General features: G+C 41.0%; 1 protein-coding gene across 1 annotated transcript; it reads right to left on the bottom strand.

The window, feature by feature from the left end:
• Nucleotides 1-24,601: 24,601 nt before the first annotated feature.
• Nucleotides 24,602-128,251, bottom strand: KCNK3 (potassium two pore domain channel subfamily K member 3). The gene is made up of 2 exons (XM_063441966.1): nucleotides 127,576-128,251; nucleotides 24,602-27,116 (listed from the first exon to the last, which is right to left on the bottom strand). Exons 1-2 carry the CDS (start codon nucleotides 127,856-127,858, stop codon nucleotides 26,263-26,265), a joined length of 1,137 nt encoding a protein of 378 aa, XP_063298036.1. The 5' UTR covers nucleotides 127,859-128,251; the 3' UTR covers nucleotides 24,602-26,262.
• Between the last annotated feature and the right edge of the window lie 15,928 nt (nucleotides 128,252-144,179).

Genomic DNA, 144,179 nt, shown 5'->3' with positions numbered 1-144,179 from the left:
ATAGTTGAGGTGTTAGGGGTAAAGGGAAGAGAGTAAGATACAAATATATAAAAAAAAAAACTAGCGTTATCTTCGCTCAAAATAAACTTTATTAGTTTTGTTAAATAAAATAAAAAAGTAACTTCCATTTTGGGAAAGTAATATTAATTTTATCTGCTATTATTTCTATTAAGGTGTTGAGCTGTATCCTATAAAAAAGACTGTTTTGTTTGTTGTAAATAAGTGATTGAGTTTCTGTGTGATGTCAATTGGATAAAAAACAATTGATGTATCCAACTTATCATATCTGTTGATAAGTTGATATCAGTACTTAATATTGACTATTAGTGATGTCGCGAACACGAAATTTTCGGTTCTCGAACGGCGAACGGGAACTTCCGCAAACGTTCGCGAACCGGCGAACCGGGCGAACCGCCATAGACTTCAATGGGCAGGCAAATTTTAAAACCCACAGGGACTGTTTCTGGCCACAAAAGTGATGGGAAAGTTGTTTCAAGGGGACTAACACCTGGACTGTGGCATGCCGGAGGGGGATCTATGGCAAAACTCCCATGGAAAATTACACAGTTGATGCAGACTGCTATTAGCTTACAGTGAAACACTTTTTTTGCTTTTAAAAGCACGCTTTAGTCACACCAGATATGAGTGGTGGCACTGGGCAAGTGGGCACATTATCCACTGTGAGCCTGACACAGAAGCTGGCAGACAACTAACTGCTATTAGCTTACAGTGAAAAACGTTTTTTTGTTTTTAAAGGCACGCTATAGTCACACCAGATATGAGTGGTGGCATTGGGCAAGTGGGCACAGTATCCACTGTGATCCTGACACAGAAGCTGGCAGACAACTAACTGCTCTTCAATCTATTACAGTGAAAAAAAAATAGTTTTTAAATGCAAGCTTATATTGCTGGTTCGTCTGTTTGCCTTGATTTCATGGATTTCCTGTCCATATGCCCTTGTTCGTCTGTTTTCCCTAGTACCGATTGAAACTACCGAACAAACGGCCACCCAGGAGAGGAGTGTGCTGCTTGTTAACACCTTGACCACAATTAGAACGTTGCGGTTAACCGCAGACACCTCTCCATTCCATTCGTACGGGTGGTCGTCGTTCGTATGCCGACCACGAGGCGGCGGCCATTTTGGACACGAGGAGAATCAGCGGTGTTCGGTGCAAAACCTATGGAACTAAAAACGGATACTTTATCTGCCGAACACCGCTGGAGGCTGCCGCCCACCTTCTATTTCGTTGAGGCATACGAACACCGGTCAGTTCGGGAGTTTCTATCATTCGTATGGACTTTACCCAGGTAGCCGTCCCATGGAGTCATTCGTATATCGAAGGACTTGTGAGAGACTTTGACTCCATGGCGATTGAACTATGTACATCGGACCTGAGCGCTATTCGGTAGGAATATGCCCTCAGATCCAGGCTATCTGGGGATACGTTACACAAACCATATGCAATCGGTATTTCTGACTTTATGTATTTTATTGTATTTTTCTTATTATGTTTTAAAATGGCGATGGTCTCTATCCTTGGAGATAATTAGGTTTCTTCCTAATTATCTCCGGGATAGAGAAGAAGGATTTATGGGTAAAATGGGAAGGGCTTGTATTGAAGCCACTGCAATTGGCTACTGTCCAATATGTTTTACAGTCTTCCACAAGGTCCCCTAGGGGAGTGTCCACCTTGTGGAGACCCGCATAAATACCGGGCAGGTAGCCCCCATTAAACACATTCCTGTTTGACCTTCAAGACAGAGCTTTGTCTCGTTTGTGGAGGGATTTACTATTGGGACAGCGTTTTCCTTTATTTCTAGCTGTGGAAGGATTTCGGATGGATTGCTGATAGGGAGTTGCCGCATTCGTATGCTCCGTTCGGGAGTTTTGCGATCGGTTGGACTAAAACTGCATTTCTGGAGAAAGGGGATTATCTACTAAACGGCGGCTCCGTTCCCCTGGCGGTGAGTGTCGTAACAATTGGTGGCAAGCGACGGGATGAATCCCACCGCCCTGAAGGCCAGCTACACACCCCAGATTGGAAATGCAGTATGAAGACTTAAGGCGTGCTACCCTTAAAGATATTTTGGAGCGCAGAGGACGATCAGCAAGTAATCTCAAGAAAAGGGAGATTATTTCTATATTGTTGGAGATGGATGCAGCACAGGGAATGGAGAGAGCTAATGTGCCTGGCCTGCTGGATTTAACATCCGAGGAGATATCGTTTAACCGGGCAGTCCAGATAAGGCTAGCACACTTTGGCCCCAACCCTGCAGCGGATATTGTGGTGCAAGTACAAGCCGCAGTGGCAGCACAACAGGCGCTCCAGAGGAGAGGAGCTGCAGCAGCAGAGGTACCTTATAATAATAATGGAAGGAAAAAGGTACCATTTGCTGCTTTTAGAAATTTTGTTGAGACTGAAGGAGAGATAGACGGGTTCCTGGCTGACTTTGAAAGACAGTGTGCCTTACACCAGGTGCCCGCAGAAGAATGGGTTACCATCCTCTCTGGGAAATTATCCGGCCGGGCCAGTGAGGCTTTTCGGGCCATCCCAGAGGAGGAAATCACCAGTTACCGGGCAGTAAAAGATGCCCTTTTGGCCCGATACGCTGTTACCCCTGAGGCGTACCGGAGGCGATTCCGGGACACTAACAAGCAGGTTGGTAATTCCTATGTGGAGTGGGCATGCAGGGTACACCGCAGGGCAGCCCAATGGATGGCAGGGTGCCAAGCGGTAACTGGGGAAGAGGTGCTGCAAGTATTTCTACTAGAACACTGCTTTGACCGGTTACCTGCAAACCCGCTACCTTGCCTGAAGCTGCTCTTCTGGCCGATGAATACACGGATGCATGCAAGCTAGACCAGACAGCAGCCAAGGTCCCTACTCAAGTAGAATACAAACCGGCAGCACCTCCAACCACTAACGTATATCACCCCCCAGCGCAACGTACCCCCACTATGCCACCAGCGACCAACTATGGGCAGCCAGCCCGGTTCAATGCCCGGGATTACTCGCAGCAGATCCGGTGCTATGGATGCAAGCAACTGGGGCACAAGAGACCAGAGTGCCTATTGAACAATGCCAACCAAGCACAGTCCTGGAGAAGACCAGCCGTCGGAGCCCAGCAGCCACCTCAGCCTTCTGCTCACTGCTTTGAGCAGGAGGAGTTTTGGGGTATCCTACATGAGGCAGACCCAGTGCAAGCAGCTCAGCAGGAAAACCGCCAACAGCACAGACAGACCATTAAGCTAAATGGTAAAGTGGTCACTGGTCTGAGAGACACCGGAGCTACTATGACTCTGCTCCAAAAGAACCTTGTTTCCGAACACCAACATACTGGAAATACTGTGGCAGTGAGGGTAGCAGGAGGCGCCGTGTTCCGTCTGCCTGTTGCCCGGGTTCATTTGGACTGGGGAGTGGGCTCTGGACATTTGAATGTGGGGGTTATGAAGGATTTGCTTGCTGATGTTTTGCTGGGAAATTTTTTGGCCCCTTTGGTTTCTGCATATGCTCCCATGGGACCTGCCGAGGCCAACACAGTGACTACCCGTGCTCAGACCCATGCTGCTGGAACCAGCCCACCTGCTGCTGAGACCCAGGTAAGAACCGATTCCCCGACTGATACCCCAGGGCAGACTTTGGTTAGCTGGGATTCCCCAGAGGAGTTTGGGAGGGAAACCCAGACAGATCCATCCCTCCAGAAATATAGGGACAGAGCAGATACTGGAGAGGAAGGAGTAGATGGAGAGCGGTATGAGTGGGTGGGGGACAGGTTATATAGGATCCCTAAGCCATCCCAGAAGAATGTTGGCCCTCCGCCGAATCGACAGCTGGTGGTGCCCGCAAAGTACCGGCAAGAGATTCTGCGGATAGGGCATGATGTTCCGCTAGCCGGACATGTAGGGTCCCGCCGCACAGCCTGTAGGATTATGCAGAACCTTTTTTTGCCCAGGGTTTAATCAGGCTGTGCGGATATATTGTAGCACGTGTGACACTTGTCAACAGGTAGGAAAGCGGGGGGACCACCCAAGAGCTAGGCTTATGTCGATGCCTATTATTGGGGAGCCCTTTGCCCGCATAGCTGATGATATTGTGGGTCCACTGGCCAGGGCTAGTCCATCCGGTAAGAAATACATTCTCACCGTGGTGGACTATGCCACTCGCTACCCAGAGGCAGTAGCGCTGTCTAACATAGAGGCAGAGACAGTTGCTGATGCCCTGGTTAGGATTTTTACCAGGGTCGGGTTCCCTAAAGAGATTCTCTCTGACCAGGGAACCCAATTTACCGCTGTGCTCACCCAGCAGCTGTGGAGGGTGTGCGGCATTAAACCGATACTTAGTTCCCCATACCATCCACAGACTAACGGTCTCTACGAGCGATTTAATGGCACCCTCAAACAGATGCTGAGGACCTTTTCTGACACTTGCAGAGACTCTGCCTCATCTGTTGTTTTCCTACAGAGAGGTGCCCCAGGAATCTACTGGGTTCTCCCCCTTTGAGTTGCTTTATGGGAGAAGGGTCCGCGGACCCCTAGATCTCATTAGAGGCCACTGGGAGGGGGAGACAGAGCAGGAAGGAACCCCCATGGTACCGTATGTCCTGGAACTCCGGGACCGCATGGAGAAACTGTCTCTGATGGTAAGAGAGAACCTCCAGGTGGCCCAGGGGAGACAGAGGGAATGGTACGATCGGGGTGCCCTGCAGTGAGTCTTCCAGGTTGGGCAGAAGGTGCTAGTGCTCAAACCTGTGAAGGCGAACAAGATGCAGGCATCTTGGCAGGGCCCGTATAAGGTGTTAGCTCAGGTGTGTGATACTACCTACCTTATAGCCAGCTGTTCAGATGACAGGATCCAGCGATTCTTTCATGTGAACATGCTAAAGGAGTATCAGGAACGACCCGAGAATGTAGCTGCAGTATGTGCCCCGGCTGCAGACGATACAGAAAGTTTACCCTTACCCGACTTGTTAGCAAGAGATTCCCAGACTGACCTGACTAGCCTCGTACAGCTAGGGGACAGGTTAAGCCCCACAGAGAAGGGACAGGCAAGACAGCTTCTGTGGGAGAAGCAGGCGACGTTCTCCCAAGAGCCCGGCTACACTATCCTAGCTGTACATAAGGTAGAGACCCCTGGACAGAACCCTCTGCGACAGCCCCCTTACCGTATCCCTGAAGCAGTCTGAGAAGGAATGCGGAAGGAGATACAGGAGATGACCCAGCTTGGGGTCATCGAACACTCCGATAGCCCTTGGGCCTCCCCTGTAGTCCTGGCGCCTAAGAAAGATGGGACCCGGTTCTGTGTGGACTACAGGAGGCTCAACGAGCGGACCACCACTGACACCTACCCGATGCCCCGGGTAGACGAATTACTAGATCGCATTGCCAGGGGACGCTATCTGACCACCATAGACCTGTGTAAGGGCTACTGGCAGATCCCCCTGGCCGAGGACGCTATACCCAAGTCGGCCTCCGTCACCCCATTTGGCTTATACCAATTTAAGGTCATGCCATTTGGGATGAAGAATGCCCCAGCTACCTTCCAGCGTATGGTGGATAGGCTCCATGATGGATTCCAGGAATTTGCTTGTGCATACCTGGATGATATTGCGATCTACAGTGGGTCCTGGGAGGAACACCTGGTGCATGTAGGGGTAGTACTGGACAAAATTCGGGCCGCTGGCCTGACATTGAAGCCAGAGAAGTGTCATCTAGGCATGGCTGAAGTGCAATACCTGGGTCACAGAGTGGGGTGTGGGAGCCAGAGACCAGAGCCAGCTAAGATAGAGGCAGTAGCTAACTGGCCCACACCTATCACTAAGACCCAAGTATTAGCCTTCCTAGGGACAGCAGGGTATTACAGACGCTTTGTCCCCGACTACAGCTCTATCGCTAAGCCCCTGACGGACCTGACGAAGAAAAACCTTCCTAAACAGGTCCTGTGGTCTCCAGCTTGTGAAGCTGCGTTTCAAGCACTTAAGCAGGCTCTCGTGAATGCCCCTGTCCGGCTGCCCCAGTTCCTAACAAACGTTTACTCGTCCATACAGATGCTTCCATGTATGGACTGGGGGCTGTGCTGAGCCAGGTCGGGGAAGATGGAGGAGAGCACCCTGTCGCATATCTCAGTAGAAAGCTGTTACCCCGAGAAGTGAGGTATGCGGCAGTGGAGAAAGAATGCTTAGCCCTGGTCTGGGCATTGAAAAAGTTAAGCCCTTATTTGTATGGACAGGAATTTTCCCTTGTGACGGACCACAATCCCCTTGTCTGGCTTAACCGGGTCTCAGGAGACAATGGTAGACTGCTGCGGTGGAGTTTAGCACTACAACCTTATAACTTCACCATCAGCTACCGACCCGGTAAGCAGAATGGGAATGCAGATGGGTTGCTGCGGCAAACCGATGTTCTTGCTACCTCCTAGTCCGGTCATCCCCAAGTTGACCCGCTAAAGGGCCAAGCCGGGTCTGCCGGAGTGTCCCACAAGGGGGGAGCCGTGTGACGAACCCATCTGTATAGACTTATATTGCTGGTTCGTATGTTTGCCTTGATTTCATGGATTTCCTGTCCGTAGGCCCTTGTTCGTCTGTTTTCCCTAGTACCGATTGAAACTACCGAACAAACGGCCACCCAGGAGAGGAGTGTGCTGCTTGCTAACACCTTGACCACAATTAGAACGTTGCGGTTAACCGCAGACACCTCTCCATTCCATTCGTACGGGTGGTCGTCGTTCGTATGCCGACCACGAGGCGGCGGCCATTTTGGACACGAGGAGAATCAGCGGCGTTCAGTGCAAAACCTATGGAACTAAAAACGGATACTTTATCTGCCGAACACCGCTGGAGGCTGCCGCCCACCTTCTATTTCGTTGAGGTGTACGAACACCGGTCAGTTCGGGAGTTTCTATCATTCGTATGGACTTTACCCAGGTAGCCGTCCCATGGAGTCATTCGTATACCGAAGGACTTGTGAGAGACTTTGACTCCATGGCGATTGAACTATGTACATCGGACCTGAGCGCTATTCGGTAGGAATATGCCCTCAGATCCAGGCTATCTGGGGATACGTTACACGAACCATATGCAATCGGTATTTCTGACTTTATGTATTTTATTGTATTTTTCTTATTATGTTTTAAAATGGTGATGGTCTCTATCCTTGGAGATAAATAGGTTTCTTCCTAATTATCTCCGGGATAGAGAAGAAGGATTTATGGGTAAAATGGGAAGGGCTTGTATTGAAGCCACTGCGATTGGCTACTGTCCAATATGTTTTACAGTCTTCCACAAGGTCCCCTAGGGGAGTGTCCACCTTGTGGAGACCCGCATAAATACCGGGCAGGTAGCCCCCATTAAACACATTCCTGTTTGACCTTCAATACGGAGCTTTGTCTCGTTTGTGGAGGGATTTACTATTGGGACAGCGTTTTCGTTTATTTCTAGCTGTGGAAGGATTTCGGATGGATTGCTGATCGGGAGTTGCCACATTCGTATGCTCCGTTCAGGAGTTTTACGATCGGTTGGACTAAAACTGCATTTCTGGAGAAAGGGGATTATCTACTAAACGGCGGCTCCGTTCCCCTGGCGGTGAGTGTCGTAACAACCATTCCTAGATTTCTTTTACTATTTTGGAGTCTTTTGTTATGGCAAATAATTTTATAACATGACAGGAGGCTTCCTATTTTGCATTAACTCTCTTTACTAAACTCCATAGCAGTAAAGAAAATGTAAAGAGCAACAGTAAATCAATGGCAGCATAGTGTATATAGGGGTCATGCTGCCTGGACACTTTGTCTTCCTTTATTGCTCCATTGCAGACAGGACAGACTTTTGGCCCCCTCCAGAGCCTTATATACCTTTATTGTGTATTTTCATTTATTGTATAAGTTTGTGTGCTTATTAATTGTAAGTTTATTTTCTACTTACTTGCCAGATTCTATCACTGCTTTTAGAAGCAGTGTGCTTAGTTGGCCGGCAGTCATAGGGGTTTCCCTCCCCTCCCCTACCCCTTATTCACCCCTGGGACCCTGGCTCTCATCCCCACGGCCTCTGGGATAAAAGGATTACCTCCTCTGGATCCCTGTTATCGTCCGCCTTCATTCGCGGCTCCGGTCGTGTCGGTCCCTTCCTCCCGCGACCGGGTTATACTTTAGTCCCCGGCTTTGCGGCCTACACGCGGCGGCCATCTTGGATTGCGCATCTTGCGAGATCCGGGCGGCCATCTTAATTTCGCTGCGTGTGGGCCGCGAATGGGTTCTCCACCCTCTCTAGATGTCCCTTCTCCCTGTGAAGAAGCCTATTCTTACAGCCCTACCTTGGTGCCCCTGTGCTTACTACATTCACTGAAGCTTACTACATTCGTTGGCTGGGTCAGTCAGGTCAGTGCTGCTGCCTGTATACAATTGTGACCTGCACTTAAGGGTTCCAATCCCTGTGCAACCGGGGTGAGCCCCCATTATATGTACATAAGTACAGTGTTGCTTATTGGGAGACTAGCTTTTGCAGTTCTCTCCAACTGGGTGAGCCCCAGTTTTTAATAAGGTCGCCAACTATACCCTGCTGGAGTTTTATTGGACGGATGTATTACCTACCATAACCACTACATTAGCAGATCCCATGCCACACTACCTATACCTAAGACCTAGGTGCCATTGCTATAGTGCCTATCTGTGACGTGTATCACAAGCCTACTCTATACCATGGAAGACTCCCAGAATACCCCTGTGGACTTCTGAGCCATGATTAATGCAGCTGTTGCCACCACATTCACAAGCTTGTCGACACGGAGCTGCAAGAACTGAGGGGCACAGGAGCCATCCAGCCGGCCGACGGCTCTGGAGGCTTTTTCAGCAATATTTTTCTGGTCCACAAAAAGACAGGAGAATTCCGCCCTGTCATCAACCTGCGAGACCTCAACGCATACGTGGTATACCGCCACTTCAAGATGGAAGGCATCCATCTCTTGCGAGACCTCCTGCGGGACAACGACTGGTTCACCAGGCTAGACCTAAAAGATGCATACCTTTCTGTCCCAGTGCCCCAGATTGTCGACCTCTCCTTCGATTCCTCTGGCACGACCGTCCTTGGCAATTCACCTGCCTCCCTTTCGGGCTCCATGGTGTTTCACCAAGCTCCTGAAGCCAGTGATAGCCCACCTGCGCTCGAGGGGCATACGGTGCATCATCTACCTGGACGACATCCTCCTCTTCTGCTCCAAGGAGTTCAGGCTACGTCAACACACTCGCCTCGCAGTGGCGCTACTGGAATCCCTGGGTTTTGTGGTGAACTGCCAGAAATCGGACGATACACTTCCTGGGGTTCGAGATCGACTCCACATCATGCACTCTGAGACTACCATCATCGAAGATCTCGTCCATTCGTAAGAAAATCCGCAGAGTCCTTGGTTGCGACACCATCCCGTTGCGCAACTTAGCCAGAATCGTGGGACTCCTCTCCGCCTCCATTCAGGCCATGTTTCCAGGCCCCCTTCACTACAGGGCCATGCAACGACTCAAGGCAAGATTCCTGCGCCGCAGACCAACGTACGATCAACCCGTGCCCGTGGCAGAGGTTCGCGAAAACTGTCATGGTGGTTGGACAGCATGCAGGCCTGGAACGGCAGGGCCATATTCGGAGACACCCTGGATTTCATACTGGAGTCCGACGCCAGCTTGTGGGGCTGGGGCGCCACCAGCGGTACCACGTCCATGGGGGGAACATGGACAACACAGGAGCTCTCCATGCACATAAATTGCCTGGAGCTTCTGGCGGGTTCATTCGCGATCCACAACCTGGCTCAGAGAAAATCCAACTGTTGCATCCTCCTTCGCAGTCCGATATATCAATCGCCTGGGGGGTGCACGCTCCCGCCTTCTGTCGGACATCACGAAGGACATCTTCGACTTCTGTCTTCCCCGCAACATCGCACTCCAGGCCGAATACCTCCCAGGAGAGATGAACCTCACAGCGGACTGGTTCTCTCACCACTGGAGGGACGCCAGTGACTGGAAGCTGGACACGAGAGTATTCCAGGCCATCGCAGCCCGGAGGGGTCCTTTTCACCTGGATCTGTTTGCCTCCAGCAACAACCACCAGACTCCAGAATTCTTCAGCTTGCTCCCAGATCCGGAAAGCAAGGCAACGGACGCATTTCTCCAACGTTGGCCGACCAGGGGAGCCTATGCTTTTCCCCATTCGCTATGATTGCGAGAACCCTACATCAAAACTCCAGATGCAACGAGTGACACTGACGCTTATCACACCATTGTGGCAGAGCCAACCATAGTTCCCGGACTTTCTGGCCTCCTCATGCAAGGACCCTCTACTCCTACTGTCCTTCCCGGACCTCCTCACGGATCCCAAAGGGAATCTTCACCCTTTAATACTAGAAGATCATCTACCCCTTTTGGCTTGGATGCTTTCCGGGGTTCCTGGCAGGTCAGCGGACTATCGCAGGCTGCTAGAGACCTCTTATGGGATTCATGGGCCCCCGGAACTAGATGCTGCTACCTTTCAGCTTGTGCCTCCTGGTCTACTTGGTGCGTGGAACGGGACTCCGATCCATTTACTGCCCCTATACCTTTGATTCTTAATTTTCTATCATCCTTGTTTTCAACGGGCCGATCTTACCGTTCCATTAACGTTGTTCGTTCAGCGATTTCTGCGGCTCACACTCCCATCGGGGACCTCCCGGTTAGCAGGGATTCTCTAGTCTGACGACTTCTCCGCGGTATGCGGCTACGACGCCCTCCAGGCCCTAAGTACAACCGTCTCTAGGACGTCGGGCTGGTCCTCCGCTTTATCCGAGATTGGCACCCTAACGAATATTTGTCCCTCCGACAATTGTCAACTAAGTTCGCTTTCCTGCTTTGCCTTTCCGGCAGGTGTCCGATGTACGTGCTTTTGATGTCGACGCTTTTGATGTCACTCACGAGGGGGTCACATTCAGTATCTCCCGACGTACCAAGTCAGATTCAACGTTGGTTTTTTATCCTTTTTTCCCGGACAACCCGCAACTCTGCGTGGTTTCTGCTCTTCGCAGGTACATCATGGTTATCTCCCCTCTTCAGAACTCGACATCGGGCCAACTCCTGGTCTCCTACATTAGACCCCACGCCCCAGTCTCTGTCACCACTCTAGCTCGATGGATCCGCTGGATCCTTTCTCTCGTCGGTATAGACCCCTCACTCAGCGCCCATTCCGTACGCGGGGCGGCGGCCTCCTCAGCCTTTCTGGTGGGAGCATCCTTGTCAGATATTCTGCGGGCGGTGGATTGGTCTAGGGAATCTCCCTTTCGTCCCTTCTATTTCCGCACTCCTCCTTCTGCGGGGTTATCTCTGCTTCAGCGTTAAAAATGCAAAATAGGAAGCCTCCTGTCATGTTATAAAATTGAAGATTATGCTAGCTTTAGTGTACTAATAATCTTAATTTTAATAAGGACAGGAGGCGAGTATTTTCCCTCCCTGGTGTTCCCTCCCCTGATGCACCTCGGGGGGGTGGGGGGGGGGGTGGATCTCGAGGTGATGAATGTTTTATATTACAGGTTAGCTTAGTTGATTTACTCTTTATCAGTTAGTGGTCTACTCCGTTTCAGTGCAGATTGTAGAGACCCCAGTTTCAGCGTTTTCAGTAGCATGATTTAATGTATACTACCGTTATTATGGTTTGCTCTGTACTGTACCCACATACTACGCATGCTTATAAAGGTTCACCTGCTTGACCAGTTACGGTTCAGTACCTAACCTGTTTTATACTCTCATTTTCAGTGTAACCTTCTCCAGGACTGCCAATGGATGTCATTTCGGGATAACCCATGACTCCGCCTGTTTGGTTGATGACCTCGTTGTCTCTCACCCTCTTCGTTTTGATAATTGGGAGTCTCCACAAGTTCAGCGATCCCTGGAGGATGAACCTACTGCTTTTGTTTGGTTTGGTTATCTCAGTGTTCAGTGTTCAGTCAAGACTTGGATGTCGCTTAAAGAAGGAAGTGTCCAGGCAGCATGACCCTTATATACACTATGCTGCCCATTGATTTACTGTTGTTCTTTACGTTTTCTTTACTGCTATGGAGTTTAGTAAAGAGAGTTAATGCAAAATACTCGCCTCCTGTCCTTATTACAATTAAGATTATTAGTACACTAACGCTAGCATAATCTTCAGTTTTATAGTGTAAATCTCTACATAGAATCCTAAGTACTCAGGTGAAATATAAGGTTTGGCATGGTGTATAATAAAGTTGTATGTGAATTCATTTGTATATTTCCTAATCATAAAATTGATAATATTAAGTAAACCCTTAAGGATTGGAGGTGCCATAAATAAAACACAATATTATTTAGTGCGAAAGACAAGACAGCTCCTCACTCTTTGGAGGAAGACTATTATCTGCAATGATGGCCAAAGCCTCCCTCACCATCAGTGTATCCGAGAGAATCGATGTGCTGGTTCTGATTCATGTAGAGACGCAGGAGCACACTCATCATCCACACAATAAAGTTACAGTGTGTTAATAAGACTCCTTTATTTAGGTAAAATGATAATATTTATGTGTAACAGAAATGGTTTACAGATTTCGCATGAATAAATCTTGAAGCATTACTTTATTACAAGACATTATTTACTGAGCAGCATTAATTTAATCTTGGTTGTAAAAAAAGAATGAAAAAAAACCTGTACTTTAAACAGTATTTAAGAATAATTAATTATTTTCACAAAATGCGGGTTCTTTTCACAAAATAGTGAGCTAAAAATCAACTACAATTTTGGCCCAATAAGTTCCCTAATTTTCCCATCCTAGATTTTTTTTTTATCTAGATTTTGCAAGTTGTCAACTAAGCCCAACATTTTAATGAAATACAAACATGTGGAGTTGGTGGCTATAGTCTGTGCATGTCTAGTGACTGTGCTGTGTTACCAGTCGAAATGAATAATGAATCATAGTATATTAGGAGATCATTCTAAGTTTTTGTGACGCCCAGAGACCCATTGTATTGTATTTACTGCCATCTGTTCCCTTTAATCCAGACACTCATATCCTGTAATCGTCTCCTCTGGTTGTGTACATATGATACGCAATGCTAATATTTGCTGACTCAGGGACCTGATGCAGTATTTAATAACCATGGAATGGTATATTCAATCCGGTGTAATTTACTGATTACTGCAGTATTTTAGCTTCATTCGAACACCGGAACTGAAAAAGAATGTCTTGTTTAATTACATTGTAGTTATTGTACGAGTTTCTTTCTCTTTTTTTGTGGTTGACTACACATTTAACTTCTCTTATAATACTAAATATTGTTCAAGTCTGCTTTTTGTCACGTTTTACTGTATATATAATGTTATCTCTATGTAGTACTAATTGTCAAAATGTATTTATTATTATTATATACTGTTAAATTGTTATCCTAAGAACAGTTCTGTTATCTGGCCACAAGGGGGCCACGAGAAAGTTTTTCGTGAACTTTGAGATAGGTAACGATTAAAACAGCTTTGCCCCATTATTACTGAGTAGAACTAGGATACAGTAAACATATAACATTTTTAAACATGATCAGTTTCTACATTATAAAAGGTATTATTATGGGTTCATCGTTACGCTCAGAGACAATTAAAACACAAAGAACTGGATCCTTCGAAGAACAGCTTTTCATATATTTGCGTATTGTGTGTTGCTGAAATATCGGGGGAATAAGCAGTGAGACAATGTACAGTATCAGTTGTAATAGTAAGGATCGGTTACTTTGTTTGAGTAAATATATTCCCAGCTGCTGATATAATCTGTGAAACGTGTCTGATCGAGGCATGAAACCCCATACAGTGAATAATAGACATCATTTGGTTTCAAGCGATTTTGAAGCGATTGGAGATTCATCCGAACTTAAGTCGCCATATGGACAAATCATAAACAAAAATAATGGACCGTTAACGAGCCATTTATTGGTTTCATGATTTGTAGTTCCGGTCCTGGCTTAGAAAATAAGATGATTGGTGGTTAGGGGACAGTCACTAAATGTGGATTTTATTCATAGTTAAGGGAGAAATAGAGAGAAATACGAAGGAGCAATAAAAATAAATGAATCTATATTTACATGTTAATATATTACGTATGCAATCACAACTTCAATTGTTTATATAGTGTCAACATATTTTGCAATGCTATACAATAGGTGAGACAAGACAAACAATTCATTCTAACAAAACACATTTGACCTGTGGGAACACTAGGTGCACTGCCCAAATGACCTGTAAGAGGATGAGGGACAGATATGCAGAGGGAGGTGTATTGGGAATGTTCTGGATATAGCTGAAATGGTGGGAGGGTAGGTATGGAGGTGGAAGCACAGTAGATAAGACATGGCAGGCGGGGGTTTTAAGGGATGAGATGCTAAAAGGCGAGCTGATAGGTGTCTCTAAATACATTTGTTTTTAAAGATTTTTTTAAGAACTGCAGAGCCAGGGAGAGTCAAATGTGATGTAGGAGGGCATTCAATAAGGAGGGGGCAGCCCTGGAGAAGGCCTGCAGGATAGAGCAGGATAGTAACAGGTTGCTGGGGGAGTGAAGAAGCTAGGTTTGAACAAATCTGCTAATGAAAGAGGAGGTATATGTGGGGGCACAGTTATGGAAAGCATTGCAGGTAAGCATGAGAACCAAATCCAAATTAAACAGGAAGTCAGAGTAGAGGCTGACAGAGAGGTGAGGTTTGAGAGTAAGGTGCATAAGTCCCTGTCTTACACAAGATGCTACCAAGGAGCTTGTCCATGCTCAAGTAATTTCCTGTGTGAAGCCCTGCAAGGGCGAGTTGGCCGTACGGGTGCAAACAGTACCCAATGTAAGGACTGACAGAGGGGTGAGGTGTGAGAGGACCGACTAGAAAGGAAAACCAGTCTGGCGGCAGCATTCATTGCAGACTTTAGAGGGCAATACGGCTTTTGGGAAGACCAATCAGGAGAGGGTTACAATAATTCCTTCTCTGTCTCTTTCTTTTGCAGTACGTCTCGCGGGTTGCTCCCTTTCTATCGAATAGCCTGCCTACCGCCATCAGACTCTCCCTTAGTCTTCAATCATTTAAGAAGTGCCTTAAAACCCATCTCTTTAGGAAAGTTAATGGCCTCCCAGAGTAACCTCTACCTTACATACCTGTCACTTGCTCTCTCCTAAAGGGCAGCACTCTACTATCTCCTCCAGCTCTGCTTCACTCCCACCTTATTTGATTGCTATTTCCTGTCCTAATGTGTTTTATACCCCACCTCCGATAGACTGTAAGCTCGTTTGAGCAGGGTCCTTTTCAACTTATCGTTCCTGTAAGTTTTCTTGTAATTGTCCTATTAATAATATTGTAAAGTGCTGCGGAATCTGTTGGCGCTATATAAATGGCAATAATAATAATAATAATAATAAGTCTGGCAGAATCATTCAATATGGACTCTAATCGGGCAATCTGGGCAATTTTCATTGCAATTGTTAATATTAATATTAATATAATTATTATTATTATTATTGGCATTTATGTAAATGCAAATACAAATGTGACAAACTGTTACAACGGATCAGGACTCTGATCGAACAAGTTTACAATCTAGAGGAGGTAAGTTTTAAAAACACAATAGGAAGTACAGATTGGGGATAGCAGCCAAGTGACAGCGTGGGGATATCAGCCAGCGTGGGGATAGTAGCCAAGGGCAAGGTAATGACAACATTGGTAGAGGAGAGTGAAGAGCAGTCTGGACCCACAAATTCATTTGAAAAAGTAAGAGATATTTTGAGAAGTGACAATTACCATAGGACACCATAGGCTGTTCTGAAGAGATGAGTATTAAGGGACTTCTTAAATTACCAGGGTAGAGTCTGATGGGGGAGGCAGGCTGTTCCAAAGGAATGGAACTGAACAAGAGAAGTCCTGCAAATATGAGTTACAAGCAGGGGACTGGAGAAAGTAATTGGCAGAGAGGGATATATGGCTCAATTCATGAAGAAATGTAGTTGAGGCAGAGTTGTTTAGAACTTTGTAGGGGGTGGTTAGTATTTTGAATTGAATCCTGCAGGGCACGGAAAGCCAGTGCAAAGACTGACAGAGAGGTGATATGTCAGAGGAGTGATGGGAGAGAACATTGTCAAACTATATATAGTGCTAACATGTATTCACCGGCTTCTGATAATGCACGACTCAGGAATAGTGTAGAATAGTGAATTCAGTTGGGATAGAATGCTGGAGATAATAGAAGGTCAGGTCACCAAGACAGTGTTACTTTCTGTCTCTATAGTCCTCTGCACATTACAATGTCAAAACATCACCAATATGGCATATGGAGCAATTCTGATGCCTTCCTAGATATATAGCAAGGGATGAGTTTAAATTAACTTTCTACATCACAGCCGTAGTGGTGGATGGTGCTAATATCAATGGTGGTCTATCACAGGAAGTAGTCAATCTACACACCCCACCGCAAATATCTCTCTTACATTCTCCATGTCATGCTTTGCCATGTTACTGACAGATGGTCCCAGATTTAATGCAGTTTCCTTCAATTCTCAGTCTGTAGTGTGGAAAGTATGGTTGGTGCCACTGATTATACAAAATTCATGCTTCCCCTGCAAGCCCACCAGTTATTTAAATACTCATGAATGCCTCGGGACGTTTGTAAAAGAAGAAAAACTACCACAACAAGAGGACATAGTCTTAAATTAGAGGGGCAAAGGTTTAAAAATAATATCAGGAAGTATTACTTTACTGAGAGGGTAGTGGATGCATGGAATAGCCTTCCATCTGAAGTGGTAGATGTTAACACAGTAAAGGAGATTAAGCATGCGTGGGATAGGCATAAGGCTATCCTAACTATAAGATAAGGACAGGGACTAATGAAAGTATTTAGAAAACTGGGCAGACTAGATGGGCCGAATGGTTCTTATCTGCCGTCACATTCTATGTTTCTATGTTTCTATGTGATATATAGTTTCAGGATGAATCTGTCATATTCTGTAATTTGATAAAAAAAATTATAGGCACCAGTCAGGAAGTTAAAATATTAATTTCTATAAAATAACATGGAAATTAGAAAATTAATAATGAACTATTAAATGTTAAAATACATATTTCGGGCTGATTATTCTAAACTGGGGATAATTTGTATCTTTCATCAGTCAGTCCAAGAAAAAGCACAAGGGACTACAGCACATGGACTACAGACACTCACGGAACATAGCAATTCAAACATATTTCTTATCCCAAGGGGTGTGATGGAACAAGACTGCAGAGCTGAGTTTATTAATAGTTTGGGTCATGAGTAGACATTTGTTTTATTTATCGCACTTTGACATATGATCGCAGGCAGTTTCAAGCAATTCCCAGCACATTAACATTATTTTGAGTTAGACAAAATAGAGGATGAAGATCCGTGAGTGTTTCAGCGTGGAGACAGCCATCTTGTGATTGCATCACATTGTCCAAACCCTCAGTGACAGTAGCTCGTAAGAAAGCAAGGCTGTGATGTCAGCAGTCAGTCAGAGCCTGTGATTGGCTGGGGATCTAACGGCATTCCATTGTGCAGGACAGACGAATAGCTTATTTGAACGTGCTCTGGATACTGTGTTGCCCATGCTACATAACTTAGACCTTGATTGGAAATATTTTTTGATAAACTTTTCAAATGATTAATTATTAGGAAAGACATTTCTACTAAGCTATTTTAAAAGAAATATTAATATATGTTTTATATATGATATATTTTCTGATATTTTAATGTTTTGAAAAAAATCATTGTAAAATGTATCCAAAAATATTACATCGAGGCTTCAGCTAGAATAATTTTATTTGCTAAAAAAAAATCCAACATCTGATCAGCAGGTTTGTAAATGGTGAACACGTGCTATATATGCTTACAAACAAAGTGTTTAAATCCAGTCTAATTCCCCATGAATATATCTGTGTCTACAGCTCTAATTCTGTCTGTTCTTTGTCTGTGTTACGTTCTCATCAAAGTATCAGAATATGATGATAACTGAGGGGCTTATTTACTAACAGAGAATTGCAGAACGTTAACTGCTGAGTACCAAAATGTAGGTTAAAATTGACAGAAATTAGATAAAAAAAAAAACTTTTCTAAATTAGAGATTCTTTACAACTCATTATATCATGATGCCTCTCACATTCACAAAACCTTTGAAATATACAGTTTAATAGGCAGGTAGCAGACTCCAAGCAAAGGAGAGAAGGATCTGAATGTCTCTTTTATTTATCCATTTCTATAGACTATTGGGTTTAGATTTAGTAGATGTCATGACAAAGCATGCATCGTATTAAATTAGAGTTTATTCACTGGATTGTGGTGATATAATAATCAAATCATAACATTTTAAAGCAAAACAGCTGACGGAAAGACAAATTCAACTCAGTTAGTAATAGCTTGATTATTTTCCCTAAATGAAATTCCCTACAATGTTGTATTTAGTGCATGAATCCAATTGTTTGTAGAATTTTGTAGAATGTTCTGTATCTGGAAAAGTTAAAGAAACACAAACATGTATTCCTGGCACTATAGTGGTATAATGACAATTTAGGTCTCCGGTCAGCGCTGTGGCCGTGGTATAGCGCGACCGGGCCACTTTAAAAAAAAAAAAAAAAAAGCAGCCGCAAGTGCTGCTTGGAGGAAGTGGTTATTTCCTCCCAGCTCACTCTTCGCGCGAGCAGCGCGCGCGCAAGTGAAGAAGGAGCTGCGCCGACTCCCATCATCCCCAGCCACCCTCCTGCAAAGGTAAGAGACAGGAGGGTGGCTAGAAAATGAGCACTGTGTGTGTGTGTCTTTCTGTGTATGTCTGTATGTATGTCTGTGTATGTATGTATGTCTGTCTGTGTATGTCTATGTATGTATGTATGTCTGTCTGTATGTCTATGTATGTGTCTGTCTGTCTGTCTGTCTATGTATGCATGTATGTGTATGTATGTATGTCTATCTGTGTATGTCTATGTATGTATGTATGTCTGTATGTATGTGTCTGTCTGTAAGTCTGTGTATGTATGTATGCATGTCTGTCTGTATGTCTGTATACATGTATGTGTATGTATGTGTCTGTCTGTGTATGTCTGTATGTATGTCTGTGTATGTACGTATGTCTGTATGTATGTCTGTCTGTGTATGTCTATGTATTTATGTATGTCTATATGTATGTCTGTATGTCTGCATGAATGTATGTCTGCATATCATTATGAACGTATGTCTGTATGTATGGATGTCTGTATGCATGTATGTCTGTCTGTAGGTCTGTATATATGCACGTATGTCAGTCTGTATGTATGAATGTATGTCTGTATGCCATTATGAATGTATGTGTGTATGGATGTCAGTGTCTGTATGTCTGTATGTATGAATGTATGTGTATGTATGTATGTATGTATGTATGTCGGTGTCTGTATGTATGTATGTATGTGTCTTTATGTCTTCATGCATGTGTGTCTGTATGTATGTTAGTATGTGTCTGTCTTTTACTATGTATGCCTGTGTGTGTGTGTCAGTATGTATGCCTGTATGCGTGTATGTCTGTTTCAGTATGTGTGTCTGTTAGTATGTATCTGTGTCCTTTTGTATCAGTGTGTGTGTTTGTGTCTGTGTATGTATTCCTGTGGGTGGTATTTGGAGGCGAACCCAGTGGGCGGTATTTGGAGGGCCCCAAAATTTCTGGTGGCGGCCATGGGTGTTACTAGGCAGTAATGTAAACACTGTTTTTTTCTGAAAAGGCAGTGTTTACATTAAAATGCATGCATGTCCAGGCAGTAGACACCAAAACAACTACATTAAGCTGGTGATTATAGGGTACATTTAACATTTTAAATTATCAGTTTGTTTTTGTAGTATGATTTAAATATATATATATATGAAACATGGGGGATGGGCATATATATATTCAGAAATCATGTCTAATCCCATCAATAACCTCTTTTTTTTGGCACCACTGGCTAGAAGCAGAATCACGACCCAACCGAACATGTTCGGCATTGCATGTTTTGGGTGGTCCGTGATTTGGCCAAATTGCAGGTCAGCCTGTAAAGAATCTCCAAGACTAGCAGTGTAGGAGCAGAATGGCTCAGTGCACAGGGCCCTCTTATAGTAGGCATTCAGGCACAGAAATATGCACAGCTTTGTTGACCCAAGAAGTTCAATCTTAGAGACCTAAAAGAATATGGACTACATGTAATGTACTTCAGGAAATGAAGTAGAACTTAAGATTTCTTGTAATCTCTTCAAACTCTGATTATGTTGATATTCATGGATGGGTGGATTGCTCCCTTCTAGGAAAATCATATAAAGAACTGGATTTATGATGAGAGATATAAAATGAAAACCAGTTCAATGGCATAAAATGTTCAGAGCAAAACTGAAGTATTGGGGGAAATCTACCATAACATCACAGAATAATGTACTAAAACCTCTCATCCCTAACATAATGTCCACCAATAGGAGAGTGAGGTCCACTGTTAGCAGTGACTGGTGTGTCGAGTGAATGAGCACCGACTGTCGCTGAAGCCTCTTTCTGCAGCTTGGCTCCAGGAGAAACTTTCCATACATGATGTGACATCTCAGTACCCTGACTCTATGAATCTGTAGTAAGGGCAGTTTTAAAGAGAGCTATGTCCCACATAAATATATGAACAAGTGGTTATGAGCAGATAAACTTTCTAGCACTTGGTGCACAGTCTGATCTTTTCTGTATGTACACAATTGTTTTACATTGTTCTGAACTGGCCATTTGAAGGACACTATTGTGAATTCATGTCAGTTCATAACAATCAGCACAGTATCCATTCCAAGTAAATTGTTGAAAAATTACCACTTTTATAACTGCAATGCTGACAATAGAAGACACTCACTGTTTAATTTTCTATGTTCTTATTTCAGTTATTGTTTCTTTAGATTCCAGCAGAATCCATCATAGACCATCAGAACATGGACTATCAATACCTAGAAACTCAACTAAGTCATGTCAACCCAGATCATTTATCCTTTAACCATTAGGTTGGAGGCAGGATAAGGATTTTCAAATGTGATATTACTTTAATACCCGTTGCTTAATGTGTTATGCAAGAGACAAAAAAAACTTTTTTGATAAAAAAGATAGTTACATAGTTACATAGTTACATAGCTGAAAAGAGACTTGCGTCCATCAAGTTCAGCCTTCCTCACATATGCTTTTGCTGTTGATCCAAAAGAATGCAAAAAACCCAGTCAGAAGCGCTTCCAATTTTGCAACAAACTAGGAAAAAATTCCTTCTTGACCCCAAAATAGCAGTCAGATGTCTCCTTGGATCAAGCAGCTATTACCCCACTAATTAGAAATTATATCCCTGTATGTTATGTTTTTGTAAGTATTTATCCAATTGCAGTTTAAACATCTGTATAGACTCTGACAAAACCACCTCTTCAGGCAATGAAATCCATATCCTTATTGCTCTTACTGTAAAAAAAACTTTTCTTTGCCTTAGATGAAATCTCCTTTCTTCAAGCCTAAATGTGTGACCTCGTGTCCTATGTATAGCCCTGTTTATGAATAGATTTCCAGATAATGGTTTGTACTGGCCCCAAATATATTTGTATAATGTTATCATATCCCCTCTCAGGTGCCGTTTTTCCAAACTGAAGAGATTTAAATTTTTTAACCTTTCTTCATAACTAAAATGCTCCATTCCTTTTATCAATTTTGTAGCTCGTCTCTGCACTTTTTCTAGTGCCATGATATCTTTCTTTAGAACAGGTGCCCACAATTGCACAGCATATTCAAGGTGTGGTCTTACTAGCGATTTATAAAGAGGCAAAATTATATTTTCATCTCGAGAATTTATGCCCCTATTTATACATGACAAAACCTTACTGGCCTTAGCAACTGCAGATTGACATTGCATATTTCTGCCTAATTTGTTGTCTATAACAATTCCCAAATCCTTCTCGTGTGTGGTTATCCCTAGTTCACTACCATTTAGGGTGTCAATTGCTTGTGCATTCTTAACCCCGAAGTGCATAACTTTGCATTTTTCTACGTTAAATTTCATCTGCCATTTTAGTGCCCAGTCCCCCAATCTATCCAAATCTCTCTGCAGCAAGGCAATATCCTGCTCACATTTTATTACTTTACAACGTTTTGTGTCATCTGCAAACACTGATACATGGCTTTCAATGCCCATTTCAAGATCATTTATAAATATGTTAATAGAAGCGGTCCCAAAACAGAACCCTGAGGGACACCAATTACCACTTTTGTCCAGCTTGAAAATTTACCATTTATGACAACTCGCTGTACTCTATCCTTAAGCCAATGTTCTACCCAAGAACAAGAGTATTCATCTAGACCAATTTCTTTTAGTTTGAAGACTAACCTATTGTGAGGAACCGTATCAAATGCCTTGGCAAAATCCAAGTAGATCACATCCACTGCAACACCCTGATCTATATTTCTACTTACTTCTTCGTAGAATGCAATTAGGTTAGTTTGACATGACCTATGTTTCATAAAACCATGCTGATTGCATTATAAGTCATAACTTTCGTAGGTCCTTGCACGACATCACATTAGACATAATATACTTGTTTCTATGTCTCTCTACTGGAATGTTACCTCTGGATATCTGCTTTATGTTCTGCGCTAGGTTTCTTCTGGCCTCATCTATCTATCTATCTATCTATCTATCTACCTATTCTCTATCTATCTATCTATCTATCTATCTATCTATCTATCTATCTATCTATCTATCTATCTCTCTGTCTATCTATCTATCTATCTATCTATCTATCTATATCTCTGTCTATCTATCTATTTTATATACAAGCTCCCATCCACTGTTTAGACTTTTCAAGATCTGAAGCTTTTGATATGTTATGTTATATGTCAAATTGCCTCTATGTCTTCTCAACATACCCCAGCGCTATATTATCATATCACTAATTCACCCCTCATTTGGATAATATCCCCATTTCTACCTGTCATTTCCTCATCTCTCTTTTTAGTATCAATATAGATGTAATTAATAAATTTAAAACATTTTACAGGAAGACTTATTTTGTTCATTCTCATGTCTACCATGACCAATACAGAAGATACAGGGTTATATACATTCTATGAATACAAATACAATGCATTTACAATATGTAATTATACATTGAGTCAAGCTACGTCTTAATTGAAGATGAATGTTTCTAGGAGATACGGAGATGTGGATTATTGAATCTTGCACTTTGTTTGCCAACATCAGCAGGAGGTAGCTGCTTGGCTCGCCTTATTTATGCAGCGAGGGAAGGAAAGTCAGGTGCTAGCAGAAGAACAGAGGACACCGGTGGTGGAAGTCGCTGGTGAGGACATGCTGCTTGGGTAGTGTAGGCGTTGATGTGGTTATGAACCAGAAAAGAATGTATCTTGATTCATGTGTTAGCCAGTTTAGTTCTTTTAAATATCATAATTATAGGTACTGTAATTCCACTGATGAACACAGTGACTTGGTATATTAAACAGAGTGTTTAATATACCAAGTTTAGTGAAATAGATATTTTCCTTACCCATTACTTTTTTTATATTTGAAATACTCTGAGTTTTAACATGTTTTTATAGGGGAAAGTGGGGTAAAATGAGGAAGAACAATCCATAAATATAGGGATGCTTCAGAGAAAATCTATGAGGTATGTGGGGGTGGGGGGATCACTAAACAGGTGGACAGGACACAGGACAGAGCTGAAGCCATAACAGAACAACCTCAGAGAAGAAACAATAGTTCAATAATGTTGGATTCAGGGTTCCACCACTGACCTGAAGAGAGACTGAAAAAATAGCCGAGGTTTGATGGAAGAATCGACCTTTCTCCATTAGGTCCTCTCCTTACCGCAATCTCACAACCTGTCTCCAATGTTTGCTACATTACTGTCTACCTTCCTTTCTAACAAATAGCATATCATATAATTTATATAAATACTACGGGCTGGAATCTCTTGAAAAATGGTTTACTTTGCTTGCTGTATAGCATTTCCTCCATTGAAGTCTAGGGGAAAATTGCTATTCAATAAGCAGAGTAAACCCTTACTTAGAGAAACCAGCCCTAGGTATCTGTATCTCATTATATATGCATGTCACCTTTATGTAATTACCCAATACCCTTTGTAATGTTAGCTTATTTGGGCGGGGTCCGTGTCACCTGTAGGCCGTACATGTTCTGTTAGAATTGAATCATATGTTTTGTTTACCGGCCAACCTCGTCTTGATATATTGATAATAACAAAGGTAATCACAGGTAATAGGTCATACAGGTAATAAATTCAATTGTGAGACTTCAAAAAAAGGTATAAATTAAACAAAACAAAAAAAGATTTGCATGGCTTACAATGGCCATTCTTTTGATGCTTTAATTTAGGGCAAAATTCTCTTAGTAGAACATTGATTTACACTGCGTACTGAATAGCAATTCTTCCATTGAGGTATTTGGGAAAATTAGCATTCAGTAAGCTCAGTAAACCCTCTCTCTGCAAAATAATCCACCCTTTAATGTCCACCTTGTAGGAAATGTCTAGTAATGAGATCATCTGACATTAATGACACAATGTATGAGTTTAAAGTATCATGGTCACAACCTGAACAAAATGCTAGCTATGAATTGTTTATTTTAATTAGAAAATACCAAACAATTTATTTTATAATTTACAGTCAGAACGTCCCATGTAAATTAAATTAACCTGTGCCATGTATATAGGTTCCATCAAACTGCATGCATGCTCACGGCACTAGATGGTACGCCCAGGTGTGCACACAGTGAAATGGCCTTTCTCAGGAGATACCCAAGCGTGAACGAGCTCACCTGGGGAATCATGCGGTGATAACGTTTCCCGGAAGTATGTTTCATAATTACCCACACTGCACTACTCACTCCAGTAAGAACAATGTAGCGTTTACTGGGAATGTGGAGTCCCGGGGACAAGACAATTCCTCTTTTAAAAAAAGATTAAAACAATCTTCTGGTTTTGATTAAATGTTTCAATTCAAATCAGCTTAAGGTGCAAAATAGAAATATAAATTTACGAAATCTATTTCAATTCATCTAGGTTAAAGTGCAAAGCATAGTTTCAACTGTAAATGGTTAGCAAATCGAAGACGTTTTGATGATATCATACAAAAGTCAAAACTTCAATTCTTCTCCTGATTAACATAAGTACGATCATTTTTCATTCAGCTCAAATTCAGCAGACATGTTTAAAGTGTTTTGTTTATCAGTGTCAACCATCTGAATAAATTACAGGATCGTGTTAAATAGACAGTGTTTTTACAGCTTATGAGGATGCAACAAAACAAATGGACAATATTTTAGGTGAGGATGTAAATAAGGAATCAAACTAGAACATAGAGGTCCGATTGGTAAGTCTACACTTGTTGGTTGAACAAGTCTATATTTGCATGACTCATCTACAATCTATAGTAGCCTAGCCTAGTAGGCTAGAAATGAATAATGGGACATGAAGTTTCGCAAAAGATGCAGAACATGGAATTGTGGGGGCAGCATGTTAGGAATTCTACCTGTAGTTAACACCCCAACAGGACAGCAAAGCATCGTGAAAGCTACCTTGCCCATTGTAGTTGAAACAACATAATATCAGAGGTAAGGAGTTCTCGGAACTCCATATGTTTTGGACTACATTTCCCTTGATGCATTGCCAGCATTATAGCTGTAACAGCATTATAGGATATGTAGTCCACAACATATGAAGTGACAAAGGTTGTTTACCCCTGTACTATACGAACATATAGCATGTAACAGGCAAACACTATACTAGAGGATGGTTAGAACAGATGATAACGATTTAGAAACAAATTAGTTAGGAAAATGATTTATAATACAAAAATAAATTAGCACTGGAATTAAGTCAGTGAGTAATTGCATATAATCTAACAACAAACAGGTTCTAAAAGGTTATTAGCATTTACGCTAGCTTTGGTAGCAGGCAACAGCAGCTCGTGTCATAAACCCCCAATCCCCTGAATATACTGGCTTATCGAAGACCTCTTTCCAGCTCACAGATGCTTTATTTTACTTGTCAACATATGGGAAATATCTGCTTTCTCTTTTACAAACAGTTGGTTAACATATCTGTAGAAAAAATGACATACAGATCATGATGAATTATGAAATAGACAGTGAAATTGGCTTTTTTTTGTGGAAAAATTTGATGCTAATTCTAGGTATATGTACAGTAAATCTGCTATATATAACAATTAGGTTTCAGTAGTTTATTGTAAAACTTTTTTTTTTTTAATCACACAGAGCTTCTCCTCTTCATGAGTCCTCGATATGCAGAAAGACTATGGAGTCCTGTAGATACAGAGCTGATGGCTGAATGTTGTGTGTTACAAATGCATCCATTGGATGCTGTGCCCATATATCTTCCAGGGGAGGGATGGCTTTGCTCAACACATGTGTCTGAGGTGGATAAGTCCCGAGGTATTATCATCGGGATAGAGTATTGTAATTTTTCCCTGCTTTTATACCACAAACAAGAGCACATGGACTGGAAATGAAGAACCTCGGCGTATACATTTCGAAATCCACCAGCGGAGGAGCTTGTGTCTGTTGTGTGAATACTAGAATGACCGTTTCGAGTAAGCAGAGCACGATGTTCAGCATCTCTTTTCTCATCTTCTGCATTCATAGTCATAAACCGTAAAACAACCAAGTTAAGGAAAGCTCCAATGACCGTGAGCCCTGCTAGTATGTAGACAAAGCTAAAGGTAACATACTGAGGGTTTTTTTGGAGAGCTGCATCCTTCTGCAGTGCAACATAGTCTCCAAATCCGATAGTGGTGAGTGTGATGAAGCAATAGTAATAGGCCTGGAAAAAGGTCCACTGTTCATAATACGAAAAAGCAGCAGCTCCAATGCACAAGGTGCTAATGCACGAGAAGAATCCAATAGTGACCATATTGGCCATAGATACCTCAGCTCTCCTCATGCCAAGGCACTTCTTTATACGATGAAGAAGATACTTAACGAGGGTATTTATCCTCTCGCCCAGGCTTTGAAACATGACCAGGGTCAATGGGATTCCCAGGAGAGCATAAAACATACAGAAGACCTTCCCTCCGTCAGTGCTTGGAGCAGCATGTCCATAGCCTAGAATAACAAACAAACAAAAAAAGCAATTACACACCGAGTAATGAAATTCAATATATAACAAAATCAGGTTTGTTCAACTGACATTGTGAAGATATTAAAAACAATGGTATCCAGCCCAATATTACAAGAGAAGGAGTCACAGAAATTCTTATTTTTTAATTGTAATAGAACAATTAAACTATTATCTCATGTATTTTTTTTAAAATTAAAAGATGGACTGTAGATTTTAATTGACATACATTGTTCTATGATACACTGTTGAATACCTTGATTTTGCTTTCATATTTGAAAGCATTGTGATTGGCTGAGACCAACACTTCTGATAATGTCAGCCAAATAGGCAGATCAGGATCGGAGTCTGCAGTAGCAGACTGGAATAAAGGTAAGATTTTACTATATTTAGGAGGTGATGGGGACCAGAGGGGCTAGATGGTGTTTTTAACACCATAGGATCAGGAATACATGTTTGTGTTGTGACACTAAAGTGTTCCTTTAATATAAGTTCCACATGCCTGTCAGCCTCACCATTCACGTACCACCCCAGAGCAAGTGAAATATATAGATGTTCTAATTACTGTGGCTGGGTGGCCGCTCTTTGATTATCATGAACGTTTATTCATTAAACAATCTGTTGGGGAAAGTTTATAACCAATTAGCAGCACTTGGGTTACAATACGAAAGTTATTAAAAAAAAATGTATCCAATCTGGCAGAGTTGGACATTTGTTTCCAAATTTTCAATTAAAGGCTTTAATTATAAATGTCAGTTCTCAATTCACCACAACTCACTGCATATTGAATAGAAACATTGACGTGATATGGTTTTATCTTTTGAACACAGTATTTAATGATACGCTAGGTTTGACTGATTGAAATTACACTGAAACAAAGAAGGTCTAGCTAAAACAAAACATTTTTGGAATAATGTAGTACCGTAGAAAGCCAACATTATCCTGACAGGTATACGAAAAATCCCCCGTGACACAACGCACTTTCACTTGACTCAGAACAAAATGTCACCTATGATCACCGCAGTCATGCATTCATTGTCCTACTTTAGTTATTAAAGATTTCCAGGCCAATACTGTGGTGACAGGGAATAGATATTTTGACGTTAATACCCAAAGGATGTGTTCTTTAATTACTTTTAATTCATGCGTGACCTTTCCTGACAACATTTCTGTTGGAGACACCTTTGAAATTTAATATATGTTAACAATAATTTTTGTCTTCTAGTAGAATTTTGAAGAGATAATGGTTGTGCTAATTGTTCTTATAAAGGGATGTACACACAGGGAAGATTGATGGTGTGTTAGCTCTGTCGATACCTGGTGGGATTGCACAACTGGTGGTTTTAGTATAGTCATGACTAATGGAGCTGCACATGTGTTTGTGTGATGCGACTTCGTGTCTGAAAGCTTTATGTCTAAATTATTTACGCTATTTATAAAGATGTAATCTAAATGCTACATATTTACAACATTGTATATCTCATTTGCAATATTTATGCAATATAGCCAACTGAAATGTGTTCATAACTTATATCAGATTAATAATATACATAGATACATACAGAACCATCATGTTTATATCATACACCAAATGGTCTCACCGTCTCAATAACTAGACAGTTAAATTCTCAATGAGTCACATAATGCTTTTTGGGGGACATCCATGGGACAAATCGTAGACCAGCCAGCTGATTCTTGTCCCTCTAAATCCATCCAGTTTTCTACTGTGAGTAATGAAGTTTTAGTGTGGTGTAAAACAATGAGCAATAAATATTATTGGTTGTAGCGGCTCATACCCTCTCCTTGCAGAGTTTATATTATATATATAATTTGTAAACTTGACATGCAATACTATTACTGCTGTTTAATATAATTCACAATCATACTTTTAATAACTATTAAAACCAATATCAATAAAAATACAATGTATAAATCTAGTTATTAAACCGGAGGTAACAAATTCATAGTAATTAAATGGCATGATCACATTTTTTGACTTGTACATTTTATTTAGTTTTTAAATCATATTCAAAGCAAAACGTATAGTAACAGAGATCCCAAATTACAGCTATACGTGAAATAATGGTTATATTGCTGAGCAGAGTGGTCACATAAAGAAAGGAGTGCTAACTGCATGAAATCAGGCTTTTCTCAAAACTATACTTTACCCAGTCTAAGGAACAATGTATTATATGGAACTCAAGAGGAATCAAAAGAACAGCAGTGGGTTTGTTACGTTGGGGGAAAAGAAAAATTACGAATGTGGGGACATCTTTATTCAATTCGCTACCAATATCAGTCCGTGTCACCCTCGATAACTAACCTTATTGGGGTTTGTAGTATATCTTATAAGTTTAGTATGATTTTTTAACATTTGCTATTGCATCATATTTGGGAATTGGAGTTATCATTTTCTCCTGCACACCACTTGTTATTGTTTTCCAATATAATCCTTCCACAACTCATTTGCTTCTCACGTCGCCCTCCCAGTCTGTGGCTGCTCCAAGGCCATTATCTCTTAAGTGAAATTCAGTGAGATTTGAGAAATTAATTCTGTTAATGTTGGCATGTTGATATTTTTCCATTTTCTAGCAATTAATAAGATAGCTGCAATTAGAATTTGGAATGTTGTTTTCCGAATTAGTATGGATAAGTCTTCAGAAAAGCCCTGTGACTGCAGAGATCAGCTACCTTCTTCCTATAAGACCTTATTGGGTGGCAGTTCCACCAGATATGGAGTATAGTACCCACCTCCATGTGGCATCTCAAACATAGATTCCGTGAGATAGGAAACTGTTTGAATTGTTATAATATTGTTTTGAAATTGTTTTGTGTTTTTTTAATGAAAAGTTTGAATAGGAAATATGCGTTGTTAGTTTTGCTGGTAATAAATACCATCAGACCTTTCAAGTTGTTTCTAAGTGTGTAACACACGGTGTGAGTCCCTTATGGGTGTTGCATGCATGTAACCATTTGGTGGGTTCAAGTGTGTAACCCAGGTCTTTATGCCAAGCCTGGACAAACCCCCATTTGGGAGATGGCGACTGTTTACCATAATGTAGAATAGTGGGAACAGTTTTGTCGGTGGGATGCTTTATAGATGCATCTTTTCCCCAAATGTCTTCCGTATTAATTCCTAGGTGTATGTATATATACCCTAAAATAGTTTTATGTTGGAGATGTGTGGTGGATTACAGCTCTATTACTGCCAGAGAGTCCCTTTTCCTCAGTGTTATACCTACCCCGAGTAGTAGTGTGTATAGCTGTTATAGCTTTCCCCCCATACATTAGTCGAGACTTAATGTTGGGACTAGATCTGATTTTATTAGTACTTGCATGGTCATTTATACACTGACACCGAGCATGGCGACCCTATTCAACAACAGGAAGTGATTGTTCCATTTAGTTCATCCCCCCCCCCCCCCCCCCCTCCAAAAAAGTTCTCTTCTTGCTGGCCGAGAAGTGGGGGGAAATGGGGGTGGAATTTGGCCGGTAGGTGGGATTAGCCGAGATTGGGCAGGAGCACCAGAGGTGTTGTAGGTAAGTTGCGGCTCTCTGGACTCCCGGTTGATTGTCTTGGAGGGGCAGGTGATAAGAGCCAGAGCAGTGAACACAGTCACTTGGGGAAAACATAGGGGATAACAACAGGAATACATATGGTGACTAGGGTTATTTGTCACAGTATTAAATGCCCTTTGTAGATCAGGAAATGTCATCATGGTCCCTGTATGGATCAGATGATGAATGTGTATCATTCCACACTCGGCCAAAAAAATAAATTTAATTATGGATTATTTCTGTGAATCGCATGTGGTGTTGCTAATGACCAAGGGCAGTATCCACATAACTTTTGGCAGAATTAGTCCCACATGGATAGTAGTAATTGGGTTGTGGGGCATGTGGGGGGGGGGGGGGGATATCTAGCTAGCTTAGGTAACCAGAACAGATATTTAATATTTGGGCATTGCACCAAGATAAATTCATGATGGTCTCATTGAGGAGTATAATCTATGGAAAGAGGGCTTACTATATTGGAGAGCTGGACAGCATGAAAGTACTCTCCAATCTCTGGAAAGTCTAGGTAGCCCTCTGCAACTAGTCGTGTTAAAACTTGTGCTGCTATTCTGTTTTTTTATTCTCCTAAATAAATCTAGAGAAAAGGGGATTATTATTTTGATGTTTACTCTTGTGGTATCAGAGTTATGGGTCTGAACTAGGTGTAGTCATAGAGAGGATATTGGTACCATTGTATGTTCCTGGATACAAGAAGTTTCACAGGAAAGCCCCAGAGATATGGGACTTGATTTTTTTTCCGAGAGTCTCCATGGTCTCCAAGGCCTTGCATTGGAACAAGGTCTCTGCTGACAGATTGCAAAGATTCTGAGGTTATTTATTTCGATTCCATTTTGGATTCCACATGGCCACATTGCCCAAAACTTGCAATTCCTTATGGATTTCCCCCATCGCTTTTTGTAGTGTAGATTGTAGTGTGTATGGCAAAGTCCAGTGTAGATTGTAATACGGCTTGTGTGACCAACTGTCCATCAGCAGTTAGCGGGCTAGATGCTAGCTCTCCTTCTCTGTCTTCCTACACTACGTCTTGGGTCTGCAGCGTGTTCTATTGCCCTTGAGATTGCAGGACTGCAAAAAAGGCATACTTCTCCCGATTTCTGCCAACTACTTTTCCTGGTGCTGTGCCATTTGTTAGAAGGTAAGTATGGGCTATTATTAGTTGATATGCTGCAAAATTCAGTCGATTTTGCGCCTTCTCTGGTAGAGTGTCTGCTTAACACCACCATCCAGCTCGAGTCCCGGCTATGCCACCAACACAATCATATTTGATAAATGTTATTTATTACATTAAATAAGATCTAAAAACTTCCCAACGATAAGGGGTTCTGAAATCTCATTCGGTTTTTAGGTGTGAATGCTGCCAGCAGGATACCGATCTATTTGGCGTGCGTATTGTCTGTTTCGCTATCGTATTTTACAGCTAAAAGGCGCTTGACATTTTATCAATATTCTCCTGGGTCTGCGAGGCTCAGAGCAATAATGCTGACTCAGACACACGGAGTGACTAAGGTGATCATTGCACACAGCGTTACATAGGAAACATTCTTACAAAACAACCTGACAGCATAAAATACAGACACACTGTATGGACGTACAACTCCTATAATGCACTCTCTCACTTGCTGCTGGCAGAGTCTAACATCATCTAGGAGACATGTATCCGCACTTTCTTTTTACTGAATGACAAAAGGTCATGTATTTTGTTTACAGAAAACTTTCCAAATTTGAGTCATTTTTACTTTTATTAGCACAAAATTAGCTTTTCTCAGCATTCTCACATAATATGTCTCATTATTTCTCATTGACATTTGCCCATTACATTGGCATCAGTCGAAGTGCTGGCTTCTTCTTTGCTGTCACTGTTAATAAATTAACTCATAGTATTGAGAGATTATTCCCCAACATGGGAATTCAAGGTTAATTCAAAGTGAACTTCAAATATAAAGCCAAAGTAGCCAATCTGGAATAATTCTCTAAGTCAGCTTCCAGTTCAGCTACTCCGGCCTTATATATGAATATCACTTTGAATTCTCTTTGAATCCTCACTTTAGTGAATAACTTTCTTGAGTTCCCCCAGGTGTCGGTAAAATTGTATCCCAAGGACCTGTGGTGTTCTGAAGCCTAAACTATGAAAACTCAACTGGTACTAAACAAGTGGTGCTGAAACGAGTACCTTCAGCCTGGGGTATGGAATCACAATGCGGGTTGGTGGTAACCACTACGCACCATAACCACTACAAATTAATATATATATATATGTTTGGACATATTGTATGTGTGAGGGGTGCAGTGTGTTGGGTGTGCTGTGTGTATGTGTGAAGGGTGCAGCATGTGTATGAGGGGTGCAGTGTGTGTGTGTAAGAGGGGTGCTGTGTGTGTGAGGGTGTTCTTATCTGCTGTCACTTTCTATGTTTCTAATTTTCTTTGTCTGTTAACTCACTGAGGGTTATTTTATATATTATATTCTTGCATCTCCCCACTCCTTCCTCGCACGCCCTTTGTGATGCTGGGAGCTGGAATATGACATAATTCTGGCCCTGGCATACTAAACAGCGCGCTGGAGGACTGAGGAGCTGCACCACACTGGACCCCAGGGAGGTAAGCCGGCTGGATGTATGAGTCTGTGTGTCAGTGAGTGTGTGAGTGTTTGACTGTCACTGAGTGTGTTTGTGTGTGTGTGTGTGTGTGTCAGTGAGTAAGTGTATGTATGTCATTGAGTGTCTGCCTGTGTGTGTGTGTGTCTGTCAGTGAGTGTGTGAGTGTTTGACTGTCAGTGTGTGTGTATGTCAGTGAGTATCTGCCTGTGTGTGTTTGTCAGTGAGTGTCTGTCTGTGTGTCTGTCAGTGAGTGAGTATATGCCTGTCAGTGAGTGTCTGTCAGTGAGTGTATGTCTGTCAGATAGTTTATGTGTGTGTATGTGTATCAGTGAGTGAGTGTATGTATGTCAGTGAGTGTATGTTTGTCAGTGAGTGTATGTCTGTCAGAGAGTTTATGTGTGTGTGTGTGTGTCAGTGAGTGAGTGTATGTCTGTCAGTGAATGTATGTCTGTCAGAGAGTTTCTGTGTGTGTGTGTGTGTGTGTGTGTGTGTGTCAGTGAGTGAGTGTATGTCTGTCAGTGAATGTATGTCTGTCAGAGAGTTTCTGTGTGTGTGTGTGTCAGTGAGTGAGTGTATGTCTGTCAGTGACTGTATGTCTGTCAGTGAGTGTGTGTGTGTTTGCCAGTGTGTGCCTGTCAGTGAGTGAGTGATATTAGGGGGCGGCAAAATGGATCTTTGCCTAGGGAGGCAGAAATCCTTGCCGTGTTTACATTTGTCCCTAAGGACATTTGTCCCACTTGAGGCTGATTCTGCTGCAAGACCGACATTCAGTGTCTCTGCATGAAGACACCGGACGTTCCCCATAGAGATGGTGGTGAGACTGTGGCTGTGTTTACTTGTTAGGACAGAAAATGATAATCTAAAAAGATAGGAGAAATCTCTAACATTTGGATATATGTTTGTATTTCTAACATTAGAATGTGTCCATTAAAGCTGGAAACACTTGATATAAATACCATTTCCAGAAGAAAAATAGCCCGGTTTAGTAACCCTGCGAATATAGAACCAGTTATTCCATGAACTATCGCTGTGCAATAATAAAAGGCTTGTTAGTTTTACCAAGCAAAACGTAGACACAGTTTAATAAACAGCAGCAAGACATGAAGTGGGATTTCAGCTTTCCCCAGAATAATATGTAACGCTGTTTCACGCAGTTTATAAAGTGCAGACGCAGTGGGCTTTCGTGTTTAACCTGTCAAACTGACATCAACATCGATCTTTCCTTCAACTGTATTTTAACAACAAACAAAAGCCAGCAGAGCATTTTATTTAACTTTAGAGCAATTTAGCAGAGGGACTTCATATGGGGTACGTTCTTTTTTAATGTCAATGTAACCAGAATTCTTTGTGTTAATTGATCTCTGATTTCACCAAAAGGTTACCATTTATACATACCGTACTTTTGGTTTTAGTAATTCAATGACATTTTACAAAAACTAACAGCCGGAATTATCCAGAAAGCTAACCATCAAAGTTGGGTATTAGCTATTTTTTGTATAGAATTTAAAATAAAGAACACTGAGGGTGAGGCAACAATAGAGTAAAGAAAATAAATCATAAACCAAAAAAATATTCTATAAAAAATGTCTGCAAAAAATAATTTGCCAACTGCCTATGTCCTGGGCTCAACGTGTCAAACTGATGTAATCACTTATAGATGTATGTGATATATGGTGAATGTGCAAATATATTATTAGCCATTCATGCAGCAATAACTAAATGCGTTAAAACACACAGACACGTTCAGGAGGCTCACTGGCTGTCCAAACTAAACATCATTAAAAAGAAGGAAATCTCATCTAAATGGCTGATGTTTGTAGGCATGGTGGTTGGAATATGGATTTGATTCTAAATTCGAGAATTCAGACAACTAACTACAAAACACATGCAATCCCATGTTTAGCAAAGATTAAGATATTTGGTTACTTAGAATATATATGCAACATTGCTAAATATAGTTACAATTTCTACGATCAAAAAAGGGCATTTAGTTCTGCGGATCATCTTAACTAGGATGATTTTGGTTCTCTGACGTGCTTTATTGAGGATTAGATACCAGCTTATTATTTACACCCTGCTAGGGACTCCTTCCCCCAAATCTCCTATAGCACTATAGGCTTGCTCGGTACAGTTGTACTATTGGTGTATCTGCTGGTTCATCGTTTAGGTTACATGCTCATTTAGTTACTTTGTATCTGATGCACTTGCTTCTTCTCTCCATAGATTTTACATCTAAAGGGCTTGTTTGCATTCTACCATTATTGCATCTAATTCCTTTTTTGATCATAGAAATTGTAACTATATTTAGCAATGTTGCATATATATTCTAAGTTACTTCTGTGATCAGTCAGCATAGCATTTATTTCATCCTATTTTAATTCATTTATGTTTGTTTTGAGTTTCTCCCTCATGAGGAACTATTAAAGAGTTTTTGTTTTTTGCTCCCTGCGTTCCATCTTCACATTTACATATGCAGAGGAGCTCTTTTCATATAGATACTGGGTCTTTTTGGGAGGCAGTTTGTTCTACATCTGCCACCCATTAGTCCATTTTTTTCTTTGTATTTCTAGGGGTTAAGCCCCATGGTATCTTCCAACCATCACAACTCTGGTGTATGGATTCGTTCCATTTCTAACCAGCGTTGTTTTTTCTATATTTGGTTATTAGGTCACGAGTTATGTAACCTATCAGACCCCCCACAGTACGCACTGGTTTCTCTTTGGGTTTTCTTAAAAGCCTGAAACTTGAACACAGAAAAGCTTTCCCATTTAAGGACGAGAAGTCAGTTAATTACAAAGCTATACATTATTAAACTCGCTCTCCTAAATTTTCCATCGGAAATCTAATCCGTCCAACTTTCTATTCACAATTTAATCATTCCCTGTACTTATTCGTTTTTAGAGAATACAATATAAACGTTCTCACTGCTATAATGTAATTAAATATTTTCCATTTCAATTCGTTTATTTAAAGGGACGCTCCAGTCACTTGGCACATAAGCTCCATGCATAGAGGAGAGGGCCCTGGATCTGTTACCTTCAATAAACCTGTCTTTCCATTACTCTGCGTTATGCCTATACTAATATGTCACATCATACAGTCCCCTATCCCTTTTAATAGGATGTAAAACATAATTTAAAGGCATACTCTAAGCACCAACACAACTTTAGCTTAATGAAGCAGTTTTTGTGTATTAGGGAGGTAAATAACTATTGTTTCTATTGCTCTATATAAACCTCCTCTGGCTGTGACTCACACAGCCTGCATGAAAATTGGTTTTATTTTCAATCAAATCATACAGGACAGTGTGTTTACTTTAGAAGTGATTATCTTCTCCTTTAAATACACTTTAAATACACACATGAGTCACAGGCAGGCTTTAGCAGGCTATTAACAGAGCAGGGAATAATGCATTCTATACAAGCAAACAGGCTCTTAAAAAGGTGAGCAAAACCATCATCACTTTATGCTATATATATGTATATATATATATATATATATATATATATATATATATATATATATATATATATAAACGTAATACACTAGAGATTTTTCCCCCTTTATCTCGTCCTTTGAGGATACATACCCCCTGCAAAAGGGTGCAGTGACACCAACGACACTACTGCTGATGTGATTTGAGCCTGTCCTCTAGAGGCTCCCATCAATGTGAGTTGATATACTTACAATTAAGTTCTGTGTTTACACCATCTTTTGATGATTTACACTATATTTTTTTTTATTCTGTGTCTCCCTATATGTATTAAGTGTACATTCAAACGTAACACCCTATTTTAGGGTAAGTGTATATATTTGTATGTTCTGCACAGAGCTCCACTCATCTAATTAGTATAGATTTGGGCATATACTCACATCTTACTGATTCACCTTGTTCAATAATACATTCCAAATTAAACAGAATGTGCAATAAAGGGATTTTAACAATTAGATCTCTCTATTCAGGAAATGTGTTGGGAGGATGTGTAACAATCAGCCAAGGGAGGTGTGGCTAGGGCTGCATAAACAAAATCACGCATGATTACAGAGAATTGAGCAGTGAGACTACAACAGGAGCATTAGCTATACACCAAAACGTACGTAGAGTGTCCTTTAAGCAATCTTTTCATAGATTAAACTTCTGTCATGGCCTGAACACTGCTGACCAGGGATTATGGGGTATTGTCAGTAATCCCACTAAGAATAACGATAAAGCCAAATTTGCTTCATAAGAATTAAGAGTCAATGTCTGATCAATGGCAAAGAGACAGATTTCCTGTAAAACTCTTTTTTTGTTAACAGACGTCTCAGCATTGCCACTAAAACTCAGCAGGAAACTATTGATCTGCCTAGTAAATAAAGTACCTTCTCCATAATTTATAGTTTTTGACTTGATACTTTAGACAAATCCACAACCAATGACAACCATTTTATTAATTACGGATGGGTAGTAGATCATATTTCATAGAAACATAGAATGTGACGGCAGATAAGAACCATTCGGCCCATCTAGTCTGACCAATTTTCTAAATACTTTCATTAGTCCCTGGCCTTATCTTATAGTTAGGATAGCCTTATGCCTATCCCACGCATGCTTAAACTCCCTCACTGTGTTAACCTCTACCATTTTAGCTGGAAGGCTATTCCATGCATCCACTACCCTCTCAGTAAAGTAATACTTCCTGATATTTTTGTTAAACCTTTGTCCCTCTAATTTAAGACTATGTCCTGTTGTGGTAGTTTTTCTTCTTTTAAATATAGTCTCCTCCTTTACTGTGTTGATTCCCTTTATGTATTTAAATGTTTCTATCATATCCCCCCTCTCTCATCTTTCCTCCAAGCTATACATGTTAAGATCCTTTAATCTTTCCTGGTAAGTTTTATCCTGAAATCCATGAACCAGTTTAGTAGCCCTTCTCTGAACTCTCTCTAAGGTATCAATATCCTTCTGAAGATAGGGTCTCCAGTACTGCGTACAATACTCCAAGTGAGGTCTCACCAGTGTTCTGTACAAGGGCATGAGCACTTCCCTCTTTCTACTGCTAATACCTCTCCCTATACAACCAAGCATTCTGCTAGCATTTCTTGCTGCTCTATTACATTGTCTGCCTACCTTTAAGTCATCAGAAATAATCACCCCTAAATCCCTTTCCTCAGATGTTGAGGTTAGGACTCTATCAAATATTCTGTACTCTGCCCTTGGGTTTTTACGTCCAAGATGCATTATCTTGCACTTATCCACATTAAATGTCAGCTGCCACAACTCTGACCATTTTTCTAGTTTACCTAAATCATTGAATTTCAATGGATCATGTCTTGGACCATACCAATGTTATTTTGAAGGAGCCATCAGGAAGTGCTGGGATTGGCAGACTATTCTGGGAAACAGTTTTAACATTTTTCTTCGCCACCATTCAGAAAATTGATAGTGTTAAAAAAATCACATGTACTATTCGTTGAAAATAGTATTTAACGTTTTAGTTTTTTTCTTGGTACTGGCTATTTATTACATAATCCCGTAGAGGTGGAAACAGTAATGCAATCTCTATTTCTATATGTAAACTGCTCTATTCTACTTGGTCTTTAGAACTCTAATTCTAATATCCGATGTACGTGCGGATTAACTACATGCTGTAAATCAACTAATGTGAAGCTAAGCAGGGCAGCCATCCTGCTTTTATACTAGACAATGCAATATCATAACTTCTAAAGATGAAACTAATGGCACACAAGTGACAACAATTATCATTTTACAAAATGTTTAAAGACTTAAGCAGCTGATCAAATAACAGTGCTATTGTCAATATGGCTGTCTGCTAAAAAAGCAAAATAAAACTCTTCACAGGAACCTCAGATTGTTGATTTAGTTCCGAAGGCTGTGACTGCAAACTTCAAAACAGCTAGAGGCAGGATCATTTATTTATCTTACCAGAGTCACTCATGTTCCCTATATAACATATGCACACAGATTTCTCACTGTAATCTTCAAAAGGAAGGGGAATTCGAGGACATGGCCTCCGAGTCTGATTCCCATAGTAGGTTGTGCTGTCTGAACAGAGCTGAGAGAGATAAATGAACGTTTTAGAACAATTTACGGTGTAATTATTCGCACATTGCTCAAATGAAAGCCTTATGTCTTCAATCATTTTCCATGAATTTACACATTTTCATCCCAAAGAAATAACTTTATATTAAACATACACCTAGAATCAGCATGCAATACTGTTAAAAAAAAAAAAAAAAAAGTTAAAACATTATCTAGCATTTTTAGGTACATCTACAAACATGTTAAAAGCACATAACCGACCTAGAATACAGACCGCCTGTTTATTAGTCTTAACCCCTTCATGAACGTTGATGTGCTTGGGCAGTCATGCTATGACATATTTTGCCTAAAATCTTGTGATAAAAGGGTCAAACTCTACTTTGTGCCTTAAAGATGTTTAGCTGATATTAGAATAAATCCCACGTCTACCATTTTCTGGCAGATCTAGCAATCCGCTGTGTCTATGGGATGGGGGGAAAGATTTTATTTTTCTCTCATCACTGCTTAACTCTGTTTGACTTGTTATAGTGTGCAAGAAATGTTCGGCTATGCACCAAAGTCAGCCGCACACCCTAGAATATGATACTTTCGGCGGCCAATACATGTCTGTTAGTCCAGCGCATCTTACAGCGCTGCGGAATTTGTTGGCGCTTTATAAATAATATGAATACAGATGAAAAGCCAGTTTTTCTTTTTTCCTAACACTAAAGTGTTCTCCTCCCTGTTTAGAGTATTCCTGACACTAAAGTCTTCTCCTCCCTGTTTAGAGTATTCCTGACACTAAAGTCTTCTCCTCCCTGTTTAGAGTATTCCTGACACTAAAGTCTTCTCCTCCCTGTTTAGAGTATTCCTGACACTAAAGTCTTCTCCTCCCTGTTTAGAGTATTCCTGACACTAAAGTGTTCTCCTCCCTGTTTACAGTATTCCTTACACTAACGTCTTCTCCTCCATGTTTAGAGTATTCCTGACACTAAAGTCTTCTCCTCCCTGTTTAGAGTATTCCTGACACTAAAGTCTTCTCCTCCCTGTTTAGAGTATTCCTGACACTAAAGTCTTCTCCTCCCTGTTTAGAGTATTCCTGACACTAAAGTCTTCTCCTCCCTGTTTAGAGTATTCCTGACACTAAAGTCTTCTCCTCCCTGTTTAGAGTATTCCTGACACTAAAGTCTTCTCCTCCCTGTTTACAGTATTCCTGACACTAAAGTCTTCTCCTCCCTGTTTAGAGTATTCCTGACACTAAAGTCTTCTCCTCCCTGTTTAGAGTCAGGGCCACCCAACATTAAATTAAACATGCTTTTTTTTAGCACAGAGACACACTCAGTACAGGTGCCCACCTGCAACGTGGTCCCACAGGATTAACTTCTTTGTCTTCTCATAGAGAAGTATTTAGGATGAGAAATGCATACTGTGCTCCTCCAATGGAATGTTCTCTATGTGACGCATCAATCAAGGTGAGCAGGAGCACCTCTAACGACTGCCAACATCAGTTGCTAGAGGTGTGCTTAGCCCTGCAATGAAAACATTGTTGTAACTACTAAACAGCAATGTTTTAGAATGCAAGGCTAAAATGACAGGGGCACTGTACCCAGGCCACTTCATTAAGTGCCAATAGTGTCCCTTTAATAAGCTGCATCTATGGGAACTCACAGAGAAATGAGGGCAGGCAATGTAGAGGGATAACACTGTGTCTGCTTCATTGCGTATTCTGATATTATAATATTCTTTTGAAGAATCTGCATTTTGATATCAGTTATTGCACTTCAGCATTTGTAAGTAAATATGCACACAGTTAGATGTAGGTTGCACAGTTGGAGAGCAGACCCCATTGGATTTGTATGTTAATGGTCTGAGATTGCACAGAGGCTGAACTGTATTTGCCTCGAGCGGCCTCAAGTTCTGGAATGCTGTGAATTGGAAAGATCCCAGGGGAATCAGAATGCTTTGTGATGTGCTAGGGAATCGAGAGCAACCTGACAGACTATTAAAGGGAGGTTGACGTGATGGATTTCAGCCTTTACATTAAAAAAAAAAGGAAAAATTGAGATGAATAAATTAGAAAGACGAACAGCTCGAACATTGTTCAAGAAACACTAATTTATTCTCAATAAGTGTGTAAATTACCCAGACAGAGAACAGTAACACAAACTGTGCCCACTTCTAAAATTCTGCTCAGTTTGATTGGCGCCAATTTATAATATTAAAACAAGGGATGTAAATGACTCCTGTGCACCTGATCTAATACAGAATTAATATCGACAGGGCAAGTTATTATAGTAATAGTATAGTATAGAGCGTCTCTTACTGTTTGTGATTCTAGATTGAACCTTGAAAAATAAGAAATCAATTTGTCCAACTGAGACTGTACACGTACATATCAAACTATATTACCCAGAATACCATGCCAGCCACTGAACGACAGCTGGAGAACCAAGGTGGTAAATACATCGAATGTGACGGCAGATAAAAACCATTCGGCCCATCTAGTCTGCCCAAAATAATACTTCACGAGATCAACTCCTGAATGAGTAGATTAGCCTTATTTGACCATCATACACTTTATTCCTTTTATAAAATAGCAAACGTGTTATTATTTACTATGTGTCATTTCAATTAACATATACATTTTTATTGCTTGACATATCATTCCCCCGAGTTATTCTTCTTATCTGGCTTCTCTGGTCTAATATTCGTTCACGTATCAACCAGCCGTTTGAAGACTTACTTTTTGCAAGCTATTCTTAATCTCGCCAGAAAAAGTCCAAAAACAAAATGAACATCGCAACCAAATACGCGGCACATGGTCATTGGGACATGGAAATTAAAAAAAAAACAAGTTTCATCCCAGCTGAGCCCTGATCTCATGTAATGTGGGCAGGTAGGTGACGTAAACAAATATGGTGGTTTGGTCAAAAGACTTCATTTTGAGAGTCACGTTCTTAGAGTTGCTAATTTACCGAAACATAGCATGCATGATTAAGCACCTGTTGAGCTACAGTTGTAATCAAAATTATTCAACCAACATTTAAAATCAGGTTAATTGTCAAAATGTCCAGACTTTCAGTTGTTTGCAAAGAGTGTATGTGTACATTTTGTTGATAAACCTGATTTTCCATGGTGGTTTAATAATTTTGATTTCAGCTGTATAATGTTCTTTCTGATCATATTATTAAAATTAGAATTAATGCAAACAGCAATTTGATTTCGTTTTTGATGAGGTTAAAGGATCACTATGGGGTCAGGAACACAAACATGTATTCCTGACCCTATAGTTTTAAAACCACCATCTAGTCCCCCTGGGCCCCTCATGCGTCCATAAATATAGCAAAATCTTACTGTATTCAAGCCTGAAGCTGTAACTCTGCATGCTGTTTGCCTCAGAAAAACAAGCAGTCTGCTGACATCATTAGAAGTGGTGGCCTGATCCAATCACAATGCCTCCCCATAGAATTGGCTGAGACTGACAAAGAGTCAGGTCAGAGCCAGCATGATTCAAACACAGCCCTGACCAATCAGCATCTCCTCATAGAGATGAATTGAATCAATGAATCTCTATGAGGAAAGTTCAGTGTCTGCATGCAGAGGGAGGAGATACTGAATGTTTGGATGAATTTTAGGCAGCCATGACCCAGGAAGGATCTCTAACAGCTATCTAAGGATTGGCTAGTGAAGTTATCACTAGGCTGTAATGTAAACACTGCATTTTCTCTGAACAAAACTGTGTTTACAGCAAAAAGCCTGAAGGGAATGATTCTACTCACCGGAACAAATGCAATAAGCTGTAGTTGTTCTGGTGACTATAGTGTCCCTTTAAGTTGTAATGTAATGATTCCAAGATTTTAAACCTCTTTCACTTCCTCTTTCAGACCAAAATGAGCTAGCAATTCATTTGAAGCCAACAAATGTATGAATTGTAAACTGCCATCACCAGGCACTGAGTCCCTGGATTCACCCAGGGACCCCCCTTGAAGTTCTTATGAACCTCGACTACTAGAGGTATGCATGTAACCAAGCACTTTGCTGGCACAATGTAAAGATACATTAGCAGCAACACTTTCGTAAAAATGGACTCTCTTGTATGACAGCATCTATTTGTTGGATAAATTTGTCATTTTGATGACCTGCAGTCCTAAAATGCTGAAATTTAAATCCCCAAAATTGAGTGTCTCGTGCAGCATTGCACAACGTTTTAAAGTTTACTTTCTAACAAAACTTTAAATAAAAGCTAGCTGTATTAAACATATTGGTACAGTCTGTGTACTTTAGAAGAAGATAGTCCTCATTTATCAGCATTGCAGGAATTTTTCAAGGTTAAATTTAGATATTTGGCATTGTACAGCAAGCCATGCAGTGAGCGGACATCAGTCTTTGCTAGTTTGTGATATTCACGTAATTCAATTGATTGTATAATGATTTATCCTGGAAGAAACTAAAAGAAAGTTGGCCAAGACTAACCACCTGCTGTGCATAACCTGCCCATTTTCCAACCAGTTGTAAAATCTTGTCATCACATCAAAGACGTTTTGCTTCAAAGAGATATAAGTGAGAATCTACTAATATTGTTTGGATGTACATCTTAGAAAGCTCACGATGAGAAAAAAAATTAATTTCACCGCACCAGAAGGAATCTGTGAATTATGATATTATTTCAGGCCCTCATCAAATATTGAATCATGACCACTAAAGTAAAAACATTGGACTGAGTCATGGAAAATCACAGAAGCCAGAGCCGAGAGTTCACGCAGGCAAAACTGCCAGTTTTTACTCTTTGTTGGACTTCTTCCAAACTTGTTCCTTCTCAGTTCTTTTTCCAGTGCTTTTTCCTTGAACTATATAAGCATGTTACATTATCACATATTTCTCTCCTCATTTCTGTGTGTGGCTTCAGTGAGATGTCAAGGGTTGGAGAATAAAAATGTACCATTGTCACTGCTTTTGATATCTGTATAATTTCAGAAAATTGTCACTTTTTCAATGATTTGTGGGTTTGTTGCTCATTTATTATAGGGATACAACAGTTTTCCAGATTATGTGCCAGCTCACGAAAAAGTATTTTGCAAATAAAATACATTACATTTCTCAGCGACATAATTGCTGAGAGCATTCTTAAATTTATACTCGTCCCTCTTCAAAGGTGGAACTTCTGCGAGCAGTTTCTGCCAAAGAGTGTGTTCCCCACTGATCTCGGGCAGACAGAGACATACATGTCCCAATACAAATTCAGAAATATTTACCATAGATCAAAAAACAGCATGAGATAAATAAGGTCAAACTGCTTACTGTACTTTACTCTAGGTAAAAGCCAAGAGATAAGAGGAGAGGCAGATCGTTTTCTATAGCAACCATACACAATACACAATGCTGGATCCCACACTACGGAATAAATATCACCCTCCGTCTTTACATGGTGCAAAATGTAATTTATTCCATAAAAAATGGTGGATTGGAGATTGTAGAATGAAGACACCCAAATGCATTTGTGCCCTGTATCACTTTCTCAGAGACGGCCCTGCTTATCAAATACTATTTTCTATTATTGACCGATGAGGGTGTTTTTACCTGAGAGAGGAGTTATGTATTGTATGTGTATGCCCTGGTGTGGCCAACAGAAGACAGCAACCCGAGTACTAATACTAACCCTAACCATTACAAGAACCCACACACATTATCTCTAACACTAACATACAAACATTAGCTCTATTTTATTATTTATTTATTTATTAAAAATTCTTAAGAAACGCAGTCTTATTACCCATAGGGTCTCGATGCGCATACCAGCAATAAAACAGACAAAACAATATCCAGCAAACAACAGCATTCTAATCACATGCATTTGAACCAGGTTAAAAGTTTCATGTCATCCCATACGCCTGAGCAAATAAAACTGTTTTTAAGCTCCGGCGAAACTTCAGTAGATCATTCTCAAGTCTTAATGTCAGAGGCAGGGAGTTCCAAAATTGCGCTCCCTGAACATCACTCGTTCTCCCTCCGCACTTTTTCTTTTTAAAATTTGGAATCTTCAATAAGGCTAAATCAGCCGATCTCAAGGATCGACTGGGAGTATAGCGTGTGAATTTATCCTTCAGATAGTCTGGTCCCATACCATGGACTGCCTTATATACCAAACAACCATTTTTAAACAGAACCCGTTCACGAACGGGCAACCAGTGCAAGGCTCTTAATGATGGAGTGATATGGTCATTACGGGCCACACCCGTAAGTAGCCTTGCAGCTGCGTTCTGTATCAACTGTAGCTTGTGTATGATGTTCTGGGGCAGTCCAATGTACAGAGCATTGCAGTAGTCCAATCGGCTACTGATGATGGCGTTGACCACCGAGATTTGATCGGAGGGGGCAATGAATCTGAAAATAGACCTCAGAAGCTTCAGGTGGTAGTGGCAAGAGCTTACCACCTGATTAATCTGAGGCTTCAGTGTCAACCTGGAATCGAGAATGACTCCCAGATCTCTGACCTTAGTGGCAGGACTCGGAGATGGAGAAAACGAGTCCGGCCATGAGGGAAAGATACTATTCACCTCCTGGTTACTGAAGATGATGCATTCAGTTTTGGAGCCATTAAGTTTTAAATAATTGGCTCCCATCCACGACTGGATATCCTGTAGGCATGAAGAAAGATTGATTTGATCCTCCTTTTTCTTGGCCAGGCGAAAGTACAACTGGGTATCGTCGGCATAGATATGATAGGGAAGCATGTGGCGGCGGATGATATGGGTCAGTGGCCTCATATAGATGTTAAACAGGATTGGAGATAAAGCCGAACCCTGGGGGACTCCACACGTCAGGGAGATGTTAGAGGAGTAAAATGTCCCCAATTTTACCCTTTGAACCCTGTCGTGGAGAAACGAGGTCACCCAAGCTAGCGCCCTGTCATCCACACCAGCCACAGTAAGTAGCCTCTCTGTCAATCTATCATGATCGATGGTATCGAAGGCCGCCGATAAATCCAGGAGTACCAGGGCAATTTCCTCCCCTCTGTCCAAAGCCCACAGGAGATCGTCGTGGACTTTAACCAGGGCAGTTTCTGTCCCTCTACCAGGTCGAAATCCCGATTGGAAGTCATCCAGAATGTGATTAGATTCCAGGTGAGGCTGAATTTGCCATACCGCCGCTCTCTCGATGATCTTGGCCAAAAAAGGCAAGGTGGAAATAGGTCGATTGTTGCTCAACTCGGAGCGTGGCACAGTTGGTGTCTTCAGCAGAGGGATAACCACAGCCTGCTTCAGAATGCCAGGAACAACTCCGGTGGCAAATGACATACTAACAATGTCTGCAATATAGGGGGCCAAAGCATCAGCGGCATCCTTCACCAGCTGAGCAGTGCAGGGATCCAGCGATGAGGACGATGCCCTGAGAGACTTGAGGATGAACAGAATCTCAGATGAACTAACGGGTTTAAAATTCGAGAACATCGAGCCATCATAGGGTGTAAAAGTTTCTGCATCAGGTTCCACCACTATGTTGCTCCTGATTAGATCAATTTTTTGTTTAAAAAAGTGAGAAAGGGATTCACAAAACTTTTGAGATGTTTCTTCTTGAGGAAGCGAACAGTTAGGATTTGCTAGGAGGTTTGTTGTGCGAAAAAGCTCTGCCGCTGAGTTTTTCGCTTTTGTAATCTTATCTGTGAAATATTGTTTTTTCGTATTTTTAATACTAGATTTATATAATTTTAAAGATTTTAAATATTCCAATTTAAGGTCGGTATTGTAATCTTTTCTCCACCGTTTTTCAGCTGCTCGACATCGCCATTTCATCTCCCTGGTCGCCTGATTAAACCAGGGAGGGTTTTTATCTGCTTGTCTTACTAGACAAGTTTTTTTCAAGGGGGCTAGAAGTTCTATTGATTCTACGATCACTGAATTAAACAGTAAGATTTTCTCTTCTACTGTGTGGGAATCATGAAATTTAATAGGGTCCATTTTGCTGGAAAAGGTTGTGCTAAGAAGAGGTCCGGTGACTTTGGAAATGTCTCGAACCCATGAGCATATATTATTTCTTTTTGGGATGTGGGGGATTTTCTTCATTTCAACACCTACTGCCTCAAACTTGATCAAATTATGATCACTCCAGGCCGTGGGTTGAGGAGTGGCAGTCGAGGAAATCAACCCATTGTGGAAAATCCAATCTAGTGTATGTCCGGTTCTATGTGTAGGGCCGGATACTGCTTGGTTATACCCTATGGTTTTAGCGTAGAGTATTAAACTCTGGGCATGAGAGTCCATAGGAGAATCAGCCCATAAGTTAAAGTCTCCCAAAATGATGGAGGAGGTAAACTTAAGACTTATAGTAGTTAGCAGTTCAGATATCTCCTCCATAAAGACGGGGGTACTAGTATTAGGCGGATGATAAATAAGAGCTAGGCCTGCCGTTTCCCTCTCAGTGCGCTGCCATAGGAGAGAGAGATATTCAAATGTGGTGGGGGATGTCACCTCCATCTCAATTTCACCTATTTTAAGGTGTTCTTTAAAAATAATCGCAATCCCCCCGCCTCTTCTTGTGGCCCGATTACACATAAGTATGTGATATCCAGGGGGGGCCAGTTCATCAAGACGAGGTGGGGTTGAGGGAGAAAACCATGTTTCTGTTAAAAACAAAAAATCAAGGTTGTTATCCTTAATTACAATATTGATGGCCTCAGCGTTCTTAATTGCTGAGCGAGCATTCAATAGAGCACCCTTAAAAGACGGGCCATGATTACTCTTTAGAGTATTATTAGTCTTGCTAAGGTTGCTAGCCAAATTAAGAATAGTTTTAATCTGGGAGCTTCCATAGTGAGATAATATTTTATTTTTCTTTAATTTGAGGGCAGTACGAATATCTATTGGGCCATTAGTATTTAAAGCCTTCAAATCAGAGGCAGAGTAATTCAAGTTACTCATGATGCTACAAGGTTTCATCAACTGAGTCACAATCTGCAGATTATATATAACAATAACAGATAACGACCAGGTTTACCAATTGTCAAAAATATGCGATCTTAACTTTTAGCAAAAAATGGTCAATAGCCAACAATGCGTAGAGTAACACTTACAGTTGAAGACAGGCTAAAGTTACCAAAATAAAATAAAATAAAAATAACAGCATTAAAAAATAAAATAAATAGATAAGCAATAAGAAAATAAAAATGGGGGGATAATTAATAAAAACAAGTAAGAGGTAATTAAATTGTCGTTGGTCCGCCCGTCAAGCCCGTCCGGGGCACGGACGGGCACAGACGGGCTTCCCTCTGGCGCACCTCTGGCGCACCTCTGGCGCGCCGCCGGAGTGCCGCCTGCGCCCGCTGCGCTCCGCGCAGCGCGCGGCAGCAAATAAGGGGATACCAAGCCCCTCCTCCTGGCAACAGGATTGGCTCCGCCCACAGTGGTGCTGTCAATCAAGATGGCCACCAAAGTGAAAAAATAGGTGGTTTTGAAAATATAAACAGTGATGCCTGTGGTCTTCCCCGCCTGGGCAGAGTGCAAGTTCAAAGTGCAAAATGATGATAAAAGTGCTGAGGTGCAGTGGTCACGGCCACGTTTGAAAAGCTGGAGCTGGAGCTAATGTTCATGCGCAGCGCGCGGCAGCAAATAAGGGGATACCAAGCCCCTCCTCCTGGTAACAGGATTGGCTCCGCCCACAGTGGTGCTGTCAATCAAGATGGCCACCAAAGTGAAAAAATAGGTGGTTTTGAAAATATAAACAGTGATGCCTGCGGTCTTCCCCGCCTGGGCAGAGTGCAAGTTCAAAGTGCAAAATGATGATAAAAGTGCTGAGGTGCAGTGGTCACGGCCACGTTTGAAAAGCTGGAGCTGGAGCTAATGTTCATGCGCAGCGCGCGGCAGCAAATAAGGGGATACCAAGCCCCTCCTCCTGGTAACAGGATTGGCTCCACCCACAGTGGTGCTGTCAATCAAGATGGCCACCAAAGTGAAAAAATAGGTGGTTTTGAAAATATAAACAGTGATGCCTGCGGTCTTCCCCGCCTGGGCAGAGTGCAAGTTCAAAGTGCAAAATGATGATAAAAGTGCTGAGGTGCAGTGGTCACGGCCACGTTTGAAAAGCTGGAGCTGGAGCTAATGTTCATGCGCAGCGCGCGGCAGCAAATAAGAGGATACCAAGCCCCTCCTCCTGGTAACAGGATTGGCTCCGCCCACAGTGGTGCTGTCAATCAAGATGGCCACCAAAGTGAAAAAATAGGTGGTTTTGAAAATATAAACAGTGATGCCTGCGGTCTTCCCCGCCTGGGCAGAGTGCAAGTTCAAAGTGCAAAATGATGATAAAAGTGCTGAGGTGCAGTGGTCACGGCCACGTTTGAAAAGCTGGAGCTGGAGCTAATGTTCATGCGCAGCGCGCGGCAGCAAATAAGGGGATACCAAGCCCCTCCTCCTGGTAACAGGATTGGCTCCGCCCACAGTGGTGCTGTCAATCAAGATGGCCACCAAAGTGAAAAAATAGGTGGTTTTGAAAATATAAACAGTGATGCCTGTGGTCTTCCCCGCCTGGGCAGAGTGCAAGTTCAAAGTGCAAAATGATGATAAAAGTGCTGAGGTGCAGTGGTCACGGCCACGTTTGAAAAGCTGGAGCTAAAATATCATGTACCGTGAAAGATACAAAGCCACACATGTTGGCGGTTCTAGTCCTGAGCGACGTGGCATGCAATAAACTCCTCTGTTAGTCTCAGACTGTAACGGCACCCCCAGGCATAAATGGGGTTAAAAGCCGTTTAGGAGATATTCCCTTCCAGATTCACTGGCAGCATACACCAATCTCCCGAACAGGAAACCATATGAATTCTCCAAACCCCCGAACCGGAACCATACGAATGCTTCAAACAGCTAAACAGGAAAAACCATATGAACGGTTTACACTCCTAGCAGTCGAACTGGAACAGCATACAATAAATCCCCCCAAGAGCGAGACAAGGCTCCGTGTGGAGGGTCAAGCAGTGATCTGGTTTAATGGGGCTACCTGCCCGGTATTTATGTAGGTCTTCCATCAGTTGGACACTCCCCTAGGGGACCTGGTGGAAGACTGGGACACATATTGCACTGTGACCAATCACAGACATACATAGTGAAACACTCCCACTAGTACAGTATAATCCCTCCTCTCTATCCTGGAGATAATTGGGAAGTAATCAAATTATCTCCAAGGATAGAGACAAAACTCCATTACACACATGTTAGCAAAAAGACCTAAAAATACACAATGTTACAAATACTGCATAAAACATATATGTTCAACATATCCCCAGATAGCTTAGATCGGAGCGCACATTATTACCGAATGGCGCTCAGATCACATACATACAGTTCAATCGCCATGGAGCCAAAGTCTTTCCCATGGTCTTTCATTATACGAATGGGCTCCATGGCATAGCTATCTGGGGTAGCACTGTTCACACAGAGAAAGTACCGAATGGACCGGCGTTTGGATAAATGCAGGAGGAGGGAGGTCGGCGGCTCAGCGGTGTTCGTGAATATAAGTGTCCGTTTTTAGTTCCACAGTTTTGTAGCTGAACACCGCTGGCTGTTCGGCAATTTAAGATGGCCGATGCCACGTGTTCGGCTATACGAACAAAGGCCCCCCGGCGTTCGTCAATTAAGCTGCGGTTAACTGCAGCTTCTGGGAGATCAATTGCCTGCACACTCCATACCCAGGTGGTCCGGTCATTCGTGCATTTGTTCAGTAAATTTAATTTACCGAACACAAGCCTTTCTGCAGGGAGAAATAAAGGTTTTTAACACGGGGCCATAGTCCAGAGGTAGCAGGCGGGCAACCAGGCTTCTCCAGAACATAGTGGCGAGGTTGGTTTCGCCACACAGACATATTAAAATGAGGGTCAATATAAGCTCATTGTTCTTAGATAAATCAGCAATATTGGTAAAGATCTATGAAATACAAATGTTCTATTATACCAACGTCTTGTATCTAATCCTGCTTTCCATATAGGAGTCTTCCCACAGTTTTGTGTTTCATTTTTGAAGACTTGCATCTCCATGACTACCAGGATGCTCTGTTCTGTTTCTAACCTGCAGTTAGCATTGACAGTATTATGTCTGACATCACGTTTATGTTTGAGTTCATGTGACCAAGCTGTGGTCCAGACAACGATGGCAACTATTGCTTACCGAGACTGATAGGCTTTACAAGTACCTTTTTAAACTATTTGTAGTAAGGGTTACCGTAAATTCTCAAAAGGATCAACGCACCTTAGTCACATCTGGCATTAAGAAGGGGCGGATTCAAGTAATGTTTTTGAGATGGAAACGACAGGATTTGACGATAGATTGAACATGAGGCTTGAAGGAGAGGTCGGAGTCAAAGAGAACACATAGGCAACGAGCCTGCGTGGTGGAGCTGATGGTAGCACCGATGACTTGGAGGGAGACAGACGCAGGAGTGACAAGACTTGAGGGAAGAAAGAATAGAATTTCAGTTTTGGTCAAGTTTAGTTTAAGGAAGTGGGCAGCCATCCAGTTAGAAATAGCAGAGAGTCAGTCAGAGACACTAGTCAAAAGGGACTGGGAGAGATCAGTAGAGGACAGGTGTTTATATAAAATACATGACATAGTTTATAGCCACCTTACAATATATGAAAAAAAGCTTGAATATTGTAAACTATAGTGAAAATTAGAACAAAGAGGGGTTTACCTCATTATGAATCTTTATCTTTTGTCTTAGACATTCTTAAATCTCCCACTTTAGATTGTAAGCTCTTGTGGGCAGGGAACTCCATATCTTCTGCATTCATGCCTTTTTAGCGTTGATACACTTGTTTGCTGTTCAGCAATGTCTCTAGTATTTCCTAGAGATTCTTATTACAGCATAATATGCTGTTACTTTATATATCAAAAGAAAATAAAGATGACAGACAGTACAAAGTCAGGGCGAGGGCACATATTGGCCCATGATTCTGAAGTATATATCTCTGTGTATATTGCCTCATGCAGAAAGTAATGATATTGTTCAGTCATTACGAGCATGCACTTCTTCTATCTGAACTGTATAACGTGATTACTAAGTTTACAAATGCAATTTCGCGATGGTTGCTGTAATAATGTTTCTCTATTACAGAGGAATTATCTCAGAGAACAAGTACCAGGGAATACAGAGAATGCACTGATGTTCAATCAATAGCAGTTGATGGCATTATTAGTTTTTATTGATATAATGGTTTATAAATATGTAATTCGCTATGATAACCTTCCGATGTATTGCACAGAATAAGAAACGATTTAGAAAACTGCAACACTTAAAAGTATCTCGTGTTGATAATATACGGTAGTAGTTATTATGGATGCTCTAATATTTTCCTTTACGGCGGATTTATCTAAAATTAGATGTATACAATCATAATGCAAAGGAATTAAATACATTCTCAGGGTGACTAGGTAGACACTTAACTGCAAACAGGGACATTTCTGAGGTCTGATGGGGTCTGGAGGACGAATGAGTGGTCTTTCAATTCCCGTTGGAAGGGGAAAACAGTCAGGATGTTGGTGGGAATAGTCAGAGACTCTGGGCAGGTTTACAAATCAGTATATCTCTGTCATTTTTCAGGACACTCATAATTTATTGAAAATAGTTTATTTAATGTCAGACTCCTTGTTCTATGCATGTGTTTGGCCAACTTTGAATCCTGTCATCATTCTTTCATCTCACACAACGTGGGGCAGTATCTAGTATTTAGCATTTATAAGAAGAGATACTTAGGGACTGAGACTAACAGTGTGTTCTCTCCACATACACCATAATGATAAATCTTTAAAAAATACTATAAATACTATAATAGTAGGAATATGGACACTTTAATCAGGTGCCATGTTTCCTCTTACAATGCAATGACGAAGGTCCTTAGTGAAATATTACAGCTCATTGGTGTACTCTGCTGAAACATATCTCCTACTTAGTAAATGGCTGCACTCTGTCCCTTTAAATGGCTTCTCTAAGTACCATAAGCACATTGTTTTATTGTAAATTGCATTGTACATAGAAATAAACTACTGTCCTTTCTAATATAAGACATTCCACTAGGGACGTTAATCAGGCATCCTGGAACACGTAATTCACTTAAATCTTAGTGCATATCTCACACAATAGGGAAGGTTCTCCCTCCAAACCCAGAGAGACAGCCAATAAGCAAACTGTGCATGAGATTTCCTCAGCTCTAAATCCCAGTCCAGCACAATCAAAGTTTAGTTTATAGAGCTTCCACTCATCCTGAAAAGATCTACTTATCCCAAACTGTTTTTCTGGGGTACGAATAGTGCCCACAGACTGTGCGTACTCCAATGGTTTCATTCGGTCCGTGGCTGCACCGAGGGACATTCTGCTGGTGTATCCATGTATTGTTATGATAATATAAAAAAAATCAAAGTATAAATATAACGTTTATAGTAGACAATACATTTAAACACGTGTTAGATCACTTGTAACAGTAGCATTTACGATTTTTCCTATACATACGATTACTCCAGAACCCAAATTACAGGTCTCAAAACAAGTTCCAAATGCTTTGTGCAGTTACAATGAATCTATACTATGAATATTCTAACCAGGGTATCTGAACATATAGCTAGTCTTTCTAAAGCTGAACCAGGAGCGCTTTTAAGTGCCCCAAATCCATTATGACTAATTTCACTTTGGCACCCATCATTCGGCGCACATATTCCTTTATTGAATTTTCTCTCAGACTTGTTATGAATATCATTAAACATCCATAGTGGGTATTTCTATAGGGATAAACGTAAGATTTCATGTTGAGAATCTTGATTTAAAAACCTTTTTATGAGACATAGATACAGTGATAGACTAGGAAAGATTGTAACACAATTAAGAGTACGATTCCCGGGTTTATTCACGTTAGCTTTGTTTGGCTTATAAAACGCACTAGGAGCCAATTAAAGCTCTTGCAAGTGATAATTTGACAGAGTACAACTGATAAATGACTTTGTTTCGAGAAGATGAAATATAGTTTGTTTGCTTTAATGGAGATGAATTGAAAAGATTAAAACGTCTGAGTACGTTATACATCAACAATCTGACTTGTATACATTTATCAGAGGTGGAGAATGGCACTCGCATTGCATTTATTCTCGTTCTACACATTTTATTCAATCCTTATTTGCTGCACAGTTCCGATTCCTCTTTTGACAGATCCACTTTTCTTTAGTCTACGCTTTTAACTATAAGTTAAACACATCTGCAAATTATCATTGGTAAAATAAATAGGGCATTGTCCAATCTGGCTGAAAGAAAATCATGCTTATTAAACCAAACCCATTGGTGAATAATGTATCCAGTCAACAGTCAAGCTAACAAGTTATATTACGACAGGTTTCTGATAAAAGATATTATATAACCTACATGGCAAGGTAGAGCTCATTTTACTTCACTCCCTTAATATACATTGTTGAAAAACACGTCACTTGGACATGCATTCACCTGGTGCTAAAGTCACTGCTCACAGTAGATGGCAGGGATTGGATTTCCGTAATGTTTGTTACTTTATTGACTTAAAAAATAGACGCAACAGTCCACACCCTAGTGTATCTAAAATACATAGTGAGAACAAAGTATTAAAGAGTTCCAAAGAGTCCCAAGCTGGTTAGACGACTGAGAGGGAAGGAGAACGGCCAATAGAAGTCACTCTGTTGGCACCACCTAATTCTTCTTGCAGATGATGCTTTATGCTAAATACATACCCATTACACATTGATTATAAATGAACAGTTAGATAACCCAGAATACATAGTTAGAGAGCCCACAACATATAGTTAGAGAAACCAGAATATATAGTTAAAGAAACCCAGAATAGATAGTTAGGGAACCCAGAATATATAGTTAGGGAACCCAGAATATATAGTTAGAGAACCCAGAATATATAGTTAGAAAACCCAGAATATATAGTTAGGGAACCCAGAATACATAGTTAGAGAGCCCACAACATATAGTTAGAGAAACCAGAATATATAGTTAAAGAAACCCAGAATAGATAGTTAGGGAACCCAGAATATATAGTTAGGGAACCCAGAATATATAGTTAGAGAACCCAGAATATATAGTTAGAGAACCCAGAATATATAGTTAGAGAACCCAGAATATATAGTTAAGGAACCCATAATATATAGTTAGGGAACCCAGAATAGATAGTTAGGGAACCCAGAATAGATAGTTAGAGAACCCAGAATATATAGTTAGAAAACCCAGAATATATAGTTAGAGAACCCAGAATATATAGTTAGAAAACCCAGAATATATAGTTAGGGGACTCAGAATATATAGTTAGAGAACCCAGAATATATAGTTAGAGAACCCAGAATATATAGTTAGGGAACCCAGAATATATAGTTAGGGAACCCATAATATATAGTTAGGGAACCCAGAATATATAGTTAGGGAACCCATAATATATAGTTAGAGAACCCAGAATATATAGTTAGGGAACCCAGAATATATAGTTAGGGAACCCAGAATATATAGTTAGAAAAACCAGAATATATAGTTAGAGAACCCAGAATATATAGTTAAGGAACCCATAATATATAGTTAGGGAACCCAGAATAGATAGTTAGGGAACCCAGAATAGATAGTTAGGGAACCCAGAATATATAGTTAGAAAACCCAGAATATATAGTTAGAGAACCCAGAATATATAGTTAGAGAACCCAGAATATATAGTTAGGGAACCCAGAATATATAGTTAGAAAACCCAGAATATATAGTTAGAGAACCCAGAATATATAGTTAGAAAACCCAGAATATATAGTTAGAGGACTCAGAATATATAGTTAGAGAACCCAGAATATATAGTTAGGGGACTCAGAATATATAGTTAGAGAACCCAGAATATATAGTTAGGGAACCCAGAATATATAGTTAGAGAACCCAGAATATATAGTTAGAGAACCCAGAATATATAGTTAGAGAACCCAGAATATATAGTTAGAAAACCCAGAATATATAGTTAGAGAACCCAGAATATATAGTTAAGGAACCCATAATATATAGTTAGGGAACCCAGAATAGATAGTTAGGGAACCCAGAATAGATAGTTAGGGAACCCAGAATATATAGTTAGAAAACCCAGAATATATAGTTAGAGAACCCAGAATATATAGTTAGAGAACCCAGAATATATAGTTAGGGAACCCAGAATATATAGTTAGAAAACCCAGAATATATAGTTAGAGAACCCAGAATAGATAGTTAGGGAACCCAGAATAGATAGTTAGGGAACCCAGAATATATAGTTAGAAAACCCAGAATATATAGTTAGAGAACCCAGAATATATAGTTAGAAAACCCAGAATATATAGTTAGGGAACCCAGAATATATAGTTAGAAAACCCAGAATATATAGTTAGAGAACCCAGAATATATAGTTAGAGAACCCAGAATATATAGTTAGAGAACCCAGAATATATAGTTAGAGAACCCAGAATATATAGTTAGGGAACCCAGAATATATAGTTAGAGAACCCAGAATATATAGTTAGAGAACCCAGAATATATAGTTAGAGAACCCAGAATATATAGTTAGGGAACCCAGAATATATAGTTAGGGAACCCAGAATATATAGTTAGAGGACCCAGAACACATTGTTAGAGAGGAATATATAGTTATGGAACCCAGAAATTAAGCTCTTTTTAGCTGGTGTAGTTGCTTCTTGTAGTTAGAAAACCCAACTTTTCTAATAATGTTAAAATGAAAAGATGTGCTGTAGAGTTAACCATAATGTGTGGCTTTTAAGATGAAAACATTGCCTTTCCTTACAGAACACACACAAAGAAACAGGAATAGTATATTCTGCATTAAACGAATACTTCACATCTTGAACTGACAGGGGGGTATTAAATCTGCATTACAGAGAGCAATACGGGTATTAATATGCAAATGGCGGGATCGGTTCTGCGAAGATCTGGATGTTTTAATTCCCGAGAGTTTAAACTAACAGTCCATACAGTTACACCTCATCTTCTCATGGAACACGGGTTTAATTAAACAATTTATTTTTCAAACTACAAAAGAGTGGTAATTGCTGCGTGAAGTTTGCTAATGATAAACCTTTTGAAGGATACGTACACGAAGTATTAAGCTATCTGCATGTAACGGGGCTCTAAATGGGCTTTGAGGGGATGATCACTGAGCCGCGTATAATTAGAAAGTGGAACAGATCAAACAGATCCATATATTTCAAACCAGCGAAGTCGGCAGTTCCTAGCGCAACGTAGCTGCTAGCCCTGAAGATTCTAGCTCTCTTTGATTTCGCTGAATCAGATCTCTCCGTTCCAGGTCGACACACACACTACATTGTTCATCTTCTTCTAGAAACGGTTAATTACAAAATATCAATACAGAAACTCATGACATAGTCGCTCTGTGCAGAATCCCGAAGATAACACGGTGCTACAATAATAGTGCGTATGGTAGGGCCGTTTTAAGTTTATGTTTCTTTTGGAAGGTAAAATCGAACATTTTCTTTTCAGTATTAAAAATAATTGTTGGATTTTAATGCATTAGATAAAAGAAAACTAATATTGGGAATAATAATAATAATAATAATAATAATAAAATATAAAAAATATAACAATTCGGGAGGAGTGTCAAATATTATATCTATCACGCAATTTTCACAAAAAGAGTCACAAAATATCTCATCACAAATTTCCTGTTATTATTATTATTATTATTATTATTATTGCCATTTATATAGCCCCCACTGATTCTGTAGCACTTTACAATATTATGAGAGGGGATTTAACTATAAATAGTACAATTACAAATAAACTTACAGGAAAAATAGGTAGGAAGAGGACCCTGCTCAATCGAGCTTACATTCTATACGAGGTGGGGTGTAAAACACATTAGGACAGGAATTTGAAATCAAATAAGGTGGTCTGCCCTTTAGGAGAGGGCAAGAGACAGGTATGTGAGGTAGGGGTTAGTCTTGGAGGCCATACGCTTTCCTAAAGAGATGGGTTTTAAGGCACTTCTTAAAAGATGCAAGACTAGGGGAGAGTCTGATGGCGATAGGCAGGCTATTCCATAGGAAGGGAGCCGCCCATGAGAAGTCCTGCGGACAATGGACAGGAGGTGGTCACGGGCAGAGTGGAGAGACAGAGAAGGGACATACTTATGGATCTGTGAAGAGATATAAGAGGGGCTAGAGTTGTTCAGTGCTTTATAGGTGTGAGTTAGTACCTTGAATTGACTCCTATAGCATACAGGAAGCCAATGTAAGGACTGGCAGAGGGGTGAGGTGTGAGAGAAACGACTAGAGAGGAAAATCAGTCTAGCAGCAGCATTCATTACGGACTGTAGGGGTGCAGTATGGCTTTTAGGAAGACCAATCAGGAGAGGGTTACAATAATCCATGCGGGAAATTACTAGAGCATGGGCAAGCTCCTTGGTAGTATCTGGTGCAAGAAAGGGGCGGATGCGGGCTATGTTTTTAAGATGGAATCTACAGGATTTGGCAACATGCTGGATGTGAGGCTCAAAGGTGAGACCAGAGTCAAGTATGACGCCAAGACAGCGTGCTTGCAAGGATGGACTGATGTTGGTACCACAAACTTGAAGGGAGAGTGAAAGAGGAGGATCAGTATTAAGAGGAGGAAAGACAAGGAGCTCAGTTTTTGAGAGATTGAGTTTCGGAAAGCGGGAGGACATCCAGTCAGAGATGGAAGAAAGGCAAGCAGTGACACGTTGCAGGACGGCAGGGGAGAGGTCCGGGGAGGAGAGATATAGCTGGGTGTCATCAGCGTAGAGGTGGTAGTGAAATCCAAAAGAGGTAATAAGTTTGCCAAGAGAGGCAGTATAAAGAGAAAATAGAAGGGGACCAAGGACAGAGCCTTGGGGGACTCCAACCGAGACAGGACGAGGGGAGGAGGTATCATTAGAAAAAGAGACACTGAATGAGCGTTGGGAGAGATAAGAGGAAAACCACGAGAGGACAGAGTCACAGAGACCAAGCGATTGAAGAGTTTGAAGAAGGAGAGCATGATCAACGGTGTCAAAGGCCGCTGAGAGGTCAAGAAGAATAAGTATGGAGTAGTGGCCTTTGGATTTAGCTGCGATTAGGTCGTTAGTAACTTTGATAAGGGCAGTCTCTGTAGAGTGGAGAGGGCGGAAGCCAGATTGAAGGGGGTTAAGGAGAGAGTTGGAATTGAGGAAATGAGACAAACGGGTAAAGACAAGTCTTTAGGAAAAAGGGAGCAGGGATATGGGAGGGTAGTTAGAGGGGGTGGGCGGGTCGAGGGATGTTTTTTTTAGTATAGGTACTACAGTGGCATGTTTAAGGTCAGCAGGGACGTAATGGAAGTAATGGAAGTAATGATGATGGTGTTGCCAGGGACAGGTGAGCGAAAGGATAGGGATATTTTAGTAATGAGAGAAGTTAGTGTTAAAGTGAAAAATAGAAGGGAGAACATTAGAGAAAATGTGTATTACATAGATATGTAGATCATATATACAAACACACACAAATATCAATGAGTGTTTAAACCATTGTAAGGATGCAGTGTGTTAAATTATTTCAGGTGAGGAGAGGTTTAGTGACTTGATTGGTGTGTTAAGGAAACCAGCTTATGTGCACTATCTATAAGTAAGTTGATGACCATGGGGAGGGTGGGCAATCTTCCAGAGATGATACCTCTGCTCAGAAGATTCAGCAGGACTTGGTTGCTTGGGAGTGCTGGGTGTTAATGCTGTTTTAAGGGGCCCAGTCTGAAATATAAGGTCTGAGGTTAGAAAAAAACCAAAAAACTTTGGGATAAAAAGGTATGAAGGATCAGATAGGTGTAAGTCATAAACCATGAACATAAATTTACTAGATTATCAGTGAGAGTAGTAACACTAGCTAAACAAACAATTAACAAAGAGTCTTAGAGAATGAACATAAAATGACATGATCATACCAGCTTTAAGAAAGACAAAAACAGAAGATCAGGATGGGAGATATAGTTATCAATTAAGTAGTGAAAGTATAGGGAGGGAGATGGAATAGAACACAATTTTAAAATAAGAGTTTAAAGGAAACAGTAATGCAGGAATTCTTGAGTAGATCTTCCAGAGATGATACCTCTGCTCAGAAGATTCTGCAGGACTTGGTTGCTTGGGAGTGCTGGGTGTTAATGCTGTTTTAAGGGGCCCAGTCTCTGCTCAGAAGATACAGCAGGACTTGGTTGCTTGGGAGTGCTGGGTGTTAATGCTGTTTTAAGGGGCCCAGTCTGAAATAATACTGTAATACTTAATGATATTTTTGTGTGAAATATATTCCAAAGTGCATGAAAATGGTACGCACAAATATTACTTAACAATGTGTGTTTTCTTATGGGATTTTTCTTTCTTATTATTTACAATACCTTGCAAGCTGTATATAAATAAACAGTACTGTAGCCGCATGTAACAAAAGCACAGCTTAGTGGAAAGGGGCCTTGACAGGGGTTAAGAGGCGGGCATAGGAGGATGCTAATGGGATTGGTTAATGGAGGGTTAGGGGTTGGGCTATATAAATAGGCAGACATCTTGGAAAATTCACTTTTAACTTGCCTGCCTGGCTGAGTTTATCCCACCCTCCCTCCCTGGGTTTTGGCCATAGTGGGTTTCACATTTTGTCAAAGCGGCAGGATAGGGAGCTCTAGGAGAGGCTCCCCAGTAGGAAGGTTATGTTAAAAGTTATTGGTATGTTGGTAGGTTTCGAGGCCTGTCGGTGGCTCAGAACCTGATGGGGTAGGGGTGTCCAGGTATTCCCCTATCATGGTTAAATTATAATAAATGGTTGGCACTTTAAGTGATGTTATGTTGGTATAATGTTATATATATATATATATATATATATATATATGTTTTTTATTAAGGTCGTCATTGCCTTTTATACCTAACGGAAGGATACGGAAGTAAGGGCGGGCACAGGGCAATGACCCAAAAAGTTATTATTATTAAAATATTTAATAAAGCTGTGGACAATTTTTTACCCATATACCCTAGTGTCCGTGTTTTATTGGGGTAGGTATGTGTTTTTTTTTTTCCAAGGTTCCGGATGCCCATATGGCGACGATACACTGGTCATGCAATACACACAGACATTTTTCAGAGCTTCGATTGGACAGCTCTCAATATTGATAGTCTCCGGTGCAATCTTCTCTAATTCAAGCTCAGAAAATATAGAAAGAGTTATTCCAACAATGCATTTTTTTCCCAAATATCAGAACCTACACACATAATGTATGTGTAATGTTATGTATTTTATTGGGCACACAATATATATATATATTTTTTGGGGTGTGGGGAATTTTTCCATTTAAAATGCCTTTATTAATCAGCCCCCCCACCTACTTTTGCAGAAAAACACACCCATGTGTAGCGGCAGAAGTGCCGCTGGTGCAGCTGCACGGGGCTCGCACGCTGATGGGACCCATTAGGTGGCCCAAGCATTTAGGGACACCTTATATGCTCTATATTCAGGGGCCTGGTCAGCGCTGTGGCCGTGTAATAGAGTGACTGGGCCACACACACACACACACAAAGACACACAGATATACACACACATATATACCCACACAGACACACACATACACAGACGCTCAAACATTTGCACAGAATACACACACAAACACAGCCACACATACTGATATTAATAGACATAGATACACACACACACACACACAAAGATACACACATACTAACACACACACGTACATACTAACAAATATATATATATGTGTATATATAAACACACACACACACACACAGAAACATAGACACATAGAATATGAAGGCAGATAAGAACCATTCGGTCCATCTAGTCTGCCCAGTTTTATAAATACTTCCATTAGTCCCTGGCCTTATCTTATAGTTAGAATAGCCTTATGCCTATCCCACACATGCTTAAACTCCTTTACTGTGTTAAACGCTACCACTTCAGCTGGAAGGCTATTCGTGCATCCACTACCCTCTCAGTAAAGTAATACTTCCTGATATTATTTTTAAACCTTTGCCTCTCTAATTTAGGACTATGTCCTTTTGTTGTGGTAGTTTATCTTCTTTTAAATATAGTCTCCTCCTTTACTGTGTTGATTCCCTTTATGTATTTAAATGTTTCTATCATATCCCCCCTGTCTCGTCTTTCCTCCAAGCTATACATGTTAAGTTCCTTTAACCTTTCCTTGTAAGTTTTATCCTGCAATCCATGAACCAGTTTAGTAGTCCTTCTCTGAACTCTCTCTAAGGTATCAATATCCTTCTGGAGATACGGTCTCCAGTACTGCGTACAATACTGCCAGTAATGTCTCACCAGTGTTCTGTACAATGGCATGAGCACTTCCCTCTTTCTACTGCTAATACCTCTCCCTATACAACCAAGCATTCTGCTAGCATTTCCTGCTGCTCTATTACACTGCCTGCCTATCTCTAAGCCATCTGAAATTATTACCCCTAAATCCCTTTCCCTGGTATTGAGGTTAGGACTCTATCAAATATTATGTACTCTGCCCCTGGGTTTTTACATCCAAGATGCATTATCTTGCACTTAACCACATTAAATGTCAGTTGTCACCGCTCTGACCTTTTTCTAGTTTACCTAAATCATTTACCATATGACTTATCCTATTGAACATTAACCCTGTTACATATTTTTGTATCACCACCAAAAATACATACCTTACCATCAAGACCTTCTGCAATATCACTAATAAAAATATTAAAGAGAATGGGTTCAAGTACAGATCTCTGAGGTACCCCATTGGTAACAAGACCTTGCTTCGAATATACTCCATTGACTACAACCCTCTGTTGCCTGTCACTCAGCCACTGCCTTACCCATTCAACAATATTGGAATCCAAACTCAAAGATTGCAGTTTATTGATAAGCATTCTATGTGCGACAGTGTCAAAAGCCTTACTGAAATCTAGGTAAGCAATGTTTACTGCACCACCCTGATCTATTATTTTAGTTACCCAATCAAAAAAATCAATAAGATTAGTTTGGCATGATCTCCCTGAAGTAAACCCATATCGTCTCTGATCTTGAAATCCATGTGTTTTTAGATGTTCAACAATCCTATCCTTTAACATGGTTTCCATTACTTTCCCCACTACTGAAGTAAGGCTTGCTGGCCTATAGTTGCCTGACCCCTCCCTACTACCTTTTTTGTGAATGGGCACCACATTCGCTAACTTCCAATCTTCTGGGACTACTCCAGTTAACAATGATTGGTTAAATAAATCTGCTAATGGTTTTGCTAGTACAGCTCTTTTAATAACTTAGGGTGTATTCCATCAGGCCCCATCGACTTATTTGACTTTACTTTTGACAGTTAAAATAGAACCTGTAATGTGTCTTGTTTCCTAACTGAGACCCCTTTCCTTCATTTTCATCTGTAAATACTGAACAGAAATATTCATTGAGGCAGTCAGCTAGACCTTTATCCTCTTCTACATACCTTCCTTCTTTTGTTTTTAATCTAACTAATCCTTGTTTTGCTTTTCTTTTCTCATTTATGTATCTAAAAAAATGCTTTGTCCCTTTTTTACTGACTGGCTATATTCTCTTCTGTGTGTGATTTGGAAGCTCTTATAACTTGCTTAGCCTTTTTCTGCCTAATCTTATAGATCTGTCAATACTCCTCACTCATGTTTTTTTTGGTTTTTTTTTAATTACTAAATGCTAACTTTTTTGTTTTTGACTGTTTTGGCCACTTCTGTGGAGTACCACAAAATTAAATTGCTCCTGTCTGATAATGACTCCTTTACACATATTTCTATTTTAGAAAAGTCTGTTTTTCTAAAGTCTAAAACTTTTGTTTTTGTGTGGTGTGACTCGGTCACTGTTCTTATATTAAACCACACTGACTGATGATCACTGGATCCTAAACTTTCACCTACAGTAATATCTGATACCAAATCTCAATTTGCTAACACTAAATCTAGTATGGCCTCTTTACGACTTGGCTCCTCAATGGCTTGTTTTAGAGACAATCCCAGTAGGGAGTTTAGAATATGTGTGCTCCTGGCACAAGCAGCTATTTTGGTTTTCCAGTTCACATCAGGAAGATTACATTCACCCTTGATGATAACTTCCATCTTCATTGTCATTTTTAGGCTAGATTTTATGCAATCCTTCACATACAGGGCCACACCTCCCCCTTTCTTGCCTTCTCTGTCTTTTCTTGTCTTTTACACATTATTCACATAGTGCATCCACTACACACACGACACATGACATCCACTACACACACTGCAGCCAATACACAAATACACATTGCATCCACAGAACACACACCCTGTATCCACTCTACAAACACTGCTTCCTTGTAGGCGGATTTGGAGGCAAGTCCTGTGGGCGGGATTGAAGGTGGGCTTGGAGGCGGGACCCCAGAGGCCCTGCCATAGAGCTGTGTTGGGGACCCCAAAATGTCTGATGGTGGCCCTGTGTCTGTTGGGAGATATGATTTAATATAGGCTAGTGGGGCACATAATTACCTGTAAATAAAGCTGGTTTTAAGATGGCCTAACTAGGGCACAAACACCATTTGTTTAATAATGACAGTGTAAAAGTTCATGATGCCGTGTTTTTTATCAATTCAATGTAGGCTCATTATATACAATGTAACCCAAGGGCATACATTTATTTCCAATATCCATAAAGTGATTATCCTAGCTCTATTAGTATTAAAACATCCTGACATTAATCAATAAACCATTAATTCCGTAAATTGAGCTAACACTTAGAAACCATTGGCATTTACCATTCACTTGTATTTACTTTACTGTGAATCCTATCTCCCAGCATTAACCAGATCCCTCCTTCCACATGGCTGCAAATCTCTTTTTGAAATCTTCGTATCTCTTCTTTTATTAGTGGAGCAGAGAGCTGGTGGGAGTGAATGGGTGTACATTCTCCTGGCCTAGAACACTGAGTTCCATCACTGGGCGTTTGCCATCAATTATTAAATACATAATTAAAATCTGTTCAACCATTAAAAAAATGTTAACATGGCTCATTGTAAACCTTAATGATTAATATAAAGTTTGTGTTTTGGTGACAGGCCCACTTTAATAGTGCTCCTGAATCTTTGATGAAGGCCAGAAATATTTGTGTCCATTCCTGTCTAACGTCACTATAAAACAGAATTGAACAGTTTATCGCACGACAGTAAATTGTAATAGTTACACAATAAAACACGACCGACACATAATGTCAAACTCCAGAATTTGGGATACATTGGGCAAACTGGTTACGTAATAGGTTCATAGTATTTTTTTTTTATTATTATTAATTGTTTTGATTTAAATATTATTTTTTACTAAACATTTTTTGTGGTTGCCATCACTAAATATCTTTTTTTTTTTTTTTGAGGTTTTAAGTAATTTCTCATATTTATTTTTTTAGGATCAAACATTTGATTTTTGTTCACTAAGAGAATCGTAGAGAAATGTCAAGGGATTTGCAAAGCTTAGGTTGAATTGACTGAACTGGAAAAAATATTTGTCAGCTATATGTTTTTCGGGTACTTTGAACTGAAATGATCAATTCCTTTGCTAAATCTTCCCAACCCATGGTTTACAGTTTAGTAAAGCTCGTATAATTGTCATGTTACAGGAGCCATTAACTTGAGTGGAGTCCTTCTCCTGGAGATGTTACATGTTTTAACACTTATAGGTGTACAATTAGCACTATGGCTTGCAGTGGTTATTGTGCAAGGAATCTCTGGGTCATACTCTTTCTGTCTATCAAACTGCTAATAATTAAGCTACTTAAAAACAGAAGCATGGCATTGAATCAGCTACGGAGATATTGCAAACATTGACTAAGTTGCCCCAGTTCTTGGACCTATCATTGTGACCCATGTTGAACAACTTGGATAGATGATGGGGGAAAAGTGAACTTCAGCATTATCTACGAGTCAGGAAAGGGCCCTGGTTTTGAACCTTGAAGCCCCATTTTCGGAGAGGTTTTCAGCACCACAATCTCTACATTAAGCAGTCACCTTTAGACCCAAATTTTGTACTCTTGCCCATGCATAAGATTAAAGTTGCAGGTGAAGCTTCCAGATGATGAAGATATAAAGTAGGAAGAAGTTCTTGCTGCTGAAGAATGAGAGGTTCTACAAAGCATACCGACCTTTCCTATATCCTCTGGGTACCACGTTGACGTGCAAAGACTTAAACGAGATACTCATTTCCACACTGTCTACAAGATTAGAGCAGGATTAACCATAAGACAACATTAGGGCCAAGGGGTAACCACAAAACCACAAATTGTCTTGGTATCAATCAATATCTCTATGTGAAGAATAAATAGGGACTTGGGATCTGAATCCTGTACATGATACATAGTCTACATTACATTTTGCATCTCCTGTAATGCAAACGGATTAGTTCTAGCGGTCTATGAAAGAGGGATTAAGGGGAATGAGTTACGTAAGGTGTTCACTACATGTCACTGACTGTAGTTTTTCTTGGCTAAAACAGTACCGCGATTAAATCAAATATTTCTAAAACAATTACACTAAAATACAGTGCAAGCTACTGGCAGTTAAAACGAAAAACCTCATTGTGCTAAAAGCAACGTAAATCCCAGATCAGCTTTAACATTTAATATTTTTTATAAATGATAAAAATGATATAATATATATATAAAATGTCTAGCTTTGGTAATGCAATCTTTGAATTTCGCTCCACATGACAGATAGACGTAAGGCCGGTCGTCATAACCTCCCAAGTGGTCACAGTGTCACCTAAGGTCTTACTTGTTATGGGAAATGACAGTGACTCACCAAGAAAAAAAACGTCAAACTGGCAACTATTACAAGAGTACGTAGTGTAAATTGCGCAATCTCTTTATTCATTTTTTATTTTTATTTTCCGTTACATTCCTACCATTCCACCATAGGTCCAGCCAAACATGGTAGGAGTTCATGCTATTTCAGTTACAGCACAAGACACAATCACTAGAGAATAAACTGGAAATGTCATCCGAATAAATGGTTCAGACAAGCTCACTCTGAATTTGAAATCTGAGATACACAACATATATGGAAAAAACAAATCATACACAAAATAAAACATCACTACCACATCCCTGCAATGGAAAATGAATTCAATACATGCAAAAAGGAGAGGGGGGAGTCTGACCCCCACGCTGAGCGGTCGCACTGAGACCGAGCTCCGGACAAAATCCTATTCCATTGCTATTTTTCTGAATCAGCCCCGAGCAAATCTGTAATAATAACGCTGGTGACACTCTTCGTGACCTGGGCTAATACAGATTGAGACGTCTTGCCGCCTGATCGCCAGTCCAAGCCCGCTGTTTCTCTGAGGCCTACCTGTGGATGTGGCTGAGAGACACGGACGATCATTCCGACAATAATCCCTCCCTGAACTCACGTTCACTGAGATATGGCTATGGCTATTACTCGTTTAAACCTATTGGCTATTATGCATATTACTGTATGTCACAGTTCTAGCATGTTTTATTATAACGCAGCTTGTCATATTCATGTCTCTATTAAGCCATACATCCTTACAAGTAGCATTGAGACATGAATGTTTTACTCTTGATGTTAATTTAAAACAACAAGTACAAATCTCTCGATATAACTTATGTACCTGCAATTCATCTTGCCGCGTTTACCATGTACATTACGCATGTACACCAATCTAAGCACCACAAAAAAAATAATAATTCTAAAAAAACATGCAAAAAAGTACATTGAAAAAGGAGGGGCTGATAGACTCTCTTGAAGAGGAAGAGGCTCTACTAACTAGGAATCTTTTTTCTGATCTTTGTATTTTTCTTGTTCCAACTGTCCAGCAGTTGTTAATGTGTCTGTATTTTATCCTCAGTTTCAACCATCTAATATAATGAATACTCTCATCTTACTGCATAGCAGCTTTGTCTGCCAAGGTCTTCCTAGTCACCACACATTCAGGCGTGCGGCCACAACTCAGAGAACAAGAGACTTCATCCACAAGACACTCACAAACTGGACACAATTCAGACAGCAACAGAGAAAGTCAATATTGTTACTTTAACATCTGAGAACCGTGGTGGGAAGCTTGTAGCTCCGGAGAGTTTTGCAAGTTGGTGCAGATATTAGACAATTTCACCAAGGAGACGAGGCACGGGTTATTCTCAGGTTATTAATCTTACAATGATCCAAAGTTGTTATGGTACTTTCACAAACCATTAAAAACGATAAGTCTATAGGGAAAAAGGTCTAATGCACAAAAACTGAAACGTGCTCCTAGAAAGTCTTCCAAACTGCTGTAACAATTTATAAAACCCTAACATGTAGACAGCTTTCTTTATGATCGATCAACGTACCTTCAACAAGATCTATTTTAAGATATTAACAATAATGGCTATCCCTCTCCAATGAAGACATCTCTCTCTTATTAATTACGTTAATTAGCATTATTCATATGTTTAAATCACATGCGCACCCACCACAATTCTATAATGTTCCAATACAATTCATGTTATAAAACAAGACGCGTTATATTAGAATGTAGCATTAACGTCCGATAGATAAATGCACGGAATGCATATAAATAATGTATTATTGTCCTATAATATTGTTACAGGATGTGTAATATATAGTTGTCATTGGGCTATTGCCCCCACATTTCCCTATTATACTCGATCAGAGGAAGCTGCTTTGGGGATTACTATGTATAATGATTTAATCAGCTCATTATTGTCCAAAGAAGCAAGAAGAATGATTTCTGCGGATAATACAAGTTTGAATTCCCTGCCCGAGGCTGAGTCACAACTTCCCACTGCTGGTATTGATGAGTAATGTAACGATTAAGACAGGCAACTAATCAAACCGTGTCTGAATATTGTGCCCACTGCTTGAATTAGAGAATCCGCTGTACGGATATATCAAGTTCAGCCAACCTGCAAGAATTTGCTTTATGTTTTTATCGAGGCACGTGAAAATGTAAAGCGAAAAATGGAAGATCAGGCAAATTCAGATTTAAGGATAAAAGCTTCTACATGTCGTTGTATATATTTATTCACTATGTGATAGTTACCAAAAGGATACGTATGGGTGGAGCACAATCTACTGTTAATTATCAAGATGCAACCAACTGACGATGAGTTGGTTACAATGTCAATACCATTACAATGTCACTATTCAGGTATTTTTTGATAACACTTTGCACAGGCATTAGCACACCTGAGACAATGTGGGTCAACAAATGAATCCCCAATCTGGAAGTACAGTGAAAATAAGTGTGTTGTTTGTCCACACCCGCTGAATTGCATAGACCCAGGTAAAGGCTACAATACAGATTATCAGGGTGATGTAAAAAAAGAAACTGTGTTACAAAAAATGAAGATAGGAACCACACTAAATACCACCAGACACCCGGTGCACTGGAGCAGGACCAGCAATCCCACAACCATCAAGCAAACAAAGAGAAAATCTCCAGGTAATCAGGGTGTTCAAACCGCAGACTGATTTAAAGGGAAACTCCAGTGCCAGGAAAACAATCCGTTCTCCTGGCGCTGCAGGTCCCTTCTCCCTCCCACCCCCCGCCCCCGGTTGCTGAAGGGGTGAAAACCCCTTCAGTCACTTACCAGAGGCAGCGACATGTCCCACGTCGCTGCTTCCTCCTCCGCTGCCGCTCCTCCTCTGCATTACTTTAGCCGGTGGGCGAGACTGATCCCGCCCACCGGCCGGGGAGGCCTAATGCGCAGCAATGCCGCGCATGCGCATTAGAGCTCCCCATAGGAAAGCATTGAAAATGCTTTTCAATGCTTTCCTATGGGGAATTGAGCGACGCTGGAGGTCCTCACACAGCGTGAGGACGTCCAGCGACGCTCTAGCACAGGTTTTCTGTGCTATAATCCAGGAAGTGCCCTCTAGTGGCTGTCTAGCAGACAGCCACTAGAGGTGGAGTTAACCCTGCAATGTAAATATTGCAGTTTATAAAAAAAACTGCAATAATTACACTTTACAGGGTTAAGGGTAGAGGGAGTTGGCACCCAGACCACTCCAATGGGCAGAAGTGGTCTGGGGGCCTGGAGTGTCCCTTTAATGAAACAAAAAAAAGAGCAGCAATGTTTCGACCTGCTAAGACGTCTTTGTCCAGCTAAAGCTAAAAAGGAGATTTTCTTTTTGTTTATGAAAAAAAAGGAATTCATTTCAAAGGAAGTAAAAGTCCCCTATTAAATAAAACAAACACATGTCCATATCAGTCACAATCATTTAATGACATGCAACCCACAACTGTGTGATACATTGCAACACACCGTTAGTTATTCCTCTTCTTAGAATAAAACATCAGACAATATGAGAAGTCTGACAACAGGCAGAATCATTTGCTTTTCGTTTGGTCCCCACTGAGGTCTTAAACGTTTTGCCCACTTGTGCCAAGACAGACACCAACCCTTTACACATCAGATCCATCCTATAAAGTTAGCCTAGATCAGAAATCCTGCCACGTTTCCTCTGAGATACAGCAGCCGTTTCACATCGTTTGGGTCTACTTTAGGAATCATTAGCGATATCCCTCTAGGCACAGGGAGGTCCAGCTCTGGATTACCTTTTAACTGAGAGAGACACGAAGCAAATACATTGCAGCAACTGTAAATACAGCTCTACAAAAATGGACAGTAATGTCTCCATTGTGATCGCTTTGAAAACATTATTACACGAATACAGACACTGAATTATGGCCATGATCAGTACAAAAGCAACCGAAAACCTTCCTACCAAATGAATTTGATGCCGATAAGAGTCAATGCTCGTTATCAAAATATAGCCCCCTCAAAACAGAGTAACCGGGTGACCCAGGGTTTACACCGAATTGTTGAATATAAAATACCGAATGGTGATAAAATGTATCTGTCACTTGGATATTTTCATTTGCAGCAATTGAGAGATTAGGAAATAACCCGGTCATTTAGTACGGTCCTTCTTTCTCAACAGTCAGAAAGTTTTTTGTAAACATGTTAAATAGCTTCCAATACCTAAATCCTGCTCTTTTCCCCCCTGTAATTTCAATGCTGGTTGACAATCGATGCTTTATCTGCAGGGGCGTTGCTATAACCCAAACAGATTTGGGACTTCGCCATTCAGAACACACCCAAACTCCATGCCATTCGGTCTCAGGTGGATCATCCAATAATAATAATAATAATAATAATAATATGATGGAGATGATCTTCACTTCTCTGTTTTTGCACAGCCCGATAGCTAAAAGCTGATTTGAAAACCAAATTGAAAAATCTAAGCAAAAAAAGCTGATTTGGAAAATGACTCCAATATTAAGTTAGAGTAACAGTTGGAAATTGTAATTCCATTTAAGTTGAACTTTAGATATATCTAAATGATGATTTTACGTGATATAAAATTCTCACTTGGATGTGTGTCTGATGATTTTAAGTTTATCATAATGTGGCATGTTCTCTCCTACAACGAGCTGGGTCACTTCTGCTTTTCAGACGGGAAGCCTATTGTGAGATAAAGGGCACCACTTAAGGAACATAATATAATCAGAATCTAGTGGTCTATATGGTGGTGTGTTGCAGCCACATTGCTTTAAAGGGACTCTCCAGGCAGCTCCTCTTTACTCACCTGGTTCCAGCGCCGGGAGCCTCGTGAAGCCGCGCCCCCTATTTTGTCAAAATGCCGAAATAGGCGGGCGCAAGCAGGGAGCAATCAGACGCTTCCATTTGGACGCACATGCTCACAGACTTCAGAGGGCGGCATTCATGCCGCTACATGCGCGCGGTGTGAGCGGCCGACGAGCTGAACTGACTGACAGCTCAGCTCGCGGTCTTTGCCCGCCTCCCTCCTCTGCTGACAGGCTGGAGAGAGAAGGCACGCACACAGTGCCTTCTCTCTCCTGCACACGTCAGACGTATTTTCAAACGTCTGACGTGTACAGGGCCTTCTTAGGGCCCTGCATGATAGGAAGTGCCTCTAGTGGCCGTCTGAGTGACGCCCACTGGAGGTATTCCTATCAATCAATGTAAACACTGTATTTTCTCTGAAAATACAGTGTTTACATTAGATTGCCTGCAGGGAGCTTTAGATCTCACCTGAACAAATACATTAAGCTGTAGTTGTTCAGGTGACTATAGTGTCCCTTTAAGTTCAAAGGTCTTGAAATGTTAATAGAGTTTCTGGATTCTATGGTCACTACTAATTAATATATTTTATAGCTAAGTTAAATCGAGGGCAAGTTTCACTCAGAACCGTTGAGAAAGGGCCAATTGAATGCTTGATTGGACCTCGCAGGAGAGCATATAACATCAGACGAGGCATCTGGCTCTGGATTGTAGGAAAGTCTATCCCCAATAGGGCATTTTTAATGGAAGTAGAAGTATTTTTTAATTTTAATTGGTTGAATTAATACTTTAACCCCTTAAGGACACATGACATGTGTGACATGTCATGATTCCATTTTATACCAGAAGTTTGGTCCTTAAGGGACAAATATTGACAAATATCATCTAAAAAATATTTTGAATATAATAATTCTATCATAAAGTTTTGAAAAGAAATATATACATTTTTCAAAGGATGTATATGTAAAAAATGCAGAAAAATGTATATACATACACATTGGGTCAGAACAGTCAGAATTCAATTACTGTCTGACCCAAAGTGCATGTACGTGACGGATGGTGGATCCTGTCATATACTAAAGGTAGGGATGAGGTTTTTTTAAAAAAAAATTATTTACATATATCTCATTTTAAAAAAATAGACCAAATCATTATTTTATTTAAAAAATAGTTTGGAGGTGACTCAGTCCTTTAACCCCTTAAGGACCAAACTTCTGGAATAAAAGGTAATCATGACATGTCACACATGTCATGTGTCCTTAAGGGGTTAAGCGAGACTGACCTTCCTGTTCTGGTGGTTTCATATAATGAAATTAACAATGTATAAATATATCCAATGTGGGATAATCTTAATCCACCGATTACATCACGTTGATTACAGTGAACCTAATATAGATATTCCAAAAAACATGTCTCATTATTATCCTATTATTATCTCATTATTTGTATCACTGGCTCAGATTCTCGGCTAAAAACGTTCTCCACTGATAGAAAATAAAATGAGGTCATTCTGTTCATTGCTGCTGCTAACCATGTACACGTTTCTATCTGAATCAGAAAGTACAGAAGGGAAGTTCCGAGCAGAAAGAATAATGCTCACTATGAATTCTGATTAATTCTTGTCGACACGTTTGGGATTCTTTTTTCTGCCTCTTCACTGAACAGGAATTCAATAAAATAAATGTTGCAGAGACAGAACAAGCAAACTGTATTCACAGGGCATGGATTAAAATATCTACTGCTATGTGTCAAGCAATGCTCCTTCAGAGACAGGAGACCGCACATCACATGGCACTTAGTATCGTGTACCCAAACTCTTATCAGGAAGTCTTTAATACCAGGGACAGTCGGGGATTTCTGGATAATCAACTCTGGATTAAGGTTGGGGTGTCTGCTGCCCATTTTTGTATTGAGAAACACATGGAATGCCTTTTTTGGGAAATATTAAGGATTAAGAGGAGCATGCCTCCCTTGCATCACTTGGTGGCAAAATCAGGACATGTTCTACTGGCACAGAGCTCTGTCACCGCTTCCTCACAGCATGAGAGAACAGAGCTGCCGTAGATTAATGGGCCACAATGTTCTTGATGGACATGATGTTTAGAGGAGATGGATAGGTCAGTTGGAAAGTGTTCAAAAGGGAAAGAGTCTGTATATGTGTGATAGGAATGGGGGTAGGTGTGGTAGATATAGAAGAATGATGGGACGGGAGCATTAGATATGTCATTTACGTTATGAAAGATTGAGTTCGCTTTATGTGTGGCGAGAGTTGCAGAAGTTTAATAGGGGCTGTAGACATGTTACGGCTGTGGAAAGCTAAACAAATGATGTAATATCAGATAAATGTTGTGGCCCCCAAAGATCCTCATTATTTATACTAACTGTTGATGTAACCGTGTTTTATACAGATCCCAGACCTGTCCTTTAATCAGGGTCTCAGTGAGTGTGTAAGAGGAAATAAAAAAACGACAGTATGGATACAAGACAGGGATGTAGCCTGTAGGGTGGTGGATTAGAAGAAACACAAGAGAGAAACAGTGACATTTAGCTAAAGTTTAGGTTCTCAGTAATGTTGGGAGGAGAACGTCAAGAGATTGAGATTGATACTTCGTTGCAGTCATGTTCCTTTAAAGATACACAGGGCTATTCACCAAAGTGAGAATCTAAAGGTTTAAATTTCAAATTTAAGGCCAGAATAGCCAAACTAAAGCATAGCTGGCTTAGAGAATGTTCCTAAGATATTTCGACCTTGAGTTTAAAATTCACTTTGAAGTCTCAGTTTAGCGACTAACTCTGAAAGTCTCTAAAATTGGATGAAATATTCTTACGAGCTCTACCTTTACCTTTCCATCTGCTTTACCTTCACATTGTTTGTTTGCTCACCTTTAAATCATTAATCACAGTAGCTCTAGGTACTTTTATCCTTTTGGGTTTTCCTGGCCTAAATGCATTATTTTGCATTTGTTTTCATTCAAATTGTAGCACTCACATACACAACCATTCCTCTGGTTTCCTTAGTTCATAAATGATTCACTTAACACCTGCTCTAACCTCTGTGTCATCGGCAAAGAAATGTATTGCTTGTCTTTCAAATTATCTCTGATAAACTCAACTAAGCAATATACCTTCTTAATGCTTTTCATGCCACACAACAGTCAGTTATCTATCTTTTAGCATTCTCTATAACTATTTAAAACTATATTTTATTTATTAAATATTGTTTTATATAGTTCTTTTACCCTAGTTTTTATCATGTATTGTTTTTTTATCAATACAAGTCCTTTTTATTGAACCTGTTTGCTTCTGTATACCTGTACGTAATATCCTTGGTGGGGATAATACCACCTAACCATGTTGGACATAGCAATCCATATTTGCTCTATCAAATGTGAGTAATTTTTATCTATTTCACTTTATTCATCCTTTTTACAGTCTATACTATTGTGGTTTTATTTTCTCTTTTACTTATATAATTGGAGAGAGTCCACCAACACCTATATCCTATATCCTGGTCACTCTCTAGGCTCCAGAACATGTGAGTACACATTCTTTATAGCTATATATTTAAATATTGAATCTGGCATATTGCACTATATATATATCTGATTTCTCCTACATATCTGCAAGAGAAGCTGCATCCACAAGAACCTCCTATAGACTCTGCGCTCCACTATATCCTTACACGGGGATTATTCTGCCCAAGCATCTAAATTGGAGCTGCACCTAAGCTCCTATAAAGTGTGAGTGCATATCATTTTATTTACCCTCACCTTATTGTATTTTTGATGTACTTCACTATCAGTTTCCTATTTCTCTTCCTTGTTATGGTTATATGTACACACTCCAAGGATATTCCAGGCACTGCATCCCCCTCTTTGTTTTTACCTGCTTCTCTACAGGACAAGAGATACCCTGGATTTGGTGACTAAACCGCCCTTTGGACTGTACCAATACTGGACAAGCGTTGAATACCCTCTTGCTTTTATGTTTCCTCATTACATTTTATAAAAAACTACCTTTTAATCGATAACACATTTTACGTCATGCAGTTTAATTTATCAAGACCTATTCAACCAAGAATTAATTAATTTTATGTATTACTACTTGAAATTAAGGTTTTAAGTTTTTATGATTGAAGTGGTAAAATTCTCTTAAAATGACAAGAAAATGTTTTTGTTTGTTTGTTTTTTATTTTGTTACCGTTATGAATAACATTCAAACTTTAGTTACTACCCCATTCCTCCTACCTCAACTAACCTCTTATTATTTTACCTTCATCCAATATTCCATCTTATTGTCGCTTTCTTACTTTCTTGTCAGTCTTACTCTGTTGCTAGACTTCGGTTCTGCCAAATACTTTTTTTTTTATTCTATTCGATTTTTTTAGACACCTGAAATTCAGTCGAATGTTGTTTTGGCTCAGCTGAATGTCGACTCAAGAATCAAATCAGAACAAACCAAAAATGGTGCAAAATGGGCCATTATATACCCTCCAGGGAACTGAGGAAAAAAAATGGCTTCCAATATGCCATCCATGTTTGATAAAAATGAATAGAAAGTTCCCAGCACCCCAGCCTATCACATGACATATCACTGGAAAACCCAGGATGTCCTCTTTACAACGCAGCAGGGATTGGTAGAGCAGCTCAAAACAATAAAAGGAGATGCATGTGAACGAAATGTCCAGTACAGAGGACACAAGTTAATGGGCTGGGTCTCAGGAGGACATATAATTAGAAGTACATTGATAGGAGCATTTTCCTGCCATTTGGCTCATGATCAACTGAGAAAAAGTAAATCCTTTCTTTTTTTATATAAAATACTTCACACTGAAATGTACCTTCATTACATCACCGGAAGAGCCTCATCTCAGCGGGCATCACGTGATTTTCATAGAAAACCATTTAGGACATGTTCGATTGCACAGGAATCTCTGTAATCCACCAGTAGCGTTCTTCAGTGTCATCATGCTGTGCATAATAATAACAAGCCTGGGCTACTTCCTAAATTGTAGGAAGCACTTCCAGTGGATGTCTCACTAACAACTTTGTTAGGGAAACTGTAAACAATGCAGTTTCTCAAAAATGACAATGTTTTACATTATTGAACAAAAAGGACAGCATTCACGAACTAAAATCACATCAACATGTAATGATTTTAGAGTTTAGAGATTTTAGAGTTTAGAGATTTTAGATATTAGTGTTTAGAGATTTTAGAGATTTTAGAGTTTAGAGATTTTAGAGTCGAGAGATTTTAGAGTTTAGAGTTTAGAGATTTTAGAGTTTAGAGATTTTAGATTTTAGAGTTTAGAGATTTTAGAGTTTAGAGATTTTAGATTTTAGAGTTTAGAGATTTTAGAGTTTAGAGATTTTAGAGTTTAGAGATTTTAGAGTTTAGAGATTTTAGATTTTAGAGTTTAGAGATTTTAGAGTTTAGAGATTTTAGATTTTAGAGTTTAGAGATTTTAGAGTTTAGAGATTTTAGATATTAGAGTTTAGAGATTTTAGAGTTTAGAGATTTTAGATGTTAGAGTTTAGAGATTTTTTGAGTTTAGAGATTTTAGAGTTTAGAGATTTTAGATTTTAGAGATTTTAGAGATTTTAGAGTTTAGAGATTTTAGATTTTAGAGTTTAGATTTTAGAGAGGCAAATCCCACTGCAAAGAATTCAGGAGCTCCCCCCACACTCTAACCCGGGGGTGGTCACTCTACCTACCTTGCCATATTAACCTATCCCACTGTTTAATATCTTCCAATAATCTTCTTTGCTTCGTTTGTCTTTTTTTTTTTTTTATTAACAATTCCTGCTGAAACTTTACTGAAGTTATCTGGGAAGGATAAAGAATGACTAAATCTGCTTCTGGGACTCCATTTGCATAATTGAAAGTCTCATAAGCCAATTACTCACTCCTCAATTATCTTATTCAGTATTATTTGGAGTCTAAAGGACTATAACCACTGTGCAACCAGGATCTACCTAATTACCAGATTTTGTCAATGGTCAGTATTGCTAATTAAGCATTTCCCTATTTTGAAACAAGATTACAAACATTCATGCATTATTATTTCAAAACCTTGTTGCTGCCGAAGGCTGCCAAAGTTACATTTCTTTATTGAAATCAAATTTATTTTCTTAAAGTGACAGCTTCAAATGTATTTGTTTAGCTGCAGTTGAGTTCCAAATAGATTTTTCCCGAGCGGTATTACACACGCTTACAGGAAGCTTGCCTCACTGTGCCTAACATGCAACATGATGGAATTACTAAAAGATTCCTTACTATAACATAAAAAACAAGATGTATTTTTCAATGACTCATGCATAAAAGGTCAAATATCATCTAATCAAATTACATTTAATACATCCTTTTATTTCTAATGAGGTAAGTTAATACAAAGTAAGTGAAGGAAAATGGTCGTTAAATTATAGTGCCGTTATCATCATGACAGATTGAGGCTTCTTTCAGGATATTATGGGTTAGGTTGTTTATAGTATTTAACCCCTTAAGCAGAGGCGGCTCTCTAATTAGGCGGTTTAGGCGGCCGCCTAAGGCCTCGCGCTGGCTGGGGCCTCGCGGCCGCCTAAACCGCCTGTGGGCAGAGTGTGTCAGGTCCTCGGTCACTGACCGAGGACCTGACACCAGGAGGGGGCCCGGCGGCTTGCCCGGTATGCCGCCGGGTGCGAGGCCCCTCCTGGCTGCCCGGCCAGCCACCGCAGACACCGGTCTGCAGCTCCGCAGTGAGCAGAGCTGCAGACCATGTGTCTCGCGAGAACCGGCCAATCAGAGCGTTGCCGCGGGTTACCACGGCAACGCTCTGATTCACTCGCGAGATTACATGGTCTGCAGCTCAGCGGAGCTGCAGACCGGAAGCAGTGGCCACCGGACCACCAGGGAGCCCACTGGACCACCAGGGAAATTAAGGTAGGTTCAGCCTCACTCTCCCACCAGCCTCACTACCCCCCACACCACCCTCAGCCTCACCCCCACCACCCTCAGCCCCACTACCCCCCACACCACCCTCAGCCTCACCCCCCCGCCTCACTACTCCCCACACCACCCTCAGCCTCACCCCCCCCGCCTCACTACTCCCCACACCACCCTCAGCCTCACCCCCCACCACCCTCAGCCCCACTACCCCCCACACCACCCTCAGCCTCACCCCCCCCGCCTCACTACTCCCCACACCACCCTCAGCCTCACCCCCCACCACCCTCAGCCCCACTACCCCCCACACCACCCTCAGCCTCGATACCCCCCACACCACCCTCAGCCTCACTACCCTCACACCACCCTCAGCCTCAATACCCCCACACCACCCTCAGCCTCACCCCCACTACCCTCAGCCTCAATACCCCTCACACCACCCTAAGCCTCACTACCCCCACACCACCCTCAGCCTCACTACCCCCACACCACCCTCAGCCTCACTACCCCCACACCACCCTCAGCCTCACTACCCCCACACCACCCTCAGCCTCACTACCCCCACACCACCCTCAGCCTCACTACCCCCACACCACCCTCAGCCTCACTACCCCCACACCACCCTCAGCCTCACTACCCCAACCACCCTCAGCCTCACTACCCCCCACCACGCTCAGCCTCAATACCCCCCACACCACCCTCAGCCTCAATACCCCCCACACCACCCTCAGCCTCAATACCCCCCACACCACCCTCAGCCTCACCACCCCCAACCACCCTCAGCCTCACTACCACCCTCATCCTCACCGCCCCCCCACCCTCAACATCACCCCACCCCCTCAGCCTCACCACACCACCACCCTCAGCATCACCCCCACCACTCTCCGCACCACCCCCAGCATCACCCCCACCACCCTCAGCATCACCCCCACCACCCTCAGCCTCACCACCACCCCCAGCCTCACCACCACCCCCAGCATCACCCTCAACATCACCCCCCCACCACCCTCAACATCACCCTCCTCAGCCTCACCTCCACCACCCTCAGCCTCACCCTCAACACCACCCCCACCACCCTCAGCCTCACCACCCTCTGCCTCACCATCCCCCACCACCCTCTGCCTCACCATCCCCCACCAGCCTCTGCCTCACCATCCCCCACCACCCTCTGCCTCACCACCCTCAGCCTCAATACCCCCCACCACCCTCAGCCTCACTACCACCCTCAGCCTCACTACCCCCCCACCACCCTCAGCCTCACTACCCCCCACACCACCCTCAGCATCACCACCCCCAACCACCCTCAGCCTCACTACCCCCCACACCACCCTCAGCCTCACTACCCCCCACACCACCCTCAGCCTCACTACCCCCCACACCACCCTCAGCCTCACTACCCCCCACACCACCCTCAGCATCACCACACCACCCTCAGCATCACCACCCCCCACACCACCCTCAGCATCACCACCCCCACCACCCTCAGCCTCACCACCCCCCACCACCCTCAGCCTCACCACCCCCCACCCTTAGCCTCACCCCACCACCACCCTCAACATCACCCCCACCACCCTCTGCCTCACCACCACCCTCAGCCTCACCGCCCCCCCCACCCTCAACATCACCCCCACCCCCTCAGCCTCACCACCCCACCACCCTCAGCATCACCCCCACCACTCTCAGCACCACCTCCAGCATCACCCCCACCACCCTCAGCCTCACCACCCCCAGCATCACCCTCAACATCACCCCCCACCACCCTCAGCCTCACCACCACCCTCAGCCTCACCGCCCCCCCCCACCCTCAACATCACCCCCACCCCCTCAGCCTCACCACCCCACCACCCTCAGCATCACCCCCACCACTCTCAGCACCACCTCCAGCATCACCCCCACCACCCTCAGCCTCACCACCCCCAGCATCACCCTCAACATCACCCCCCACCACCCTCAGCCTCACCACCACCCTCAGCCTCACCGCCCCCCCCACCCTCAACATCACCCCCACCCCCTCAGCCTCACCACCCCACCACCCTCAGCATCACCCCCACCACTCTCAGCACCACCTCCAGCATCACCCCCACCACCCTCAGCCTCACCACCCCCAGCATCACCCTCAACATCACCCCCCACCACCCTCAACATCAGCCTCACCACCCTCCTAAGCCTCACCCCCACCACCCTCATCCTCACCACCACCCCCACCACCCTCAGCCTCACCACCCCACCACCCTCAGCCTCACCACCCCACCACCCTCAGCCTCACCACCCCACCACCCTCTGCCTCACCATCCCCCACCACCCTCTGCCTCACCATCCCCCAGCATCACCCTCAACATCACCCCCCCCACCACCCTCAACATCAGCCCCCCCACCACCCTCAACATCAGCCTCACCACCCTCAACATCAGCCTCACCACCCTCCTAAGCCTCACCCCCACCACCCTCATCCTCACCACCACCCACAGCCTCACCACCCCACCACCCTCTGCCTCACCACCCCACCACCCTCTGCCTCACCACCCCCACCACCCTCAGCATCTACCCCCCTCAGCATCTACCCCCTCACCATCTACCCCCCCTCACCATCTACCCCCCCTCACCATCAACTCCCCCTCCTTCTCACATCACCCCCCCTTCTCACATCACCCCCCCTTCTCACATCACCCCCCCTTCTCACATCACCCCCCCTTCTCACATCACCCCCCTTCTCACATCACCCCCTGATACCGGAGAAACTGACGGAAGCCAAGCACAGAGAGATGGACACAGGTTTCTTCAGGAAGGAAGAGATTCTTTATTCGGATCACCGATCGGGACTCAGAGGGACTAATGTCACCAAACTACAACAAGTTCTGAGCCCCGGACAATAGTGCAGGCTCCTTATATAGGCACATAACTCCTCCCATATTAAGCTCCACCCGCACATTCTCTTGACCAATCAATACAAATAAGAATTAACTTCCTGCTTGACCGCATGGCCTGCCCAGCACAATGGAGGAGGGGAATACTACATCCTGTAGTCTCGCACATGCTCCGTACACTACTGATCGTATCTTGCCACGTGCAACCAACTGATCGATACGTCAGCATATGCACGTACACATGCCACGTGGTAATCTCGGCCTACTAAATTTATTTTTACCGAGATTCCACCACACCCCCTTCTCACATCACCCCCCTTCTCACATTACCCCCCCCTTCTCACATTACCATCACCTCTCTCACATCACCCCCCACACCATCACCTCCCTGTCACCCTCACCCGCCTCTCCTTCTCACCATCACCCCCCCCATACACACAACACACTTCAAGCAGCTTCCCCATACACATAGGGTCGCAGACAAAAACATACATTCACACACAAGGATACTCTGTCAGACACACTCTCAGGCACATACACAGGTAAGCTGTGCATCAATGTGTATGTGACACTTTTTTGTTAGTGGGGCCTCATGTTTGAGTTTCGCCTAAGGCCTCATAAAGTCTAGAGCCGCCTCTGCCCTTAAGTACCAAGGCTTTTTTGAGATGCAACGCGTTTGTGACCAGCTCTTTGGGGTACTTTTACCATGGGTTCATTCTGCCACAATTTCCCCCTTTTTCCCATTTTCTTTTGACACCCTACATGCATACATATCACAATATTAAATAGGAATAAAATATAATATTTTTTTTTATTTCTACATTTAATACGTTTTACATCCCAAGTGCAACAAAAGAAAGCTATCTCAAAATAGATTCACTAATTAGTCCCGATTTCTAAAATGTCCAACATAGCTAGAATTTTAATTAAATTAAAGCAGTTAGAAAACAAATACTACAAGTAGTGAATTATGCTTTTAAAGCTACAATTGCTACACAAAGGTATATATTTGTAGAAAGTACATCCTAAAAGCTATGTAACATTTGGCGAGTTTCATTTAACCATTATATCACAAACCTAGGTCAAATTACCTTATTATTTTTTTGTGGGGGGGGTGCGTGGTGTTCAACACATGTTGAATTTTGCAATTTTGGGGAGCACCCCATATGTCTGTTTGTCAACTGTTTCCATCTAAAATGTTACCCCACATAAACCCTTATCCTACCCCTAAACTGTCCCTAATTTTATCCCTAATCCAACCACTAATCCCACCCTTAAACCCTCTCACTAATTCCACCCCTAATCCCACCCACTAATCCCACCCCTAATCCCACCCACTAATCCCACCCTTAATCCTACCCCTAATCCTACCTCTGAGGGACTGCTGTCAGTACTGTTTGTATTTTTTCTGTAGAGAGTGGTTTTGTTTTACATACTATATAGCTCATGTTCTGGAACACAAGATCCAGAATAATTGAAAAATAGAAGCCGGTGAAAGCCTTAATTAACCTTGATGTTGGGATCCTAATCTCTTACAGGAAGTCAAGGAATGAGTCAAGCTCCCTATCATTGTGTGAGGAGAAATGCATGAATGAATGCATACTAATACAAATATAAAATATAGAAAATAGAGAATACAGCACACTGCATATTACCAGACCTTAAAGGGACACTGAAAGCAGTGTACCCACCTCATCTTACTGAAGTGGTTATAGTGTTGGAAGTTCACTGGTGCCCTCCTTGGTCCACTGTTAAACCATTGTTAATGGTTTAATGCTAAATGAGAGTCCCCAGCAGCCCATCCCCTCTGTGCTGATTGGGCTAATGGGTTAGTATTAGCCTGAGCAGCAATAGGCGGCTGGGATTGGCTGAGGGTGTCATCTGACTGATTTCAGCCTATCACAGCCACTCACTGCTGCTTAAGAAAGCGCGTAATCTCTGCCTTAGCCATTCCAAAATTGGAAATCGGGCTGTGGGTGGCCAGGGACCTTCATTCAGGGTTAAACTGTTTGAAAATGGTTTAACACTGAATAGAGGGACAGTGCCGGGTACACTAGGCACTATAACCACTTCAATGAGATGAAATGTTTATAGTGCCTAGAGTGCTCCTTTAAGAAAGGAAAGACCTAACGAAAGATGAAAGGGAAAACCTGCAACTTGGTAATGTTATCAAAGACAGCTGAGTTTTTCACATAAACGCACAAAATCACAAGAAAAAGACAATATCAGAAAAACAAAAAAATCAAATCACCAAATGCATTAATTGGGTCGAAATCCAATAACAACATAATAAGGAACTCACTCAGATAAACAGAACCATTACCGAGTAAGTGCTAATAGACTAACACTTTAATTTGTTTTGCTGACGTCATGCTTGCGACACCAGAACGTTGGTGTGTGTCCAGAATGTAAATAATGGTATCCTGTAACGATTCAATAAAATCTGTCTGAGATTTCATAATGTTGATTATGAAAGAAACAATATTTACTGCCCTATTCATCCAGAGGAACGTCCTCTCTCATTGCTGCTCCACTCCTGGAGACTTTCAGAGTCTCCCTTTTCCGTCCCGTGAATCACGCAACTTCCCAGATCCGGGAATCACACAACTTCGCCTGGTCACAAAAAAGCCTGACATACCTAGGAATTCACTTAACCCCATCAATAAAAGGCTTATACAAGCAGAACTTCCCAACTCTTATAGAAACTATAGACCAAGATCTTAAAAAATGCCACCTACCCCACTTCTCATTAATGGGACGTGTTAACATAATAAAAATGATGATCCTACCAAAAGTCCTGTACATGTTCCAGGCCCTGCCTATTCCCCTCCCAGGTGAATTCTTCAGGTGCATGAGATCCATACTTACAAAATACACATGGAGACACAAACCTGCGAGATTAGCATACTCCACACTAACATCTACACTCGGGAAGGGTGGGCTGGGATTACCCCACATGTATAAATATTATGTAGCGTACGCACGCGAGTCAAGGAATGGACGACTGTAGACACACCTAAAGCCTGGTACAAGCTAGAACAGAGTTTTGCGACAATGCCCCTCCATACCCTACCCTGGCAAATGTGCCCGCTCACAAAACTTTCCCCAACAAGCCATCCGCTTATCCACAACACACTTAGGACTTGGAGGAGGCACAGAGAGGGATGGGGTCTGTCACCTGGAATGTTCCCGTTCTTCCCTCTAGCGCATAACCCGGATTTCCAAAACGGTAACGGTAGCACCACGTTGGCCCGAGTCACTGGAAACCTGTGCCCCGAAATAGCTGCAGTCCTGACGGAGGACAACCCACCTAAACTAAGGGCACACCCCGAGCCTGACCGCCGACAGACACTACTGGACGCCATGGCCAGGGCCCAACTGACCCATTTCCTGACCCGCTCGGTTCTCCCAAAATGGAAACATAGAACCAAAACACCGTTTGAACTCTTATGCACACGGGAAAACAAAACTAAATGTCCCCTATCAACAATATACCGCCTCCTTCAATCTGAACCTGGGGACCTATCTATACACTCCTTCCAACGTAAATGGATGAAAGAACTTCACATACACATGACGAATACTGACTGGACACACATTATGAGCTCAGGGATGAAAGCCCCACTTAGCATAGCCAGTAAAGAGACATTCTATAAAAGGGTCACTAGGTGGTATAGAACACTCGCTCTGCTCCACACCTTCTGGCCCACAATTAGTGACCAATGCTGGAGATGTGAAGCGGCACAAGGGGATATGGAACATATATGGTGGGGATGTAAGACCCAGGTCCTTACTGACATTAAGAAACTAATTCCCTTGGGAACACGACTAACTCCCTCCCAAATACTGCTGGGGTGGCCCCAGTCCCTGATAGACCCATATAAACAACGACTTCTGAACATTCTCCTAGGGGAGGCCAATGCCCTGATTCCTATGTACTGGCGACAAACCGATGTGCCCTCAAGGGAACAGTGGGTACAGCGGGTAGAAAGGACCAGAGAAATGGATGTCATACATTGGTCGACCCAGGGCAAGAGGGGCAAATACTCCAAAACTTGGGAACCGTGGCTTATTTATTGGAAGACACCCCCTGCAGGGACACCACTCACGACCACCAACGGCTAGAGTACTAGAAGTGCAGCATAAACAAATGTAAAAGGTCTTACTGCAATAGAAATCCTAGACATTACTGCTGAGTAGTAGCAACAGGATACCCCACCTCTTCAACACCTCTCCCTACACCAACCCCCCCTACCGTAGTTCTCTCCCTCCCCCTCCGTACCTCAACGTACCTTTCACATATGACAACCGTCCAACAGGGTTCTGCAACCGATATTGCTTGATTGTTTAAATGACTATGTATAACTTTGTGAAACCCCACTATATTGAACCAATTTACCTTCCCTTATCTCTTCTGTACCCCTTGTTTTGATGACTCAACTTGAAAAATCAATAAAAACGAAATTAAACAAAATAAAAATAGTCACAAATCAATTTGTAAAAGTGCAGAGGGAATACAGTTTAGTTAAAGTGCTACACTGCCAAGATACAAAATAAATAAACAGTTTACTAGATTATGGAAACATGTATGCATTTTGTTCTGCAAATTTCCATAGGGGTATAACTAAAAACAACTTGGAAAACATGTCTGAAGCCTTTGAAAGCCCTCCCTTTCTAACCCCACCCATACTTTCTACGGCTGTCCAATTGCAGGTTTCTCAGTTTAGCTCCATGAGAAATCTGTGCCCTAAGCAATTGCTGCTTCTTGAGCAATGCTCCACTGAGCTAAACAAACCAGGAAGTAAAATGACTGATGATCTGAAACTTTATAAAAGTGACAATTTCTGTTACAATCTGCTCTTTTTGTAAAATGAAAAAAGATATCACAGTCTTCACACTTCTTTGATGTATTCAGCTAAAGTGCTTACGGAGTCTGTAGTGTTACTTTAACCCCTTAAGGACCAAACTTCTGGAATAAAAGGGAATCATGACATGCCACACATGTCATGTGTCCTTAAGAGGTTAAAGGGTTACTTTGAATATTTACCATATTTTAACTACTTACTTTTACCTACTAGCATAATACATTTCCATATTTTAATGAGTGCATTAAAATGGACCACCTGGGACAAACCACCTGGTTCTGGGGATATGATCCCTAGGGGCAGAAAAGGCACGTCTTTTCTCATTATAACTATAATTATCTGAGCAGTCATCAATGGCAATTTTAGGAAGATTTGCTCATAAAGACAGTTTTATTCCTTGTATAGAGCTGAACAGTTGGATTCACATATGGGAAGCTGAAAAAGACGGCTATATCTAACATTAGTATCCAAGAAAATGTAGAAAAATATTTGTATTTGTCATATTTTTCTGACAAGAACATTCAATGATAAAAATGGCAAATTTATGACACATCTCTACTGTGAAGGTTGCATTTTTCCGCTCTGTAACACTTTATTTTTTTGAGTGGCTACTGAAGAAATCTCTGCTCAGCTCTAATTCTGTTGTAGCTTTTAGTTTTACAGTTTTCACAGACTAAAATCTTTATAAAAAAAAACAAAAAAACATTAAAGGGGAAAAAATGAGCCAAAAAAAATCTCTCTGACTTAACCAGTTCATTGCCAGGATAGACATGTAGAACTATATCTGTTAAATGCTCACTGGAATGAATTACTGAACATTAATACCATATGTGGGCAGGGCAGGGCTGTAATATGCTGAGTTGGAGAGAATATAAAATATCCAATGATCAGGAATAACACAATTAAGCTACTATACAAAAGATGAAATGTTACCATAGATCCCTTGAGAAGTTACTCCAAGCACCATGACCACTTCAGTGACTTGCTGTAGTTATGGTGCCTGGAGTCTGTATGTGCAGTGTTTTGCTATATTAAGAGTTTAACCCCTTCTTCTGCAGTGTCTTTGGGGTGTCGTTAACCAGACAGGAACTAATGTGCCAGGCCGGCTAATGTCAGTTCTGTGCAACGTTCACCTGCAAAGAATTGCATTCGCTGGCTGAAAGCAGTAAGCCGACGCCCCCAGCCAATGAATGGTGGCAGATGCGGCTTCCTGGCTTCCGTGGCTCTGCAGAGACATGTTGTCTGACCACCAAGGAACATCGGAACCTGATGAGGATGCAGGTAAGGAGCAAAACTGATGCTAAATGGTTTATCTCATAACCAGCGAACCTGGCCAACTTATACCACACACCATGACCACTACACCTGGCTTTAATTGTACCTGACACATATGATTCATGTACTGCGTTTGTAAGCATTTAATGTGTTAGCAGAATCCATAAAGCACATGGGCACCACGTTTACAGTTGCAAATTTCTTTTCTGCCATAGAATCCATAAACAATTACAATGCACAGATTACCCACAGAAAGGACACTAGGTGTGTTCAATATCCGTCAATAACTCGTCAAACATAAATATATAGTGTACACACACTATTGTAACCAAATGAGGATTGAAAATGCAACTGTTCAGAAGAGCATGTAAGTAGAAACATTTGGTAAGATAATATTTATTAAAATCTAATTTCTGAATATTTTTTTTATTATATGTGATGTATAGATTTAATTTAATAAAAATTAATATAAAAGGTCTAGATTTATAATATTACGTGCCATCTGTAAATCAGACATGACTGTTATGGCAGGTATATTTATATTCAGCTTTTCTTAACTTAAATACAGAATAATTGAAACTACAAAGCTCTGCCAGTTGTAGATCACAAGGTCAAGCGTCAGTTTAAACAATTTCAGGAATATTGTTTCAGCTTAACAGATCATAAAGTAAATCTGTCAAGACTGCTTCCCTTGAATATACCACATCTCTATATTATATCCTGAAAATAAATTCTATATGCAATTGCTTTAGAAGCTGTTAAACGAGCACTCCAAGCACTATAACCACTTATCTTGCTGTAGTGATGATGGTGCCAAGAGTGTCCTGGTGGCCACTCCATTTTAAGTAGTCAAACCATTTCTGAGGTAATTTAGCTTTATCTTAATATAAGGCTCTTTATAGCAGATGGGGACATTTTAAATGCAGCTCTGGTGTAAAAAGGCTGCTAAGAGCATGCACCGCCAACAACCAATAAGAGTGTGGAACTAAATAGCTCCCAGCATTCCGCTCTCCAGGAAAGACGAAATTAAATTTTAAACTGCTTGATGACGGAAAAGTCCAATTTTTGCACATGAAGCGAAAATTTGTTTGAAAATATTTAACGTGTTTTTTAATTAAAACACGAAGGATAATTTTTAATGACATTTACACTACGCTTTTGCTTTGTGAGAAAATTCACTTCAGACAAATCATTTTTCCTAAAAAATAGAAAGATTTTCGGAATTCCCAAATTTTGGTTATTTGTGGGTTTAGCCTTCGGAACTGAAACCAATTCGAGAACCGGATCAGATAAACCAAAAAGGGCGTAAATATCAGCCACTCAGTGTGGTGCAGAATATATGTCTAATATAATATTATGTATATAGTTTGCAGTACACTGATAGGAGCACTTTCCCACCATTTGGTTCACAAATGTCATATTAAATATATAGTTGAGAAATGGTAGATTTTATTTTACTGATTCTCTTTCTTTTCCCCTCTGTTGGTCACTTCACAATGATCTGGGAATAAAATCAACATTCAGTGACTGTCTTCTGGCCATCAATCATCTTTTTACCCATCCATTACTTTACTTTTTAAGGCCAGGGGCGGATTTCAGAATCACAAAGCAAAATGAAGATATGCGGCTCGTTTGGTTTGAGATTCAGGTACATTTCGACTTGGAGTTTAGGAATTCGGCCAATTCCCCGAATGACTTAAATTCGGTCATATTGCAGTTCAGACTGAATTAAATCACCAAGTCTAATAAACACTTTAACTCTCACTTTGTGACAGATTTTTCTTACCTCAGGAGTTGTTGCTCTGATACGTGTTAACACTAACCATAATGCATTGCTCTCCTAACTTTGTAACAGGTAGAGTGTCAGCTTAAAGCGTCATGTTGATGTCTGTTGGTGTTCGGATATATATGTATTTATTTTTATTTACTCGTCATATATCCCTCTGTTATTTGTTATTTTTAAATTCTTAGTCTGCTATTTATTCACATTTACCCACCTTCTCTAATGGCTTCACACTCCTTTAACAAACTTATAGTGGGGTTTAACGCGTTCAGAGTTCAGTCTGATAGACTGTTATGTTTACATGGCATTTGCTATATTTATATTCAGTACTTGCAAACCTTAAAATAGAGCGCACGTGAGCTTTAAAATGCCAGATAATTCTACAGAAACGGCAAAGAAGCTTAGAGACTGGAGATCACAGCTGTCAGCGAGTATAATTATACCTCCATTTCCATTTCAGTCAGGTATATTAACCTTCCTATTTTGAAATGTTTCCAGCTGGGGCAATTTGACTTTCCGAGCGCCAACATCACTGAGAGAGAATGGATGTGAAGACCTCATTCAGACCTGGACCTCACATTAAATATAGAGAAATAAATTGAGTCATTCTTTATTTTCTCCTCCTTCTGCCTTTATAGGAAATCATGTTCCTATGTGGGAAGAAGAACAGGGGCTTCAACCCAAAGGTAAATGTTATGGCCTTACCTCGGCATATATTGACTTAAGCCTCTCCCAAATCTTTTCCCTACGCATCGCTCAGTGTCCACCCCTAATATTTAGAGGTACACTATAGTCACCAAAAGAACATCGGCTTAATGAAGCCGTTTTGGTGTATAGATCACGTCCCGGCAGTCTCACTGCTCAATTCCATGAGAAATCTGTGCTCTGGGCAATTGCTGCTCCTTGAGCATACTCCACTGAGCTAAACAAACCAGGAAGTTTGACACACAGTAACAGAGGGATCGAGGGCTCTGCTCAATCAGCTTACGTGCAAGAGGGAAGGGGTATAGTAACACAAAAGGTAAGGGTAGAGTAGACAACCACAGGTAACTACAGGTAAGTCTGGGTAATTAAAACTGAAATGTCTGCTCTTCTTATATGACTCCAGTGAAAGGCTCCACCCCCTCCCCCCCCCCCCACTACTAAGTTAACCCTTAAGCAACCACTCCTCTCTTTGCCTGCCTCCTAGCTCTGTCAACGGCTACAGTTTAATTGAAATGCTTTCCTTAAGAAGTGAGATTTCAAAAAAAATTTGAAGGAGTGAAGACTGGGTGAAAGTCTAACAGAGAGGGGAATGGTGTTGCATAGGAACGGTGCAGCCCTAGAGAAGTCGAGCATCAGAGGTGGGAGTACGAACAGAGGTTAGACATGGGTTTTCGGCAGAGTTTGTCAGCAAGTACCAGAATTTTAAATTGATCCCTATATCTTACAGGATGTCAATGCAGAGACTGATAGAGGGGGAGGTGTGCGAGGTGCGTGCGGACAGGAAGATGAGCCAAGTTGGGAACACGTGAAACCACTGAGAAGTGGATTGCAGTAGTTAAGGCAAGAGAGGAAAGCGGCATGGACCAGCAACTTAGCCACATCTGGGGTTAAACAGGGGTGGATATGCACTATGTTTTTTAGATGGAAGCGGCAGGATTTGGCGATCGACTGAACATGATGGGCAAAGGAGAGGTGAATCAAAGAGAACACCTGGGCAGCGAGTCTGTGAGGTAGAGCTGATGGTAGTGCTGTTGACTTTGAGGGAGACAGACAAGGCAGCAGCAACACTTGAGGGAGGAAAGACCAGTTGTTCTGTTTTGGACGGGTTGAGTTTAAGCAAATGAGCAGCCATCCAGTTAGAAATAGCAGAGAGGCAGTCAGAGACACGAGTTGAGAGGTGGAAAGTGTTCAGGAGAGGACAGATACATTTGCGTGTCATCTGCATAGAAATTATATTGGAAGCAAAAGGAGCTGATGGGTTTACCAAAGGAGGCAGTATAGATAGAGAACAGCAGGGGAGCACTAACAGAGAGGGGTTGGAAAGAAAATCCAGAGCCCGAGAAAGAGAGCTATGGCATCACTCCATAAAAAGGAACTTTAGCCTGATCTGGATCACAGTATACAATGATTATCTCCTGGTGGGTGAATCTGCTCCTCAATGTTAGCAGCAAATTCAAATGAATTGGGTGAAATGCATTGTATTTCCTATTTTTATTCTACAAAATACCGTTATAGCACCAGCCAATTCCTAAGAGAAATTCTTCAGTTCTTCTTTGGAAAAGGAGGCTAATTTAAATGACATACCTTCTTTTAACCATGGGGTAACTGAAATAAATGCCCTCTCCGTGATATGTAATAAAATAATTAAAGAGTTCCAGAGTAATATTTAATAATAAGAAGAATGGGGCATTCTCACTCAATCCAAAGATGTGCGACTTAAGACTTTCATTAAATCACTGCCTTCAAAATTAGCACAGACATTGCTCTATATAATGCACCATTACAAAGTTTAGACCTCGTAGGCATCCTGAATAATTATTTATTGTTTTTTGGTTAAACGACCTCACACTTTCAATTTGCTCATGACTTAGAAGCATAGGTATGTTATATCAGTACATCAGGGTTATTTTTAAAAAGAGCACAGATATTAATTAACAGTGCATTGAATATTCGGACTATTGACTTGTTTATTACAAAGCTCTATCCAGTTGGTTAATGCAGATCTGATAACAGGTACAGGGGGAAGCGTTTCCAGTGTCGGTTTGCTGGAACTAAAACATGAATGCTAAGGTTTTTTTTTTGTAATTTAAGTAATTAAAACTTACATTTTACTTTGCACTTAAATTATTTTCACAAAAGTAAAAGTTTTGCATTTAAAATCGTGCAAATATTCTCAAATGTATGAAATAAAAAATCAGTCAAAACTGTCAGTTCACCTGGTTGAGAAATTCTCAAATGATCACTTAGTATATAAATATATAACACAAGCATTTCATGTATGTGCTGGCAGTGAAGAGGTTAACAAAGAGCAGCAGATTTATGTAAATAAAAATGTAATAAATTAGAAAGATTTTAACTGCAGAACTCAACGAGTCAACTTTCTACCAAAATATAAATGAATAACGGGACTGCACCTTTGGGACATAATTAAGTTAATTAATAAAAGAAAGCTGGGAGCGTATCTTCCATATATTAATCAGCAGATGTCCCTTAATTAACAATGATTAAACTCCAGGTTAGTATTCATTGAGTAAACAATTGCAAACAATTGAGAAGAGCAGGTAATATCTGATGAAGTTCAGAAACGCACATGACATATGCATAGTCCGCTTCCGGCAACAGGGTGATAAACCCCCCAAAAACCCACAAATACTCGGACACCTTTATTTGGGAAAATTATCACAGCTTTATTAATATATATAAATCATTTTAAATAATTTAAGGTCATTGTCACATAAACATAATATATCCCCCCAACTCCTTTAACAATACTACGCCCGACAATGACCCACAACACAATAAGTAAAACCACATTATAACATAATTAACATGTAACATAACCATTGCCACCGAGGGCATGACAGAACCATTGCCACCGAGGGCATGACAGAACCATTGCCACCGAGGGCATGACAGAACCATTGCCACTGAGGGCATGACAGAACCATTGCCACCGAGGGCATGACAGAACCATTGCCACTGAGGGCATGACAGAACCATTGCCACCGAGGGCATGACAGAACCATTGCCACCGAGGGCATGACAGAACCATTGCCACTGAGGGCATGACATAAGCAATGGCACTGAGGGCATGACAGAACCATTGCCACTGAGGGCATGACAGAACCATTGCCACCGAGGGCATGACAGAACCATTGCCACTGAGGGCATGACATAAGCAATGGCACTGAGGGCATGACATAACCATTGCCACCGAGGGCACGACAGAACCATTGCCACTGAGGGCATGACAGAGCCATTGCCACTGAGGGCATGACAGAACCATTGCCACCGAGGGCATGACAGAACCATTGCCACTGAGGGCATGACAGAACCATTGCCACTGAGGGCATGACAGAACCATTGCCACTGAGGGCATGACAGAACCATTGCCACTGAGGGCATGACATAAGCAATGCCACTGAGGGCATGACATAACCATTGCCACCGAGGGCATGACAGAACCATTTCCACTGAGGGCATGACATAAGCAATGCCACTGAGGGCATGACAGAACCATTGCCTCAGAGGGCATGGTTTCCAGCTTTCTTCCCTGTAGGGGCATACCAAAATACACCCTACACGCCAGGTTCGGAACTACCGACGAGCTCGAACCTACCAATACTCTTCCAAACCAAACTGTTCTTAGCTGACCAAACTATTTTCCCTCAGGACAAACAACCTACAGCCCAACTTCTCTATCCATCCCCTGCCGCCGTGACTAAACGGGAGCTAGAGAGCAAATAAGGGAGGGAGTGTGGGACAAAACAGGTAAGTGAGGAATAATTAAGATGGCCCCTGACCTAAAATGACCACTTTAAATACTACTCTAACACAGGCCCCCTCCTCCAGTTGTTTAGCCAGTCCCCATACATTAAACCCCTCCTATGGCTGTCTCCTAGCCCTGTCAAGGCCCATTCCTCTTAGCTGCGCTGCTCCATGGGCTACAGATATGTGATTAATAAAAAAATAAGTTGAGCCTGACAGCCTTCCTGTAAAGATACCATTCCAGCCTGCTATCCTGACAAAATCCCTGAAACATCACCCGAACCGGCGCCCATCCAACCCCAAAATGCTCTCACCTGGAATCTAGAAAGTGCACCACATCGATAGATGCCTTGCTTTCAGGCACCCAAACAGCACAGGCAGAGGCGCAAATCCGCGGTCTACCGTGCCTCGCCACTCCTGGGCCTTGAAGTGTATCACTGTCACTGTCCCTCTCTTATTATCACTGTCCCTCTCTTATTATCACTGTCACTGTCACTTTCTTATTATCACTGTCACCATCCCTCTCTTATTATCACTGTCACTGTCCCTCTCTTATAATCACTGTCCCTCTCTTATTATCACTGTCAATCTCTTATTATCACTGTCCCTATCTTATTATCACTGTCACTGTCCCTCTCTTATTATCACTGTCATCGTCCATCTCTTATTATCACTGTCATCGTCCATCTCTTATTATCACTGTCACTCTTTTATTATCACTGTCACTGTCCCTCTCTTATTATCACTGTCCCTCTCTTATTATCACTGTCACTGTCCCTCTCTTATTATCACTGTCACTGTCACTCTCTTATTATCACTGTGACTGTCCTTCTCTTATTATCACTGGCACTCTCTTATTATCACTGTTACTGTCCCTCTCTTATTATCACTGTCACTGTCCCTCTCTTATTATCACTGTCCCTCTCTTATTATCACTGTCACTGTCCCTCTCTTATTATCACTGTCACTGTCACTCTCTTATTATCACTGTTACTGTCCTTCTCTTATTATCACTGGCACTCTCTTATTATCACTGTTACTGTCCTTCTCTTATTATCATGGTCACTCTCTTATTATCACTGTCCCTGTCCCTCTCGCTCTCTCCAATACTTGATATATTGTCAGTCTGTAAAGCCCTCTCCTCCTGTGCCCACAATGTCATCCAAAATGAACTTGAAGATTATCGGACGTCATAAACTATGATGCAAACAAGTCCAGCACAAACATTACATGTCCCACGAGACTTGGCAGCACCATTACAAACAGAAACAGCCTTTTCTGAGTAAGCAGCAATTTTACCCCAAACACATTTATAAGGATGTCCTGTGGAAGCATGGAAAGTAGAGGCCCAAGGGCACTGCTCACCAAAAAAGGGGAATGATGTCATGAAGAGGGCAGGCAGGAGGGTAATGTGTGATATATAGAGATCCCAATAAGATAAAGCTGACATGGCACGTTAACGAGTATCCAGGTAAAAATATCCCAGATCTATTCCTCAAAATAGAACTCAGAAAATAGGAATACCTTCTAGAATACTTGTTAAAAGGCATCCGTGAGGTTTGCACTATATTTAATTTTATTTCTACTGGAAGCATGCGGCATCGGGATAAGGGCAAATGACGTAGCTTTATATAACAATGGTTCGGATCTTAATTTCCATGTACATCCCTTTAGGAAGTGAATTCGGAAATTATATAATATTAAAAATCAGATTTCTAAAGAAATGTAAGCTATTATTAATATTTAGTAATAAAAAAGTATAAACCCCTCCTATTTCTGCCATGTTGCCATGGTGGGTTCTCCGATTCACCTGATACGTTCAATGACGGTTCCACTTAAATTAAAGATACACTTTAGTCACTATACAGATCAATGTCAGGATTATGGTACAAGGCGCTTATAGGTGCATCCCCCTGCCCCCACTTGTCGGTCAAATTGTTCCAGAGTCGATGTATTCTTCCAACTAGATGGAAGTGAAATGTTAACTTAATCATCTTCAGAACACATACAGATTATTTGCACCATAACAATTCTATCGGGCTGCAGTGGTTATGGTGGTGACACCGCCCCTTTCGTATCTGGCATATCTTTTGTTTGTGGGAACGAAACATTTTTATTGACACAAATGAACGATTTTTCTTTCCCAGGAACTGAGAATATTTTTGAAACTGTACAGATTTTATTTATTTAAGTTCAGCGACAACTGCGTTCTCTACAAGAATACATAGTAGCAAAATATTTATTACATTCTTATAGGAGAGTATGGGAAAGCAAGCTCAGTGCCCAGTTCAGCGCAACTCGAAAATCTAATCACTTATAATAATAACGGAGACCTCTAGCACGATTTAAAGTGAAATGATTCCCATACTAGAGTTCATAACTGGTACAATGTTTCTTGGCAAAAGCTTTACCCACCGTTTAGTAAGGATTCAAACAGTACTGTTTAGGGATGCTGTGTTGTCAAACGGGTGTATTTCAAATAAGGTTAGATGCATTCTTGGGTGACTTAACTCCGTTTTTGTTGTGTATGTGTTAAACTATTATCTTATGACCTTGGCTCCATATCATTGAGAGCTGAGAGTAAATTGTGCTGAATGAACTATATTGAAAAAAAAACAAGCTTTAAAATCTGCATCTTGGTCTCTTCGAGTATAAAGACGACAGATTAAAACTAGCATGTCAGGAGACTTGTCCATGCCCACAGACCCACCGCTAGATCATGGACCATATCATTGAGAGCTGAGAGTAAATTGTGCTGAATGAACTACCGTATATACTCGATTATAAGCCGAGTTTTTCAGCACATTTTTTGTGCTGAAAAACCCCAACTCGGCTTATACTCGAGTCAATTGTCTGTATTATGGCAATTTGCATTGCCATAATACAGACTGGGGCTGTGGGGGCTGCAGAGAGATGTTACTTACCTTTCCTGCAGCTCCTGTCAGCTCTCTCCTCCTCCGCCGGTCCGTTCAGCTCTTCTGTCAGCTCACAGTGTAAATCTCGCGAGAGCCGCGCCTCTCGCGAGATTTACACTGGGAGCTGACCGAGGTGCTGAACGGACCGGCGGAGGAGGAGAGAGCTGACAGGAGCTGCAGGAAAGGTAAGTAACATCTCTCTGCAGCCCCCACAGCCCCCTCCTACACAGTGCCCATCCACTGGACCACCAGGGAAGGAGAGCCCCCTCCCTGGCCAGCTAGCAAGCAGGGAGGGGGGACGAAAAAAATGTATATATATTAATAATAATAAAAAAAATAAAAATAAAAAAATAATAAAATAAAAATAATAATAAAATAAAAAATAATAATAAAATAAAAAAATAATAATAATAAAAAAATGTAATGAAGCAAAAAAAATATTAAAATAATTAAAAAATAAAAATGCCCACCCCCCACCAAGGCTCTGCATCACACTCTGCATTACACACACACACACACACACACACTGCATTCATACACACACACTGCATTCATACACACACACACTGCATTCATACACACACACTGCATTCATACACACTGTAGCGGTACTTACCTTATCCGGGGGCCGGACGCGGTCCTCTCTTCAAGCCGCGCGCGGTCCTGCGGCTGCACGAGCCGCGCGCGGCTCATCCGACTGTTCAGACAGGAAGGCGGGCAGTGACCGCGAGAAGCGGTCACGTGTCCCGCCTGCAGTTAAGAGCGCGCCGCGAATCTCGGGCGCGCTCTTAAAGAGACAGTGGGAGCCTAAATTGCAAAAAGGCTCCCATTGGCTCCTGTCATGCCAATCACCCCATACACTTACCTGTTGGGGGAGTGGAAGTGACAGGAGCCAATCACATTAGTTTGAAGGCTACTTATACTTACCCTTTTCCCTTAGTTCGTTGCCCTATCGTGGTTTCTGCTACAGTTCCCTTTAGTGCTTGTTGTGTTCAGTTGTGTTTCTCCGTATTTGACCTTGGCTTTGTATTCTGACTTCGTTTTCGCTTTATCCTATTCTGTACTGTTTGCCGGCTTGCTGATTCCTGTGTACCAGTCCCCGGCTAGTTTTCGTTTACGCTGTCTCTTTGTGCCCTTGACCTCGGATCGTTCCTGACTCTGTTTTATCCTATTACGTTGAGTCCGGCCACTCTAAGGTCCGGTAGACGTATCTCTCCTCTGTACTGTCTTCTGTTAGGCTGGATCCTGCGTGTAGGGGTATATACTCGTTACATTACGATAGGGCCATGGACCCCGCAGATTTAGCTCAACAGATGGCGACCCATGAGGCTAGATTTGTAGAGCAGGATCACCGTATGGATCAAATAGCTCAGGCTCTGCAGACGCTCTTAGCTAGAACCATTCCAGCAACCGCACCTAACCCTCCTGCACCCCTGCTTCCTGAAGCATCGACTATGCCTAACGCTACAGCACATTTAACGCCTCCTCCTAGGTATGGAGGGGATTCTAAGACATGCAGAGGGTTCATTAACCAAATAGAGTTTCATTTTGAAATGTATCCACGTTCATTTCCCACAGAGAGGTCTAAAGTTGGGTTCTTTATGCACCAACTTACCGACAAAGCACTTGAATGGGCAAACCCTATTTGGGAGGCTAATGGACCTATGGTGCATAACTTTCACAGTTTCCTAACAGCTTTTCGCAGAACTTTTGATACTATGAAAAGGTCTAAGAATGCCGCTAGAGCATTAATGAGGGTTAAACAGGGTTCTAGGTCTGTGGCTGATTACGCTATACAGTTTCGTACCCTTGCCTCACAGGTCGATTGGACCAATAATGGGTTAACTACGGCCTTCATGGAAGGTTTATCAGACTCTATATTGGATGAGGTAGCAGCTAAGGAGCTTCCTATTGCCTTAGAGGACCTTATTGACTACCTCATCGATATAGATAATAGGATTCGTGACAGGCTCTATACTAAGAACAGGAATAGACGTTTTGTTACACCTATTCAACCCAGAGTTAATATACCGGAGAGTGTTAAAGTATCTGAAGAGGAACCTATGCAATTAGGGGTTGCCAAACTCTCAGATACTGAGAAATTACATAGGAGAAGGGAGGGACTCTGCCTATATTGTGGTAAGAGAGACCATATGGTAAAGGAGTGTCCTCTGCTCCCGGAAAACTCTCGCACCTAAGACCTTATAGGGGACTGGCCTTGGGTGTGATTTCTAAGTCTCCTACATTGCCTCCTAACCGACTGCTTCTCCCTGTTTCTTTACATATGGGAGAGAGTTGTATAGTTGAAAACATAGACGCCCTGGTTGATTCTGGGGCAGCCGAGAACTTTATAGACTCTGGTTTTGTAAAGAGAAACAATATTCCCATCAGAGAGAAGGAGATACCCTTGGCCGTTGAGGCCATAGATGGTAGACCATTGATATCTCCTGTTGTTACTCACGAGACTGCACCGCTACACATGTACACAGGGGTTCTACACTATGAAACCATTCGGTTCCAGGTCATCACCTCTCCCTCTTCACAGTTGGTGTTAGGGTATCCATGGTTACGTGCCCACAATCCCATTTTTGACTGGGAGACAGGGCAGATAAAATCATGGAGTGAAGCCTGCCATGAGTCATGTACTATTGAAGTCACGCCTGTGAATTCTATTAACGTTCCTACTGTTCCTCCTTTATCTACGACAATACCCTCTCAGTATTTAACTTTAAAGACTGTCTTTGATAAAAGAGAGGCTGACAAATTACCGCCTCACAGACCCTACGATTGTGCTATTGATTTGTTGCCTGGTACTATACCTCCTAAGGGCAGGGTGTACCCCCTATCGGTTCAAGAAAACCGTGTCATGGAGGAGTACATTAAAGAGTCATTAGACAAGGGATTTATTAGAAGATCCTCTTCTCCGGCTGGAGCGGGGTTCTTCTTTGTATCAAAGAAAGAAGGTGATTTAAGACCTTGCATTGATTATAGAGGTCTTAACAAGATCACCATCAAAAATGCTTACCCTATACCTCTAATAACAGAATTGTTTGACAGGCTCAAACATGCTACGGTATTCACCAAATTAGATCTTAGAGGAGCATACAATTTGATACGTATTAAAAAGGACCACGAATGGAAGACAGCCTTTAACACTCGGTCAGGTCATTATGAGTATACCGTCATGCCATTTGGGCTTTGCAATGCCCCAGCAGTGTTCCAAGAATTTATTAATGATGTCTTAAGGGACTTTATTCACTCATTTGTTATTGTGTACTTGGATGACATTTTAATATATTCTACTGACATTCACGCTCATCACAGACATGTTACAACAGTTCTGAAGACCCTTCTTGCTAATGGTCTTTATTGCAAATTAGAAAAATGTCTATTCGACCAGTCCGAGGTCCAGTTTTTAGGGTATTTGATTTCCGCCGAGGGTTTTCGGATGGATCCCCAGAAGCTCGCTGCAGTCATAGAATGGCCTCTGCCGCAAGGTCTGAAAGCCATCCAGCGTTTTCTGGGTTTCTCTAATTATTATAGACGTTTTATCAAAGGTTTTTCGTCTATAGTAGCGCCTATTACTCGTATGACTAAAAAGGATGGCAATACACGTGTCTGGTCTACTGAGGCACTTCAGGCTTTTGACTTTCTTAAAACTACGTTCGCCTCTGCCCCTATTTTACAGCATCCTGTCCCCTCATTGCCATATATACTTGAGGTTGATGCTTCCGATATAGGGGTAGGTGCTGTCTTATCCCAAAGAGAGTCTCCTGACAAGCCATTGCATCCTTGTGGCTTCTTTTCTAAACAAATGTCCAAGGCAGAGAGGAATTATGATGTGGGTAATCGCGAACTCCTTGCTATCATTTTAGCACTCAAAGAATGGAGACATTTGCTAGAAGGAACTAAGGATCCTATTCTCATATTTACAGATCATAAGAACCTATCCTACCTTAGCGAAGCTAAAAGATTGTCTTCAAGGCAGGCTAGGTGGTCACTGTTCTTGTCTCATTTTAATTATATAATCACCTATAGGCCAGGTGACCGGAACACCAAAGCGGACGCTCTGTCCAGACAATTCGAGACTATTGACAAACAGGAGATTGATGTCACTCCTGTCATTCCCCCAGACAGGATAATAGCAACTACTATATTGTCTATTTCCTCGTCCCTCTTGCAGGCCATACAAGCGAAACAAGGCATGGCACCCAGCGAGAGGCCTAATGATAAATTGTTCGTTGACATTCCCGAGAGACGGGATATTCTGTCACTTTATCACGATACTAAGACTGCTGGACATCCTGGTATTTCCAAAACAGTGTCAGCCGTTTCTCGGTATTTCTGGTGGGATACCTTACGTAAGGATGTTACTGACTATATAAGTGCTTGTACTACTTGTGCATGTATGAAAACCTCTCGTAGAGTTCCTTGTGGGCTGTTGCATCCATTGCCCGTTCCCGAGAGACCTTGGTCTAATCTATCAATGGATTTTATTGTTGAATTACCCCCTTCGAATGGTAACACAGTCATCCTAATGATAGTAGATCGGTTTTCCAAAATGGCTCACTTTGTGTCTCTTCGCAAGTTGCCCACTTCCAAGGAATTGGCTCTTATCTTCGCTAGAGAAGTGTTTCGATTACATGGTATTCCCTTATCTATTGTATCCGATAGGGGTAGCCAATTTATTTCCAGGTTCTGGAAAGCCTTTTGTTCGGAGATGGGTATTTCCCTCTCATTTTCTTCCGCTTACCATCCCCAGTCTAATGGAGCTGCTGAACGTGCCAACCAGTCTCCTGAGCAGTACCTCCGTTGTTTTGTGTCTCACCATCAGGACAATTGGTCTGACCTGCTTCCTTGGGCTGAATTTGCTCGGAATAATGCCACTCATGATTCTTCCGGCAAAAGCCCTTTTTACGTTGTCTATGGCCAGCATCCCGTTGTTCTTCCGGCTGCATTCTCCTCTCAGGGCATGCCAGTTCTGGATGAGCATTTGGCTGGTTTGCGTAATACTTGGGAGCAGGTTCAGCGTTCTTTGGTGGACTCTGCTGCCCGCCAGAAGGCTCAGGCTGACAAGCATCGCAGAGCGGCTCCTTCCTATGTTGTGGGGGACAGGGTTTTGCTTTCCACACGGAATATTCGCCTCCGGGTGCCTTCTATGAAATTGGCTCCCCGCTTCATTGGTCCTTATCGCATTATACATAAGGTTAATCCCGTTTCTTATGCCTTGGGTCTGCCTAAGAATCTGCGTATACCCAATGTATTTCACACCTCTTTGTTGAAGCCTTACGTACGCAACCGCTATACCCGGCATACTCCCCCTCCCCCTCCTGTCTCTGTGGAGGGTCATGAGGAGTTCGAAGTATCTGCTGTTATTGACTCTCGTTTTCTTAGGGGTCGGCTTCAGTACTTGGTACATTGGAAGGGTTATGGGCCTGAGGAGCGCAGTTGGATTTCTGCGGATGCTGTTCATGCTCCCCGCCTTGTACGTTCTTTCCATTCGCGTTTTCCTGCCAGGCCTGGTCCTGCCCGCCCGGAGGGCGTGTCCTCAGGGGGGGGTACTGTAGCGGTACTTACCTTATCCGGGGGCCGGACGCGGTCCTCTCTTCAAGCCGCGCGCGGTCCTGCGGCTGCACGAGCCGCGCGCGGCTCATCCGACTGTTCAGACAGGAAGGCGGGCAGTGACCGCGAGAAGCGGTCACGTGTCCCGCCTGCAGTTAAGAGCGCGCCGCGAATCTCGGGCGCGCTCTTAAAGAGACAGTGGGAGCCTAAATTGCAAAAAGGCTCCCATTGGCTCCTGTCATGCCAATCACCCCATACACTTACCTGTTGGGGGAGTGGAAGTGACAGGAGCCAATCACATTAGTTTGAAGGCTACTTATACTTACCCTTTTCCCTTAGTTCGTTGCCCTATCGTGGTTTCTGCTACAGTTCCCTTTAGTGCTTGTTGTGTTCAGTTGTGTTTCTCCGTATTTGACCTTGGCTTTGTATTCTGACTTCGTTTTCGCTTTATCCTATTCTGTACTGTTTGCCGGCTTGCTGATTCCTGTGTACCAGTCCCCGGCTAGTTTTCGTTTACGCTGTCTCTTTGTGCCCTTGACCTCGGATCGTTCCTGACTCTGTTTTATCCTATTACGTTGAGTCCGGCCACTCTAAGGTCCGGTAGACGTATCTCTCCTCTGTACTGTCTTCTGTTAGGCTGGATCCTGCGTGTAGGGGTATATACTCGTTACACACACACACTGCATTCATACACACACACTGCATTCATACACACACACAGCACTCATACACACAGCATTCTCATACACACACACTGCACTCATACACACAGCATTCATACACACACACTGCATTCATACACACACTGCATTCATACACACACTGCATTCATACACACACTGCACTCATACACACACACACTGCATTCATACACACAGCATTCTCATACACACACACTGCACTCATACACACAGCATTCATACACACACACAGCATTCATACACACACTGCATTCATACACACACACTGCACTCATACACACCATTCTCATACACACACACTGCACTCATACACACAGCATTCTCATACACACACACTGCATTCATATACACACACTGCATTCATATACACACTGCACTCATATACACACTGCATTCTCATACACACACACTGCATTCTCATACACACACTGCATTCATTATATACACACACTAAATAAATATTCAATTAATATAATTTTTTAAGGATCTAATTTTATTTAGAAATTTACCAGCAGCTGCTGCATTTCCCACCCTAGTCTTATACTTGAGTCAATAAGTTTTCCCAGTTTTTTGGGGTAAAATTAGGGGCCTCGGCTTATATTCGGGTCGGCTTATACTCGAGTATATACGGTATATTGGAAAAAAAAACAAGCTTTAAAATCTGCATCTTGGTCTCTTCGAGTATAAAGACGACAGATTAAAACTAGCGTGTCAGGAGACTTGTCCATGCCCACAGACCCACCGCTAGATCATGGACCTCAGATTCCGGAAGACATCATGAGTTGCTGAAGTATGAACACATCTAGATTGGAGGCTTATCAATATCGGGCACATCCTGCCACGATAGCTGTATTCACAGTGACCCAATGGAAGAGGTCGAGCTTTGACACAAGCCAAAATCCTAAAAAATAACATTACCTTGAACTCAGAAACAAGGAATCAACAATTCAATAAATGACGGGGACATCAAATGTAGTATGAAATTCCTAAAAAGAGAAAGTGGGAAAAAGAGTTCAAAAATGCCCACTGTTGGGGCATGCAGAAATAATATGGCTAGTATCAGAGGTAAGCAATGATAGCTTAAAGGCACACTCCAAACAACTAAATCATTTTACATTGCTTCCTGGTTTGGTTAGCTCAGTGGTAATAAATTTGAGATAAAAATTAAGAAATGATCCCAAGGCACACCACAGTTTAGCACATAAAGAGTATTTATTCATGCATTGAAATACAACAAGATATCATTATAGCAGAGAGAAAGTGCATTGTATAGTGCTAAACCAGTATATAGTACCAAAACCGCAATGTAAGTAAAGTGCTAAATGCAAAAACACATTAAAACGGTATACTGACCAACAGCAGGAGAAATAAAACCCCAACGTTTCGGCTGTGAAGCCTTCCTCTGCCTTCTTTTTTGATCAGAACGTGTACAATTGCCTCCGTTAAAGAGGTTAAAGTCTAAACGCATGGGCCTACATCAAGGCACACCTTCTAGGTAAGTCGTATGCTAACAATTCCCCTTGCTGCTTTTAGCCAAAATGTTAAATCTCTAATGAAATGATTTACAAATGTACTCTGGTAGGGTTTGTTTTTTTTTGGTTTAGTTTTGCTTAACAAATTACCGGAGGTTCCCAGGTTACTGAATGTATGTATGGAAAAAGCAGGATTATTTACATTGACTGAAATAACACATTAGAACACAATATTGTCCGAGAGCAGATAAAGGAAAGTAGCTACAGATTTCTTTGGAATGTAAATTCGCATTCACTGTATAATCTAATATAGGGAAGCAAAATTGAGAAAAATGCATATATTCATGTGGTTAAAAAAAAAAAAAAAAGAAAGAAATTGATGCACAAAATACTTAAAGAAACACTATAGGGTCAGGAACACAAATCAGTATGTTAAACCCACCATTTAGGTGGCTTGGCCCCCCTAATCCCCTAGTCCCCTTAAAAGTTAATAAAACTCACTTTATTTCCAGCGTTCCGCGGGTCTGCTGGCGCTGTCCCCGCCCCCTTGGTGACATAATCAGAATTGCCAATATTTTGGCCCATCCAATGCTTTCTCATGGGGAAAGCATTGAATTGGCTAAAATCGGCAAGAGGCGGGGCCAATCACCGTTTTGGTCAATCAACACCTCCTCATAGAGATGCATTGAATCAATGCATCTCTATGAGAAAAATTAATTGTCGCCAGGCAGAACGTGGAGACGCTGAACGGCACTGCTGCCTACTGTGCAGCACTGACTCAGGAAGCACCTCCAGTGGACATCTGAGGAGTGGCCACTTGGAGGTGTCCCCAATGGCAATGTAAGCACTGCCTTTTCCCTGAAAAGGCAGTGTTTGCATGAAAATGCTTGCATATAATGATTATACAATAGCTTATATTAAGCTGTAGTTGTTCTGGTGACTGTAGAGTCACTCTAATCAACAATATGTTGCATGTGCTTTATTTAATGTTCAATTTTTCTATAAAATATAGAATTTCTAATAAAACTGTATTACTACATACACAAATGCATGTTAATATACACCGAGACACATACAAGCAAACACACGCACTGTAAATATTTTAATAAACCCGGCCTGTGGGCTTGCACACAGTGAAGTAAATTATTAATGTCACCCTCTCAAACATTTTCATTGTAATTCTTGCAGATCCACGTAAGCTGTGTGGCCCCCGGCTGCTCAGTTTTGCTGTTTATATATTTAGATGTAACTACGTTGTCCTACGCTGCGGTCCTCACCAGTCTCAGCCCCGTCAAGGACACTGACGGAAAAGCTTAGGGGAGAACAATGAACCCAAAATAGCACCAAATAAAACTCAACTGCTCCTTTCACGGTATGACGAGGAGAGGGGCTTCACAAATAACAGCTCACATATTGTATAAACAGAACATACTAAGTGCAATGCAAAGAAAACCTCACACAAGTAACTGTTTGCATACAGTATAAACAGGACATGCTAACAGCACAGGAACTACTGCTAAAATAGTAACTGTTTACATACTGTATAAACAGGACTTGTTATATGTAATATTAAGGCCCAACAAACAGCAAGTGACTGCAGTCTGCGCACTCTACAAACAGCGCATGATGAACGTAACATAGAAACGCTACCAGGTAACTGCTTGTGTCGGTGGTTAGTTGTAACTAGGCACTACACACAAGAAGGAAGCTGAGTCACACTTTTAGCTTTTTTCCTCTTATATCCTGATGTTCTGTGCCCACCTCTGCAGTGAGACCATTGGTTTGTACAACATTAAGGAACCTGAGCTTCCTGTTCGGACCGTTAACTTTATAACATTACTGCAGCTGTGGTCTCTGTCCAGACTATTGACTACAACAGAGCTTCCTGCCCTAACCGTTGACTTGTAAACCATTACTAAACCATAGCTTCCTGCCCTAACCATTAACCTTATCATATTACTGCACCTGAGCTTCCTGTCCTAACCATTAACCTTATCATATTACTGCACCTGAGCTTCCTGTCCTAACCATTAACCTTATCATATTACTGCATCTGAGCTTCCTGTCCTAACCATTAACCTTATCATATTACTGCACCTGAGCTTCCTGTCCTAACCATTAACCTTATCATATTACTGCACCTGAGCTTCCTGTCCTAACCATTAACCTTATCATATTACTGCACCTGAGCTTCCTGTCCTAACCATTAACATTATCATATTACTGTACCTGAGCTTCCTGTCCTAACCATTAACATTATCATATTACTGTACCTGAGCTTCCTGTCCTAACCATTAACCTTATCATATTACTGCACCTGAGCTTCCTGTCCTAACCATTAACCTTATCATATTACTGCACCTGAGCTTCCTGTCCTAACCATTAACCTTATCATATTACTTTACCTGAGCTTCCTGTCCTAACCATTAACATTATAATATTACTGTACCTGAGCTTCCTGTCCTAACCATTAACCTTATCATATTACTGCACCTGAGCTTCCAGTCCTAACCATTAACCTTATCATATTACTGCACCTGAGCTTCCTTTCCTAACCATTAACCTTATCATATTACTGCACCTGAGCTTCCTGTCCTAACCATTAACATTATCATATTACTGTACCTGAGCTTCCTGTCCTAACCATTAACCTTATCATTTAACTGTACATGAGCTTCCTGTCCTAACCATTAACCCTATCATATAACTGTACCTTAGCTTCCTGTCCTAACCATTAACCTTATCATTTTACTGTACCTGAGCTTCCTGTCCTAACCATTAACCTTATCATATTACTGTACCTGAGCTTCCTGTCCTAACCATTAACCTTATCATTTTACTGTACTTGAGCTTACAGTCTTAACCATTAACCTTATCATATTACTGTATATTTTATATTTACATACTTATATCTTATATAGGAAGCTCTGATTTGTCAGTTTTTTTTTGTCTGTCGTTTTGCTCTCTTTGGCTATCACTTTCTCATTACTAAAGCTGAGCTTCCTGCTCCAGAGCTTCCAAGCTACGATTTTTACATTGTATTACATTAGTGAACCTGAGATTCTTGTCCTGACTATTACATTTTATAACATTACAGAGCCTGAGCTTCCTGTCCCATTTTCTTTTATAGCATTACTATCTTCCTGTCCTATTACATTTTATAACATTACAGAGCCTGAGCTTCCAGTCCCATTTTCTTTTATAGCATTACTATCTTCCTGTCCTATTACATTGTATAACATTACGGAGCCTGAGCTTCCTCTCTAACCATTGATTTTTATAACATTACGGAGCCTGAGCTTCCTCTCTAACCATTGATTTTTATAACATTACGGAGCCTGAGCTTCCTCTCTAACCATTGATTTTTATAACATTATGGAGCCTGAGCTTCCTCTCTAACCATTGATTTGTATAACATTACAGAGCCTGAGCTTCCTGTCTAACCATTGATTTTTATAACATTACAGAGCCTGAGCTTCCTCTCTAACCATTGATTTTTATAACATTATGGAGCCTGAGCTTCCTCTCTAACCATTGATTTTTATAACATTACAGAGCCTGAGCTTCCTGTCATATTTTATTTTATAGCATTACTATCTTCCTGTCCTATTACATTGTATAACATTACAGAGCCTGAGCTTCCTGTCTAACCATTGATTTTTATACCATTACGGAGCCTGAACTTCCTGTCCTGCTTACCATTCATTTGTATAATATTTCTAAACCTCTGTCCAGTCCTGTGTATTGCCACATATTGGTCGCTGGATAAAACCACTTGGATGGGTGATATAAGGGCAGGACCGGAAACCCTTTAAATTGTTATATTTTATTTTACTCTTTTGTTAATCTCTTTTTACTTTTTATTCAGAAATGAACACAATATATTTTTTTCTTTAAGGTTTATCTGAAATACATGTGCTTGTAAATTAATCTATTTCATTGTGTTTTATTGCAGTTTCCCTTCTTCAATGTATCCTCATTCTGCAATCATCCCTTTTCCCGTGTTGTACGGACTAATCTTTGTCGGGTAATCTGCTTACTTTATTTCTATGCTATTTTCTCTGGAACAGTCGGAGTTAGAAAGCACTTCACTCTGAATTTAGATGGAAATCCAAGCAGTGTCATTCATTGTATCTTTAGTGCTTGATGGATGAACTAATGCGTTTTGTTGGAATGTCCGATTCGTTTAATAAATACATGGACGGATGTGACATTGATTGTATTAATAGATCCCTAAGTATTTACAGGAGTAAATGTTTAAATGTAAGATACACCTAGACGCAATCATTGATACATAGCGCCACAGCCCAGAATCGCTTAAGAAAGCCTCCTAGAAGCTCAATTCAAAACTGTTAAACATATTACATTTATATAAAAATCAGGATCCAGTCATTCAGCTACCAGCCGTACCCAACGCCATGTGCAGCAAGTAAGGGGTGCATTGCAACAAAGAGGAACATGGAACACAGATAATAATTAGGTACGGTTCACTCCTTCCAAAGCCTCTGAGCTGTGAGATGGGATAGAAGGATCTTCTTTTAACTAACAGAGAACCTTTGCTATGGTCCTCCCTTTTCCCACACCCCATTTTGAGTGTGCATCATGCAATGGGCAGGTAAATCTCGGTAACGACCCTTGTTGTGTCCAATTGGGGTCAGAGAGGTGATCAGCATCGTTGACATAAATAACGCTCTTGTAAACCACCAATCTGAAATCAGGCTTCATGTCCTATCTCTCCTATACCCGTACATAACTACGTCTATTGTGGGGAAACCATGCGATAGCAAACCATATAATTAATAGGTAGCCAGGTCTGCGAATAGCCTCCTGCATGAGCAAATAGAAATATTTGAAAATAGCTTTCTGAAGTCTAATAAATATTTTTTTTTCTCATACTCAGTTATCAGTAAATGGAACAGGTCAATTTGAAGCGATTTTCTTGAATTAACCACAAAATAAATATTTGTTTTCAATTGATTTACGAGGACACGCTGGATCTTTGAAGCTAGACATCATCATTCTTTAGCTACATCATATACAGACTCTAGATAAGGTTGAAAACAAGGTACAAATTCTATCGCCTCTCACCGTACTCAATACCAAAATATTTTGATCCAGAAAAATGTTATAAAAGACAGAAACAGACAATGAGACTCTAGTTCGTCAGGTCTGCGTCACCAAAGCTGATTTTTATTTATATAACCGTATCCGTCAGAAAGGCAGATTATCATTTTTATTATAGCGCTGAGAGAATCATCAGATAGTCATAATCCGGATGGGAGTTTAACCCCCTGGCTGACTTCAAACAAATAAAAAACAAAACAACACGTACACACTTTATCAAAGTCTTGTTTGGAGAACCATCCTCTAACACAGCTCTGCTAAGCGTGTAGATATGTCGTCTATTACATTAGACACACAGCCTGATTTTATCAGTGCTGACTGCTTTAAGAGAACCGGTTCTCTGGGAAGTCAAATTGCGGTAATAAAGTGTATATTTCCTTTCTTACCTTACAGATCTATCACACTGATTCAGTAAACAGCCTTATGGGAAGACCGCTGAGATAATTTTAGGCATTAAGCCTGGCTTATAACCAATCTATTGAAGAAATAACAGGTCTTGTCCATGTGTCAGTGTGTGCAAGGATCCCCATAAACACTATATAGATAAATAAATAAAAACGTATCTATTATTTTATCTATTAAAACTGCCCCGTGTAACCTTGTGCAAGCTATAATACCTATGGTTAACTCTTATATGCACATGACCAGGCCAGTCACATTTATTAATTGGACTAAGCTCAAGTCCTAATTTGGGACAGTAGTGCTAAACTCAGGGTAACTGTAAAATGGGGTGATTTGTATTCTAGGAAGATAATTTTATGCAGAAAAAAAGGATACATAAGAAAACGTGTTTATTTAAATAATGTTTCTGTCCCTTTGACTCTCAGAATGTAAACGATCTTAAAAAGAAACAGATAAACAATGTCAAAACAACACGACACAACATTAAAATAGGAGAAAGATTAGATCACATCAAAAGCCTGTCACCCCAAAACAAATTGCCTTTCTTTAAACATTATAAACGTTGGGGGTAGACCAATCCTCATATGTGCTGCAATGGTAACTGTATCTATCGATCTCAAAATTGTGTTTTATTTACAGACTTCCAATGGGTATATTTAACTCTGCGTTAAAAAAAAATCTTGTTAAAAATAAATCACATGCAAGATATTGCACACGCCTGTGAGGTTAAGTAGAATCATGTTACTTACATGCACTTCGTATGGAAGCATGCTTGCTCGAGGTTTAACCCCTTAAGGACCAAACTTCTGGAATAAAAGGGAATCATGACATGTCACACATGTCATGTGTCCTTAAGGGGTTAAAGGGTATCATTTTCTAGTAGCATAGGAATTGATATTTTAAGACATCCTATTTTTTTCCCAACCATTCCTTCCACTTGTCTTTCTCGCTTCAGATCTCTATATCCCCTTCAGCCCATCACCCCCTTTTCTATCTGTCTCCTGTTTGGTCCAGACCTATCAAGCCACACTCCATTGCTGTGTGACTCACAATACACCATCAGCCCTTCCAATACCCCAGGAGCATGCCATTGTTACCCTCATTAAGAGTTAAATTCAGGTCATTTTCAGCCCATAAATGAAAGGCTAAAGTTAGCAGGTCGGATTGCCTTCTATTCCCTCACTTTTTACAACTCTGTGATGATTTTTACACCAAGAGTAGGTAAACAAATTCTTAAAAAAAAAAAAAAAAGAAATTAAAGTGTACGTACACTGAAAACCAGGACAGGGGTGTAAGTTAATGAAGACCAGGAAAGGGCAGAAATGTTAAATAACTAATTTTATCTCAGTATATATTAAGGAGGATCCTATGGCTAGAGATATGAAAATGAATGCTGCAAAAAACAAGCAGAAAAATTGTAATTGGTGAATCAAGACAAGGTGCTGCAGCAACGAAAGAAAGTTAATATAAGCAAAGCTTCGCCCACAAGTACAAAGAAAGCTAAGTGTGGAAATAGGTGGACCTCTGCTTTTAATCTTTCAAGAATCTTTCAGGAAGTGTATCGGAGGATTGGAGGAAGGCAGATGTTGTTCCTATATTCAAAGAGGGTCCAGTATCATTGCCTGGAAATGATAGATCTGTGAGCTTAACTTCGGTGTCTGGGAAAGTATTTGAAGGGCTATTAAAGGATAAAAATCAGGAATTCATTGGGAAGAAGTAAGTAGAAGTATAGATCAGGGTGTTGCAGTGGATGTGATCTACCTGGATTTTGCCAAGGCTAAATCAGATTAGTGTTCAAACTAACAGAAATTGGTCTAGATGAAAATTCTTGTTCTTGGGTAGAAAATTGGCTTAAGGATAGAGTACAACGAGTTGTCTTTAATGGTACCTTTTCAGGCTGGACAAAAGTGGTAAGTGGTGTCCCTCAGGGTTCTGTTTTGGGACCACTTCTATTTAACATATTTATGTTTGCAGATGACAAAAAACGTTGTAAAGTAATAAAAAGTGAGCTGGATATTGCTTTGCTGCAGAGGGATTTGGATAGATTGGGGGACTGGGCACTAAAATAGAAACAATTTAATGTAAGTACATTCAAAGTTATGCACTTCGGGGTAAAGATTGCACGAGCAACTTATAACCTAAATGGAAGCAAATTAGGGATAACAACACACGAGAAGGATTTGGGAATTGTAATAGACAACAAACTAGGCAACAATATGCAATGTCAATAAGTTGCTAAGGCCAGTAAGGTATTGTCATGTATAAAAAGAAGCATTCATTCTCAGAATAGAAATGATATCTTGAATATGCTGTGTAATTTTAAGCACCTGCTCTGAAAATGGAAACGATGGCACTAGAAAAACAATAATAAAAGGAATGGAACATTTTAGCTATGAAGAAAGGTTAAAAAATGTATATCTGTTTTAGTATAGAAAAAAAGAGCCTCAGAGGGGATATAATAACATTATACAAATATATTAGGAGCCAGTACAAACCATTATCTGTAGATCTATTCATATACATAGGAAATGAGGTCACTCATTTAGGCTGGAAGAAAGGACATTTAGTCTACGGCAAAGAGAAGTTTTATTATAGTAAGAGCAATAATGATATGGAATTCTCTGCCTGAAGAGGTGGTTTTGTCAGAGTCCATACAGATGTTTAAACTGCAATTGGATAAATACTTGCAAACACATACCATACAGGGATATAATTTCTAATTAGTGGGGTAATAGCTGCTTGATCCAAGGAGACATCTGACTGCTATTTTGGGGTCAAGAAGGAATTTTTTTTCCTATTTTGTTGCAAAATTGGAAGCGCTACAGACTGTTTTTTTTTGCCTTCTTTTGGATCAACAGAAAAAACATATGTGAGGAAGGCTGAACTTGATGGACGCAAGTCTCTTTTCAGCCTATGTAACTATTTAACATTCGGCACACCAGATATTGGGGACTTCATCTCCCATAATGCTCTTGCAACCATAATGCTGCAATCAACAGGGGATTTGAAGTCCACAAGATCTGGAGTGCCAAATGTTTCCTGGAAACAGGAAGAAGTCAGAAAAAGCAGGGGACTGTTTTGCACTTTTTTTCTTGCTTTTTTTGCATCTTTTCCCCTTCTTTCCCAGCCATCATATCTATGTATTATTATTACTATTATTATTATTATGATTATTATTATTATTTATTGCTATTCACCAAATGCATGTTTATTGTGAATCAAAAATACAAATTGAAATATTTAGTTAAAAATTAAGCCTATTTGGTAACAGTTCTGCCATGCAGCTGTAATTACATCTCGAGTATTTTAGCCTATATCTCGCAATTTGGTTCTCGTCTCACTGCGTTCAGCTGTTTAGTGAATAAGCCTCTCAGTCTATGTAAACCTGATGTCAATATTGTTAGTGTCTGTCTACAAAAAAACTGTTATGTCCTTTTATTTTATGTATATTTATTTCCACAAAATAACAAAATAAAAAAATAAAATACTATAAACAAAATTGTTCTAGTGTTCTGGTTTCTTGTTTAATTTTGTATTCTTTTTTAAGAGAAGGTGTTGGGGGAGGGCGTGATAATGATGGGGTTAATGAATAAGCCTCGTCATTTCTCTGCAAGGTCTAAAGAATGTTTTTTTTTTCCGCCCTGATCTGTGTAGAGCGTTTGACTGTTAAAGTTTCCATCTACATGTTACTGCCTATTTGGTGTTATTATGCCATGCACAGCGCTGTGTGTTTCGTCCATGCAACACACTGAAAAATGTAAGATTTGTTTAATTTATTAACGATAAGTAAAGTCGGAATTGCCAAACTTTAACTAAAACTTCTAATTTGGAAAAATTCTCCAACTATCTGTAATCACAAAGCACGGTAACCTCAGCCTTCACACACAGTTATTATATAATAAACACAATTAATATAAGTGCAACTCGAGTTGGAATATTTTGACAGCAGCTTCTTTAAAACTGGCTGAGACAAAGCCCACGTTTTGTTTTTTTCGTTGACCTTTATTGAGCGTCGGATTCTTTGCACTAGGGTACCTGCTCATGTTTCCTTCACATGCCATAATTTAGGATTTATTAAATACCTCGGGCTCTCGTGTTCTCTATGCTGTCCCAGCTCGGCCTCTGCAAAACAGCCGTGAGGACGCAAGAGGGGCTTCAGGAGAAATATAGGATCACAGGACAGAGTGGCTTTACATCTTCTAGCACAGCATGATAAGCATAAATAAGAACAAGAAAAAAAATCACCTTTTCAATAGTACTCAATATAATGTAATGTAATGTAAATAAATAAGAATATAAAGAGTGTAATGCAGATAACAACTAGTCTGCTCAATTTTCTAAATACTTTCATTAGTCCCTGGCCTTATCTTATAGTTAGGATAGCCTTATGCCTATCCCACGCATTCTTAAACTCCTTTACTGTGTTAACCTCTACCACTTCAGCTGGAAGGCTATTCCATGCATCCACTACCCTCTCAGTAAAGTAATACTTCCTGATATTATTTTTAAACCTTTGCCCCTCTAATTTAAGACTATGTCCTCTTGTTGTGGTAGTTTTTCTTCTTTTAAATATAGTCCCCTCCTTTGCTGTGTTGATTCCCTTTATGTATTTAAATGTTTCTATCATATGCCCCCTGTCTCGTCTTTCCACCAAGCTATACATGTTAAGATCCTTTAACCTTTCCTGGTAAGTTTTATCCTGCAATCCATGAACCAGTTTAGTAGCCCTTCTCTGAACTCTCTCTAAGGTATCAATATCCTTCTGAAGATATGGTCTCCAGTACTGCTCACAATACTCCAAGTGAGGTCTCACCAGTGTTCTGTACAATGGCATTAGCTTCCAGACATTAATCATATTTGAGGTTTGTTCACTAAACTTTGAATTATTGAGATATAAAAACTAAACCACAAAGGTTAAGCAAAACTACCTGATATGTATAGATACTCCAACTACAACCACATCACCGCGTTTTATTGATCCCACATTTTGCAAAATGCTCTTAGTTGACCGTATTGTCTGTATGGTATAAGGTATTGACAATAGTTCACAAAACAATGGATCAGGGTAGGATTGCATAGGTGCCAACAGTCCCACACTTTCTAGAAGAATCCCGCATTTTAAGATAGTGTCACTCCAAAAATAGGTCCCAGGGTGAATGCAGGAATTGGCTCTCAGATCTTGTAAAAATGGAAGTAAAAGTCTAATTTTTATTGCAGAACTAAACAGTGAGTATAACTCCTTAAGGGGTTAAAGGGGCACTGTAGGCACCCAGGCCACTTCATCTCATTGAAATGGTCTGGGTGCCCTGTCCCCTTTCTCTATAATGGCAATGTTTACATTGCAGGGTTGAGACTGTCTCTGGTGACAATCTACCAGACAGCCAATAGAGGCGCTTCCTGCTGTTTCACGGAGTTTAACTCTATGAAACGACCCTGGAGGTCCTCAAACTGTGCATGAGGACATCAAGCGTCTACAAATCCTACTTAGGAAGGAACTGATTCCACCCTGAAACTTTGTGAAAAACTCCAAAAACGGTGATCAATAAGTATTATCCTAATTACCAATATCATGATGACTTGGAATGTATAAGGAAACCTTAGTACATCATTCTCCATTGCCGCCATTATTCATATACGGAGCCAGGACTCTTGGAACCAAAAGCTTAATATTCAGGTAAATGTTATCACAACCATGACAGCATGGGAAGGCTAAATGTAAACCATTAAAACATGCTTAAACGAGGTCGGTCACATTACACTAATACGGTGTACAGTATGTTAGCTCAACCGACACAAATGTAAATATGGTCCCGTGTGGGCCGTAACCCGACCGCCAGGAGGGGACTCAGGATTAGGCGCACACAGCGACAGAGGTGAACTTGTTTTTACTGAGTGCACAATCGATGTCAACCTGGCTCAGGGACCCAGTCACATTGCAGATTACACACAGGAGCTATTTAAATATATTCACTAAAAACTTAACTTCTGATCGTTAAAGGGCAAAAAACTGGTCAAACAGTTTAAGTGGAGAATGTTCCAGACTTGGCTATTTTAGGCAATTTTTGACTATTTTTTACTCAGTTCATTAAATTTCACTGTTTAGTAACGAAACCTCCCCAAACCATGATTTGTGATGATTTAATAGATGAGCTGCAAGAATTAGGTCAAAATAGCTGAGATGGAATGAAACAGAGGGACTTGGAGATATCTTTCCATTTATTCTACTTTCTGCCAAAATCCTTTTATATAAATATGTAGAATTACTGTAAAGTAGAATTAAACCTAGTGCTGGGCCTTTTATTCTGTCACTGATAACCGAGATTACTGTGTCTATCTGTGAAAACCCTAACCCTTTAAATGTCACATGTAACCTTGGCACATTTCCAAAAGGCTGGCACTCATTGGGTTAATGATTGTTGATAAAAACACGGAATACCTTTTCTGTATGTCAGCTTGGATGAGCCAGAAATGCACAGACAGAGATGACGTCAAACGTGCCCAAAGCTTTTGTTTTGCAAATAGACTTAGTAACAATTCGGAGGAGAACTGATGCAAGAAGACAATTGTCAGCACATCTGAGTACCAACACAGGAATGTACAACCCGGGCACCGACACAGGAATGTACAACCCCCGGCACCGACTCAGGAATGTACAACCCGGGCACCGACACAGGAATGTACAACCCGGGCACCGACACAGGAATGTACAACCCGGGTACAGACACAGGAATGTACAACCCGGGCACCGACACAGGAATGTAAAACCCGGGCACCGACACAGGAATGTACAACCCGGGCACCGACACATGAATGTTCAACCCGGGCACCGACACAGGAATGTACAACCCGGGCACCGACACAGGAATGTACAACCCGGGCACCGACACATGAATGTTCAACCCGGGCACCGACACAGGAATGTACAACCCGGGTACCAACACAGGAATATACAACCCGGGCACCGACACAGGAATGTACAACCCGGGCACCGACACAGGAATATACAACCCAGGTACCGACACAGGAATGTACAACCCGGGCACCGACACAGGAATGTACAACCCGGGCAATGACACAGGAATATACAACCCGGGTACCGACACAGGAATGTACAACCCGGGCACCGACACAGGAATGTACAACCCGGGCACCGACACAGGAATATACAACCCGGGTACCGACACAGGAATGTGCAACCCGGGTACCGACACAGGAATGTACAACCCGGGCACCGACACAGGAATGTACAACCCGGGCACCGACACAGGAATGTACAACCCGGGTACCGACACAGGAATGTACAACCCGGGTACTTACACAGGAATGTACAACCCGGGTACCGACACAGGAATGTACAACCCGGGCACCGACACAGGAATGTACAACCCGGGCACCAACACAGGAATATACAACCCGGGTACCGACACAGGAATATACAACCCGGGTACCAACACAGGAATGTACAACCCGGGCACCGACACAGGAATGTACAACCCGGGCACCGACACAGGAATATACAACCCGGGTACCGACACAGGAATGTACAACCCAGGTACCGACACAGGAATGTACAACCCGGGCACCGACACAGGAATGTACAACCCGGGCACCGACACAGGAATGTACAACCCGGGCACCGACACAGGAATATACAACCCGGGTACCGACACAGGAATATACAACCCGGGTACTGACACAGGAATGTACAACCCGGGCACCGACACAGGAATGTACAACCCGGGCACCGGCACAGGAATATACAACCCAGGCACCAACACAGGAATATACAACCCGGGTACCGACACAGGAATGTACAACCCAGGCACCGACACGGGAATGTACAACCTGGGCACCGACACAGTGCATGATTCTTCTAAGCAACGATACACATCCTTATAGAAACAAATGAAAGAGTTAAAGATGAGAGATGATTACATTCCTCAGGCAGGGTAAAGGGTTTAAGATGAGCACTTAGCACATCCCTCAGATAGGGTAAAGGGTTAAAGACGAGAGATTAGAACATCATTCAGACAGGGTTATCTGGTGCCATACATTGGAGATCATCTGGAGATTACAGAATTTCAAACAGATAAAATTAAATATTGTTTCATTGTGTTCACTAAACACAACAACCAAAAAAAAAAAAGAATAGTTTGACCAGAAAAAGTTCATCAGCCCATTTTTTTTTTCTATTTTAAATGCCCTGGAGTTAATTTTGAATATCAAATCTCTGTACATCACTCTTTAGGGCCCCTATAGGACCCCTATATTAAAGCAGCAGTCCCAAGGTGTTAGGGGGGCAGGTGTGTCCAAACGCCATTTCCCGGGAACCTATGCCTCACAGCTTCCTTCCTCCCAATCACTGCACATCCACCTACCATCCTGTAATCACACAGTAAATAGTACTTACAGAGCGCTGTGTACTGTGTGAGCTGGGGTCAGCACTTCTGTCAGCAAGGGGAATTGCTCTGAGATTAGTGTCAGGGTTAGTGTAGGGTTGGTGTATTGGTAGTGTTAGAGTAGGGAAAGTGTTAACACTGGTTACGGTTAATGATGAGCTATGTTTACAGATATTTTAGGGTTAGGATTAGACTAGGTGTATGGTTAGAGTTAGTGTAAGAATAAAGTTAGGCAAAGTATAGGGTTAGTGTTAGTATAAGAATAAGGATAGGGTTAAGGCTGGTGTAGGACTAGAGTTAGTATAAGAATAGGGTTAGGGTTGGTGTAGGGTCAGAGTTAGTATAGGAATAGGGTTAGGGTTGGCGTAGGACTAGAGTTAGTCTAGGAATAGGGTTAGGGTTGGTGTAGGGTCAGAGTTAGTATAAGAATAGGGTTAGGGTTGGCGTAGGACTAGAGTTAGTCTAGGAATAGGGTTAGGGTTGGTATAGGGTCAGAGTTAGTATAGGAATAGGGTTAGGGCTGGTGTAGGGTCAGAGTTAGTATAGGAATAAGGATAGGGTTAGGGTTGGTGTAGGCATCAATGGCATCAATCCCCCCATCACACCCCACGTGTCAGAACCATTTACGTAGCTTTGTAAGAGTTAAAACTCTATTTTTGTGTTTGTGCTGTTACCTGCCTCGTTTTAGTGAGCCAGATCTATTCACCGTATTTGCATTCTGATCACACTTTGGGAATTTGCATTCCCAATAATACCAGCACAAGAACTATAAATAACAATGAGCAGGGTATTCAAACATTCTTAGTTTCTCATCTGCTAATATTATAAAATTGATATGTGCCCTCTAATTCTTCTGACTCTGTGTGGAATTTTGTAATACCGGATACATTTTATCATTTTAATTAAACCCCTAATATGTTTATATATTATAATTACACCCAAATATGTTTATATAATGTAATCACACCCCAATATGTTCATGTAGTATAATTACACCCAAATATGTTTATAACATATAGTTACATCTCTAATATGTTTATTTAATATAATCATACCCCAATATGTTTATATAATATAATCATACCCCAATATGTTTATTTACTATAATTATGCCCCAATATGTTTATATAATATAATTACACCCCTATATGTGTACCTAATATTATTACACCCCAATATGTTTATATAATATAATCATGCCCCCAATATGTTTATATAATATAATTCCACCCCAATATGTTTATATAATATAATCATACCCCAATATGTTTATATAATATAATCATACCCCAATATGTTTATATAATATAATCATGCCCAAATATGTTTATATAATATAACTACACCCCAATATGTTTATATAATATAATCATGCCCCCAATATGTTTATATAATATAACTACACCCCCAATATGTTTATATAATATAATCATGCCCCCAATATGTTTATATAATATAATCATGCCCCCAATATGTGTATCTAATATTATTACACCCCAATATGTTTATATAATATAATTCCACCCCAATATGTTTATCTAATATTATTACACCCCAATATGTTTATATAATATAATTACACCCCAATATGTGTATCTAATATTATTACACCCCAATATGTGTATCTAATATTATTACACCCCAATATGTGTATCTAATATTATTACACCCCAATATGTTTATATAATATAATCATGCCCCCAATGTGTTTATATAATATAATTACACCCCAATATGTGTATCTAATATTATTACACCCCAATATGTTTATATAATATAATCATGCCCCCAATGTGTTTATATAATATAATTACACCCCAATATGTGTATCTAATATTATTACACCCCAATATGTTTATATAATATAATCATGCCCCCAATATGTTTATATAATATAATTCCACCCAATATGTTTATCTAATATTATTACACCCCCAATATGTTTATATAATATAATCATGCCCCCAATATGTGTATATAATATAATTACACCCCAATATGTGTATCTAATATTATTACACCCCAATATGTTTATATAATATAATTCCACCCCAATATGTTTATATAATATAATCATGCCCCCAATATGTTTATCTAATATAATTCCACCCCAATATGTTTATATAATATAATCATGCCCCCAATATGTTTATATAATATAATTCCACCCCAATATGTTTATCTAATATTATTACACCCCAATATGTTTATATAATATAATTGCACCACAATATGTGTATCTAATATTATTACACCCCAATATGTTTATATAATATAATCATGCCCCCAATATGTTTATATAATATAATTCCACCCCAATATGTTTATCTAATATTATTACACCCCAATATGTGTATCTAATATAATTGCACCACAATATGTGTATCTAATATTATTACACCCCCAATATGTTTATACAATATAATCATGCCCCCAATATGTTTATATAATATAATTACACCCCAATATGTGTATCTAATATTATTACACCCCAATATGTTTATATAATATAATCATGCCCCAATATGTTTATATAATAAAATTGCACCCCAATATGTTTATCTAATATTATTACACCCCCAATATGTTTATATAATATAATCATGCCCCCAATGTGTTTATATAATATTATTACACCCCAATATGTGTATCTAATATTATTACACCCCAATATGTTTATATAATATAATCATGCCCCCAATATGTTTATATAATATAATTGCACCGCAATATGTGTATCTAATATTATTACACCCCAATATGTTTATCTAATATTATTACACCCCAATATGTTTATATAATATAATTGCACCCCAATATGTGTATCTAATATTATTACACCCCAATATGTTTAAATAATATAATCATGCCCCCAATATGTTTTTCATATAAAATACATATTTTTTATTATATTCTGTATACCTGGAAAGCGAAATATAATTTAAATAATTTGTGTTCTGAATGTAAGATTTCCGTATTTCAAACAATTGTTACAGATTGCACGCAGTGTTGACGTTCTTAATATAATTAGAGCTGAGCAAATGTTTTCTACAAATGAATGACTTTCACAAACATAATGCCTTTGATGATTCTTTATTTATTTTGATTGGCCACTCATCATATAATTAGTTCTACATTTCAAACACCAGAAGAGGGGAATATGACGCCAGAAAAAAAATAAATCTGTCATCTCATTGAATTTCAGAGATTTCAGAAATCAGATCGACTTCCACACTTTGAAGATTTAATCAGAAGCTGAAAATGAGGACTTCTGTGACATTTTCAGGACCACAGGTGTCCAGTCGGGGCACAAGGCAGTTTCACAACCCATGCAGAAGCTTACCTTAAGGCGTCTGTTTGATAAGGCCAGAATGCATGTCATTACAGTATAGCTTTAAAAGTTAATGGGTTACTATAAACACCAAAACCACTTCTCTGATTTGAAGTGGTCATGGTGCCTGGAGTCTGTATCTTTTCAATATGAAACCATCTAGCAGCATCATTGGTTTGCCATCAGCCAGAACAAGAGATCCATTGCTCAGGATTTACTGACTAAGAGTGGTCTGCTAATGCTCCCCGCCAATGAGTTGTGGCTGAATCTAAGGCCTAGAGCATGTCACCAAACCACCTTGGAGCCTCAGAGTCCGGCGTGGACCCAGGTAAGAGGGCAAGCCTTTGCTAAATGGTATGCACCATTACCGGGGAACCAGGCAAGGTTACTCCTCATCCATAACCACTACACCAGGCTGAATAGCTCTGATGGTTGGAGTAATCCTTTCATTTTACTTGGCACTCTGTACCTGTCGAATGTATTTTGATACTGGAAGTACATGGTTCGTTAAATCTGTTAACTGTGGCATTCAGGGAATTCTAAAAAAATATATATATTTCACCTTGTTTAATTCCATCTTGCGGAAACAAAGCCAGATTTAGATTGAAATCGTCCCTTGGTACAAACATTCACCGTTGTCTCTGCCCTAAAAATGTCATGGACTAAGCTGAGAATCAGGCAGAACACAGCGACTCTTTCGGCAAATGCACACGGATTTATTCACTAAACAGTGAAGTGTATGGTCCAGGGGTCGAATCCTATAGAAATAAGCATTTGAACTCATGAGGTTTGCGCCAAATGTTGCCAAATACTATAAATAAGTAAAGATTTACCCTCAATGAAAACATGCATTTATTTAATTATGCATTTTTCATTGGGGTTATATCTAAAACAGGTTGCAAAAGCTGCAGATCATTTGCCTGACGCTCAATGAGAAGTCTTTGCAAGGCAGGTGCTCTGGGCAATTGCTGCCTTTTAAGTTTGTCTCAACTGAGCTAACCAAACCAGGAAGTAACAGGACAGGTTGTCTGATTGACAGTCAGGGGAGTGTAGCAAGGTTAATTTCTAAAAGTGCCAATTTCTATAAAAGAAAAAAACAAGGCACACTCTTCACACATAAAGCACTTCAGCAAGCTAAAGTGATTAAGGTGTTTGGAATGTCCCTTTAAGGTACAACACTTCCTTATTTGCATCTCTGCAATTTCAAAATACCCATCACACTGTATAAATGCTAATGTAGGAATAAAGTGTCCTTCACAGTAAGTTTACTAACTCAATCTGCAAATATAGGCCTTGAGCCTTCCAAATTATTCCATTTTGTTAGAAAAACGTTATCTATCTGTCTATCTATCTCTCTATCTATCAATCTATCTATATCTCTCTCTTTCTCTCTCTCTCCCTCTCATGTATCAATCTATATATCGATCTATCTATCTCTCTATCCATCCATCCATCCATCCATCTCTCTCTCTCTATCTCTCTCTATCAGTCTATCTATCTATCTATCTCTCTATCCATCCATCCATCCATCCATCCATCTCTCTCTATCTCTCTCTATCAGTCTATCTATCTATCTATCTCTCTATCCATCCATCCATCCATCCATCCATCTCTCTCTATCTCTCTCTATCAGTCTATCAATCTATATATATATATATATATATATATATATATATATATATCCATATCTCTCTCTTTCTCTCTCCCTCTCATGTATTAATATATCTATCGATCTATCTCTCTATCTCTCTCTATCAGTCTATCAATCAATCGGTCTGTCTATCTATCTATCTCTCTGTCTATCTCTATCTATCGCTCTCTGTCTGTCTATATCTATCTATCTCTATCAGTCTGTCAATCTATCGATCTATCTCTCTCTATCAGTCTATCTCTCTCTCTATCTATCATGTATTAATATCTATCTCTCTCTCTCTCTTTCATATATTAATCTATCTATCTATCTATCTATCTATCTCTTTCTATCATGTATTAATCTCTCTCTCTCTCTCTCTCTCTCTCTCTCTCTATCGATCTATCTATCTCTTTCTATCGCATGAAGAGGCCAATTGGTTATTTTAACCAAAATTTTGTCAACTTTTCAATTTATGAACAAATAATCCAAAATACTTATTTTAACACATATTATGTATTGAAGAGACAGTTTGGCCCTGAGACAGTCTATCCTCTCTGTGAAGTGGCAGTCCAGGACTGAATGGTCATTCTAGGTTATACACACAGATGGAGAGATTTAAAGGGCACCTGGCTAGAGAAAGGCCAGCATTGAAACAGTTACTCTGTGTAATACAGTCCAGCCCTGAAACAGTCACTGTGATCCACCGAGATGTAGGGAATGTGAGTATTATGCAATCAGTGTTCCCTCCGAGCCATGTACGTAGTCACTGTCCCCTCTGAGCCCAGATTCCCAATTCAATCCTCATACTAATACTCCAGCAGCATTTTCAAATATCTCAAATCTGGACTGTTGGTGCACCTTGAGGACCGGATGGCGGACCCTTAATGCAGCATTGAAAGATAAAGAGACTGCTAGGTACATCTGATCATTGCTCCCTCTAAAGTGACAGACCAGACTGTCACTCTGACCCATTGAGATGGAGAGATTGGAAGCAGTATGTAGTGAGTGCTCCAAAGGTGACAAGCCAGAAACAGTCCCACCAATCTCATCCTGCAAGTTGGATGAGAGTAATGGATATACCAACCAGAGTTTTATATCCCAACAGCTCACGTAGAGAAAACACAGCATTAACCTCTCAAGCACAGAGTAAACGACATAACAGCACTAGCGTGACCTTTACAATGAAATATTGTCAGAGTCGTATTAACCATCGGTGGTCTCATTCTATAATTAGAGAGAATCGTATTAACTGGCATTTCAGTAGCTATTTCCCCATAGATGTCAATGGAAGCATTGCTATTCAGATAGCCGCGTTATGTATTATCTCTGGAAGAGAATCCTGTCCTGTCTTTGTCACATTTACAACTGATTTAGATGCACACTTTCCCACCTCCTCAAACATGGCAGATGTTAAGACTCGCACACACTAAGGAAAGGGCCCATTTACATTCAATGCGGATTTAATAGAACTAATTCAGATGGAGACGAAAATAATGTTAGGAATGAACTAATGTATAAAATGTATAAAATGCATGCGCAACATTCACAAAATGGCGAATATTAACCCCTTAAGGACAGACGACGGATAAATTCAGTCATGATTCCCTTTTATTCCAGAAGTTGTGTCAGTAAGGGGTTAATGGATTGAACAATTCATTATAATCTAACCCGACAGAGCTAGTCACTGAACTGCGACGTGTAGCCCACTGTTATACTGGTTTTAGGGTCCCTCACAGCTAACGTGGATAGCAACTGAAAAACTGTGAAAAACGACACAACGATCTAACATAGATAAAGTACGTGTGTGATGTCATGACTATTACATTAATATCTGTTCTTGCGCAGTTGGAGGGCCGCTATTTGAGCATCATATAATAATATCATTATTATTTACTAAAGTGAGACCTCTTGGGAATTCGAAGAGACTGCTCACATTAGGCACAAAATAGAGCACATGTTTAAACATCAGGTCCGTAGGTATTATTCCCAGCAGAGTCATTGCTACTTTTTAACCCAATGAAATTGATATTTGCTGCTACCCAGAATAATGACATCTATGGCCACCACACTACCCAGTTTCTACGTGGGGTTTGGTGGTCCTGAGGTGCCCCTGCTTCTCCCAGCGATATGGAATCTGCTCTAACATATGCTGGAGCTCAGAATAAATCTCACACATCATGTGTAACAGTAGCCAGGGGCCACTGACGGTTTCACTTCTATTTCTCTCTGTTTTTCACACTTTGCCTCCCTTCTCCTCATGGATTCGTTCCCTAATTTGTTACACAATTCAATGAGTGGGAAATGGGAACCTATTAATAGCAGCCGAGTTTTCCAAGCTAATATCACATTGTGTGTTACTGCCTGAAAGTGACTGCTTATTTACACACACAGTGTGTAGACACCACAAACAGGGCTATTCTACAAACACAGAACAAACCACAGAGCATTATATGCTACAAACACACAATATCTATAATAAAGAAAGCCTTTGTAGAACACAGGAAGGCAGACCGTGTCTCTAGATATACCCACCAAGAGAGAAGACTTAAACTGGTCCAATGACTCACTTGGCATAAAAATATATCAGCATTAATCCATGTATTATCAGATGGGAATATATTACTGTATCCAAATAAATCCACCAATCAGAGGCTGGCAATTCTAGAAGCAGCATTTGAACATTTGATATACAGGATAAGATGATACAACCGGAGATATCATGCAACAATAACTGTCACATGTAGCCAAGATAAACAGAATGACAGACACAAAGACAACTAGATAGACAGACAGACAGATAGAACGACAGATAGACAGGAAGACAACTAGAAAGGCAGACAGACAGACAGACAGATAGAGAGATAGATAGACAGATAGATAGACAGATAGATAGATAGATAGAATGACAGACAGACAGACAGACGGACGTACAGATAGACAGACAACTAGATAGATAGATAGATAGACAGATAGACAGGCAGACAACTAGATAGATAGACAGACAGATATAACGACAGATAGAGAGACAGACAGGAAAACACATAGATAGATAGATAGATAGTCTGTCTAATAATCTATCCTCTGTCTGTCTAATAATCTACCCTCTGTCTATCTAATAATATTTAATATATCTGTCTAACAATCTATTCTTGGTCTGTCTAATATAATTGAGGGTGTCATTTCTAATATATTGAGGGTGTTATTATGTGTAATTATTTTGTAGTTCTGATTGCACTATTGTTTACATGCTGTCACTATAACTACATTGTAGCCATTTCCTCTGATATACAAATGTACACATGGCTGATAATCATGTATTCCTACATAGACTGTGCTGAGTGTGAGGGGAAGGAGAGAGGGAAGCAGAATGAGAAGGGACAGTGGAGAGAGTTACATTCAGGAAGATTGAAAATTAGATTTTTAATGAAACTTGTAACAGACATGCAATCTGCTAAATCATCCCACTAACATTGTCTGTATTAAACTTTATAGATTGTCTGACTACAGATCCCAAGGGAAACACTTTAATCTCTCAGCACTCACACAGCCTGACATGCTGACTGCAAAAACTTTCATTTAGCTGTGCAAACGTGTGTTTGTGTGTTAGTGTAAGCATGCTAGTGGATATGAGGGTTAGTGTGTCTAGTATGTTAATGTAAGTGTGTTTGTTAATGTTTGTGTTAGTGTGTTAATATATGTGTTTGTGTGTTATTGTTTTTAGGTGTGCGTGTCTGTGTGTTTGTGTCTTAATGTGTCTGTTAGTGTATTAGTTATGTCTCTGATCTACATCCAGTTAATTAGTATTTATGAATAATATTATTAGGAGGAATTGTTATTTGTATTTCTTTAAGCCAGTTAAACTCTGAGACCAGACCCTAATGCAGGTAGGTAGGTAGGTAGGTAAGTGGTTGGGTGGGTGACCTACCTATGGTGGTGATGACAGTGATGGCGAAGTAGAAGGACCCTGCGAACGCCCACTGGACCCCCGCTTTGTGCGGTTTGAGTTTGATGACCACCACCTCCAGCTCCCTGAAGTTCTCCTCGGTCAGGTTGTACTTGGACCTCAGGACCTCTCGCCTCTTCTCCAGCCGCTTCCTCTCGCTGGTCTCCTCGTCCGACTCCAGGGCGTCAAACACTGCGGCTCCCACCAGCAGGTAGGTGAAGGTGCAGATGATGAGGGCGAGGGTCCGCACGTTTTGCCTCTTCATGGTGCAGAGAGCGCCCAGGTCATGGTGGCCCCCGGGGGCCAGGGTGGCGGTGTGCTTGGCTGGCTGCTCTGGCGGAGAGTGAGTGGGGGGGAGCTGTCCTTTCAGCACCACCAGAGGAGCTCACTGACAGACAGCCACCTCCATATAAGGCTGGGAGCCGGGAGAGGGGGGCAGGGGGGCAGGGGCCCCTCTCTCTCTCCCTCTGTCCTCCTGGGTTATGGACTGTCAGTGGGCTGGATCCATGCAGACACTGGGGTGCAGCCAGGGCTCCCCAAAGGAGAGAGAGGGGGGTCAGGACTGATCCAGATCAGGGGGGGGGGTCACAACAGGGAGCTCCCAGGGGCCCCCAGCAACATGTCACAGCTCTGTGTCCTCCTCATGCTGCAGGCTGGGCTCCTGACAGGGTCTGAGCAAGTTTCTCCCCCAGGAGGGATGTCAAAATGGGGAGGTATAGGCTGTCTGGGAGCTCTGGGAGGGGGCAGGGGGAGGAGAATGTTAGTAGCATGCTTTCATATACTGCAATATACAGACAGACTGAGCAAAGCATAGCAAGGGTTAACTGGGTTAATATCTTACTGGCATGCTTTCATACAGTGCAATATACAGACAGACTGAGCAAAGCATAGCAAGGGTTAACTGGGTTAATAGCTTACCGGCATGCTTTCATACAGTGCAATATACAGACAGACTGAGCAAAGCATAGCAAGGGTTAACTGGCTTAATATCTTACTGGCATGCTTTCATATACTGCAATATACAGACAGACTGAGCAAGGCATAGCAAGGGTTAACTGGGTTAATATCTTACTGGCATGCTTTCGTATAGTGTCATATACAGACAGACTGGGCAAGGCATAGCAAGGGTTAACTGGGTTAATATCTTACTGGCATGTTTTCATACAGTGCAATATACAGACAGACTGGGCAAGGCATAGCAAGGGTTAACTGGGTTAATATCTTACTGGCATGCTTTCATACAGTGCAATATACAGACAGACTGGGCATGGCATAGCAAGGGTTAACTGGGTTAATATCTTACTGGCATGCTTTCATACAGTGCAATATACAGACAGACTGAGCAAGGCATAGCAAGGGTTAACTGGGTTAATATCTTACTGGCATGCTTTCATATAGTGCAATATACAGACAGACTGAGCATGGCATAGCAAGGGTTAACTGGGTTAATATCTTACTGGCTTGCTTTCATACAGGGCAATATACAGACAGACTGGGCAAGGCACAGCAAGGGTTAACTGGGTTAATATCTTACTGGCTTGCTTTCATACAGGGCAATATACAGACAGACTGGGCATGGCATAGCAAGAGTTAACTGGCTTAATATCTTACTGGCATGCTTTCATATAGTGCAATATACAGACAGACTGGGCAAGGCACAGCAAGGGTTAACTGGGTTAATATCTTACTGGCATGCTTCCATATACTGCAATATACAGACAGACTGGGCAAGGCATAGCAAGAGTTAACTGGCTTAATATCTTACTGGCATGCTTTCATATAGTGCAATATACAGACAGACTGGGCATGGCATAGCAAGAGTTAACTGGGTTAATATCTTACTGGCATGCTTTCACATAGTGCAATATACAGACAGACTGGGCATGGCATAGCAAGAGTTAACTTGCTTAATATCTTACTGGCATGCTTTCATATAGTGCAATATACAGACAGACTGGGCAAGGCACAGCAAGGGTTAACTGGGTTAATATCTTACTGGCTTGCTTTCATACAGGGCAATATACAGACAGACTGGGCAAGGCACAGCAAGGGTTAACTGGGTTAATATCTTACTGGCTTGCTTTCATACAGGGCAATATACAGACAGACTGGGCAAGGCACAGCAAGGGTTAACTGGGTTAATATCTTACTGGCTTGCTTTCATACAGGGCAATATACAGACAGACTGGGCAAGGCACAGCAAGGGTTAACTGGGTTAATATCTTACTGGCTTGCTTTCATACAGGGCAATATACAGACAGACTGGGCAAGGCATAGCAAGAGTTAACTGGCTTAATATCTTACTGGCATGCTTTCATATAGTGCAATATACAGACAGACTGGGCAAGGCACAGCAAGGGTTAACTGGGTTAATATCTTACTGGCTTGCTTTCATATACTGCAATATACAGACAGACTGGGCATGGCATAGCAAGAGTTAACTGGATTAATATCTTACTGGCATGCTTTCATTTGGGGCAATGTACAGACAGATTGTGCAAGGCATAGCAAGGGTTAACTGGCTTAAACCTGGGTTAATATCTTACTGGCATGCTTTCATATAGTGCAATATACAGACAGACTGGGCAAGGCATAGCAAGGGTTAACTGGCTTAATCTCTTACTGGCATGCTTTCATATAGTGCAATATACAGACAGACTGAGCATGGCATAGCAAGGGTTAACTATCTTACTGGCATGCTTTCATATAGTGCAAGACAGACAGACTGGGCATGGCATGGCATAGCAAGGGTTAACTGGCATGTTTTCATGTAATGCAATATAATAACAGTTAGGTAGGCATAGAAAGGGTTAACAGGAGTATAATGTCAGTAACATACTTTCATACACTGCAATATACTGGCAGACTGGGTATGGCAGAGGGATGGTTAACTGGGTTGCAATGTCACTAACCTGCCTTCATATAGTGTAATATAATAACAGCCAGGACTGGCACAGGGAGGGTTAACAGGCGGAGCATATCACTAACTTGCTTTCATTTAGTACAATATATGGCAGCCAGAGAAACTCAGCAATATACTGAGTGGAAGATATTATCTGCATATTTAAGAGTATGACAGATTCTTGGGGTAAATGGACAGATTCTCAGTGTGAATGGACAGATTCTGACGATAAATGGACAGTCTCTGCATAAATGGGTAGATTCTCAGGGTGTATTGACAGATTCTCTGCATGAATGGCTAGATTCTCAGGTAGAATGGGTAGATTCTCAGGGTGAAATGACAGATTCTCTGAATGAATGGGTAGATTCTCAGGTTATCCGAGTGAAGGGCTGATTCTCGGATATAATGGCTGACTAAAGAGTTGCTTAAGATCATACTTTTCCCTTTGAACTCCACACTAATTACTCAATATTAGCACACCCTTAGCGCCGGTAATTACACAGCGATATCTCAGCTTGAAATATCTTTTTAAACCCTCTAAGGAGCACAGTCATTATGACAGGTCATATCATTATCTTCGAAAGATGAAAGGGACACTAAGCACCGTAACATCTTTGTCTTAATGAAGCAGTTATAGTGTATAGACCATGTCCCTGCTGTCTCACTGCTCAATTCTCTGCCATTTAAGGGTAAATCATGTTTCTCCCCTGGCTGTGGCTGGTAGGGGGCAGTAGGGATGCCATGTTTTATAGTATATGTGCATGCTTACAAGTGAGTCTGTGCACTGAGTTAAGGAGGTGTCATTGTCACTCCTAATGCGCTGGGCATCCCTCCTGTATGAGAGGACCCACAATAATCCAAACCCAGTCCTGTGTGAGGTGTGAATATGGGGGTATTGGAATTGGGTGATACATTGAGCTAGGTCCCCTCGGTTGATGATTAAATGGGTCCCAGGATATTTTTTACCGACTGTTTTTCAGCTCTGTGTTCACTTGCTAATGACAGCTCAGGTTACGTGGATCTGCATGCCACGTCTTCTGGTGTAACCAACTACTATTAGTGAAAGCTGGCTTTACATCTGACTGTACCTGGAGGTGCCTGAAACTCTGCTTTCACACCCTGTAGGCACAGTGATAAGGTACCATAACCACTTCAAAAAGATGATGAAGAGGTTAAGTGCCTAGAGTGTCTCTTTAAGTCTCCTTCATGAACCATCCTAAACATAAATAGTTTCTCAACCATTGACAATTCAGTGTTTAGATCACAATGTAAAGCAGTAGCTGGTTTCAATATCTCATCCAGGTATGTATTGTCAATAGCAAGAAATATATCTGTTTGGGGATACATCGTCTGCTGTTAAACACTAAATATATACACACTGACCAGCCACAACATTAAAGCCACTGCCAGGTGAAGTGAATAACATTGATTATATCGTTACAATGGCACAGGTCACGGGGGCCGATGTATTAGGCAGCAAGGGAACAGTCATGTTCAGTCATGCGTTGGAAGCAGGAAAATGGGCAAGTGAAAAGTGACAAGGGCCTTTAGTGATTGCTAGATGACTGGGTCAGAGCAGCTCCTAAATGACAAGTCTTATGCAGGGGTTAGTACCTACCAAAAATGGTGCAAGGAAGAACAACTGCTCATTGCTGCACTTGGAGAGAGATGGCTTGCCTGTCTGGTCCATCACACAGAAGAGCTACTCTAGTTAGACCACTCCTCGGTGACTCTATGTAACATGGCCGAGTTCCAGCGCCTCTCTATAGCCCAGCCGCTGCCTCTAGCGCATGCCACAGACAGAATGAAAGAGTTGAGGATATCACGTCATATTCCTGTCACACAGCATGAGTGTCGCAATGACCCCTTATTGATGGGGCTGGGCTGCAAGATTGGTTCTCCACAGGGTCAGACAGGATACTCAGGGCATGTCTTTGTGACTGTGTGCCTGAATAACTGTCTGTGTGCCTGTATGATTGTGTGTCTTTGTGACTGTGTGCCTGAATAACTGTCTGTGTGTCTGTATGATTGTGTGTCTTTGTGACTGCCTGAATAACTGTCTGTGTGCCTGTATGATTGTGTGTCTTTGTGACTGCCTGAATAACTGTCTGTGTGCCTGTATGATTGTGTGTCTTTGTGACTGTGTGCCTGAATAACTGTCTGTGTGTCTGTATGATTGTGTGTCTTTGTGACTGCCTGAATAACTGTCTGTGTGTCTGTATGATTGTGTGTCTTTGTGACTGCCTGAATAACTGTCTGTGTGTCTGTATGATTGTGTGTCTTTGTGACTGTGTGCCTGAATAACTGCCTGTGTTCCTGTATGATTGTGTGTCTTTGTGACTGTGTGCCTGAATAACTGTCTGTGTGTCTGTATGATTGTGTGTCTTTGTGACTGCCTGAATAACTGTCTGTGTGCCTGTATGATTGTGTGTCTTTGTGACTGCCTGAATAACTGTCTGTGTGCCTGTATGATTGTGTGTCTTTGTGACTGCCTGAATAACTGTCTGTGTGCCTGTATGATTGTGTGTCTTTGTGACTGTGTGCCTGAATAACTGTCTGTGTGTCTGTATGATTGTGTGTCTTTGTGACTGCTTGAATAACTGTCTGTGTGCCTGTATGATTGTGTGTCTTTGTGACTGCCTGAATAACTGTCTGTGTGTCTGTATGATTGTGTGTCTTTGTGACTGTGTGCCTGAATAACTGTCTGTGTGTCTGTATGATTGTGTGTCTTTGTGACTGCCTGAATAACTGTCTGTGTGTCTGTATGATTGTGTGTCTTTGTGACTGTGTGCCTGAATAACTGCCTGTGTTCCTGTATGATTGTGTGTCTTTGTGACTGCCTGAATAACTGTCTGTGTGCCTGTATGATTGTGTGTCTTTGTGACTGCCTGAATAACTGTCTGTGTGCCTGTATGATTGTGTGTCTTTGTGACTGTGTGCCTGAATAACTGTCTGTGTGTCTGTATGATTGTGTGTCTTTGTGACTGCTTGAATAACTGTCTGTGTGTCTGTATGATTGTGTGTCTTTGTGACTGCCTGAATAACTGTCTGTGTGTCTGTATGATTGTGTGTCTTTGTGACTGTGTGCCTGAATAACTGTCTGTGTGCCTGTATGATTGTGTGTCTTTGTGACTGCCTGAATAACTGTCTGTGTGCCTGTATGATTGTGTGTCTTTGTGACTGCCTGAATAACTGTCTGTGTGCCTGTATGATTGTGTGTCTTTGTGACTGTGTGCCTGAATAACTGTCTGTGTGCCTGTATGATTGTGTGTCTTTGTGACTGCCTGAATAACTGTCTGTGTGCCTGTATGATTGTGTGTCTTTGTGACTGTGTGCCTGAATAACTGCCTGTGTTCCTGTATGATTGTGTGTCTTTGTGACTGCCTGAATAACTGTCTGTGTGTCTGTATGATTGTGTGTCTTTGTGACTGCTTGAATAACTGTCTGTGTGCCTGTATGATTGTGTGTCCTTGTGCCTTTGTGTATATATGTTTTTTTGTCTGTATATCAATGTCGGCATGGCTGGGGAGGAAAGAGATCAGTAAAGTTGTCATGGAGCTTGGAGTATCTCTTTATACTTTCTAGTTAAACAATTTAAATCATTTGATATCATCATTCAAATTACCGGCATGCTATAAACAAGCTATTTTTTTTTTAACAGTTTTTATTGTGCATCTAATGCATCTTAGAGAAGTAATACCCCTTATACTTTAAGTTCACACTTCATTCATTCATAACACCCGGCTATTACCCAGAATTCCACTGACATGTCCTGATTACTGAGTAATCCCAGACCTGAGAATTCTATCCAAACATTAAAAAGGCAGATTGCTGCAGGACACTACGATATAAAAACACTGTATCCGTCGTTTTCTCTGCTGTCTCCCATCAGATCGAGAATGTCGAATCAAATATAAGAATTAGATGAGTAACCCCTATCATTCCCATAGGTTTCCTACTTGGAATATTCTGATATTCGGCATGTATAGCAAAGATGACTAGTCTGTATCAGCACATGTTACCAGCTGTACTCCAAGCAGATGACCCCACAAACAATTACGCGATGGCTGTAATAGTATTAATTATTATTAATCTAGAAACAATGTCCTAACGACTCGATCTGCAGGGCTGATAATGATTTCAGGAAGTATCAGAGAGAACATGGAGTGATCACATAAGGAGAAGATGAAAGCATCATTTAGTGTGTTTTGTTAATTAAGGGCCTGATTTTCGAGTCTCTGACCTTTTATACACGAGAGCACCTTACTAGCGTTTCCAATGTCAGACCGGCATAGCATACTGTTTGTGATCCTTTTTATTTAATGTTATCCCCACCTCCACCCGATGGAACGTATAAGGGGCCTGTGGGTTTCTTATTGCAAAATGCATGACGTTACATTAAGCATTAAGATAGGACAGGTTTGCTAGAAATCAATACTAATCTATCCATTTGATTAGTTGTGATGTAGAAAGGGGAATAAATGGATCTCCATCGATCTGAGAGCATAGAGAACTCTTTCTGTGGATGTCAGTGGGGGGGATGGGGGGGGGTGGGAAGAACGGGGATTTACAAGAGTCAAAGGTGAAGGTTGCTTTGGACAGGTGTGATTTATGTCCCATAGGTCTCAATGTGATGTACGCGTTATGTGTCAGGCTGGCCCAGAAATATATTCTATAGCCACACACCTTGCATGATAATAGCAGAGTCTGTGTGTTTACTGTCTTATATCCTATTCATTGTTTGTCTTACGGTGTCCTTAACTCCAACTCCCACCAAAACAATTTATTTTTGAAAGAATATCAGTTTAGTGTATCATTTCTCTCTTTGTTCTTATTGTTTAACAGCCCCTCGTATTATGCACTGTATAAACAACAGTCAACCTCAATATATCACATATATACTTTACTTTCGGGTTGTTTAGCTTGTTAGAATGTGGCGGCTACCTCCGAGGCTTGTATCCCCGTAAGCCTCTCAGCCAGTGATATACACAGATAGAACAATTGTGGTTACAGCATTGTATCTAAAAACACAAATCAAAATTTGCACATAGTATAATACTATTATAGCAGCATAATACACACAGGCACTCACAAGATGTAGAACGTAAACCACGCCCACTGGTACCTGGGATGCAGATGGGGGGCTGTAGGTATCCACTTGACTTGGTCATTCCTTTTTCGACGAATATGTCCGAATTTCAGCTATTCGTCCATTTGTCAAAAAGACATATGGACAAATACAAATTACAACAAATGATTTTATTATTTATAAAGCGCTGTACATGGGGTGGACTAACAGACAATTGTAACCAGACACGTTGGACACACAGGAACAGAGGAGTTGAGGGCCCTGCTCAATTATTATTATTTTATTATTTATATAGCGCCAGCAAAATTCCGTAGCTCTGTACAATGGACGAACTTACATGCTAGAGGGAGTGGGATGAACCGAAGAACAAGCTGCTTGTTTAAAATGTTGAAATTTCCTCTTTTCAATTTGTTCTTGCCTTTTATATTACAAGGAGGGAGCCCGCCGCTTCCTAAATAACCCCATAAAAATTGCATGGTATTGCAGAAATCACTCCACTCCAGCACAAGATATATAGATGTAATTGTTTAGATTTATTAGGAAATAACATAAAATGGCTGGTCCTACGCATTTCGCCTAGCCTCTACAGGGACCATCACACCGGGTCCATTTAAATAGCATCCTCGTGTATTAGGATGACAATAAACATACTTAGAGGAACATTAAGGACACTTTAGGTTGTTCTTAACATAGAGTATATTTGTGGACAATTATAAAAATGGGTGTTAATAGAAAACAAATAAAATACAATAAAGCACTTTATACATGTATACATGTATATATTAGACTGATAGTTTGTAATACATTAAATGATAAATAATTTAATGTATCATGACACTGTCTCCACTGCATCACCAGAGTAAGTATATATGTGTGTGGCTGTGTGTGTCTGTGTGTGACAGTGTGCATGTTTCTGACAGTGTATTTTGGTGTCTGTGATTGTGTATATCCTCCTGGGAACCGAGGAAAAAATTGTCTTCCAATATGCCATCCATGTTTGATGAAAAGGAAGACAAAGTTCCCAGCATCCCAGCCTATCACATGACATATGACTGGAAAGCCCAGGATGTCCTCTTTACAACGCAGCAGGGATTGATAGAGCAGCTCAAAACAATAAAAGGAGATGCATGTGAACGAAATGTCCAGTACAGAGGACACAAGTTAATGGGCTGGCTCTCAGGAGGATATATCTTTGACATTGTCTGTCAGTGTGTGTCTGAGAACACCTGTCGATGTTTGTCTTTCTGGCAATTGTATCAGTGAGTGTGTCTGAAATATATGTGTGTATGAGAGTGTATATTAATCAGGGTGTGTATATACATGCATGTGTCAGTGTGTATATGTACCCATATATTAGTGCGTGTGTCCAAAAAGGCAACATGACAGCAATGAGAGTGATATGTTATGAGCAATACAATAGCAATTTGACACCATATGAGGAATTGTACGATTCGTTTCGGTCCGTATTTAATTTCGGACAAATTTCAGCAATTCGGACATTCGGATGCTTTCGAATGTCCGAAGTGCCGAACCAAACCGAATTGCTGAAGTGCCGAATTTTGAAAGTGCTTAGGGTTTCTGAAAAGTGGCAAAACAGGAGAGGGAGGATACATTAAGGGAATGACGACAGGAATCTAACCCTAACCCTGACCTAGACCCAAACGTTACTAGGGTCAGGGTTAGGGGTAGGGTTAGGGAATTGCCGAAGTCCCAAATTTTGGAAGTGCAGAACCGAACCAAATTTTTTTGCCCATGCACATCCCTATTATTTGGTTAATAGTCTTTAAAAAAAATTTCTGTTCAGCCACATTTTTTATTTTTGTTTCCAATAAAAAAAAGTGCTATCAATATTATTATTTAATAACTATCAAAAAAGTCTTCAGACATAAAGTGACAAAAAATCCATAAATTCTAATGCAATGTGTTTCTGTTTGAGAAAACAAGGGGCTGGCTGCATTTACCTAAACATGCATAACTAGGGTGCTGCTGGGAGCCAATAAGTATAATAAAAATGAAAATCCCGCGCACTCCCTTATCTCCTAAACAGCAACTTTGGTGCTGACAGATTTAGTTAGTTTTTTAAAAACACCTAATCTAGGCAAAAAATAATGGGGGGCTTAGTTACATTATATGATCATACATTGTATTTGTACTGCCGCTTTGTACTAGAATGTAATTACTTTACCCACCACTGTCACATGTTAAAAGAGCAAAACTGTCTGTCGCTGGAATCTCGACACACTCTTCATCTTTCCAGCCTTGTGCATAAGAGCATTTCTGGGAAGCTCCCACCCTACCTGAGTAGAATGCTCTCCCCGGCTGTTCCCACCTCTAATAACCTCCGATCCAGTACTTGCACGATATCTAGCATATCGCAATACAAAAATAAAGTGGCTCGATCATCACTTTCCTACAGAGTACCGCAATTATGGAATAACCTCAGGGACACAGTCAATCTACATTCTATCTAAAATCTTTTAAGAGATCTACGGCAATATACCTCAGCACAGAATGCACCTGTCATGGTTAAATATATATATATGAGAAAACAAGGGGCTGGCTGCACTCACCTAAATTGACGTTGTGGCAGGCTAATGCAATGTATGATGATATAATGTAACTAAACCCCCATTATGTTTTGCCTAGATTAGGTGTTTGCAAAAAACAAAAGTTGCTGTTTAGCAGATAAGGGAGTGCGCTGGATTTTCATTTTTAATGTTTTTCTGTTGTCAATAGCATCTGCCTTATTGCTTTAATTAGTGTCCGTCTGGCGCTATTAAACGTGTTTCACACCATAGTTTATGTTCCGCGTGCCTGGCGTGATTCTCTGTGTGCTACAATATTACAATAAATGTCATGAAAATGTGAAGTGAGTAATCTGTTTCTCTTTGAAGTGGTGAGATATAAATATAATTAGTATTATATTTTCTATTCTACAATAAATTACATCCAGTATCCAGTCATTGCCTTGAAAACACGGTTTGCTTCAGTAATTTGCAACATACAGAGCAATAAACATGAAATATATTCCTGAATAAGTGTTTTAGGAACACGGCAAATCAAATGTGCATTTATTACAAGAGGTGAGTCATCAGTCAATAATCGAGTAGCTTTTCTTTCAAGATGCAGCGTTTGTGAGTAAAATATTGAAGGAAGCTGTGCTTCAATTCGGTATTTATTAAGCAATCACAGAGATGTATCATTATTCAATGGTAATTACATATTAAAATCAATGCTGATGGATATTAGGCTTATGCACAGCCAAAACATTTAGTTTGTCCGAATTGATTCATCTGAAAAAATACAAATAAATAAAATTGTATGTTCCGACACTTGTTTAAATAGCGTCTCAGTTTGGACCGATTTCATCACTGCAATCGTTTTGACAATAAAAGATTTAGACAAACTAGAAGGGTGCAAAAATGGGCCAATCAGTGTACTGCAAAATATATACAGAATATAAATATTATTATAAACAGTGTGTATATATTATAAAGTATACTGATAGTGAAGTTGGTTCACAGAGAAAGTAAGAAAAAGGAACGAATAGAGGGAAAAAGGAGGAGCAGTGTATAAAATCTATATTTACGGTATATACTATTTATTTTATTAACATATAAAGTATATATAAGATCCCCCCCCCCCTTTTTTTTTTCAGGGCCGTCTTTAACGCGGGACAAACAGGCTAGCTGCCCCAGGCCCAGTTACTCATGGGGGGGTCCAAAGCAGCTTCCCATGTGGGCCCGCTGCCCCCAACAATTTTTTTTTTTAAGGAGGCCCGTTGGGTTGCCCATGAACCTAGGGTTGGCATTGGTCAGCAGGGGCCCATTCAGGTACTATGGCCCTTAAGCAGTGTGACTGGGCCCCCTTACTTATCAGCAGCCTGAGAGGAAATCACTTCCTCCCATAGAGAACACAGAAAGGCGTAGGAGGGAGGTTGTGAGTGAGCCAAACCCCAACACCCAATTTCCTCAGGAACCACACTGGACCCCAGGAAAGTCACCCTCCAGCAAAAGGTAGGAGTGGGTTTTGAAAATGTAAAATTTGTATGTGTGCCAGTATGGCTGTCTGTTTGTTTCAGTATGCCTGTCAATGTATGGGTCTGTGTGTGTGTCAGTATTTCTGTCAGTGTTTGTGTCAGTATGTTTGTCAATGTATGTGTCTCTTTTTGTGTCAATATGTCTGTCAGTGTATTTGTCAGCATGTCTGTAATTGTATGTGTCTATGTGTGTCAGCATGTCGGTCAGTGTATGTCTCAGTAGGGCTGTCAGTGTTTGTGTCTGCCTGTGTGTGTGTCAGTATGTCTGTCAGTGTATGTGTCTGTGTGTGTGCGTGTCAGTATGTCTGTCTGTTTGTCAAGATGTCTATCAGTGTATTGTATGTGTCTGTGTGTGTGTCAGTATGTCTGTTAGTATGTATGTGTGTGTGTGTGTCAGTATGTTTCTCAATGTGTGTTTGTGTGTGTCAGAATGTCTGTCAGTTTATGTATCTGCGTCTGTGTGTCAGTATGTCTGTCAATGTATGTGTTTGTGTGTCAGTATGCCTGACAGTATATGTGTCTGTGTATCTGTATGTGTGTATATGTATGTTTTTATTGTGTATATCTGTGCATCTGTATGTTGTCAGTACGTGTATCCGTGTGTGTATATCTGTATGTGTGTCAGTGCGTGTATCTGTGTGTCTGTGTATCTGCGTGTGTGTCAGTGTTTGTATCTGTGTGTCTGTGTATCTGCATGAGTGTTGTGTATCTATTTTTCTGTATGTGTATATCAGTGATTCTGTATGTGCATCAGCCTGTGTCTGTATTTGCATGTATGTCAGTGTGAGTGTGTATATGTGTCTGTATACCTGCATGTGTGTGTCAGTGTGTATATCTATGCATCTGCATGAGTGTCAGTGTGTATGTGTATCTGTGTGTGTATATCACATGGTGTATGTAGCCGTATATGTGTATTAGTGTATACATCTCAGCACTCAAACACTAACACTTCACACAAATACACCCCTGCATTTAAACTTCAACACTACATACAAACACACTCCTACATTCACACAAACATACTCATATATACACAAACAAATATATTACACTTGTGCATGGATGAAACACAAAAACAAATTAAATGGATAATAGACGGTCAGTTTTGATTCCTTTTTGATTTTGGGTTCTGTTCGTGGCGCCAAAAAACTAAAAATAAGATGACTGGAGGTTTAGGAGAGACAAAGTGTTGATATAAATATATTACACAGGTGCATTCGGTTTCTCCTGAACACATTTATATATATATATATGTGTGTGTATTCTCCTTTATAGTATCCCTGATCAAATAATATTCTTACAATAATTAGTGTGAATTGCTGAGAATTCAAAGTTAATTCAAATGTTGCTGCGATATAGATAAAGTGGAGCTATGTCAGTATATTATATTCTAAAAATGTAATTCATTTTGAATTCACAGCAATTCACACACACACACACATTGACTAGCCCTGATGCTGTGTGTTTCTAACTCTGCTTATTTATAACATTTACTTGTTTATTTATTAAGGAATAAAATAGAATAGTGCATGAATGGGATTGGTATAGAAGACCAAGGGGGTAACATTTGGCATTAGAAAGGTGCAGTTGGCTGAGCTGCTGCCTCTTTGTTGAGGGACTCACGTCACAATCACATCACAATCTTAGTTTGATGAATTCCTTGGCTTTCATTGAACATTGTATAAATTCAGGGTTTCCTGAAGGTCCTAATTCCAATTACTGCTGCCAGGCAAACGAATAAATAAATCCCAGTCCTCCGAGTCTCTGAGTCCCTCTAGTGGTGTGGTCAGGTGACACAGAGAACCTTACCACAGTTATTCATTCTGGTTATTGAGCATATAAAATTAGTGTCTCTCCCTAACAGGAAGCTGTTCTATTTTCATAGCCAGTGATATTACTAAAGGCTTTAAAATAATTCTATTATTATGAAATTAAGAAAAAAAAATGATTTGCAGGCAAAACAAGAAAAAGCAAAACTCACTAAAATGAAGCAATGTTTTTCAACCAGTGGTTGGAGTAACGAACGTGAGTCCTGTCTGGAAAACAAAACGAGTCCGGCAAACTAAAAATGCGAAAGGTTCCAACCAGAAGCAATATCCGAGACAATTAGATTTTAAAGGGACACGCTAAGACCCCAAACCACTACAGCTTAATATAATGGTCTTTGCACCAAGAGGCTGACCCTACATAACTGGAAACATTGCTGTTACCGAGAATTTCGAGATTTCAATTAAAGAACCAAATCAGAAGAATAAAAAAGGTGGCACACAATGGGCCATATATTGCATTACAGTGATGGATAATTCCCCCACCATTTTATTCACAGATTACAGGAGGAAAAAAAAACTGGAGGAGCAATAAAAAAAATGAAAAATCTCTATTTATATATTATATATTTAATAAATATTGAAGTATAGTCATACAATGCGTGTAAAACAAAAATCATCTAGGCTCTCTCTATAATTACAATCCGGGGCAGCAGGAGATCAACAAGGATTGCAAAAACCGTGTGTAAAATAATCCAGTGGATCTTCATATATCCTGAGATGGGGATTGTACCATCCAAGTGGTATACAGCTGGAGCTCTGAGCAGCTCGGCAAATTGTGAGTTAGTTCTCGAAACCATCTATTGTATATCTAAAATATTCATGGGACATATTGCACTATTATGTTTCTTTTAGCTTCTTTTCTTGAGTTTTTTTTGAAAATGTGACCATTATTCCCTCAAATTGTAAGAAAGTATATATATATGTACTGCCCTATAGGGGTATTTTTTTGTCAATCTTTCTTTAATTGAGGCATGTGTTATGGTGGTACAGAATAAAGAGAGGGAGACATGCGGGGGTTATACATGTTGTACACATCATGGCAAATTGCAATATCTCCTAGGACTAACGGCCTCATTTTATATTATATAAACAAGCTTAACTGAGAGAGTACAACATAAAGTAAAAAGGTCAAGGTGATGGACATTCAGCACGATATACATGGCTTAATAACAGGAATAACAGTGCGGAAGCGATTCTTAATATTTCAACATAATTTTTACAAGTTAGCAGTAACAGGCGAGTCACCAGAGGGCAGCAGGTCACCGAGCCAGCCAGTTTAGGCTTTCATATAGGCTTAGGCAATTTTAGCTGCTATCTATGCCAGGTCTTAGGTAGTAGAACAAAATGGCACGCAATTAAACCATTCCTTATGATTATTATATCATGCTTCATTATCATGCTATACCTGAAAAGTGTATTAATGCAAGAACTACGTTGCTAGACAGTAGATTTCAGACTGATCCTTTACAAGTTTTGCTTATGAACTTTGAGCTGAAACAAGTTGCAGGGGTTTATCTACGGCATATATTAAGTTACAGGGCATGTCAGTCACTGGACTGAGAGTCTCCACCTTATGAAATGGTTCATATCTGACTGTGGTTTTTTAAAAAAAAAAAATATTTTCACTTGCAGGTGTGTACATAGAGTGGTGTACTGACATGTGGTAAACTATTAAAGTAACAAGCTCGGCTAAATCAAGCATTTAAAGCGAAACAATATTAAAAGTAGGTCAGGATATAGTTACATGCTAGTGTTGTGTGTTGCTAAAACAAAGAGCATCAGGCATGGCATTACAGGAGAACATCATAGGAGAACAATAAAATGGTGCATGCTAGTCAGCATAACTACACCCATTTTGTGTTATGTAAGTAAAGCATTTAAGATTATAACCGTATGGTAATAATAGAGTGGGAATAGACCCCCTAGTGATACCGGAGAAACTGACGGAAGCCAAGCACAGAGAGATGGACACAGGTTTCTTCAGGAAGGAAGAGATTCTTTATTGGATCACCGATCGGGACTCAGAGGGACTAACGTCACCAAAATACAGCAAGTTCTGAGCCCCGGACAATAGTGCAGGCTCCTTATATAGGCACATAACTCCTCCCATATTAAGCTCCACCCGCACATTCTCTTAACCAATCAACACAAATAAGAATTAACTTCCTGTTTGACCGCATGGCGTGTCCAGCACAATGGAGGAGGGGAATACTATATCCTGTATTCTTGCACATGCTCCGTACACTACTGATCGTATCTTGCCTCGTGCAACCAACTGATCGATACGTCAGCATATGCACGTACACATGCCACGTGGTAATCTCGGCCTACTAAATTTATTTTTACCGAGATTCCACCACATTCCCCCCTTTGATGCCTCTTGATATTTTACAATTACTTGAGGCATCACTTAACCTTGGTTTGCATACACCGCAAGTTACCTTGAACCAGACCAGACTTATCTTATGATGTGAATCTTCAACATTCATCTTCCTGCATTGGTTCTCCCTGATCTAAAGCCGTATATTTATATATTGCCATTATCTGTGCAGCAGCCTTCCTCTCTGCTATATTTTCTATCAGGCTTTGCACAGACCTAACTACTAAGGGTATAAGACACGGTAGGAGTAGACACAACATTAAAATCAGTAGGACTCCACCTACCACTGCCTTAAGCCCTCCAAACCACTCATACCAGCTACCAAACCAACTACTTGGATTGTACCC

The sequence above is a fragment of the Pelobates fuscus genome, chromosome 2 (genome assembly GCF_036172605.1).
Source record: "Pelobates fuscus isolate aPelFus1 chromosome 2, aPelFus1.pri, whole genome shotgun sequence".
Taxonomy (NCBI): Eukaryota; Metazoa; Chordata; class Amphibia; order Anura; family Pelobatidae; genus Pelobates; species Pelobates fuscus.
Note: the sequence above shows the minus strand (reverse complement) of the source record. Positions and strands in the feature narration are given on the sequence as shown.

Bases quoted from the DNA above. Each gene is read 5' to 3' on its own strand.
- KCNK3 (XM_063441966.1), bottom strand. From the start codon at position 127,858: ATGAAGAGGCAAAACGTGCGGACCCTCGCCCTCATCATCTGCACCTTC. The intron at 27,117-127,575 runs GTAGGTCACCCA...TTGTTATTCTAG, and splicing joins CACTGTCATCACCACCATAG to GCTATGGACATGCTGCTCCA.